This window comes from Diplotaxodon limnothrissa, linkage group LG20, assembly GCF_057381915.1.
Source record: "Diplotaxodon limnothrissa isolate DT_005_m linkage group LG20, D_limnothrissa_male_GT1.1, whole genome shotgun sequence".
NCBI classification, from domain to species: domain Eukaryota; kingdom Metazoa; phylum Chordata; class Actinopteri; order Cichliformes; family Cichlidae; genus Diplotaxodon; species Diplotaxodon limnothrissa.
The window spans coordinates 20,971,794-21,115,972 of NC_140615.1; the positions used below are offsets into that span (position 1 = coordinate 20,971,794).

Sequence of the window (144,179 nt, forward strand, 5' to 3'; positions counted from 1 at the left end):
AGATTGAACTGTTGAATTCAAATGTAATGCTATGGAAAAGTATATAACATGATTCCTATAAGCTTGTGTTACATCACATAAGTATTATTATCGTTGCTATTTAGATCGTGGCTCAAGAGTGATCAGAAGATTGCCGGTTCGAGCCCCGGCTCGGACACTCTCGGTATTGTGTCCGTGATCAAGACTCTTCGCCTACTGGTGATGGCCAGAGGGGACAGTAGTATTTTGGCGCCCCAGCTGCCGGAATATTACTGTTTTTTTAGGATTTGTTTTTTCCCCCTATTTATAGATAATTTCATTGTTTAATCACATTAACATGTTCCTAATTTAATGTTTAAAAGATCACTTGGAAAAGGCAAGATCCCATGTAAAATTAGCGCAACAAACTGTATTGTCAATACTGGAAATAACCGTATTTTTATGAGGAAGTTATTTTCTGTTATTTTACGGTAGTATTTTGGCGCCCCAGCTGCCGGAATATTACCGTTTTTTTAAGATGTTTTTTGTAACAGTGTGATGATTCAGTAAGGACATCTCCTGGTTTCATCTTTATGTTTCCCTCTCACCAGATAACCAAACTGATATCATGACCAGCAGCTTTTAAAGCTGTGGCTCCAGCAAACATCAGCTGATACTAGAAATTAATATTAAATAAATTCTAACAACAGCTTATCAGGCTTAAACGTGCTGCTGTTGTTTAACGCGACATCCGCTGCTTTTTTCTTTCTGGGGCACAGTGGGCGATAAACAAACAAGAGAGAAAAGCCGATCAGCTGATCATTGATCAGTTTCATGAATGAAGTAGCAACAGGAGAGGGAGGGAGAGAGAATGAGAGGAGAAGAGGCAGATGTGCAGCGTAAACACAGAATAACTCCAGCTTTGTGTCTTTTTCCATTCTAGTTGAAGTCCAGGACAAACTGTGTTCCTTTTCAAAATATTTTGTGTAATAGTTTTTCTGAATACGAGATGATTCTGTTTTTTACGGAACGGCTGGAAACTAACCTTATGAAAAAATAAAGTTCACTATCAGTAACATCATAGCACCCACCCAGCTGTATAGAAACTCCGTCATGCTAGCTAGTACCAGTATGAGTTATTGTAACTGACTGTAAAAAGTCAGCATAACGAAAGTAAACTACACCTAAATTTGGTTAATATCTGACCCAGACAGACTGCAGGTCATAACTTCTCTCCTCGGGTCTCTCCTCCTCCTGCCTCACCTGCTGGCCTCCACTACTCGCTAATGTTACTGAATCTGCGGAAGCTCCGCAATAGCCACCACCAAACAATTGAGTTATTTTTACACATCTCCCAGCATCTGGCCAATCCACCATCTTTCAGTGTTTATACCGTTAACAACAGCTTATCAGGCTTATCAGGTTTAAAAAAAAGAAAAAAATCCCCATCGGTCCACTGGGCAAATGCCTGGTATGCCCGATACCCCATGGCCAGTCCAGCTATGATCGTGCAGCGTTTAAAGCGTGGAAGTACTGACCTTACTTTGAGTTTGATTCCGTAAAAAGTGACAAAAACATTTTACAGCAAAAAAAACCCTAAACTTCCGAGCAAGCACCGAGCACGCTGCCACGGGAATGTGAAATTCACAGAGAAACTCGCAGATTCTTCCACTGACGGCTGTGGCACACCTGCACCAGGGCAAACATCCGCCTGCCCCACTCCTGCTATACAGGTGAAAATAGAGCAACAGGACCGCTGAGTCTTTGATTTTATTTATCTTCTGCTGTGTTTTACTTGCATTTATTTGAAAGACTGAGTGTAAACACAAAAAACTATTTTATTTTATGTGCTGGAATATGCAGAAAATAGGTTAAACAAATTTCTTCCAGTCAGAGAACGTTGCATATCATTTAATGTTTGCTTGATGCATAAAGTTAAAAGATTACAACTAATAAAACAAGTTTTAAAAAGAGACTTTTCCATTTGATTACATTTTATATGATGGATTATGCAGGAAAAGTAGAATTGGGCTGAAAGATCTATTCAGGTTGTAAATCATGTTTTTAAAAAGTAACTAAGTAACTAATTACTTTATAAAATAAGTAATCAGTAAAGTATTACTTTTTGGGGGAAGTAATCAGTAATTAGTTACTGATTACTTTTTTCAAGTAACTTGACCAACACTGTAATTATAATACCAATACATACATTTTAGACTGATAAGAATGACATAATGCCCATCTACATAACCATGCAACATGTTCATGCACATCTAACACACATACATTTGTCCTTTGTGGGGTTTTTGTTGTTATTGTTTTTATTTCATTTTCCAATTGCCGTCTTTGTAGATTCTGTGAATCTGTTTCTTGTTTTATGTTCTACAATAATAATAATTAAAAAAAAAAAAACTAAAAAAAACTAATGTAAGTTCAAAGGTCTTTGCTTGTATTGCTTTGCTGATAGTATGTTATTTGCCATAAGGTGTTCAGAGTTATTGATACCAGTGTAACCAGAGAGGAGAATGTATATTTTAAGTATATAACTTTCTACAGGGCTGAATATAACATCATTATGTAAAGGTCCAGATTCTCTGTGCTTTATCTGCAGATGATGTGCAGCACTTCTAACATCACACAAAGCAAAGGTTACTATCACACTGTTCTTGAAGTGCTGGGTGTGTTCATCTTCCGGGGCAGGACCATGGCAGAAATCTGAAAAAGACTTCCCTCTGAGGCAGCTCCTTGTGAAGCGTCCTGCTTGATCCCTGCAATGAGCTTCAGTCCGCCTGATGTTTTTGAAATGATGTCTCAGTGGGCCAACAGAACATCTGGCACAGGACAGCTGTCTGATGTTCTCCCTCACACTCCCTCACCCAGGGTGAATGTATCTGTTGATAACAGTGTGGACTAATGTGGATCCTGTGATTAAATGAAAAGAACAACTTACACTTCTATGAAACCTTCTGCTGCTGTGTTTTCAAATCTAACATTTTATTTAAAGTTTCCAGAATACCAGAGTTCTTTGTCAGTGTAATGGATCTAAAATGGTTTAAATGTTCAGTTTCATATCATTGTCCGTCTTATGTCAAAATCTCAAAGGACATAATTTAATTTCCAGATAATTCTGATATTAACAGGAACTCTGGGCCTCTGTGGAGTGTGGAGCTGATGCCATCGCTGTCTAAAATAGGATAACAAAAACTATGCAGTGCTGAATCATTCAGACATTCAGAGAGTAACACGGGTGATTATCATTGCCAACTAGCTTTTAACAAGACTCTAACACAATGCATTTCATTTAGCCTCTGAACCCTGGATTCAAAATGACAACCTTCAGTTGATCTATCATTTAAGCTTTCCTACTATAAACAAATACGATGAGATAAATTGGAGGTCAAATAGATAAGAAGGGGCTCGGCCATGTAATGATTTAAAAACAAGGAGTACAACTTTAAATTGGATCCTGTAAGTAACAGGAATCAGGTGTAGAGATTCCAACGCTGGGGTGCTCATTCTGTTTTGTACCAGTTAGCAGACAAGCAGCTGCATTTTGGACCAACTGGAGACTGTAAGCATGTTCCAAACCAAAGTGCAGAGCAATGAATTAGTCCAGTCTGCAAGTAATGAACAGATGAATAGTGGACCAAGATAAAGACATACCTTCCAGCTAAGGCCTTATCTTGGCTAGCTGTCTCAGATGGAAAAAGCCAGATTGGACTACTGGATTCACCTACCTACACAGTTTAAAGGAACCCTCTTTTTTAATATTTGTCTGACAATAAGAAGATAAGGGGCCCAGAGCACAGTCAATGTGTTTACTAAAGGAGTTGGCAAAAATGACAATTTCTGTTTTGTTTCCATTTAATTTAAATGTTTTTAAAAACAACATTCACAGTTTAACGTCTTCAAGGTAACATAATAACAGCTGAAGTGAGTCTGTGCCTGTTTTTAAAAGCAGATACATCTGCAAGTCATCTGCAAAATAGTGAAATAAATAAGTTATACTATGAAAAAATAGACCACAATGGCAACATAAACAGTGTAAACAAGGCTGGAACCAAACTTGAGCCTTGAGGTACATCATAATTAAGAGGGGCTATTTTTGAGCTGTAGGGACCACTGTTCACATAAAAAGTCCTTCCAGATAAGAGGGCAGCAGGGCTGCCAGAATCCAGAGTTAAGAGAATAACGTTAAAAACCCTCAAACGTCAACAGTAATTCATTGACTTGAGCAGCACTGTGCCACTAAATGAACATGTTGTCATTTCCTATTGTAGGCTGACAAGGCATGTGATAAGTGCTACATCTGAATACCTGTTAATGACAAATACATTCATTTCTTGAAAAATCTACTTCACTCAGTTTATTATGTGACTGATTTCAAAGTAATTTTTCCCCATGCTGCAAAGCTGCAGATATTTATTTCAGTATTATTCGTATAGCAACTTACAACCAGTAACAAGCAGCAATTGGTGACAGTGGGAAGAAAAAACAGACAGCACTATTTTTTCCAAAGATGAAGTAACATATTTAATCTAGTACACCTTACACACATGTCCTAACACTTAGATGAATATCACTAATTATAACAATACTGGGGAGAATAATAATATTTACTGCCAGATAACACTCCGGGCCAGCAGGTGGCGGTAATAGACTAGCGGCATGTTTATTTTCCTCAAGAGCAACAAGGAAGCAGAAGTAGTTGTTTATGCTAAATGTTTGTAGCTGTTCGACTTTATGTGAAGGGATATGATTCCTGGTCTTACACTGATTTAACCACTGACAACGTCGTTAGCTGGCTCTAGAGCAGGAAGAATGGCAGACGAAGCTCCTTTCCAGTTATTACACAGCGAGGTGATACAGTACATTTACAAGTCAGCAGAAGGAGAGACGGTAAGAAGCTCTCAGTAGGAGTTTAATGACCTATTTGGTGTTGTTGTTAATGTTTCTGTCTTTTACCCTGTATTTAGGAGAGTGGGAGAAATGTCACTAAATTGGAGAATATTGGATTCAGAGTGGGCCAAGGGCTGATAGAGAGGTAATAACCTTGACTGCTGCAAACATGCATGCCGTTTACTTCGACAAATCAAAGCACTACATGTACAAAGCCTGATTTACAACATGGATTCCCATTCAGAAAATGCAATCGAAATGCACAGCTGTAGGTGGGTGGCCATTAATGAACCATTAATGTACCATTAATGAACACAACAACAACAACAAAAAAAAACCCCAGAGTCTCTGGGGTTCAGGTCAGTCGAGTCGGCTGGGCCAGTCAGGAAACAATATTACACTCGTGGTGTTGTCGTTAGAGCACCATGGTCTTTAAGGTCAACTTCATGATTTATCGGTCAAAAGTTGCGAAAGAAAAATGTATGAAGACTTAAAATATCATGTGACATTTAACACTTTATTGCCGAAAATATTTGGTCATAAACCACATATGAACATGAGTGATATCCCATTCTTAATCCATACGGTTTAATGATGGTGTTGACCCACTCTATGCAATTATAACAGCTTCAGTTCTTCTGGGAAGGCTTTAGAAACCCATTCCACGAAGCTCTCAAAGCACTGTTCTTGAGCTGATCTGAAGGCCACATGAAGTTTGGAGGTCTGTAACGACTGACGTTGGCAGCCTCTGCTCATTATGCGCCTTGCCATTCACTGCTCTGTGAGTTTATGTGGCCGAACACTTTGTGGCTGTGTTGTTGTTGTTCCCTGCGCTTCTACTTTTTCTAATATCACTAACAGTTGAATGTGGAATAGTTAGCAACGAGGAAATTTCATGACAGGTGGCATCCTATCATGTTATCAGGCTGGAATTGAGAGATCCTGAGAGAGAAATGTTTGTAGAAGCAGTCTGTATGCCTGGGTGCTTGATTTTATATACATGTGGTTAGAACACTTGAAGTCAGTGATTTGAACAGGTGAGTGAATACGATTGGTAATGTAGCGCATAGGAATTCTAAATATCACTTTGGATATTTTTGTTACTTTGGACTAGGGATGGGTGATATATTGAATATACTCAGTATTAAGCTGTCTGCATGTAATTCACCATGACATCCCACACGTTGCAAATGCGTCATTAAGCCTCTACATCACATTTTTGTGTATGTTATAAGCACAAAAGAACACCTTTTTAATTTCAATTGTTTTATTTTCTCTCGTGAATTCTTGCTTGATGTACTTTTTTGTTGCTGTGATCAGCAGTTTTCTAAAATACTCAAACCAGCCCCTCTGGCACCAAGAACTGTGCCACATTCAATGTCAGTTTTCTTCCCCATTTCTGTGCCCAGTTTCAGTTTGAGTTGGTGCCATTATATTGGCTGATTAGATACTTACCCTAATGAGCGGTTGAACTATTAAAATATGTTAATGTTAATAGTTATGTTAATATGTTAAAACTGTTAAAATAAAAATTTTAATTCATTCAGATTTTTTCGTATTCAAAGTAGAAACAAATATATTGAATGGTCGATTTGAATGAGTATACCAGTGCAATTTTAGGTACTATATGGTTGAAAATAACTTTTATTTTTGGAGGTTATTTAGACATATATTGTGTATCATGATATTGGATTTTCCTCAAATCACCCAGCCCTACTTTAGACCAGGATCAGAGTCAAACTTCATAAAATGTCTTTGTTTGCCAACACTTGGGAAATTATGTATAGGCATTCTAAATATCACTTTGAAATACCACATCATATTTGATCTAGGATTTCTCTTTTACGTTTTACATTTGCTTTTCTTTCAAGTTGACCCCAACATGTGTTAAATGTTTAAAGAAAGAGAAAGAGCTGCCTAGTTGATAGACATCACATTATGACCCACCACCTAATATTGTGTTGGTCCCCCACACAATATTAGGTGTGGGGGACCAACACAGGGGAAGTAAACACTGAATAAACTTCTCTGCTTTCGCCATCTCACCTCATTATGAAGATGATAAAATGGTGAGTACAAATCTCTGAAGAGCATATAAGATGCCGCCCAAAATTGGTTCTGTTCATCTGGACATAGTGTTTTCAGTGGGAGAAACATTTTGTCATTTTTGTCCTCCTCCTAGCCCCCACGCTCCAACAGGCCGCAGAGAACGGGGGTGTGAGAAGACTCCAAACCTCCCATTTTGTCACGTAGATGAAACGTTTTGTCACTTGGATGAGTGACGAAACTTTTCTCCCACTGAAATGGGAGAAATGTTCATATGTCCAGATGAACAGAACCAATTTTTGGGGATTTACTTACCTGGATGATTTTGCATGCATCAAAGCATAAAATATGGTAAAACATTGTTGCAAATAACAAAAAGGTTACTGCTGCACCAAATCATTAATCTGATGATTTTAGCACACGCAGTCCCTGATGAAGTGCGCACAGTTTGTGCTTCACTCAACAAACTGCACAAATAATGTATTCCTACAGCAGAGAATCTGTGTTGTGCGTCAAACTTCTGAATTTTGAATTCTGAATGGCAATTTTCTGTTGCCATAGTGATTTAGCAGGTAAAAAGAGAGGCACTTTCACTCAGATTTGACAGTCTCAAGTCATTATTCTGGCTTCATAGTATATCTGTCGGATCTCAGTCCACATCCTCCATTTCTTACTGCAGGGCAACTACACTAAGACTTTGTCATAAAACACTGTCACCTGTTAATGAAATCCAAATACATTTTTTAAATTCTGATTATAAGGAGTTCCTTTACTGTTGTCTGTTAGGGAACTTTATGACAAGTGTTGTTAAATGTGCTGATCATTTGTTAAGATGTTTCCATTTTTGTAAGCACGTTTTTGCATGTACATGTTGCCTCAGATGATTAAAAATCAAGGTAATCCTGGATTTGTGAGTAAATAGTTCACATCATATAGCGTCAGTAGGGAGTTTGTCAGGATCACCTTTAATGGGACAGTCACCACAAGGGGTTTATTACGTATTGCACTCCCTGAACTGATGAGAGGCAAAACTCAAAAAAAAAAACAACTCCAGTTGTCTTCTTTTCAAGCTCTCAAAACTACCCTGTACCTGTCTGAACACTTACACAGACAGCATACTGTTTATGGGTCATGTGCACAGTTATACTAGGCGCATTCTCCTTAAATGCATCTTACAGCGAGCAGACCGTTGAAAGTCAATGAATGATGTCCTAGTTTAATTTACCCATCTCTTTGTTTCCCTCTAGATTGACTAAAGACACAGCACGGTTTAAGGATGAGCTGGACATTATGAAGTTTATATGTAAAGACTTCTGGACCTGTGTATTCAAGAAGCAAATCGACAACCTTCGAACCAATCACCAGGTCACTGGGAAGTCTGTTTTCTCTTCTTTTAATCCTGTTTTTTATTAATGTAGCCTCTGACAAATCTAAATGATGGTAAATGGACTGATTCTTATATAGCGCTTTCCTATTCTCCTGGAGTACTCAAAGCGCTCTATACAACATGCCTCATTCACCCAATCATACAAGCACTTCTAAACTCAAGTGCAACTAATAAGCATTCACACACATTCACGCTCCGATGAATGCATCGGAGGGCAATTTGGGGTTAGTATCTTGCCCAAGGATTTTTGGCATGCAGACTGGAGGAGCCAGGAATCGAACCACATACCTTCCAGTCAGTCGCTGATCTGCTCTACCACCTGAGCCACAGCCACCCAAATGATAATTCCTTTTTGTCATCCATAATATATTTGTAATATATAAATGCCAGTACTGTGATATTTTGCCTTACTTCCTGTCAGATTGATTGTTTGTTGTTCTGCTGATGTGTGTCATTGCTGATGTCATATATCATCATATGATCATGTGTTTTAGGGCATCTATGTTCTGCAGGACAATAAGTTTGGATTACTGAGTCATCTGTCAGTGGGAAAACAATACTTGGAACATGCCCCAAAGGTGCTTTTTTTCTTTTACTGGTCTGTTTTAAAAGACTTTCTCTGCTTCTCAAACTGTCTCTTTTACTGAGACAACATGTACATGCACAGTAGCACATCATACCATCAGAGGTGAGCAGCATGAGTCCTGAAAGACACTGACACCAAAAGAGAGAATCTGTAAGAAAAGTGTGCGCTATGTGCACAAAGTAAGACAATTATGTTGAATAAAGGCTGGATTATAAAATTAAACTCATTTAATTTCACTTCTTATAACATGTCACAGTAGAGGCAATAGAGAGCAGGCAGAGAACATCCTTCAACATGGGCAGTAAAATAATTCAGTCAGTCAGTGGTGGTAAGTTTACTGTACTTTTGCTTTGCTGTGGTCTGGCCCACAGCAGCATCAGAGCTGGTGAAAGTAACAGACTGAATAAACTTACTAGCAAGGCTGGCTCTGTGACTGATGGCAAACTGGACAGCCTTTTCAAACTGTGGTGAAAAGGAGGTCAGTCAACAAACTGTTAACCAGTATGGATGGATCCTGACCAGCTTCTGCACCACTTACTTGACAGACAGCAGAACACTTTGTCTAACAGACTGATTCAGTTCTGATGATGCCACATGGACAGGTTCAGATTACTTTTAGTTCTCCTTTATCATAAACCTTCCAATTAGCAGTTTGTTTGTTTTTTCTTTTGCCAGTGAGACAAGACACCATAGATCGAATGAAATGTAGGAACGCCTGACTTCCCTTCTTATCAAGGTTTACTGATTTTTTTTTAAAAAAAGGAGAACTGATGAGTTTCAGAACAGAGAATTGCTTGTTTTTTATCTGTGTATAAATGGCCAAACATGATAAGTTGTATCCGTTTTACATGAGTGCTGTTGTGACAGATGTGATTAATGCTGCAATCACATTGTTTACCTACATTCGGTCTCAGTCTTCCTGTCGTTCAGTACTGAGTATCAAATGCTCATTCACTCTTTGTTAACAGTTTATTTGCTTAGAATATAGCTTGAACCAGTGCCACAGGCCACAGTATTTACAGCCTGTAGTTCTTGATGGAAATGGCTATAGTGAACGTGGACTTTCCAAGCAGAGAGGACCAAGGCTGAGATATAGGAGTGGAAGGATTGGATTATACCTTATACAGAAGGTGCAGTGTGAAACAGATTCAATTCAATTCAGTTTTATTTATATAGCGCCAAGTGACAACTACAGTTGCCTCATGGCGCTTTATATTGTAAGATAAATACCTTACAATAATAATTAAATGCTGTGTTAAGATTACATGGACAGTCACCCACACTAATTATTTTTCCTGACATCTGAGCTGAGTACTAAATCAGACAAAATGTCTGAGACATCAGACAGAAGCTCTGATTGAGGCCCAGGTGGAGCATAGAAACATACAAATGAAACTGGTTTTTGAGTTTTCCAGCTATGGTGGATGAGGCTAAGCAAATTAAAACTGAATTAAAACTGTCTGGCTCTTTGGTTGAATAACCAGCTGGAGTAGAAGATAACTGTTCAAGGAACTGATAAGAGTAAAGGTGTTCATATACTGTGACCCTGTTTTATATGTGAGACCATTCACTGTCATCATATGAAGTAACTGTTTTCCTCCTGCAGTATCTGGCCTTCACATGTGGTTTGGTGAGAGGAGCTCTATCCAATCTGGGAGTGAAGAGTATTGTGACTTCTGAGGTGTCTGTCATGCCTTCATGTAAGGATTTAGTCATTCAAAAATCTTTTTAAAGAGCATTTATCAGTCATCTCCAAACTGAGGTTTGGGGGTTTGTTTTATTTGCTGAATCAATTCCATTAAAATGCCATTGAGTGGTTCAGAAAGAGAAGTTTGTGTTGCCCATGCACATGATTGAAATATGCCTCAGATATTTTAAATGGAGAATACTTGTGTGATTTTTACATGACTCTGGATTAAAGTAAGGTATAGTTTTTGGTTTTTATGGGCAGAGTCACAGGTGTGAATAGTGTTGCTGAGGTGAAGAGCATGTCAGACAGGATTGTGAGTTTGAAGCTAGAAGTCAAAGTGGTGATATTGAATGTAGTTAGTGTGTAGGTAGGTAGAGAGGGTACCAGTGTGGGAGAGAGTGGTGAAATGTGTGTAGCTAGGCAGCATCAGATGGTAGTCTGGAAGATGTCTGGAAATCATGAACAGGAAACAAGTGAAGGCAGAGGTGACAGATGGATGCAAGGTGGGGCTGGGATTTAGGCTACGTTCACACTGCAGGCAAAAGCGCATCAAATCAGATTTATTTTTTTTTGACCCTATGCGACCCATATCCGATCATGGTATGACAGTGTGAACGGCACAAATCCGATATTTTCAAATCCGATCTGGGTCACTTTCGTATGTGGTACTGAATCCGATACATATCCGATGTTTTAGAAAGCGAGGCTGTGTGAATGGTCATGTCGCATTAAATCCGTCTTTTACGTCACTGACTTGTGTCAGTGACGTAAAAGACGGATGTAGTTAGATAATGGATGTAGTTAGATAATGTAGTTAGATAATGTCAATGATAATTGACAGACGGCAATTATCAGCGCCGGAGAAGACATCGTGAACGCTTCCTGGCCATCCAGCAGATGTCAGTGAAACTGTTTGGAAGACAATGTTGGAGAAACGTGAACATTTTATTTGTACTGCATAATCTGCAGATTCTGACAGAAATCTGCAACTATCCTTTGAAGCACTGCTCCTCTCTAAAACAGCAATAAGGATAATTATTAGGTTATCTACATTATTATGTAAATAACAAAATAACTTAAAGCAAAAAATTGGGAAACATAAAGTCCGAAGTCTTTATATTAAGGGCCATCAGTCAAACAATATTATTTGCTCTGGGTCTAAACAGAGCGCATTTTGTGTGACGCCTTCTTTTATGCATGCGGGCCGCTCTGAGCGTTCACACTAGAGCGAGTTTGCTGTCACATTTTATTTGTAGTGTGAACAAGCAGACAAAAAAATCGGATTTGATCAATTGAGCATTAAGACCTGCAGTGTGAACGTAGCATTAGTAGTGTAGATTATTGCACATGAAATAGTACACTGATGTTTAAGTTTGAGTGAAAGATTAATCAAATAGCTGTTTGTTTTAGTCTTTTTCACCACTGTAGCAAACATGTCTACTCATATAGTGCAACTTAAATTGAACTAAACTAGGAAAAAATGAAAAGCCAATGTGAGTTTCTTCTTTTTGTGTCAGCTAACACGAAAAATGTCTTTCTGCCTTTGCAGGTAAATTCCAGGTGATGATCCAGAAAGCGTAGGAGGTTACACACTCAAGCTGCACTCTTCCCTGGTGTCATATTGCCTTATCTGTTAGAAAGGGAAATGCCATCCGTACTACTCAGTGAGAATTTCTCTCGGCACTGCAGGGATTACAGTAGGGACTGGCAAAGGTTTCTATGGCTTAAGCTCTGGATGGCTGCAAACATCTGTATCCTGCTGACACACTGTCATTATCATGAGTGGAAAAGTACAGTCCAGTGACATTAACATTTTGTCTGCTAACATTTATATTAACATAATCCCTTTTGAAGTAAAGTCTCACTAAATGAACATTTGGCTTAATATCAGAAAAGAAGTGTTTGCCACCACCTACTGTCACATCTAGTTTAGTAGCATTTTCACTATAAAGACAAACAAACCTACAGTGCTTCACAAATTTAAAAGACAGAACCGCCAAAAATTTGATTATTAGGGAAGTCAAACTGAATTTATGTTTTTTACACCCAAATCGAAGCCAGCACTAAACTTTTTCTGAGAACTTACTAAAACTCATTTTTGGTTCATGATTGCCAGTAAATATCTCTAATTTCTGAATCTTATTCAATAAGAATATTATTAAAATAATACATTTTAAAATTCTCGAGTAACAATAATCACATTTTTTTCACTTTTTTTTATGACACTATCATCAGTTTAATAAGTATTATATGGTTTTGATTAAAGAGCTTGTACATACTGGCAGGTTAACCATTTTGGTATCTGTGAGGTAAAGCGTATACTGGGTGGTGCTATAATAAACGTGTTAAGATGTCTATATTTATAATCATCACTAACTTGTGTATTGTTCCACCCCTGCCTCCGCACCAAAATGAGCAGATTATTAAAACAGAGGAAATGTGGCGCCCTTTAGCAGGTTGATGAACATTGCTTGCAAGAAATCCATGCCTAAGAAAGCAACTTAGGCTACATCTACATGAACACAGGTATTTTTTTTTAAATGGCACAAACAGTCTCAAGTGTTTTTGAGAATGTGCCAAAGCAGCAGGTGGTGATATAACCCTAGTTTTGAAGAAATCCCACAAACAATAACACAGCACACAGTCTGACATCAAAGAAGAGATAATGGAAAACACGTTTGATGTTACAAGACAAATATTCATTTTCTTTGCCAACATGTAAATGTAGAAATGTAGTTTTTGAAAATGTTCACCCTGGCAGAAGTTTTTACTGATCGAAAATGCTGTGTATGTGTACGGACGTAGCCTCATTTATATATTGATGGCTAATATGACCAAACACAGTTTGATATCATGAATAAGTACGTTTGCAGTGATGAAGAGCAACATTCCTGTCGAAGCGTGAAAAAGTGTGATTTATTTTCTTTGCATCAAAGTTGTATGTTCTACCCTTCAGGTGCTTCCTTCACTTGCAATAAATTTAAGCATGAAAACAATTTCTGAATGGTTCCTTTTCCACACTTTGATCGTTTACTATTCTGTCAAACACATTTCAGAAATGACAAGACCACAATACCAAACAAAGATAATTTATCTGAATTTCAGGAGTGGGGCCACACCTCAGACACGCTCCTTCAGGTTCTCCATCTACGTGCTGTTTGTAATCTTTTTTTATGCAAACACCCATCAGCATCTAATGATTTGTGCTCACCATGGGCCCCTCGTCCCTCATACCATCAGACGAAAACCTCTACTGCTCAATTTCATCAAATTCCCTCCAGGCACTTCAAGAAACCAAAACACTTCTCTTCTAAATGACATGATCAGGCTTCAGAGAGACCGAACATTACCGGCCATCCTGGGGAACCTGTTGGGAATCATTCTACATCTATTCACCCCATCAGAACTCCTCTCTGCTCCATCCAGTTATAGAGTGGCTCAGGTCGCTCGCCATCTCAGCGAAATTATAATTTCAGAACCTCCATTAGGGGAGAATCACCCACAAGCAAAAGCTCCCGGCATAGATCCACACTCGCTTTCCCTGAAACTGGCCGATCCACCTCAGTGCCAGGCTATGAAGACACAATGCTGTTTCCACGCTTCAGTCATGTCTCCTGAAAATATTCTTCCCTTAAGGATATAGATTGGACTGGACTTTACCTCACCGATGAGTCCTAACACTAGAATTACTGACTTTTTTATTTTCTGGTGCAAGTCCCAAGGTGTTATTCACCCCTGCTGAGATTTTCACAGGTCGTCAGCTCAATTCTCCTACTGCTTTTGTTGTGCAAACCACAGCTCAGATCCAAGGCAGGCCAAACCTCTGTGTTATAACCTTCAGAAATGCCTGCCGTGTCTATACAAAATATCCCACACATTGACTGACCTGCAAATATGAAAGACACACATTCACAATATATAGAAACACAAATCTGTTTTATTTATTTAAAAAAGTGTGAAAACAGAATGAAAAGTTCTGTGACATGAGTGACATTGATATTTCTGGTGCCAGTAATCACAGAGACAATGCCCTGAGAAAGATTCATTTCTATTATGCAACACCTTCGATTTGATGACAAGGACATGCAGGCAGAACGGGTGAAAACAGACAAACTTGTGACAATCTCCGACATCTGGACAAGCTTCAACAAGAACTGTGCTAAGAGTTTCACTCCAGGAGAACACATGACCATAGATGAACAGCTGTTCCCTACCAAGGTTTGTTGTCCATTCACACAACCAAGCAATGTTCCCTCTAATTTTCCATGTGTCTGAGCAAACACACAAACTCCCTGAGCGATCCCTTGGACCACTGTGAGCGACATCAGACGTGTGCACTGTGGTCACGGCAGCATCGAATCCATCCTAGTTACATGGTCTATTAAAATAATCAAATTACAGCATTTACATTTATGTTAGACTACTTTTAATTGGATGCTGTCCAAGATAAAGACAATGTTGGATAACACCTCCCACCCACTCCATGACATGTTGGTCAGTCACAGGAGCTCGTTCAGTGAGAGACTGAGATTACCGAAAAGCACCACTGAACGACACAGGAAATCATTCCTGCCTGTGGCCATCTCCCTGTACAACGCATCCACTTAACACACTGTTTGCTGCTACAACTACACATGTTTCTTTTCCAAATATTTATTTATAAGTGACTTATGTATGTATGTATGTATATATATGTATATATTGTACTATTCTTAGTTAGCGTATTGTCTGTCTTGTCTTAATGTTGGTTTAAAATGGAGCACTGTAACAAAAAATAATTTCCCCCAGGGATCAATAAAGTATTCTGATTCTGATTCTGATTAACTGCTTTAGCCCACTTACAATGAAAATGTAAAACAAAAATGTAGTCATTGACCTGTGTAGTATGTCAACACTATTGGAAGTAAAAATAACTTGAACTCAAATTTTGAAAACACAACTTTATTCTTTTTTCTTTTCTTTTTTTTTTTTAAATAAAGCTCTGACTTGTATTATGAGTCTGAGTCTGTGGTCTGGGAGAGAGTCCTGTAACTCTGTCTGCAAAATACAGTATATAATGACCAATGCTGGGCAATTAATTATATAGTTACTTCTTCAAAAAAGTACCTCAGTTTGGCAAACAACAAAGTTTTTTGCAGCTATTTTTTTAAAATAAACATTTCAAACTATTTACAGCACAATCAGGTGTTCTGCATCAAATTTGATGCCACACAAATTATTAATGCCACTCCAAGAATAATTTCTGTCCACATAAAGGAGAACAACAGCCTGGTACCTGCAGGCCTGACAACAGCAGATGTATCACTGCTGTAACACCTGTAACATTCAGCAGTGGCCTCATTGTTCTGACACACAACAAAACTATTGACTACACTACACACTAACTACATAAGATTTGCGCTAAACGTCGCAAGTCTCTCACGTCTCAAAACACCGCCGTCACTCCTACAACTTCCCCCCGTTTCTTAACAACTTGCCATATCATTTTTTGATTGGTCGACATGGTACTTTTTTCGACCAATAGGAAAGGGTGGGTTTTTTTGGTTTTGTTTTTGCTCACAGGCAGAGAGCGCTTTCGAGCGTTTCTTCTCGCAGTAAATATAAACAACGATAGTATTCAGGAAGAAAACCAAACATTGCATATATTTTTATCATAACTCTGGTTTTACGTGGCCTATCAACACAATTTAAAAACTGGTATAAAGTCCACACTTTCTCCGTCAGTTGTTCCGTCGGTCCTGCTCACATCTCCAACGGTTTACACGTTGTCATTAACGTGGCTTCACTCCACATCAGCCACGCCGCTTTGCTAGCTAAAGCACCGGTGTCGACACATAAGGACGCTGTCATAGCCTGTCAACGACGTTGATTAGCTGCGTATGTGAATCGCATTATTGGCTGGACTATGGGATAAGGTGGCATCGTTCTAATCCCATACGGGAGCAGCCAGTCACTTACTGACTAACACTGCAAAACAGAATTGTTGAAATTTTAATTTCAATTCAGGTTAGATTTTTTTTGTGCGCAACGCAGATTTTCTGTGCGCAGAGACCGTGCCAGCAGTGCGCAATTGCGCACGTGCGCAGCTTAGAGGGAACATTGCAACCAAGCCAGACAAATTTGGGATCAAGTTCTGGATGGCCACGGATTTGGAGACCAAATATGTCTCCAATGCATCTCCTTACTTGGGAAAGGACCCCAGTCGTCAGAAGGGAGAGAGGCTGGCAGAGAACGTGGTCATGAAACTGATGCAGCCGTTTTTGGTTGATGGGAGAAACGTCACAACGGACAATTTCTTTACTTCACTGTGGCACAGACTGCTGCAGCGCAAAACAACGTTACTGGGCACAGTGAATAAAGTACTGTTTCTGTGTGACTCCTCCCATCCTGCTGCACCTGAACCAGCTAACTGGCACTCTGATTCATTTTCTCGTACTTAACATGAACAGTTTTGAGGTAATTCAGTCATCAATATATAAGGACAGAGATAGGATTACATCACAGATGAGCAGGATGGGCAGAATTAAAAAAATGAGTACATCAGAGGGACAGCTCAGGTTGAACAGTTTGTAATCCGTGAAGTGAAAGTTGTTTGGTTTATTTTTTCAAGTACAGACTCTGTGCTGTTTAAGGTTTTCAGAGTGAAGATTAAGCACAGAAATAATTCAAACACAATGTACCTACAAATTTGATTTGAGGTCAGGTGTCCTATTTTATAGTAATGCTTTTAGAACAGACGCACACACTTGCAGAGGTCCGAGGAATTTTCTGAGGATGCTGATGCTATTTTCTGGAGAACTGATTGGTCATTAGGTGGTCATTTCATACCTGCTGATCACTAATCTGGAGCAGGTTTGGTTCACAGCACAAGTTACGACTTGTAGGACGACTTACCCTGGAAAGAAGTGATCCAGCTTTGTACTACAGAAAGCTCAGGGTTAGACCTGAAGTTGTCTGGGTTAAGCTAAAATCCTACTTCGTAATACAGGCCTCTGATGACTTAGCTGTGTCTTAGTTTTTCTTATTAAATTAAAAAACACCCTTGGGTTGTTTTTTTTTTAACCTTGTTGGTGTTCACGTGTTGTCATGTTGTGGCTGATAAATTTTGAAATCTTTTTCCCAAATCTTCAGGGGGTTAGTAAATGTGGAAAACTTGCATGTACGTATATTTATGTTTTCACTTCATAAAACATCATGCTTACAGGGAAAAAAATCAGACTACAAAATCAGATTTATTTATTCTCTTGCCACTTTATCATAGACACATATTTACTTTTTTCCCCTAGGATCTGGATAAAAAGTGATGCTGCAACACTGCAGGACCAAAAACTATGCACAATAATGAAACTTTGCTTTTCTTGTGCCAACAATTTGGTAAAAGGATGATTTTCAGAAATAAATGTAAATATACAAAACTAAATATTACTAACAGAGGATTACCAGTGAATAATATTAAAACACAGCCTGGATTGATGATTTTAGATTTGCACAAGAGAGTCTTGACACTGCCTACACAGCCAAAAACAGTTTTTCACAGCATATTTCCTTGATACAGTTCACAGTTTTAGTAATGGACTTGTTTAAAGGTGCAGTCTTTATGAGGTAAAGTATGGTCTGCCAGCTATCCTCATCATCCTATATGTATTGAGTCCAGGGCAGTCAAACCCTGGTGCCACACCTTTCTTGTTGAAAAGGTAAAAATTGAAAAGCTGTCTGTCCTGTGCCTCCAGGGAGACTGAGATATTATTTACTTTCAATTTGCAAGGGTATGGCCTCTCAAACACCACCCTAAAAACCCTGTCCTGCAGATAATCCAGCCTAATAATTTGATACTTAGATGGGACAGTTGTGTCAACCTGTGGTCCACACTGCTGCATGAGCAGCACACCATCTGAATCTGCCTTGATCTCATAGAATGTCATATTCCTGTAAGTGTAAAATCCCACATATGGAGCTGGGTCAGGTGGTGCTCTGACAGGTTGTTGAGCTTCCCTGAAAACATTCTCAAGTGCTGGGATTAGGTAGCTATATGCCTGGCTCACAAGGTCTTTGTCTGTTGGCCGAACTCCTGCCATCAAGATCACCAATCCCAGCTTGAGCCGAGGTACAAGGGAGAGGGTAGCAGCAAATCCATCCAGGTCACCATCCTTTCTCACCACGCTGTAGCCAAACTGTTCACTTATTTCCCATGGTGTGCCAGTGAAGTTGGCAAAGTAACCTCTGTGGCATTGGATGATCGGGGTCATCATTGTGTTCAGGGTGTCTTGGCGGAGCAGAATGACATCATATGTACCAAGAAGAGTCATCATAAGTTTGGCCATGTCTGCTGCTGTGGAATACATCTGACCTGCAGGCCGGTACCAGCCAAGGTCGTAAAGGGGAGCTTGCTTTCCATTGCTGTACACGCCCACAGCCATTTTCCTCTGAATTGCTGGTGTAAAATTAAAACCAGTGTCCTCCATTCTGAGCCGCTTCAAAATGTTGTCTGAAACCCAGCTCTCAAAGTCAGTGCCAGTCACATTCTGGGCCAAGATGTTGGCTAATAAAGGAAAAGCAACATTGCTGTAGTGGCATCTGGGGGAAAAGAAAAAATCATCTTACAGATGTTGGCAAATCCTCTTTGGGTACAGAGTACTTAAAAAAAATACTAGACTATTATAGTCTGTATACTAGGTATAGCAGTGTTTCCCAACCTTTTGGAACCACGGCACATATTTCACATTAAAAAATTAAAAAAATCACACGGCACACAACCAAACAAAAATATCACAAAAAGCATATTGATCTTTTTCCCCCACGCACCAGGTAGAGCGAAATTGGCTCAGTTTGTCCCCAGTATGCCTTTTTTTCTTTCTTTTGACCACCTACTCATGCTAAGGCCTTCAGATTTCTTTTCAAATATTTATCTACTGCAATTATGTGCTACATCATCTCACAGCATGACTATTATGTAATTTCTTCTTCTGTTTTACTGGCAGTTTGCAACCTATTTAATCGGAGCATTTGGTTATACTGCCCTCTAGTTGAAGAGAATGTAATTGTTCTGCCCATTTCTCATGCCAATCACTTAGAGTACTACTCAGGTGGGACCAGATCATCTTCCACTGCGCACCTATGTGACGCTGCACAGTGGTTGGGAAACACTGGGGTATATGTCCCCAATTTTCAAACATATCAAAGAAATGAAGCTTTATATATACTGACAAAGAAATAAGGTAACTTACCTAGTTCCTGGATCTGCTACAAGGACGTCATCCTGTAACAAATTAAGGGCTTCCTGTGTGTCTCCACTCCAAAGGAGATTAGTTGACCTTAATCTTCTTGGTAAACCTGTACAAATGTCAAACCTTATTGAATAAGGTATTTTGTTCATGACTTTATGCTTTAGTAAAGTGATTCATGAAACTATTTCACCAAACTTTGTATATGAAACCTTCACTTGACCTAAACATTTTATAAAAAATACTTTTTCTCAGGTGGGCTCTGTAGGCCTTCTACCCTATAATATATATCACCTTAAGGCAACTATTGATGTAAAGAAATGCCATATAATTCCAGGAGAATTTAAATTAAAAGCTCACTGACTATGCACATTTATTTCTTGTGGTAGGGTTTTTGTCAGTAATCACATGATTAAGTGATCGCTCACATACTGGATATTAGTTTTAAATTTCTTTAGCTCTACACATTTACTGAGGCACTCATAACGATTGAGAGCGCTATTGATCAGTCACCTCTGTAAGACCTTTAGCTCACTATTAAAGATCGGTCTTTTACTCTGCCTCCTGTGACTTGCACTTATGTCCCTGTAAAACCATGACATTGCCTTTCCTTCATCATTTGTCTAGCAGCTTTTGTTGTGGCGTGCTGCAGTGGGTTGCAGGCATGTGCTTACTTTATGAATTATATTGTGTCAGACCTATATTGATCGTTACTGTTTATCTATGACGTAATAGGAGTACCCATCAGAAGGGCATCATCCTCACCTATATTGGGAAAAGTTTATCTCTCTGTCAAAAATGATCCCATTATTTGTTCAAGTAGCTTATTATTCCTTCCCATCCATCAGTTTTTGGACAGCTTATCCAATTCAGGGTAGTCACAGATCCCAGCTCCTGTAATGCATGAGGCAAGGTGCACCTTGGATATTTTGCCAGTTTAATGCAGGGCCAACACACAGAGACAGACAACCATGAACTGACAAATTAGAATCACCAGTTAACCTCTTTAGAAAGTAAGAGGAAGTCAGAGACAATATATAAGACAGACTCCAACCAGCCTCGAGTCAGTTTCAAGCATTTTTATTGGGAAGTGATACTGCGAACCACTGCAACATATTGCCACCCTATCGCTGTTAATTCTTTAAAATTAATTGCACTTTAGCTATCATGTGAGTAGCGTATTGGTATCATCAGTCTGGTAAACTAGAAAATTCATAATTTCTTACATTTAAGAAACATTTCTTAAGCTTTTCTGAGATTTTTTTAAACCCAGACCAAGGTCTTTTCCTAAACCTAATAACCAGTTACCGAAAACAAAACCTGGAACACGATGTCATCTGGTTGAAACTGAGACACAATTATGTCACCACTACCCTGCGTGCTGCTTATTGCAGACTTTGTTGCTGACCACTCACAGCACTGTTGGCTGCAAGTCCTATTTCAACTGTGCATCCATGCAGCGCGTTATTTTATACATTTCAAGCACTATGTTGATCTCACTTTTATGGGAAATGTAGAATAACCAATTAACCTAACATGTATGTCTCTGGGAGGAAGCTGTTGGGTTAGGTGACAGTGGTAACCACGGCAACATTCTGCTATATAATGGTGGCATTCACTTTCTGATCTCTAATGGTCATTTTGAATTGGAAGCTGAACAATGAAAATAATAGTTTTTCATAATTATCAAACAAAGATGTTATTATTTTAGGACTTACAGTGAAGTTTCTGTAAGTGGATTATCTGTGTCCCTCCCAATGCGACTAGTCAGTCTTTGTGACACTGATGCTTCAGAGGTCTGGACTGGCTACACAGGCTCAACAGTTATTTGATTTGTGTTGCTTTAATGGATCAAGGATGACTGCCGTATATAAAAAATGGTTGTGGGGTTACCAGAGAGATGGCTGGACATCCTGCGCAGGGTGAGTGCAGGGGTGTTGATGCCCAGGGTCCTGACTGATGAGGATGCTGGTTGCCTGCTTTTACCCAGTGGGTTCTTGATAGTGAAGTTGTCTAAGTACTTCTCCAGAGGGTCATCCAAAGAGTCCACCAGACCATCCTCCCATAGTTTGTATAGCATCAACGTGGGGAAGATCTTAGAGAGGCTTGCAATTCTGTTGTCACAATAATGCAAGGAAGCACACCACAATAAAATAGTGCCATAAATAAATGCATCCTGGTTTAATGTATAATATTTCCACTGGACAGATTTGAGCATTTATCATACTTAATGGGTTAGTTGCACACATCACAGAAAGAAAGCTTGCCTTATGCAATTATGGTCTAATCCCAGCGCCTCACATCAAATAGAAGAATCACACTGCTGGTTACAGCATGCATGGTAGTAATTATTTAAATTAAACTATTAGTATTATGAGAACCTTTTAGGACTCATTTAAACAAATTACCACTTCTTTTTTTCTTCATATGTCTTTTTCTTCATATGTTATGTTCTTATACCTCAGTACTATACCTTGTGCAAAATAATACATCTCACCTGTACGCTGTGTACTCGTTGGGTGCAGGTGAGGAGGGGTGGCTCGTGTTCCTCTTGCCAAAGTTTCCATTCCATAGAATTGAGTCATTTAAAACCATGATTGCTGATATAGAAGGTAGCTTGGTGGTGTGAATTCTTGACCTCAAGAGTATATCTATCTGTTAAGAGAAGCTTTATTAAGACCAAAGGTAACATTTCAACAACATTTCAATATATACTCATTATTTCCAGAACAGATTTACTTTTTCTAATGCAATCCTCAGTGATGTGATGGGATGTTTGAGTGGTACAGGCTCCGGAAAGCGAGGACACATCTCTTCTGCTGTCACTTTTTTGGTGAATCCCTCTGTAAAAAGAGGTGCAAAGGCAGACTCATCATGTCTGAAACCTGAAGCCCTGTCCATCTGTGATAGCAGATCTTACAGTTGTAGGTTTACATATGTATCCTTTTATCATATTTATGTAGAAGGGCCCTTCAAAAAAACAAAAAAAAACAAAAAACAAAAACATTTATCAAACATCAACATATCTAAAGATTCTGACCTCTAGGGGAATTTGTCAGTTCAGAAGAACTGCTTGTTGTATACTCCCACCTCCTCTATAACACACTGGACAATCTGAAGAGAAGTTTCAGCAACTTGGTTCCTTCAGCCTCGCTGTGGTCTCTGAACCAAGATATTGGCAACCGATCCGTTAAGTCTTGTAAGCTGCGAGGTGGCTCCATGGATCTGATTTGTTCGCTAGAACATCCCAAAGATACTCAACTGGATTGAGATCTGGGGAATCCAAAACCCAAGTCAACACCTCAGACTGCTTGTTGTGCTCCTCAAACCATTCTTGAACCACTTTTGCTTTGTGACAGGGTGCATTATCCTGTATTAGCATGTATGGCAGGACCTCAAGGCCACCTTCTTCCATTGCTCCAAGGTCCAGTTCTGATACTGCTGTGTCCATTGTTGTAGACCAGTCAGCGTAAGCACACTGACTGGTCTACAACTTTCCAGCCCCATGCTCCATAAACTGTGATGTTCTGGGTATTCTGATAGCTATCTATCAGAACCAGCATTAACATTATTTGCAATTTAAGCTACCCTGTCGGAGCGGGAACACCCCACACAAGCTGCAGTTTTGGAAATCCATTTTTTAGCCATCACAATACGGTCCTTGTCAGACCCACTTGAATCCTTACACTTAATCGTTTTTCCTGCTTCTAACACATCAACTTTGAGGACAAAATGTTCACTCTCTCTCTAATATATCCCACCCACTAACAGGATTCATGATGAAGACTTAATCAATGTTTTTGAATTCACCTGTCAGCGGTCAGAATGTTAGGCCTGACCAGTGTAAATTATCAACAGCGTCTGCTGGTGTTAGATTTGAGTATATGAAATCAAGCCATATTTATTTTACAAGTTATGTGAAAAGTAGCATTTTTCAATGACTGTTTCTTTAAAAACAAAAAAAGCTTTGATGACCCTTTAGGTAACAGTAAATGAATATCATGGTCTGTCTGTTTGGATGGTTGGTAGTTGACACACTTTTAATTGACTAGACCAAGGAACTGATCGTGGACTTCAGGAAGACCAGGAAACACTTGACCCCTGTTTCAATCCAGGGGGTCAGTGTTGACATTGTGGAGGACTATAAATACCTTGGAGTACACATTGACAATAAACTGGACTGGGCTAAAAACACCACAGCACTTTACAGGAAGGGCCAGAGTCGTCTCTATTTTTTGAGGCGACTGAGGTCCTTCAACATCTGCCAGAAAATGCTCAGGATTTTCTATGAGTCTGTTGTGGCCAGTGCGATCCTCTATGCTGTTGCATGCTGGGGGAGCAGGCTGAGGGTCGCAGATGCCAACAGACTTAATAAACTAATCCGTAAGGCCAGTAATGTTGTGGGGATGGAGCTGGACTCCCTCAAGGTGGTGTCGGAGAGGCGGATGCTGTCCAAGATAAAGACAATGTTGGATAACACCTCCCACCCACTCCATGACATGCTGGTCAGTCACAGGAGCACGTTCAGTGAGAGACTGAGATTACCGAAAAGCACCACTGAACGACACAGGAAATCATTCCTGCCTGTGGTCATCTCCCTGTACAACGCATCCACTTAACACACTGGTTACTGCTGCAACTACACGTTTCTTTTCCAGCTATTTATTTATGAGTGACTTATGTGTATATATATATATATATATATGTATATATTGTACTATTCTTAGTTAGCGTATTGTCTGTCTTGTCTTAATGTTGGTTTATGTTGGTTTATAATGGAGCACTGTAACAAAAAATAATTTCCCCCAGGGATCAATAAAGTATTCTGATTCTGATTGATTCTGATTCTGTTATGAAATATGAACATGTAATAATACAGTAATGGAAATACATTAATAATAAATGTTGTTTTAATAACAGGAGTGTTATGCAGTTTCTAATGTACTGAAGGGACACACTCTAACACGTATGTAATAAAAAACGGTTATTATATTCAGCGTGTACACATGAGCCCCAAAACAATCCCATTGTTCATTATTATGTAATGCTTTAATTCTCCTAGGGCCACAAAGTTATAAACCTGGATTGTTTCTTATATTACTTCAGTCCCAGTGTGTTTTACACCATCAGACACTACACTGCTATCTCTCCGCCTGAGTTAAAGTCTGCTTTAGCTCCTTGCTGATCCTACTGCTATTTCCAGCTTTGTGTAATCCTGCTGCAGCTCCTACATATAAGTACTTACACCAAGAGGATAAGAAGGCCCAGCTCACAGGTTAAAAAACACTGTACATCTCATGTGAGTGTAAGCCAATGATGGCTAGCAGCTCTTTACCTGTTTTCAGTTTTGGCTTTCTATATTGCCATATGAAGCAGCAGGTCATGACTACAGAGAGCAGAAAGAAGACAATCATGCCAAACATGGTCCATTTCACCTTCATCTTCTTTAATGGTTCTTACAGACAGCAGGCAAAGCCTATAAAAAAGTTGTACAAATGTTTTAGTGATTTTCTTTTTTATCAGATATTGAATCCAACATAAAACTCATAGCTCAAATGCATGCTAGTATGTTTCATGCCATTTGAAAATTTAGTCTCATGTCTTTTTTGTGTTGTCATATAAAAATGTCCCTGAACATGAGTTGCATTAGAAATTGATTAGCTTACCAATGAAGTGAAAAGACGCCTTCCTCAGAAGCCCCTCATTATCTCTATGATATTCTTCATCATCAGACTAGAAAAATCCACCAATTATTTTCCTTAAGGTACACAGAAGAAAAGTCAGCAAGGCCGCTTGATCCTCTGTTGCTCATGAGCAGTTACTGGCCATCTACTACATGCACTTAATCCTGACTGTTATCCCGAGCTCCAGTAAGAGAGTGGAATCTATTCCTACTTTACCATGACGTCATAATCTACAGGGCTACACCACTAAACGTAAGGAAGGCTGTGGAATCGAAACCTCTTGAACCCTCACCCTCTGAACACTTCCTGTTGATTCTGCAAGAGAGCTATTTTCAGCAGCAACAATTTGAGTAAATTAAGTAGTCAGAACAATGTTGAAGAATTTGTATCATTTTTGCATTTTAAATAAAACACAAATCAGTGACTACAGCAACAAATAATTCAAATGTGAACGAAATGAATCAGAATGGTGCCTCTCCAAGCCACTAGAAGGCGCTGTGGACTTTAAATAAATGCTATTTACAGACAGACATATGTCTTTAATAGATATATGGCTAGATAGGCAGGCCTAACCTGTGCAAAGTGGGAACACTGTGTAAAATGTAAATATACATAGAAGCTACACCTTTCCGAGATGCTCTTCTTTTACTGTTGTCAATGAATCTAATTTGTCCCTAAGATTCTCCAGCTGTTTCTTTTTAGTACCATGTACTTTTCCAGCCTTTTGTTTCTTCTGTCCAAACTTTCTTGAGAGGTGTTGCTGCCATCAAGTTCCAAAAAATGTTTGTATTCATTTTAAAGTTCATCATCGCACAGAGACAGCATCAGTGAACGCTAGAAATGATCCTTTTGTGACCTACAATGCAGACTTGATTTTATAATCTCTCCAACTTGTTCTGTGTCTGTCCTAAGGCCTCCTTCCTCCTTCCTTCTCACAAAGGAGGTGCACAGTCCCTTCAGTCATTCGAGATGCCTCGCCTTATCTTTAAGGGTATCCAATAAGCCACCCTTAAGATAAAACTGATATTTTCTGGTTGTAACTGGTAATAGTAGATCCAGAACCAGGCTAGGGGAGGGGTCACCATCTAGTAGATGGTGACCCCTCCCCTAGCCTGGTTCTGGATCAAGGGAGATCTTCCTTCCAGCCAGCACCCTGTACTTGCTTGCAGGGGATCTTGTGACTTTTGGAGTGTACCTTACAGTAAAAACACCTTGAAACAGCTGCTGTTGTGAATTGGCTTTTGGTAATTCAACTAAATTGAAATTAAATTGTTTGCAAATTATTCCACTCTGTTATTTCTTATTATTTGAAAGTCTTTCAGGAATGGGCTTCCTATAATGCCACCCTACCTCATGAGCCATAGAGGTTTTAGTTTTTGTCGCGTTGTTTTTAAAAATGATCCACCACTTTCTGCACTGCTCTGCTCTGCTCGCTGGGACCCCAACAGTGAGAGCAGCCAAAGAAAGGCACCAGCTTTACTGACCCATAAGTCAAGATAGATTATTTCTGATTGGCTCGCTGATGGTGTGTCTGACCTACAATCTGCTGCATTCCCATTGCTGTCTCCCTGGGCATAGGTTTCCATAGGAACAAGCCGTAGGCTCCTCTAATCTGTTGTTTTGCAGCTCTCACTCATCTGGAGGCAGGCTGGATTCCTTTTTGTCATGCCCATATTCTTCTGCTCTATTTCCTCACTGAGCTCTATCTCTTTTTCTCTCTTGCTTTACTGGCAGCGCTATCCCTTTCTCACTCTCTGTTTTTCCCTCTCCCTTAGTCTCTTTCATCCACTGCAGTCTTATCTTAGGGAATGTCTCAGACAGGTCGGCTGTGGAATCTCTATGGACATGATAGCAGTGCAGCTTGCAACAAAGGTATTATTGAGTTCTCAATGACAAAAGGACCAAATAAAACATGTCCTCATATCACAGGTTAGTTGTGTTTTTTACTTTAATTCGTTTTATTTATACTCATCCAGTCCAAATAACACGTCTGAAATATATCACATGTAGGGTGAAAAGACTAAATTTTTAAACGTTATTTTCCAGTGCTATGTAGAAAGGCCAAAGTTTGCATCCATAACATTTAATGGATTTATAAATCTAATAAAGCATTAGCATCAAAAGCATTAACTCTCTCAGGCTCAAATTAAGTTTTTGTTGCTAATGCACAAAAGAATACCTGCAGTGGTACTTCCGAGTAAAAAAAACTCATAAAATATGTATGTGGGGTAATCAGGTTGTTAGCTTTTAACTGTTGCAAATCTGCAACGCCTGCCTTGAGAGGGTTAAAAAGTTGGCACAACAGCCTCTTGTCTTTGAATCCAATTCATTTCAGTTCAGGTTTTATATCACCAGTTCACATCACAGTTGTGAACTGGTGACAGTTATTTTAGGATGCAACAAGCTAACAATGACTTAACAGTCCTAGGAAGGAGGAACTCATTTTAACATTAAGAAACCTCCAGGTAGACACAGGCTCAGGGACAAACAGCCATCTTGGGGGTTAGGGCCAAGAAAGGAAAGAAAAGAAGGTTGAAGAGAAATGACAAACCGCAAACTAGAAAGAAAAAAACAGTACTGGAGTAGAGCTAGGTCTGACAACGACAATTAATAAGTGGGCCCACAACAATAACCTACAATAACATGATCGCCAATTTTATTTGCTGGTTAAAGTTGCTGTGAAATCATTTCTGAATAACATTCCTCAGTGTACAATTGTACAAAGACTGAGTTTCTCATCATCTCGGGATGAATAAAATATTATCAATCAATCAATCAATCTGCAATACACAATATCATTAAAAAAGAATTCTAAATATCTACAATGAAACAAGGCTGAAAATCAGATTGGATGCTATATTCATTTCCTCAGTTTAAAACTTTTTTGGTGTTCTGTAGTGAATAAAATATCAGATCTGCAAATTAGCGCAGGAGTGCAGTGTTGCTACTTTTTGGGATGGGGTTGGTAATTGCTACTATGCTAAAAACACTGGCTTCATTCCTTGAGTTATGTGTAGGTTAGTGTTAAGTGACGTAATAAAAAATTTGCTTAGGTACAAAGATTGTGCTGACACTGAATGGTAAAGAAAGGTCTTTCAAAGCGTCTTCACTGGCAAATATAACATCTAATAATTTAGGTTAAAAATTAAAACAGGCAAGTGTAATAATAAATTTGAGTAAAAGCACTTTCCTCCGACGGAAATGCATATTAATGCCTATTCATAATCAGAGGCGGAGCCAGACATTTGAAACACCCGGGGCTTAGCCCAAAGAGTAGTATGCATGTGGGATTTTTTTTTTTTTTTTTTGGGGGGGGGGGTGTAGAAATGACTAAAAGATTAATAGGCTCTGTTCAAAAAAGAATGACTTCATATAGGGAAAAATATATATCACATGTGCAGGACACCTTAAACTAGTTTTTTAATTAAGCAGCAAGGCAGAACAAGGTCAGGGCTGTATCAAGACACGAGGACTAAACCCCAATTCAACCAGACCCAGAACTGATCCAGAATTAAAACAGGACTACAACAGTTCAAAATCAGGACTACTGAGGACTTAACCAAGACAGAACCAGAATCAGAACTAGATGATAGCACTAAAAATCATCATAGACCTGCACTACACTTATTTTTTAATTCTACCAAAGTCCACTATTTAGATTGAGAAAAGTTTATATAATTATTTAGCCTTGTTGTGCAAACAAGCCTGCAGAACTTAATAAATACAGAATTTGAAAAATAACAAACCTAAAAAGAAACACTAGGTACGAGATACATGAGGACCTATGATACGGTGATACTTTTGGTAAACAACCATTTGACTAACATGTGTGTCTCACCTGCTCTTGTTCATCTGTTCTGTCCTCGTTCTCCTCTCTCTCCCTCTTTGTGCTGACAATCATCAAATATACAGTTGAAACCAGATATTTACTCTTCAGATAAAAACACTTTTTTAATTGTAACATCAAATCAGACTAAATGTTTATTTTTTTAGATTGATAAATATAAAAACATATTTGTTAACTTTAAGAGTAAAGAGAGAAACTATCTGTATTTCTTAATTGCAAATGGCACCAAATTGTATTCAAACTTGAGCCACATTTATGGAGCTCCACAGTTCTTTTCCTGGTGTTTTGGTTGATATCTCTTGATTTTCCCATGTCAAAGAAACAGGCTCTGTGTTTTGCCTTATATGCATCCACAGCTGTGCCACCAATTTACTCACATGGACTCTACTAACCTATCAGAAGCTTCTTCAGCTCAGAATGGAATCGTCTGGAGTTTTCTTATTAATTAACAATAAATTTAGTGTACATGTACTCCTAAATTTGATGAAAGTGATAAAAATAGCTCTGTCTCTCTTTATTCTGAAATTTAACTAATTCAAAATATATTTCAATATTTATCTAAAACAAAAATTTACTCTAAATTGATGTTGTACAGTAAAAATGTTTTATGTTTTCTCCCTAAAGTGTATGTAAATATCTGGTTACAAATGTGAATATCCTGCTGTGTACTGAAATCCCTCTTGTTTTGCATAGAAATATACTGAACAACATACAAAGCATAATATATAAAATAACATTTACCTGAGTTTTTTCTTTGAAAGAACCCTCTAATGTCCATTCTTATGTTTCAGTACATAACTGAAACCGATTTAGTCGGGGAGGGTAAGAACTGAAAATATGAAATAAACACACGTAAGCTAAGACTCTCTAAAAAAATAGCATTTGTTCGGCTTTTCATTTTGCCATTTGTTGATTCACTTGAAGAGCAAGTAACGTAATATTGGTCAAGTGATCAGTTTCATATCAATCTTTCGTGATGCACCGTCATATTTACATTATTTGCTTTGGTACCTGGTCAAACTTAAGCTCTCCTTAGTATGGCTGGCTCCGTCTCTCCAACAGCGCACTCACGGGCAGCAGCTGCCCCGCCCCCTCGCTCAGTCGCTTAGTGCCTGAGCTTGGATCATACCAATATCAGGGGGGGATTCACGCACAGTCGTAAATTCCCACAGTGTGCACTATGTGCTTCGAATATTGTGTGTACTTTTTGTTTTATACAGTTGTCAGCCAGGCATCTAACTATGAAAAAATTACACTCCAAAATACCCCGGGCTTCTGACAAAACAACCCGGGCTTAAGCCCCGTAAGCCACCCCCACGCTCCGCCCCTGTTCATAATTAACCCTGGTGGCCTTGTTTTAAAAAAGAAACAAAAAACCCAAACCCTTGTGTCCAGTCAGGCGCAGCCGATGTTCTGTGTTTTTCCGCTGCTTTTCTGCCCCCTCTTTTTTGGTTTCGCCCAACCTGACCTGAACAGCAGCGCTTCAGCCTTTATCTTGGTGCCACTGATGATGATAAGGATGCTTCTCTCCATCTCTAAATGATTTCACAGGAAACCGACCACAGCTGTACGGCTGCGCGATTAATACACTGGCTTTTAACAGGCATAAGTCTGGAATATCTGTGATTATGGATATCTTGTACTTTCTATGGATGCTGCCGTCGGTGTGGGCTGTCGAAGGTAAGCTGGAATGCGACTCTTAACTGAATCTAAACGCTTGAACGGAGCCGAGCTGTGAGCGAAGGGACGACAAAGCGCCATCATTAATTTACCAAAAAGCCGACAATGCGTATTTTAACCTCATTTAAGGGAGCAGTCTAGAGGAAATCTCCGAGGTGTTGTTTGGATGGAGGTCTACAGCTTTCACTATACCGAGAAAGATTTAAGCTGCAAATATGTTGGTAGTCGAGACAGAATTTAATCAGCTTCTCTGGCCTTTATTCTTATCTGGCATCAAAGGCCATATACACAGTCTCATTTTCTCTATCCTTGTTGTTGTTATTATTACTGTTCTTATTATTTATCTTTAATTTAACTGACATTCCTTTTGCTGCAATCATTAAGTACAATATGTTTGGTCAGGCAAATACTTTCCAGTCCCACAACTTCAATTTCTTGTTTCCCTATTTGTAAGTACAGTAAGGATAAGAAATATTTTATTCATCTAAAGGTTGACAAGATCAATTACATAAATACCCAGTATTTCTCATCAAAATTTTATTTTAAAGAGGAAAAACAGTTAAAGTCAATGTAGGAGAGAAACCACTTTTATAAGAGAAAATAGTCTAGCCTGAGATAAGACAGGGTTGGCCTAGTCCACTGCAGGGGGACTTTATAAGTTTGCTCACTTGCCAATAAAATGAACAGTCTGTAATTGTTATGGTATTTTCATTTTCTTGCAGAGAGACAGAATATAAACTATACATTAAAAAAACCAAAAACGTATTTAGTCCCCTACAACTCAGCAAGAACTCATGCTCCCATGGGATTGACACTGTGCCCATGTGGCAACCAGATTACATTCAATTCAAATTTATTGAGGTAGTCCCAAACCACAGCAACAGTCGCATCAATATCAATATCGTATATTGTACGATAAAGACCCTACAATAATACAGAGAGAAAACCCAACAATTATAACTCCCTTTGAGCGACAGTGGGAAGGAAATCTCTGTGAAACACTGACAATAAAAGGACAGAGCACAAGTTGAAAAACTCAGTATGTCTCCAACTGCTGCACCTGTAAGAAAAAACACATACAGAAAACAAACAGCGCCTGAAAGGAAATAAAAGAAAAAAAAACATAGATGCACAAACAAACAATCTTGTTGTGTTCTGAATGTGTGTGTCTGTCAACAAATATACTTGGTAATGAGGGTGAGAAGCTGCATCCACACCTCCCAGAATACAGAGGCAGACAGAGACCCAGGTGACCAGGGTGCAGCCCCCATAGTACTGAAGACCCGAGGCCACACATCTCGATGACAACTGCGTGCACATCCCAGCAGGAGAAGAAGGGACAACCCACATGGGGCCCTCATGGCCAAAGAGCAAGGGAACCAGAAGCAATGGTGGGCAGACCACTCTGACAGAGGCTGGCCAACTCAGCATAAGCCGAGTTAGGTAGCCGAGAGCTGCCCAGCACCCAGCAAGTTTGCCAGTGAGTGTTTAAAGGATTCAATGAAGCCTTGAGAGAGTGTTGTGTTGTGATGAGATGAAACTGAATCGAGACATTATAAAGTCATATTTTGCTTGTTGATCAAATAACAGTAACACAGTAACGCGCAAATCCACTTATAACATCTGTGTAATGTGTTTTCTACATTTTTGGTTGATATTCTATCTCTCTCCATTAAAATTAAACTAGTATGAAAAAGTTAATTTCTTTGTAAGTGAGCAAACCTAAATAATACGGAAGGATTTAAATAATATAATAATTATAATTATTGTGATAATTTTATTCCCCACGCGAAGAACATCATGGGACTTCCAGCTGCCTGATCCTATAACACTATTACTAAGGAATCATCTGATCCAGCTCTAACTATGAGCTTTATCAAAAAGGATAACGCTAAGTGTAATATTAAAATTAGAGACAATGTCTAACTCTCAAACATAAACATTCAATATTTCAGTCAGGTTTTAAAGCATTTCACAGTACAAAGTGTATAAACTTTTTTGGGATAATGTCAGTGTTGGAGCTGCCATCGTCCTCATTCGGCACAGTTGGTTGAGCTTGTTAATGAAGTGTCTCATTCAGATGAGCGAAGATGGTGATGAGGTGTTTGGAAATGTTGTAAGTGGCTGAGTTTATACTGCTAACAATAGGTCTTCCAGGGACTCCTTCTTTGTGGCTCTTCAGAAATTAATATGTGCAGGGTATAGGCTCCCCAAAGTAAAGTTAGTTTTTAGGGTGGTCAGTGGCTTTTTCCCTTTCGAGTGTTTGCAGATAGGCTTTCGTTAAGACTTTAAGTATTACTGTCACTGAGGACTGTGGCAATTTTGTTGTGATAACCAGCTGAGTTAAGAACAACAGTACACCTTCCCTTGTCAGCTGCTAGTAGGTTGATGCTGTGGTTTTCACTCAGGATGTGAACACCTTACCTGAATGTTGAGGTTGGATGGAGGAACTTTTGCACTGGGCAGGGCAGGTTGCTCCGCTTTAGGTTGTGTTAGTTTAGTAACCCTTGAGATGCTCCACCTTTTGTTATTAAAACTGAAGAAGCCTATTGAATGAAAGGGCTAAAGAAATCCAGTCCCCTTCTTTTTTTCAAGCTCTTAAGACTACCATGGCCAGGATGACTGGGAACAGGCACAGACAATACAAAATACAAAACAAAACACAAAGAGCAGCTACCTAAACTTTACTTATTCGGTGTCTTGCTAACAGTGTCACATTCTGTACAACCATGAATACTGGATACTTTCTTTGAAAATGAAAGCAAAAAAATGAAAAATGTTTGACCCCCTGGCATAACGCAAAAACACGTACCTTAAAGCAGATAACAGGTAGGGCTGCCACAAACGATTATTTTGATAGTCGACTAGTCACCGATTATTTTTGCGATTAGTCGACTAATCAGATCATCATCCATTGGACGTAAAACGTACAGCTTATTGCACCAGCAGCATCTGCTCTTATATAACTATCATTAGCTTACAGCTTTAAGTGTTTATGGTATGTGCTAACTAAAAATAAAGACAAGATGATAGTTTATTAAATTTTAATGAAATTTGCAGATTCTTTCGGTGAAGTTTAATAAACTCCTTGCTATCTAAAATATAACGGGACACCGGAGTATATTCTCGAGCATCTCACACTTCTGATAATCAGTTGTTTATTCAGCTGTGTAAAAACTATAACTTTAATCTCAGCCAAACCGATTTACTCAGGAACAAATAAAATATTAAAAAAGCCAAACAATAACATTTTGAAGTTATCTAAGTGACTTATATATATTTAACCTGAGTAGCGACAGACAACGGTGGGTTTGAAAACGATTTGCCGGTGAGCCTGTAACCCCGGCTAGCTATCGAGCTAGTGGGTAACAGACGTCTCCGAAAACGTCGGAGCGCTTTTGAAAATATGTGGTGTCTTGATAAACTGAGCAGATATTTGAGGTTTACACAGCTACATTCTCGCATGAAAATATGTTAAACGTTTATTTTGTGACCCAGAAAGAATAATAAGAGTAATATTAAAACTAACTAGCTGCCGCCATTGTTGTAAACTGAGCTGGGCTGCGCTATGAATTCTGGGACACAGCTTCTTCTTCTTCTTCGGGGTTAATGGCAGCTGGCATCCTTGTACATGCAGTGCTGCCATCTTCTGTGTCAGGCCGTTATTACACTCTTAAATCCTACTGCTTACCGGTATTCCTGCGTCTTTTGTGATCTTACAAAGCTTCAAACGACGCGTCGACTATTAAATCAGTCGTCGACGATTTTGATAGTCGACGTAATCGTGACTAGTCGACTAATCGTGGCAGCCCTAATAACAGGAGTGGAGAGGAAATGGCCTTGCACTTCTTTAGAAGATCTTCATTTGGTCTGAAAAAATAGTCTGTGACTCTTAAAAAAAAAGCCATCCGTAAAACTAGGACATCTTGCTATTTGTCACTGCTCAAGGATAACACAGATTGCTTTTCACCTCAGCAGCCAATCTGACAAAGAGTTGGAGCTCTGTTGAGCCAAGTATTCCTTTAATCTTAACTATGTCTGTGTAGGTACTCTGCAATCCAGGTCATGGTATTCTTGGGAGATTGAAGTCAGGTCAAGATGAGAAACTCACTGTAATGACAAGCATTCATGAAAAAGATTCTCCGGTTTGTTGGTGTTAAGAAATTAGTTTGTATGTGATGACTTACATAGGAGGTTATATAATTGTTGGGGTTTTCTCTGTTTCCACGGTATTATTGTTGGGCCTTGTGGTAGAATTAAGGCACGATGGGACCACAGATCCATGTTTTGAGCCATCTTTATTTAACATTTGCATCACACCACCACAACCCCACACCAACCCCTGAGTCCCGTGTTTTAACACGGCGGGCGTGATTGCGGATGCCGTGCAGGTGCGTCCGCACGGCACCGCAGACCACCTTGAGGTCTGGAGTTTGACACCCCTGCTCTATGACTTCATCAGTCTCTCACATTGTCGAGGAACTTTAGCCTATTCTTCATTATGTTGCTTTAGTTCATGGCTGCTTTACAGTTCGTATGCACGAATATGTGTGTAAAAAACACTGACAGATGTTTCACATGCAAATCAGTGATTTGTCAATATTTTTCATAGGGATCTGTGGATTTATCTAAATATCCATAGTATCAATAATTCTGGCAGCAGTATCGGATCCATAATAGAATCAGTGCTTTAGTTTGTCTTCTCTTAAGGTAAGTGTGTTGTTCCACTCATCAATATAGCAGACATGTCTGTGCAAACACCCCTTTTCTCATAAAGGCACACTTTGCTCAGCTCCCTACTTTCCTGTGTGTAGTTGTCCTGCTGTCATGTGACTCGTTGGCAATGAGTGAGTACACAGGTACTTCACAGGTGTGTACTAATTTTCACACCTGAATTTGTTACTAATTTACAAACAAACTCAGGGTTCTGTTGCCAGCAAAACAAACATTCAGCAAATTAAAGCAAATATTTAGTTACATGTTGCTTTATATTTTGTTATGTTGCAGATTAAGTCATTTGTGCATACTTACTTGGTTCTTTGTTTTCAATTTTCATGTAGGTCAGGTGTGGGGAAAGGCCTGCCTGACATTTCCTGATTTTAAAGTACTGATAATGTCAGATGTGACATCAGCAGGGTAACCAAGATGAGGGGTTTCTTCTACTATAGGAATGCTTCCTTTTGTATGTTTCAAGATATAAAGGGATTTGTTGAATCTTTTTTTTTTTTTCGTATATAGAGCCGTTTAGTTGTTACATGTGCTAATCAGAAGTGTGAGGAGCTTTTTGTAACTTTCAGTCATCTATGTAGAGTTTTAGATTCCTCAGCGCAAGTTAGTGGTACTGGCTGGACTCATTCAAGGGAAATTTATAGCCCTATATATATAGTCAGTCTCTGCTTGATTAAGATGAGGGTGAGCTTTGTTACTGAATTCATGTACTTTTGAATTCATTAACTGAGTTACATTGGGGGGGGGGGTGTTTAAGTTTCACATATGAAGTTCACTGTAAATAAATGTCTCATCTCTCGGAAGCCTAAATGTCTGCTGAGTCTGCTTCCTACCACCTTCCTTGACGTTCGAGTCAGACTACTTCACAGGCTGAACGCGCGTTAATGCGTCATCACGATTAATGCAATGAGAACCTTTAACGCAATTAACCCATCTAGAGCGCAGAATGGACAAACTTTGTACAAACTGGCTGAAATACGATGACAGTGACATTTCCGGCATTTTGAGTCATTCTGCGCCCTAGATGGGTTAATTACATTAAAAGTTTTCATCACATTAATCGACGGATTAATGCGCGTTAACGTTGACAGCCCTAATAGCTACATTAGATGTTAAAATATATCAGTCACCTCATCAAGGTTATAAAATTAACACAACCCAGGAGAGAGTGTGATTGGTTTGGGATTTTCTTTGATGTGTGCAGTCTTTCATGTGCAGCCCTCAATCATATGCTGGCTCCCTAAACTGACACTCAGTAAATATTAACTCTTAATTCACAACCTCTGCATATGAATCTTTGTGTTGTCTTTATAAACTCACCTTAGGTCTATACAGTCTATTATTATAGTTAAAGAGATCTGGTAGACTCAAAATGTAAAGTTCATGCATTCATTTACAGTGAAAGTTCAATGCTAAATGTAAGTGATGGAATAGCAGTCAGTTGTTCTCAAGGCTCAAGGAAATTCTACAAAGTATCTCTCCACTAGAAAATAGTCTCTCTATCTCTCTCAGTAAGTCACATCAGAAAGAGATCCAGGAATCCTGCACACATGAAAACAAAGAGGTGAGGCAGAAGCATAAACAAACACCATGAGGAGTCAGGCAGGCCAACGACATTGTTTCCTGCATAACAATCCAGCATCAAGTGAAGGTCTTCCTTCTCCTTAAGTCATGGGTAGGGAACTCCAGGCCTCAAGGGCTGCTCTGCTGCACGTTTTAGCTTTCACCTTGGGTCAACACCCCTGAATCAAATGATTAATTCATTACCAGGCCTCTGGAGAACTTCAAGACATGTTGAGGAGGTCATTTAGCCATTTAAATCAGCTGTGTTGGATCAAGGACACATCTAAAACCTGCAGGACACCAGCCCTTGAGGCCTGGAGTTCCCCCATCCTGCTTTAAGTAGTAGCCAGTCTGATCACAGGATTATCACTAGGTGAGTTAATCATAGGTGTGCTGGCCTGAAGGGTGGGTAGTGGAGGAGAAAGAGTAGGGACCCCCTTCCAATTATTTTTATTTGAAATGCTTTTTGTTTCTAAATTCCAACAAATGGCAATGCATATTTTATTTGAATTTATACAACTTAATTTGTCGTCATTTGTTCAGGGGCTTCCCTTTTTCTTTTTTTCTTGTAATAAGCTAGCTTGGCCACAGTGCTCTTTGCTGACATTTTAGAGAGACTTATCTAAGTCAATCAATATTCAGCAGCACAGTGCTCTTTCGCCTCTGGGAGAAGTGACAGAAAAACACTGAGCATTAAAACAGCTCATGACCTACTTTTTCACTTGCATATAACCTCAGTCCATTGGTTTAAATCAAACAGGAATGCCTGCTGCATCTGCCCCTCTCACGAACAGTCATGTGATTGACAGAGCGAAGCAGCCAATGGAATCAGTGCAGTTTATGTACTATGCCCTCTATGAGATTTGAAGCTGACGACAAACCTAAATGAGACACTATATGGGTCCTATCTTGTGTGATCACTTTTTGTAATAATCAGCAAAGTCTTTGTTTTTAACCTCATTTAACATATATCTGATTATGTCTCAAAAGTGATTATGGAGTCCTTTTAGCATTTTATACTCACAGGGTGTGTGCCTGTTACTGTGCTCTAACAATAGCATATATGAGTTGATCAGTTTTAATCATACAGTAGTAGAGATGGTGCACAGAGCAGTGCTCACATCTGCAAGTATCTCCTCTGATGGAACTGTGTTAGTGAGCTGTGGGAGTCATGCTCTTGGTTGGGTGGCTACCTGGAGTTTCTAGTTCAGTTACACTGCCCTCTTTTATCAGGGTTGGCTCATTTTGCTCAGTATTCAATAGGACAGGGAATTTTTCCTTTCTACTGTTGCCAAAGTGTCAAAGTCTTGGGGATCATGTTTTCTGGCAAAACTGAGATGAACTTCAGGGACTAGACTAACTTTTTGCCACGGTTGCAATGGTGCGCCTTACTTTTTTTCTTAGGTGCACCAGCACAAAAGTTAGGTGCGCCCAAATTTTCAATTCAACCACATCGCTTAACCCCACTGTTTTACATGTTCACATTTTTTAACCGCTGTCCATACAGGCAATTTGATTTGTAAATGATTAATTAACAATCTTGTCAACACAAAGTTCTTTATTTGAAGCACATTTCTACAATAAAGATAAGTTACTGAAAAAGTGCTTGTGCTTAAAATGCGTTGGCACTCTTTGGTGATATTGTAGACAATGTTAAACATAACCTTCATCTTGGCCTCCTCTGATGACCTGTTTGCTGCTGCCTGCTGCTGAAAGGCAGTGGGGATAGGGGACATCTTTTCTCATTACCCACAGCTACATCCACTTCTGTCAGGCCTAGGCTTCTCACTAGGGCTGGGTATCATCACTGATTTCTATAATCCATTTGATTCCGATTAACAAACTCCCATTTCGATTAATTTCGCTTCAATTTTGACTCAGACAGTCAGAAATATTATAATTCTGATCATTTATCAGTACTGACACTGTGAGACTTCATCAGAGGTGTGATCGTCTCAGCAGATGCCTTTGTGTCAAAGTAACTGAGGATAAAATACAGAAAAACATGGGAGATTTTCCTGGCCTGGCTTTTTATAGCAGCCTTAAAAACATTCTGCAGTAGAAAAAAAATGGAAGAAAACCATGAAGCTCGATGCTGAAGTGAAGCAGAGCAAAGTTACAGGGGTTTGATTAAAGACACAGCCAAGCATTTTACAATTTGGCATAATTTTAAAAAGTTTACATTTCTGCGCTATTAAACAGCAGAAATGAGGCCTTCTTGTCGAGGTCATTTTTGGGGGGAAAAAACCACAACAACAAAAATATATAGAAAGCACCGTACATGACTTGTGCGTAATAAGCGAACGAATAATGCAGAAAACAGATTTGAGGAAACTGCTCTTGAAGTACACTGAGAGAGAGAGAGAGGGAGAGCTCTACTTCATGTAGAGCTCTCCCTCTCTGTGATTTTTATCTTGGTGGAAGCAAAACAGCAAAAGTAAGAGGGAATTCATGACGATGTTCTTCTTTTGCTGCTGGTTCAGTGAATTTTGGTTGGAGAGACACAAAATCTGCAGCATCGGAATCTAGCACAAAAAAGAAGTAAACACAAAGTGCGGACCCGACGCATCAGAATCTGTGAGCTGTCGGCTTTCAGCCCCGACGGCTGGGTGAGAAAGCCGACAGCTCACTGATTCTGATGCGTCGGGTCTGTGTTTACGTCTTTGTGCAGAATCCGTTTACCTGCTCTCATTTACTGTTTTAGCTGTTTGGTGGTTGTTGAAATAGTTTTGTGAGCTGTAACCTGAGATTCTGGCATTTCTGGCAAAATACATTTATATTTAAATGTCTACTCAGGATTTAATTAATCGATATCGCTTTATTCAAGCTACTCACCTCTCTCTGCACTTTCAAACGTACACACGCATAGGACTACAGGAATATCTGGACCACGGCCAATCAGAGAGGTCCCGCCCCTGACTATCTCTGATTGGTTTATACCAGTGGTTCCCAAACTTTTTTTGCTGGGCCCCCCTTTGTTTTACAAGAAAAATGTTTGCGCCCCCCCCCCCCCGCGCGTGCACGAACACACACGAACACATCCTCCAACCACACACACCCATATTTTGCTCCATTGCGGTTTATTTCACACCTCAAACATTTAGTAAACAATTAAGGAAATACAAGTAATCTGCAATAAATTACAGGTAGTAAGAAAATAAACTACTAACTATTTTATGCTACGTCCGCACCTACATGGGTATTTTTGAAAACGCAGCTGTTTCGTCCACACGGAAACGGTGTTTGGAATCACTGAAAACTGAGATTTTTTAAAACTCCTTTTCTGCGTTTAAGTGGGGAGAGGAATACAGAGTTTGTCACGCACCGTCAAAGGTATGCGCCATTTTTCACGTCACGCTGTGCGCCACGTTATTGTTTACATGAGATGAATTGCAGAATAGCAGATAGAGACAAAATACTGTTAATCTGACTACCTTCAGGTTTTACACACTTACATATACACACGCAGTTACTGTCCCTCCATTTACAAAAGCAGAGGTGTAACGATGTGATTATTTTTGGTGTAGTTGTTTTTTTCCCTGTGTAATAATATTCAATATTGCTATCAATACATTTTTCAATTCCTCTGCAAAATGGGTTGTCCGTGATTTGAACAGGGGGAACAAATCGTGGCAGGATCAGCCTGATATTATTTGTATCCCACTGTAACTTTACTGTATAAAGAGCTAACATCTCCAAAATGTCAGGAGTAGTTAGTCATTACAACAAGTGTTTGTGACTAAAAATCAAGAATGTGGGCTACTGTTTGTTCGTGATTTGAAGAGCCCAGCGCTGCTCCCGATGAAGGGAAAACCAATTCTTCAGAGGCAAGGTTATTATCGTTAACAAAAATTAACGAAATAACGAAAACTAGAAGTGAAAAAACATTTTCGTTAATGGAAATAAAAATAAAAACAAAAAAAGGAAAACTAACTAAAACTGTAATGAGTGTTCACAAAACTAACTAAAATTAACTGAATTATAGCACAAATGTGTTTAGTTTTCATTGATTTGTGTGTGTCATACAATAGTCAAGGGTGAAAATGAAGTTTAGTTTCCAGATTTTTTTCTTGCTGTCTCATTATGCCAGCAGGTGGCAAATACGTTAGTCGAGTCGTCTGTGTTGCTGCTCCGTCCACACGCAGAATCATGTCAAGAAAAGTCGGGAGAAAGCGCCAGAGTCCAATTTGGGATTACTTTGAATATGACTGTGTTTTGGATAAAGCAAGTGTAGTGGAAAGAGACAAATTATGAGGGACATTTCTAAAGGGAAAAAATCCCACAAACCTTAAAGTGCACTTGAAAAGCTCACACAAGAAGGCTAACCTAGCTTACCTTGAGAAGGGAGCACACTCAACCCTCATCCCCAGAAAACAGAAGCTAACCCCAGGCAAGGCAGCGTGATGCATCCCGAGACAACAGGACTGGGATATCTACATAACTGTGTGAGTCAATTGCCTTCAAAAAGTTTATCAATTCACTTGAACCAAAATTACGAACACCCGGTGCTGCAAGAGTTAATAGTCTCAGTGGGGCCAAGATATACATTTTATAGTTGCCTGGTATCAATGGTTGTTCATCTGCCTTAATTTATTTATTTATTTATTTAATTAAAGAACCCATAGGTGGGAATGTGAGTTGTCTGTCTCTGCGTGTTAGCCCTGCGACAGACAGGCGACCTGTCCAGGGTGCAGGGTATGGTAGCTGGAATAGCAACATACCCAAGGATAAGCAGAAGAGAATGACTGATATGATGAAACTGGGATTTTGTTACATTTAATGATTGCAAACACAACTAAAACTATAACTGAAACTAATCAAAACTAAACTGAAACTAAGGATTTTCAAAAAAATAAAAACTAAACTAAACTTGGTAAAAACGAATTAAAACTGATATAAAATTGAAAATCTGAAGTCAAAATTAAATAAAAATAAAAACTAATGAAAATTGCAAAACTATTAAAACCCTGGGGGGGTTATATACAGCTGAGTGGGGGGAGAAGGGGTCTCCAGGGAAGTCCAAGGGAAAGCACGCGTTCTTCAGAATATCCACTCACACGATCACAGGCTCACACTCCGACACTGCCACACGGGAATCACACGGGGAAAAAATCCAGGAAGCTCTGTAGACAGGGAGACAGGGTTAAGAATGACGCACAGAGGAAAACACTCTTAACTAAACTTGCTGTAGCTTGACTTCACTAACGCGTGGTAGACAACGATCCAGCGATGAACAGCAGTCACCTCCTGGCTTAAATGCTGCTCCCCTTAATGAGACACCTGGGTCTCATCTCCCGAGGGCGTGAGCCGAGGGCGTGAACCCACAGTGAGTTCCCCGGCGAGAGAGAAGAGGAAGAGAAACAGAGAGGGCTGATCAGCGTGCAGCTGATCCGCCTGGCCGTGACAAATCTTAACAAAAGCAAGCCATTTAGCATACAAAAATACAAAACAAAAGGCAACTTTCACTAACAGAAAACTAAACTGGGAAACCACTAGCACATAGAACATGAGCAAGGGGAAGAACTGACATTTCGGCAAAAGACAAGGCGAGACTGAGACTATATATATATATATATATATATATATATATATATATATATATATATATATATATATATATATATATATATATATATATATATATATATATATATATATATATATATATATATAGAAAAGTGATTAGGAGAAGAGGAGACACATGAGAACAAAGACATAATGAGACAGTGGAAATGAAACGGAAAACAATGCGCATGAGACCAGGGTTTTAATAGTTTTGCAATTTTCATTAGTTTTTATTTTTATTTAATTTTGACTTCAGATTTTCAATTTTATATCAGTTTTAATTAGTTTTTACCAAGTTTAGTTTAGTTTTTATTTTTTTTGAAAATCCTTAGTTTCAGTTTAGTTTTGATTAGTTTCAGTTATAGTTTTAGTTGTGTTTGCAATAATTAAATGTAACAAAATCCCAGTTTCATCATATCAGTCATTCTCTTCTGCTTATCCTTGGGTATGTTGCTATTCCAGCTACCATACCCTGCACCCTGGACAGGTCGCCTGTCTGTCGCAGGGCTAACACGCAGAGACAGACAACTCACATTCCCACCTATGGGTTCTTTAAATAAATAAATAAATAAATAAATTAAGGCAGATGAACAACCATTGATACCAGGCAACTATAAAATGTATATCTTGGCCCCAATGAGACTATTAACTCTTGCAGCACCGGGTGTTCGTAATTTTTGGTTCAAGTGAATTGATAAACTTTTTGAGGGCAATTGACTCACACAGTTATGTAGATATCCCCGTCCTGTTGTCTCGGGATGCATCACGCTGCCTTGCCTGGGGTTAGCTTCTGTTTTCTGGGGATGAGGGTTGAGTGTGCTCCCTTACCTTCTCAAGGTAAGCTAGGTTAGCCTTCTTGTGTGAGCTTTTCAAGTGAACTTTAAGGTTTGTGGGATTTTTTCCCTTTAGAAATGTCCCTCATAATTTGTCTCTTTCCACTACAAGACACTTGCTTTATCCAAAACACAGTCATATTCAAAGTAATCCCAAATTGGACTCTGGCGCTTTCTCCCGACTTTTCTTGACATGATTCTGCGCGTGGACGGAGCAGCAACACAGACGACTCGACTAACGTATTTGCCACCTGCTGGCATAATGAGACAGCAAGAAAAAAATCTGGAAACTAAACTTCATTTTCACCCTTGACTATTGTATGACACATACAAATCAATGAAAACTAAACACATTTGTGCTATAATTCAGTTAATTTTAGTTAGTTTTGTGAACACTCATTACAGTTTTAGTTAGTTTTCCTTTTTTTGTTTTTATTTTTATTTCCATTAACGAAAATGTTTTTTCACTTCTAGTTTTCGTTATTTCGTTAGTTTTTGTTAACGATAATAACCTTGCATGAGACAAGGACTATCAAAATAAGACAGGAAACACAGAAACAAAACCCGGCCTTAAGACACACACACTTGAGCGAGAGCAAGGGATAAAGAGAGCGGGAGCGAGATGGAGACGAGACAGAAACTTGACATTCGTAACCAGACATGACAACACAGGGGATGCTGGGGAGAACACACAGAGGTGAGACTAAAACAGAGTGAAATAAGGGAAAGGGAAAGGACTAAGAACTAGAATCACAAGTCACCAAACTCATACGCTATCAAAACTGAATATTAGAATCACATAATTCCTAAAGAATCAATAAGTCTCAACAATGCCAAAACACATAATACAAAATACCAGACACTGGTTCAAAAAAACCCAGGACCACACCCCTTGGTGTGGGCCAAAGTAGCTTAGCTCTGGTTAGATGGCCCCAGCAGGTTCTGCCAAGCCGCTGGGACATCAGCTCATCTGGGTGACTGACTGTTAGGAGGTGTTGGCCTAAACAGACCCCCCCCCCCCCCCCCCCCCCCCAATACACCACCATCCAAGGAAAAAAAATGGTTATTAGGGACTGTTCTTAAAAACAGGAACCTACAGACTCTAGCAACGATAGTTGATTGTATTCCAGGGGCAGGCACACAGAATTGGAAACTGCTGGCTAAGAGTATGGGTAGATTTGGTAAGATCATAGGTCACGTCAGAAATAATGGCACCTGGTTGCATCAATTGGAAGTCACTAAAATTAATATTGAGTTGGTACGTAATTCTGCTAAAAAATGTTGGACTTATGTTTCTCTTATCACATCTCAAGTTGGACCAGTAGTGACTTATTAAGCTGGACAGTAGCGGTTTTTGATACGGGCGACACGGGCAGTTGCTCGGGGCGGCATCGTGGTGGGGGGCGGCATCACGGGCATCGGCAAAAAAATTAAATAAAAATTGGTGGTACTCATGCTGCCCCAACATCATGCCGACAAAATTTACAGTTTGTTGATTTAAAGTCTCACACACAGCCTGTCGAAAGGGGAGGGAGACCTGCTGCTTCCAAATAGAGCACATTTCATTCATAATGTTGTAAATCCAAGCCCATTATGTATTCATGATTTGAATCCTGGGTTGTGCAAAATCCCAGACATAAACCCTAGACAAAGCGAATCTGTGAAATAAGGTGTAGGTCTATTAGGTTATGATTCTCGGATTGGGGGATGGGTGTTCATACTGGAGTGCAAAATTAAAACCAAGATGGACAAGAAAAGTTCAACGCCATCAGGTCCTCAGTTTAGAAAAAAGAGAAAAGAGGAGGAGGAGAAACGAGCAAAAGATACAGGTAAGCAGATGTGTCATTGGATCATGGCAGGTCATCCTGAAACAATCAGAATCAGAATACTTTACTAATCCCCAAGGAAATTATGTGGGTTACAGTTGCTCCAAGAAGAAATGGTAAAAATAGTAACAGTAACAGACTAAACTCCAAACAATACATTATGCTACAGATTGTAATATTAACTCATTCACTGCCAGCCATTGGCAGTGAATGAGTTAAACCCATTGACTCATTCACTGCAATTGACGGCTATAGACGTCAATGGCAGTGAATGAGTCAATGGGTTTAACTCATTGATATCCATCCCACTTTAGATGGAACCTCTCATTTCTAGAAATCTGGAAGAATTTGTGACTATCCTGAGTTGAAACCAGGAATCGTGTATGCCAGTCTCTTACTGTTGCTGTCTCCTCCTGTCATCCCCAAAAACCCCTTTGCCATAGAGATTGGTTCTGCTCTCAGACCTGAAATAAACAAACCAGAACAACCCCCCCCCCCCCCCCCCCCCCAAAAAAAAAGACAAAAATCAAATTAAGTATAAAAAGCATGTAAGCTGGAGAGAAAATTGCATTTCACTCATGTAGAAGACCTCCGGACTCTGGCAAAGTAGCTAGTTTATATTTTTTAGAAAAAGCCCTCCAAGTTCCGACAATTCTGTCACTGATCTATGAAAACAGCAATAAGCCCAGATTTCTTGTCTGGGCTGACAAAGAGTCAGAACTCTGTTGGCCAACAAAGCCATTGCCAAAATTGGTCATATCTTGTCATGTGTACGCTGTGTTCTTAAAAAGAATTGTGGAAACTGGCCAAGTGGAGAAAAGAAGAAGAAGTGAAAGGCTTAAAAACTATCTGCAATAGATGAATGGTATCTGAAAGTCACATGCTCTGTCAAAGACCTGACACTGGACCTGAGAGATGCATCTGGCACCTCCATCTACTGTTTGCCTTATAAAAAATGGTCTCAGTGAAAGAGTGGCTGTGAAGAAGCCATTAACAAAGAACGGGAACAAGGAAAAAAGTATGAGTTTTGACAATTTGCACAAGACTGAAAGTCAGTGGCATCTCGTCTAATGGAGTGATAAATCCAGATTTCAAATTTGTTGTTCAAATCATTGGAGGAGGAGGTCAGGCAAGAAGCACAACAGTGAATGTCTACAGCCATCAGGAAAACACAGTGGAGGCGGTATTTCAGCCAGTGGTTTGGGGGATCTTTTCAAAACTAATAACTAATGAACTAATTATTAACATAGAAAAGTACCATCAGATTGTGATCCACAATGCAATACCATCTTGAACGCCAATGGTTGCACACTGCAGAATTATTTTTAATTCAGCCGCACTGGAGGGTTTTCAAACATGAACACTCTCTTTAACTTCGTGCCAAAGCATTTCAACTGGACTCCAAAAAGTTTGGGGATTTTATTTGATTTTCTAAGACATTAAGAGGTGAACCTGCTGGTATTTTTAAGATCACTATCCTGCTGCACAATTCAAGCACACCTGAGCTTCAGGGCATGAACTGATGGCTGGAAATTCTGCTTGAGAATGTTCGGGTAGAGAGCAGATGTCATGGTTCCATCAATTATGGAAAGTCATTCAGTTCCTGAAGCAGCAAAGCAGCCCAGATGATCACACTAACACTGCCATGTTTGACTGTTGGTATGACATTCTTTTTATGAAATGCTGTGTTAGTTTTACACCAGATGTAACAGGACTCAAACCTTCAAAAAATTTATGCTTTTGTCACAGCCATCCATAGAGTATTCTTGGGGATCATCAAGATTTATTTTTTTTTTGGGCTAATGTGAGATGAGTCTTGTTGTTGGGATGAGTCGGGATGAGATGAGTGTTGTTTTTGGTCAGCAGTTTTAGAACTGTCCTATGGACACAATTTTTGCCTCTCTCTTATACCAATACCAAAGTCTGCTACTAAAACAAATAAAAAATCTCTCGCCCCTGCGGGCGGTCTTTCTTTCAAGCTTGGGTCCTCTACCAGAGACCTGGGAGCTTGAGGGTCCTGTGCAATATTTTAGGACTGTGCTCTTCTGGACAGAGATCTAAAATGTTGTTGCTGTGATCTGCTGGAGCCACACACCTAGTTCTCTGATTTCCACTGGGCTTCGGTCCTCGTCGGTGTGTCACCGAGGTTGTGAGCGGGTGGGTGCACGGGTGCTCAGCCCTGGCGCAGGGGGCCTCTTGTGCATCGGCCTAACTGGGGGGCTCTGCAACTGGCGGGGAGGTTGTTCCATCCTTGCAGGAGTCCACTCTGCAGGTGGGGGAGAGACATAGGAGAGGTGGAGAATAAACTTAACCTGGAGGTTGTTGTCTTGTGTAGTCTGGGAGACGATTGAATGTTGGGGTGGGTACAGTTTCCTCTGCGGTGGGGTAGGGTGGGCTACCCCGGGTCCTGTGGGGCTTGGCAGTGCTACCGTAGGCCCCGGTCTGGATGGACCTGGGCTCCCTTGCCTTGGTGGGTACCAGAGGACGGGGGTGCCTACTGGGGTCAGCAGGGGAGCTGGTCCTAGGGAGGGGCATCCTCCCCTCCCTCCTTTTCCTCCCCATCCCCGGCTACCTCCCTCTTCCCGCTCCACCACACTCACCCACACAGGTAGGGCCTTGGGGTGCGGGTGTGTCACAAGGGTGCAGGGGAGACATCCCCCCCCCCCCCCCCCCCCCCCCCTGTCCCCTTCTGGCCACCTGTGCCTCAATTTTATCTCACAACTTAGACATCCACATTACTTACACTCTCATAACACACACATATATATAGGGCCTTGCGGGGGGGCTGGGAGGAGATGTTGGCTGTCTGATTGGCCTCCCTGCTGCTGCGGAGCCTGGGACGGTCTGCTTGCCTCCACCCCGGGGGGAAGGGTAACATCTCTTAGGTCTGGGTTCTGTTTCCCCCTCTGGGGGCGAGGATACCTGGACCCGGGGTATAGAGTATGTTTGGGGAGTGTGATTGTGTGCCACGATGATCCATTTGGCAAAGTAAATCCATTGGGTATCCTTGTTGGTCTTCAGACAACAATTCTGATGGCTAAAGAACCAAATGGGACAGGCAAAAAAAAAAAAAAAAAAAAAGGACTGTGCTCTTCTGGACAGAGATCTTAAATGTTGTTGCTGGGATCTGCTGGAGCCACACACTTAGTTCTCTGATTACCACTGGGACCACTATTACGTTCACCCTCCACATCCTCTCGAGTTCTTCTCTGAGCCCATGATGCTTCTTTTTTTCCTTAATGTTGCTGTCATTCAGTATTGCTACTTCTATTACTATGGCTGTCTTCTTCTGCTTGTCTACCACCACTATGTCTGGTTGGTTAGCCACCACCATTTTCTCAGTCTGTACCTGTAAGTCCCACAGAATCTTAGCTCTGTCATTCTCCACCACCTTACGGGGCGTGTCCCATTTTGACCTTGGGATTTCCAGGCCATACTCGGCACAGATGTTTCTGTATACTATGCCAGCCACTTGGTCATGGCGTTCCATGTATGTCATGCCTGCTAGCATCTTGCAATTCAATTTTTCAGTTCAATTCAATTTTATTTATATAGCGCCAAATCACAACACCAGTTGCCTCAAGGCACTTTATATTGTGCCTTGTCGCTGGTACATACCATGGAGTGGTCTGGCCGTTCATGTTGGTTCCTCCACTTTCTTGGGTTTCTGCTGCCTGAGGTATTCATTCATATATTCATCTTCATGATGTATTCGTGGATGTTTGTTGTCTCATCCTGGACTGTGCTACTGATGCTCACTAGTCCCTGGCCTCCTTCCTTCCACTTAGCATACAGCCTTAGGGTTTCCTTGTGTTGATGTCGGTTGCTTCTATCTCCTCTTCGGCCAGCTTATTATCCCAGCAGGGTACCTGATCACGGGCAGGGCGTAGGTGTTGATAGCGCGGATCTTGTTCTTACCCTTCAGCTGACTCCTCAGGACTTACCTGACCCTCTGCAGGTACTTGGTGGTTGCAGCTTTTCTAGCGGCCTCTTCATGGTTCCCATTTGCCTGTGGGATCCCCAGGTACTTGTAGCTGTCCTCTATGTCCGCAGTTTTGCCTTCTGGGGTGACCATGGCTCAGGGGGTTGGGAAGCGTATCTGTAACCGGAAGGTCGCCAGTTTGATCCCCGGGCTCTCTGTCCTGGTCGTTGTGTCCTTGGGCAAGGCACTTTACCCTACCGCCTACTGGTGTTGGCCAGAGGGGCCGATGGCGCGAAATGGCAGCCTCGCTTCTGTCAGTCAGCTCCAGGGCAGCTGTAGCTACAACCATAGCTTGCCTCCACCAGTGTGTGAGAGTGAATGAATAATGGCATTGTAAAGCGCTTTGGGTGCCTTGAAAAGCGCTATATAAATCCAATCCATTATTATTATTATTATTATTAGTTCTGACTACTTTCTCTCTCTTTGTTATCATCCAACTACACTTCTCCAGTCTGAACGACATTCCGATGTCATTGCTGTATATCCTGGTGGTGTGGATCAGTGAATCAATGTCTCGTTCACTCTTGGTATACAGCTTGATGTCATCGGGATCCATGTCCTCTACATTGCTCCATTCCGTAATTGGTATCCGTAGCCAGTCTTGTCAGTCAATGGTCTCACTGAGGAGGTTCAGGCCTATGCAGAACAGCAGTGAGGACAGAGCATCTCCTTGGTAGCTATTCTGGGTGTGTCTCATCAGCTAGCAGCTGGTTGATTTGTACTGCCAGATGTTTGTGGAGTGCAGTCAGCTTTTTCAGCCAGTAAGCGTGAATCATGTCAGGGCCTGGTGCTGCCCAACTCTTCATACTGGAGACCCTTTTTTTTGGATATCTGCCACTGTGATACCACCCTCGTGTGTGTGTGTATGTATGTATATATATATATATATATATATATATATATATATATATATATATATATATATATATATATATATATATATATATATATTTATTAGGGGTGCAACGATATTCGTATCGATATTGAACCGTTCGATACAGTGCTTTCGGTTCGGTACGCATATGTATCGAACGATACAACATTTGTAATTTATTTTATCAATTTTCCTTCTGACGATGCTGTCTGTGTTGAGCGCTCAGTGGATCTGCGCTCGACAGTGCAGCCTAGGCGGAGTAGTCGAACACAGATTCACTGAGCGCTCAACACAGACAGCATAGTCAGAAGGAAGAGCGCAGGGCAAGCTAGCGAGACAGAAGTTAAGCTCTCCTTGCAACAGGCAAATTGAACGTCATTCAGATCTGGCGTTTGGAATTATTTTGGTTTTCATGTGACGTATGACCCTGAAGGTAAGCGAGTCATGGACTAAAGTAAAACAGTATGTTGAATGTGCCATGCAATGCTCAATTACATTGGTGTGAACTAGTGTGTTAGCGCAGTTAGCTCGTTAACGTGTTGGCCGTCTAGCCCCATGCACGGAGTGATCGGCGGTAGCTCGTTAACGGAGATTTGCCGTGTTGTGGCGTTAAGGTCATTTCAACGAGATTAACCTGAAAGCACTAGCGGGAACACAACGAATATGACTGCACATTTATATCATCCTAGTGCAAAAACAACAAGCAAGCATGCTACTAACTTTAGCCGAGTCATTTAGACAGCTGTTAGCACATGATTCTCCTTATGCTGCTGAGAATATAGCCCAGAAGAAGCGGATAGTATAGCTTTTATTTTGGAAAGAGACATTTCTCTGTAATAAACTCTCTTTTCCAAAGATGAGTGATTCCTCAATCAGATACAGGGCTTGCAATATCGCTAGCCCGACGTCCCGGAGCTAGCGATTTTTTCAGTCGGGCTACCAAAATCTATCTCTGCCCTGCCCGTCGGGCTATTGTAGGAAAAATATATGTCAATGCTTTTGCATTCTTTCGGAAATGTAGCTGGGTAATTATGTCATTGGCATCGGTGAGCCACTGTCAATATGTGACATATTGAAGTCGCGTTTGAATTTGCGCTTGTTTTTTTGCTTTCACTTTGCAATCGTGCGAACTGTGTATAGAGAGCGACAGCACTGATCTGTGAGTGATGATAATTTGTGCACCAATTCCTCTGACATCGTCTTATTAATCGTTAGCTTACTATGCAAACATGACGCAGCAAGCTTAAACATGTGAGAGGTTGATCGCGCAGAGAATCGCTGAGCTTATGTGAGTGCGTGTGTAAAAGCATTTCAGTTCTGCTGAGCCAAATAAGACAGGTCAGGGTGAAGAAGTGACAGCCAAAGAAAAGCTTACCACAAAACGGAGAAGTTATGACAAATCAGACTATGAGGCATTTTCTTTTTGCCTTATAGTCTGATTTGTCATAACTTTTCCGTTTTGTGGTAAGCTTTTCTTTGGCTGTCACTTCTTCACCCTGACCTGTCTTATTTGGCTCAGCAGAACTAAAATATATATCCTGCTGCTTTTACACACGCACTCACATAACGCTCAGCGATTCTCTCACATATTTAAGCTTGCTGCGGGAGATTTAACTTGTCATGTTTGTGTAGTAAGCTAACGATTAATAAGACGATGTCAGAGGAATTGGTGCGCAAATTATCATCACTCACCAATCAGTGCTGTCCGAGCGATTGCAAAGTGAAAGCAAAAAAACAAGCGCAAATTCAAATGAGATTTCAATATGTCACATATTGACAGTGGCTCACCGATGCCAATGACATAATTACCCAGCTACATTTCTGAAAGAATGCAAAAGCATTGACATATATTTTTCCTTCTTACAATAGTCCGACGGGCAGGGCAGAGATAGATTTTGGTAGCCCGACTGGAAAATCGCTAGCCCCTGGACGTCGGGCTAGCGATATTGCGAGCCCTGTATCTGATTGAGGAATCATGCATCTTTGGAAAAGAGAGTTTATTACAGAGAAATGGCTCTTTCCAAAATAAAAGCTATACTATACGCTTCTTCTGGCCTATATTCTCAGCAGCATATTAAACATATCAGGTCCCCATAAGGAGAATCATGTGCTAATGGCTGTCTAAATGACTCGGCTAAAGTTTGTAGCATGCATGCTTGTTGTTTTTGCACTAGGATGATATAAATGTGCAGTCATATTCGTTGTGTTCCCACTAGTGCTTTCAGGTTAATCTCGTTGAAATGACCTTAACGCCACAACACAGCAAATCTCCGTTAACGAGCTACCCCTGATCGTCCCGTGCATGGGGCTAGACGGCCAACACGTTAACGAGCTAACTGCGCTAACACACTAGCTCCCACCCATGTAATTGAGCATTGCGTGGCACATCCAACATACTGTTTTACTTTAGTCCATGACGCGCTTACCTTCAGGGTCATACATCACATGAAAACCAAAATAATTCCAAACGCCAGATCTGAATGAGGGTGGGGGAGGTTCAATTTGCCATGTTGCAAGGAGAGCTTAACTTCTGTCTCGCTAGCTTGCCCTGCGCTCTTCCTTCTGACGATGCTGTCTTTGTTGAGCGCTCAGTGGATCTGCGCTCGACAGTGTAACCTAGGCGGAGTAGTCGAACGCAGATTCACTGAGCGCTCAACACAGACAGCATCGTCAGAAGGAAAGTTGATTAAATAAATTACAAATTTTGTATTGTTGGATACATATGCATACCGAACCGAAAGCACTGTATCGAACGGTTCAATATCGATACGAATATCGTTGCACCCCTAATAAATATATATATATATATATATATATATATATATATATATATATATATATATATATATATATATATATATATATATATATATATATATATATATATATATATATATATATATATATATATATTATTTTTCCCAGAAATTAGGAATTTGGATATGAGGACAGATGAGTATGAAAGCTGGTAAGCAGCATGGCAGGCAGTGCTGGGAGCAAAGTGAATTTTATTGAGGTATCCCTGTGGGTTTAATCCAGCATGACATGTAGAGCGTTGTGAAGCCTACAAGGATTATTTTTGCTGGCCTTAGTTGGCCCACTCTCTCCTCCTCTTTGCCCTACTTTTCACTGATTCATGAAGCAGAGGCAGAACAAGAGATCTCTCTATATATGTATTGCAGGATTGCAGTGACAGATGGAGACAGTGGAAAGGCAGAGAGCCATTATTGTACAGAAAGACAGTGCCTTCTACAATAAATGTTAAGAAGGTGCATCAAAACAAGGGTTTAGTAAAACAAAAATTTGCCATTAATAAGAGTAATTCACAGAGATTATACATCTCAGAGAAAACAATTCGTTCTAATTTAAACAGGATGTAACTAGATTGAATATGCAGTAGTTCCAGCATATTGTAGTCACTTAGTTGCATTCAAGCTGCTGAGACTGAGCTGCCATAGTGAGTGTCTAGTCACGAAATGAGGGCAACATATACTAATGCACCCCCACCCTCACAAACCCATGATGTCCCCATTTCCCCTGTCTATCTCCATCTCCCATCAGTAGCTCCAGCCCATGCTAGCCTGTATTTAAATGCTCTATTGCAGCACTGCTCTTCACAATTAACAGACATGTTAAATTGTGACTTCTTTCTCTCTAATTTTGAAAGAAGGTTTGCAAGTTATAAAAGAGGCTGTCAGACTGAGACAATTTGATTCAAGCAGGAGATACAATGGCAAATTCAAAGAGCCACTATGGATGTAGTCTAATCTTTTCTCTGCTGCTGCTGCCATCATCATCCGTCATCATTTCTGCTACACTGGCAGGGCTAGGGGCCAGGACTCTACTCTTTGGGTTTTTGGGGAATGATGCTAACGCCTCAGATAACAGGCAACCCACCCGCAGTAGATTTGCCCGGTGTGAGGTCTCACAGCAAGCTATCAAATACAGCGCATTTCTCAGCTTTTGACAAAATGCTATACGTCGCCAGGTGTATAGCACAGTATCACCTTAAAGCACTTGTTGCAGGCTGCTGAGTTTGCATCTTTTGCTGTGAAGTACAGCCAGACTTTGACCCCTTCGCTTTGGGCATTTTTAATCTGTAGCTCTGCTCTAAAAGAACGTATGTACCTGGACCCGCCTACTATGCTCGCAAAGGTAAAATGATTGGCTGGAATCCAAAGTGTATGACATCTCAGGAAAAAAAGCACAGAAATAAAGCACTGAAATGTGTGCTGCTTTTCGGTCTGGTTACTACCGTTTATGCCATAATGGCACCGGGTACCGGTACCCATCCCTAGTCACATACTAATTACGTAACAGGATGCTCGTCACTTTGCTATAAAGACGACCACACATATTAGGTCGTACTCCATTATAATGGAAAACCTGTTGATCTGAGTTGAGTTGTGGCGAGTCGATCCGATGCTCTACTAACGGAAAAGGGGCTTTTACTCTTCTCCACCCTTCTTGGCTGAGTCTGTGGGAATTGGTTGCAGGTCAGCGCTCATGGCGTCTATTCTTCCTATTTAGCGGCGGCTGTGACACCTGGCTTGCCGCTTCTTCCCAACTCCTCATTAATCACTATTGATACTAATAGAAAGCGAGCAGCCAGAAAATGGGACATTTGAATGCAACACTGGGTGCTTACATTTTAATCTGACGCTGGACAAATACAAGACTTATTCTTCTTTTCTTTCTTTTTCTTTTCTTTCGAACAATTAAAATTTCAACAAAACAAACACAGGAAATGGAAAGCATACGAAATCATTACCTGTTATCATTATCTGTTAACCACTTCATTCCTATTTGTAATAACCATATTTTTTCTCTGAAAAAGTCTGGGTAATTAGCTTTGGTTTGTTTGTTTATAATAGTCCATGTACCTTTTGTGTTATTCTTTCGATCCTCTGGCATTTTATTATAATGCTCCTTATTACATTATTGACGGCTAAACACAGTGCAAAGAAAAGAAAACAAAAGGGAAATAAAGACTAACCTAAAAAAATGGTAAAACAACTAAAACCTGAAAACGTGATGAGCTGAGACATAAAACATAAATATGGACAAAGACAGTTAAATGTGGGATAACTGAGCTTGACGTATGACAAACAGATGATCCAACAACAAACAAAGGGAAACTAATACAATATATACACAAACAGTAACGAGGGAGGACAGGAGAGAAACACAACTGGACCTAATCTGACATAACAAGACAGGGAGGAAGCAAAACTGTAACACTAACACAGGACACGGGATGATAAAAATAAAACAGTAAGCAAGACAAATACGGAGGACGAAGACACACGAGCTTAATACTGAGATTGTGGGAGAAACTGACATGGGGGCATGACTGACTTGGGAGACAGAGCGGATACATGGAACACGGAGACAAGAGGAACAAAATGAGTAATGTGGAACACAGGGAAAGTACTTTGGAAGTACTTTGGTTGTTTCACACTGGTCTAAAGCTAACGTCTGATCACTAGGTGACATTCCAGGCTCTGGTTTAAACCTCTGATGTATTAACTACCAGAATATATATCAGTCATTAGTGCTCTGTGTCTCACTGGTGGTTCTTTATCTCGTAGGCCATCCACTTCAGTTATTTTACTGTTTGTCATTTGAAGTCACTGAATGTTGCTCACTACATCACTGCAAATCATTTCCAGTGTGAACAGAGCTCAACACACACAGTATTTTATTGCAGTGTAACTTAATTCTAATTCTAACGCCAGGCTTTTTGGTTTTTGATTATCTCCAGAGGTACTAATGGATTCAACAACAGCAACAGCAGAACTGGGCTGGACCACCTACCCATCTCAAGGGGTGAGTAGAAAAATCAACACACTAGGAACAATGTACACAGTGTAGATAAGCAGTCAAAAGTTTGGACACACCTTGTCATTTAATGGTTTTTCTTTATTTTTACTACTTTCTACAATGTGGAGGCAAACTGAAGACATCAAATATATGAAGCAAGATATATAAAATTATGTAGCAAAGAAAAACTGGTAAATAACTCTAAATGTGTTTTATATCACAGATTCCTCAAAGTAGCCGCCCTTTGCTTTGTTGACAGCACTGCATACCCTCGGCCTTCTCTCAGTGAGCTTCATGCTGTAGTCACCTGAATGGTTTCACTTCACAGGTGTGCCTGTCAGGGTTCATTTATTGCCTTCTTAATGGGGTTGGGACCATCAGTTGTGTTGTGCAGCAGTCAGATTGGTACACAGCTGACAGCCCTATTTGACAACTGTTAGAATTCATATTATGGCAAGAACCAATCAGCTAACTAAAGAGCAGTGTTGGGAAGGTTACTTTTAAAATGTATTCCATTACAGAATACAGAATACATGCCCCAAAATGTATTCTGTAACGTATTCCGTTACGTTACTCAATGACAGTAACGTATTCTGAATACTTTGGATTACTCACTATATTATCATGCTTTTTACAACAACGTGAATGTACTATTGCTGTGATTTATTACTATTACTGAAGGTCCGCGACTCCGAACTGTAGTAAAGGGACCTCTGACTAATACGGGGTCCCTGTCGGCTCCTAGCCGAAAAATAGCTTTACTTTGTTGTCTGGGTCAACTTTTATTGCGAGAGACAGAGAGAGGCGTTGAAAGGCTGCTCCAACGGAACTTATTGTTTCGGAGGAAAACACGAACACGGTGTACAGTCAAGTTTTAATAGCTTACTTACAACTGGGCTCGTCAGGAACTCTTCTTGGCTGAAGTGGTTATTATTATATTTACATGCTTCCAGCTCCCGTTTTTCCTCGATGACAACTCGTACCTTTCCACTGCCCTTTTTCTCCCTCCTCGCGCTCACAGACCCATAACGTGTATGGCAGTCCATTCTCCCTGCAGCACGGACTACACTGCCCATGATGCTACATTCTTTAGAGCTATGCTTGTAGCATTCTGCCTGTTAGCTTAGCACAACAACAACAACAACGAAAAGGCGCTCTCTCACCCAGGAAGCACACAGTCGCAGAGAGAGAGAGAGAGAGCGTCGCCCTGTAACCATGGCAACCGTAACGCTGCCGCCTGGAACAACAGAACGTAGCTGTCAAACAAAACCCAAACAGTCCTGACCCGCCACAATATGAAACAGGAAAGTACCGCAGTGTAATCCATTTATTTCAACAAAGTAACTGTATTCTAAATACCACCTTTTTAAACGGTAACTGTAACGGAATACAGTTACTCATATTTTGTATTTTAAATACGTAACGGCGGTACATGTATTCCGTTACTCCCCAACACTGCTAAAGAGAAACACCAGTCCATCATTACTTCAAGAACTGAAGGTCAGTCAGTCCAGAAAACTGCTAAAACTTTGATTGTGTCCCCAAGTGCTGTCGCAAAAACTGCATTTCTTCTCACTAGAAGTGCTACACCGAAACTGTCTTACATGAGGACCACCCCAGGAAAGGAAGACCAAGAGTCACCTCTGCTGCTGAGGATACATTCATCCGAGTCACCAGCCTCAGAAATCACAAGTTCACAGCACCTCAGATTCCAGTAGCAGACACATCTCTACATCAGCTGTTCAGAGCAGATTGTGTGAATCAGGCCTTTATGGTCAAGACAAAAGGACCAACAAGTGCTCAGCATCTCTGGGAACTCCTTCAAGACTGTTGGAAAACCACTTCAGGTGACAACCTCATGAAGCTCATGGAGAAAATGCCAAGAGTGTGCAAAGCAGGAATCAAAGCCAAAGGGGCTGTTTGGAAGAATCTAAAATATAAAACATGTTTTGAGTTGTTTCACACTTTTTTGTTTACTAAATAATTTCATATGTTTATTCATAGTTTTGTGTTCATTCATAGTTTTGATGCCTTCTGTGAGAATCTACAATGTAAACAGTCATGAAAATAAACAAAAAACACCATTAAATGACAGCACCTGGAAAATATGCACATGGTAGCCCACTTACGTGGGTCTAACCTTTTTTTAATTTTATACTTTAAACTGGAGGTCAAACATATGCCATTGGTCCAGAATCAGCTTTCTGAAGAATCAAGTTCAGCACACTGTGTAGAAGTAATACTTCATGTTTATCAGTAAAGTAGATTAATATTCTTGTGCTGGTATCCAGTGATACCATCATTACTGCACAATCTTTAAAACTGCATCTTTATTAAATATATTTGATGTTTGATGACATGAAAGTTTTAAGTGTGAAGAATATGAAAAGTATGAGATCAGGAAGGGGGGAAATACTTTTTCACTGTCCAAAAAATTCCAAACCAAGCTTTAAAAGTTGTAGAATTTAAGTCAGTTTTTTAAGTCAATAATTTAAGTTAATTTACGTCACCTTGCTTGCTACATCCAAATATTGATAGCATGCTGGTATTGGTATCGGATCAATGCTAACATGGCTGGATCAATACTTTGTTTCTGTCCTCCAAACTCAGTATGTAGCTGATACTCAATTGCGTTTAATAATTAATTTTTTTCTGCAAATGAAAAAATATATCTCAAACATGCCCTGTGAAAAATATCTGAACCTTTATCTGCTGACTGTCACATCTATGTTATTTAACCAAACTTAAACAATAGAAGTTGACCCAATGTGCCATAGAGATGGGGCATTTGATTTCCAGATCTCCAAAAATCCCAGTTTCAAAATATACGAAAAGCACAAAAGTGTGTTTTACTCTATTAACTACTTATTATGGAAAATAAAAATCACAGGGATTTAGTGGTGATTAAAATGGGTTGCAAACTTCTGATGAGTGACTTGTAAGTGACTGCTCTCCCCTCTATAAGCTGCCTTTGTGGGTTAAAAGTATCTGTGTTGGTATCAGCAGTACTGGCTGACTCCACTAGCTTCTTCTGCTTTTGGATTGTTCCAAGTTGCCTTCAATGTTTTAGTGTTTGCATGTTTGTCACTTTATCAGTAGCTCTGTTTCTTGGCTCTCTTCTAGTGGGAAGAAGTTAGTGGATACGATGAAAATATGAACACCATCCGAACATACCAGGTGTGCAATATCTTTAATAGCAGCCAAAACAACTGGGTCCGGACCAAATACATCCGTCGCCGTGGTGCTCAGCGTATCCATGTCCAGATGAAATTTTCAGTACGGGACTGTAGTTCCATACCCAATGTCCCTGGCTCCTGCAAGGAGACCTTCAACCTCTATTTTTTTGAATCTGACTTGGATAAGGCCACTAAATTATACCCACCCTGGATGGAAAACCCATGGGTGAAAGTGGACACTATTGCAGCTGACGAGAGCTTCTCTCAGGTCGATCTCGGTGGCCGCATCATGAAGATCAACAGTGAAGTTCGAAGCTTTGGACCTGTTTCCCACAATGGCTTCTATCTTGCTTTCCAGGATTACGGTGCCTGCATGTCACTCATTGCTGTCCGAGTCTTCTACAGGAAATGTCCCCATATAATCCAGAATGGAGCGGTTTTCCCTGAGACACTGTCAGGAGCAGAGAGCACCTCTCTTGTGGCAGCCAGAGGAGTGTGTGTTCCTAATGGGGAGGAGGTGGATGTACCCATCAAGCTGTACTGTAATGGGGATGGGGAGTGGATGGTACCTATTGGTCGCTGTATGTGTAAAGCTGGATACGAGGCTGTGGCGAATGGTACAGTCTGCAAAGGTAAGAAGGAATGTGTGAATGAGTTCTTATGAGATGTGCCTCACTAGACTGTTCTATGGCTGTGCCCTATCATATCGCTTGCAGTAACACCAATGTAAATTTTACATCAAATGTCAAATTACTACATCGTTGTGTTTTTAGCATCTAAAATTTAGCTACTTCAAACAGCTCCAGCAAATCACAATACTTTGCAAAATATGAAAACTGTTCTTGCTAAAGGTGGAAAGATGAGTGTTTCACACACATGAGATAAAAAATGCAGTTGCATCTCCTCCAGCTACGAAGGACGAGATGCTGATCTGCAACCCAAACGTAAACCAATGGCTCAACTTGGTCGAACTTGCTAGTTGTGCTCCATAATGTCAGGAGGAGCAACAAATAAAACAAAAAAGAAGAAGAAAATAACGAAACAAACTGAAGTCACTATCACAATTTTTCTTGAAATATTGTGATATAATGTTGAGCCCATCATGCCCACCCTGGCTCTGTTCACAGATGAAGAGCAGCAAGAATAAACAAATAGTTTTATATGCATAGTGATGATGTTAGTGCATCTTGAAATGAACCGGCTTAAAGTAACTTAAGTGCAACGTTTTTCATTCATTCTGTAATCAAATGTATATATACAGACAAAAGGTACTTTATTTTAGCTGTACAACAGATTGTCACCAGGGCAACACTGTGTAAGATAATGTAAACTACACAGTTCCCCACCTGAACTCTGAATGTGCTTGAACTGCCCAATAATCTGAGATTAGAATATTTACACTACACTACTTCTACAGAAATTCTTAAACAGTACATGAAGGATTTTCGTTTATCCAATGCTTAGTGTTCACATCACCCCACTCGTAAGGATTAAAACTTTTTTTCACCTGTACACTACTATTCTTGCGTAGACTTTTAGTTTGTAGCCCCATTATGATCGATATCCCAGACCGTCAGACATTCATCACAGATTCATTCTATTAGTATCAGTGGTCATGCACCAGTGTCTTTCTCTCTGACAAAGAAAGTGACACCACTAATTAGGAATGGGAAGTTAAATAAATCCTTATGTAAAGAATAAGATTTCATTATTATTTTCTAAAGGGAGTAGGCAATTTACTTAAAAAATAGTGGCCTCTTTAGGAAGCAGGAAATGTAGTAATGTGGCAGAAAATAATATATTGCTGTTCACATAAGAAAAATAAAGAAAGAATACCTTTATTAGAATTGGAAGAAAAAATTACAAGTCCATTAAATCATTAGAAGCTGCCTATGTTGCCTCAGACTAGGACAAAGTGCCCTGGTCAGTCTTTGTGGAAATGGTGCACAGTGGCACTGCTTCAGGATATTACACTGCATAATTCACCACTAATACAAAGTGATATAAATAAAATTGAATTGAATTGAATTGATATGATATTCTCGTGCATTCCGGTGAAGTGGCTCAATGAAATCCAATGCCAATATGCTCAGATGAGACCTCCATGCAAGGTATTTTCCAAAGGCACTTCTGGGATAGCCGCCTGGTTCCCACATTCTCCCTGATGCCTGGCCAATAAAAATGGGCCATGAGCTGTTCCAGAGTTTTGTCATATTTCCCTGCCATGAGGTTATGATAAGCTATCTTGAAAATAATTTCTCTGCAGCTCTTTGTGACCAACAGCTGGCTGCATTTCTCTTCCATGCAAGTTTCACAACTCACTCGATACAGTCTGCCTCTAATCAACACAAAATGCAGGTTGGTCAGCGCTATGTGGAGTAAATTATTGGAGTAGGCGGGGCCTCCCGAGAAGATGCTGTCTCCTCCTCCCCAGAGTCAGCTTCAGACAACCTCACGTTACCTGACTGTAGTACAAACACTCCACCTTCCTGTGGGTTGTGAACACATCTGCACATTCCAGCCAATCTGTTCCCAGAATGAAGGGATGCGTCAGATGTGACCTAACCACCATCTTGACTCTGTGTGCACCTGTATTTAATCTTTACCAGTACTGTGGGATATTTGTGTATGTCCCCATGCACACACCTCCTCATCAGACCGACATCTTCCACTGCTCCCTCCGATCCTGGCAGTAATGCCAGTGAGAAACCAGCCCTAGCAACCAGACTCTTCAACATCCTTGTCTGGTGCTTGGACTGGTCCTGCAGCTAGTCCAACTGTCAGTGATGCACCATTGCCTGCTCCTAACACATGATTGCCACCAGTTAGGCCACAATCCGAGCCAGTGTCTTGACTTGTTGAGTTAGTCACTGGTCTGACTGACGTGACCATGACAATAAAAATATAGAAAAAGCATGGCAAAACACATGAAAACATTGCCATTTTAGCATAACTCTGTCGTACTTACTCACTTGCTCTCAACCGTTGCCTTCACTGCTGTGACACGGTGCTTGAGATGACTGACTCCAATAATAACTTTAATATCACTGAAGAGAGCAGAGTTGCTGTTTTCGGAAATTTAGAATTCTTCAGATTGTGCAAACTGTTCAAGAGTTATGGCAGTTTAAAAATAAGCAAAAACCTGTTGGTGGGAACTGGTTATAAGCGTTAATGGGTTAACAACATCATTGACGCCGAAGAAGACATCTAGGGTGTACGTCTTGTGTTCTGCTCTTTTCTACAACGTTCATTGTGTGCAATGCAGACAGTGCCCTGCCGAGCTGAATAGGACAGAGGAGGGGGTGTCAAGAGAGGTGGGACTAAAAGAGATTAAAGTTCCCCTGGTTTACCTCTCATTACATCAGAGAGAAAGTAAAAGCGTAAAAGGGTTTAATATCGAGTCTTATATGTTAAAAGTGATACAGAGTGCTAAAAATAGAGTTTACCTATATGAGAGAAGTGGTATTAAGTATGTTGTAATTGTTAAACACAGAATCATAATTTATAAGTGATTTTGCTAATAGTTAATCTTTTTTAATTCTTAATAACAATCAGAATGTAATCAGGTATAAGTTTAACCAATATAACAAATAAGAAAATAAAAACTATGAAATGATTCTACTAACACGTCTCTCACTGAGATTCCATATGGAGTGACTTATTTGTGCAAAGATGGCCTTGGAGGCTGTGAGAGTGTGTAAGAAGGAAAATTGAGAATACCAGGACTGACAAACACAGAGTTGTGTTTGTCAGTCTTTTATTTCTGTAAAGAGAAAAAGCGAGAAAAAATATTTGTGTGTAACCGAGTTGAAAAGAAATCATATTAGAGTGGATATTCATGTGATTGAGACAACGATAAATCCTGTTGAAGTAAAATAGCATAAACTAAACTAAAGACATGACAGAAAGTATATTCATATTTGATTTAATGTTCATATGTAGTGAAATTATGTACAACAAAGACAAGAAGATGTGATGAGGGAGGGGAAAGATGAGGACCAGGTATACCAAGTATAAAAGTTTTGTGCAGAAGAGATAAGTTGTTCATTGCTTTGTCTCCTGCGAGACGAGCACTACAGATAATTGGATCTAAGATTTTACAGTTGGAAGTTTAAGCAGAGATACCAGAAGGATCAACCACTGCCAAACTGTGGACTTTTTCTCTGCTCATTAGATTCAAGAGGATTTGAATTTCCAGGGGATGCTTGTTGGAGTATATCAACACAGAACACAGAGATAAGTGCATCTTCAGGCCAGGGTGTGCCTTTTCTTTCATTAGTCTCTCTCCTCTCAAGATCATTATTAAAATCAGCATTAACTCAACGCAGGTCAAAGAGATAAGTAGAATTCAATCGATTTGATTTTGTGATCAATATTATTTGCTTTGCTTTTGCTTTTACCATTACTGTTTATGAAACAGTAATGGTAAAGACATGCATATCACTCAAAGAATCCTTACAGGTTACTCTAACCTTAAAATGAACGGATCCTTGGGCCCACTTTTTCAGACCACTAAATTTTACCCAGTTAATAAAGATTTAGAGGAGAGCTGGTAATAATGGGTGTGACTGAGAGGAGATTTGAGCAGAATGCCATTCTGACAAGCACGCCTTCAGAGGAAGCAGGATCAACATCTGCAAGGTGGAGTAGCAGTTGGAGCTAGGCAAGTCTCCTCCATGGCTCCATCCAAGCTCTGCATAGCCTAATCAGAGATTAGTACTTTTTAAACAGAAAAGAATCTTTATATATTGGGAAGGCCCGGTTGGGATCCAACAAAAGTAAACATGTTGCCTCAGAGCTGCAGCCACAATGTATTGATTGAAGATTCAAGAAGTTTATTGTCATGTACACCGCAAAACACAAGTGGTTACACAGCACAATTAAATTCTTACTTTGCAGGTTCCCTTCACACGACTAAAAGAAAGTAATAATAAATAAAATAGTAAAACAGTGCTTTGTAGATCTTGTAGCTTATATGTGGGTGTAAACTTGCAACACTATCACAGTGATAATATATGCAGAGTATGCAATATAAAGGTGTATATGTTGATATATGTATAAAAATTGCAAATTTACAGGCTAATATTAATGTACAGAATTGCTATTTTACAGGTTAGGTGTAAGTACAGCTGTATTATGCTGTGTACAAGTGTGTGTGTGTGGGGGGGTCTGTTTAGGTCAAAAGTGTGATTTCAGAGTATCATTATTTATTTAACAAAACCTAAGCCAAAATGCAGAAGCAATGTGTTAAAAACTAAGAACACTCTGTGATTGAAAAACCTTTAGATTTGCTTACTATTTGCTTGGTCGTAGCCTTCAGTTTTAATTATTATAGAAATGTTACAGATGTTACAGTCATAAAAAAGGGATGGATGTCTACCAACTGGAAGGCTGGTGAATCGATCCGTTGTCCTTGTGTCAAAGTATCCTCAGTTGCCCTCGATGTGAATGTTAGATAGACGTGCTTGCATATAGATCAAAGATCTGTATGAATGTCTTTCAGGGGAAGGGACTGACAAAAAACCCTTTCATATCAGAAGAGAGACGTAGCTGACAGAGAGCAAACACCTGAGCGAATCATCACAGTGTGATTGGATGAGTGAGACTTGTGGTGAGAAAGCATTTTGAGTGCTCAAAATTGAGTAGAAAAGTACCTCTCAACTTACCATTTAGCAGACTGTTAGAAATGTCTCTAAATGGCAAATCTATTGTCGTCTCTCCCTGTTTCTGCAATAAAAGGACGATGGAAACTGGTAAACAAACCTTCCCTCCTACTATGGAATAAACACCTGAGCACAAGTATGGGAAACAATACAATACATAATCCAGCTTTTTTCATTCAGAATTAAAGTGACAACTATCCTTTTTTACTGGTTCTCCCAACCATACACACACACATTTCAGCACGTTTTGTACTTTCCACTTAGCTCAATCTGTTGGGCTGTCTCTAGTTTAGATATTCGTTTGACAATTTGAGGAAAAGGTTACATTTGCAGTACACAAACAGAAATGCAAGAAAAATCTTTTGAATTTAGTTAGTTTAAGGAGGAGTACGTTGGAGTTTAGTGAATTCAGAGCTGACTAAAGTTGACTTCACAGGCTTGAAATGTATCACTGTAAATGATTTGATTTGTATACTGTACATATATTTTTCATCTTATGAGTTTTCCTTTACAGTGTCTGTGTTCTACAAAAATACCTCCAGTAAAATCCAGCATCATGAGAACTGGTTTGGAGAATTATTTAATTCCTTTTTGAGATAAATAAATCTTTTCCTCGAGTAAAATATTTATGCAGCAGTAACTTTATTTCAAATGCAGAAATATTTTTCAAATAAATAATTAGTCTGAAAATATTCAGACCTGGATGAAGGAATTACTATTTCAGAATCCATTAGTTTGGCTTTGAGGCATACTGTATGGTAATGTGGACCACGACCATAAATATTAATTTACTCAGTTCGTTGATGTCATGTCGTCCTTAGGTTTCAGTTTTTCTTGGGTCTGATAGGGTCTGGCTTTCCCACATGTGACAGCTGGAGTGTTCCACATTTAGGCATGCCCTGAAAAGACAGACACACACACACACACACACACACACACACACACACACACACACACACATCAAGAAACACTCATAAAACCTTTTTTTAAAGCCAGCAACCTAGAAGATGTGCGAGTTGTGTATCAGAAATGGCAAAGAGGTTGTTCAAACCCTTTGCAGGAAACAGATGGTGGCATTACTATTGCTCTTGCAACTGACTTCGTCCAACACTCTGGAATCTCAGTACTCCTACTGTCATCTTCCTTTACTTGTTTATGGAACCGGCAGTACCAGCTGGAGATTCTGGAAATTCACTGGAGTGACGGGAGTGAGAGTTCAGAATTATTAGGCAAATGAGTATTTTGTCCACATCATCCTCTTCATGCATGTTGTCTTACTCCAAGCTGTATAGGCTCGAAAGCCTACCACCAATTAAGCATATTAGGTGATGTGCATCTCTGTAATGAGAAGGGGTGTGGTCTAATGACATCAACACCCTATATCAGGTGTGCATAATTATTAGGCAACGTCCTTTCCTTTGGCAAAATGGGTCAAAAGAAGGACTTGACAGGCTCAGAAAAGTCAAAAATAGTGAGATATCTTGCAGAGGGATGCAGCAGTCTCAAAATTGCAAAGCTTCTGAAGCGTGATCATCGAACAATCAAGCGTTTCATTCAAAATAGTCAACAGGGTCGCAAGAAGCGTGTGGAAAAACCAAGGCGCAAAATAACTGCCCATGAACTGAGAAAAGTCAAGCGTGCAGCTGCCAAGATGCCACTTGCCACCAGTTTGGCCATATTTCAGAGCTGCAACATCACTGGAGTGCCCAAAAGCACAAGGTGTGCAATACTCAGAGACATGGCCAAGGAAAGAAAGGCTGAAAGACGACCACCACTGAACAAGACACACAAGCTGAAACGTCAAGACTGGGCCAAGAAATATCTCAAGACTGGTTTTTCTAAGGTTTTATGGACTGATGAAATGAGAGTGAGTCTTGATGGGCCAGATGGATGGGCCCGTGGCTGGATTGGTAAAGGGCAGAGAGCTCCAGTCCGACTCAGACGCCAGCAAGGTGGAGATGGAGTACTGGTTTGGGCTGGTATCATCAAAGATGAGCTTGTGGGGCCTTTTCGGGTTGAGGATGGAGTCAAGCTCAACTCCCAGTCCTACTGCCAGTTTCTGGAAGACACCTTCTTCAAGCAGTGATACAGGAAGAAGTCTGCATCCTTCAAGAAAAACATGATTTTCATGCAGGACAATGCTCCATCACACGCGTCCAAGTACTCCACAGCGTGGCTGGCAAGAAAGGGTATAAAAGAAGAAAAACTAATGACATGGCCACCTTGTTCACCTGATCTGAACCCCATTGAGAACCTGCGGTCCATCATCAAATGTGAGATTTACAAGGAGGGAAAACAGTACACCTCTCTGAACAGTGTCTGGGAGGCTGTGGTTGCTGCTGCACGCAATGTTGATGGTGAACAGATCAAAACACTGACAGAATCCATGGATGGCAGGCTTTTGAGTGTCCTTGCAAAGAAAGGTGGCTATATTGGTCGCTGATTTGTTTTTGTTTTGTTTTTGAATGTCAGAAATGTATATTTGTGAATGTGGAGATGTTATATTGGTTTCACTGGTAAAAATAAATAATTGAAATGGGTATATATTTGTTTTTTGTTAAGTTGCCTAATAATTATGCACAGTAATAGTCACCTGCACACACAGATATCCCCCTAAAATAGCTAAAACTAAAAACAAACTAAAAACTACTTTGGCAATATGGCGGCACACACTGTTGCAGCGGCTTACGGCTCTCCGTCTCAGTACTCCTTTTTTTTGTTTAGTTTGCTTAGTTTGTATGTCTTTCTTATTTTTTTCTGCATTATCGGCTCTACTTTCAAAGTTTGCTACATCCGCCAGAGCCTCATAGACATCGGTGACCAGCATCAAACATCCGTTTCACTGGACTTTCTTCACACGCACAACATCCCAGATCACATAGCGAGACCACCGGGCTCCCCGTGGATTGTTATCGGGACTAGGCGGAGGCGCAGACGGAGGGAGAGGAAGCAAAAGCGGGGCCGTAGGTCCGGCATTATGCTAAGGCTAAAAAACAAACCACACAAGCCACCCCTGCCGAGCCTCTATCTCTCCAACGCCAGATCCCTCGTGCAAAAAACGGATGACCTGGAATTACAACCCACCACAAAGACTGTTACAACCTGGCCGGAAAATGCTCTCTCCAAACTACAGGACTGCTTCACAGAGACAGACTGGGACATATTTGAACACCAGGACCTAGAAACATTCACAGGATCAGTACTGGACTACATCAAGTTCTGTACTGCAAATGTGACAGTGGACAAAAGCATTCGGGTTTTCCCAAATCAAAAACCCTGGATGACCAGCGAGGTCCGCTCACTCCTCAAAGCCCGTGATGCCGCCTTCAGGTCAGGTGACAGAGCTCTGTACAGGGCTGCTCGAGCTGACCTGAAAAGGGGGATTAAAAAAGCCAAGTCAGACCACAAAAGGAACATCGAGTCCCACCTGTCCAGCAACAACACACAAGAGGTGTGGCAGGGAATGTAAGACATCATCAACCACAGAGGCAGCACTGCAAAAACAGAAAACCCGAGTGGGCAACTGGCAGAGGAAATAAACAGCTTCTTCGCCCGCTTTGAAACACCACAACAGCAACACTCATCTGCTTCAGCCCTGCTCCCATCCTCATCCTCACCTGGTTCCTGCACCGCTCCACTCACTGTAACAGAGCACGAGGTCAGACGTGTCCTCCTAGCAGTGAACCCCAGGAAGGCGGCCGGTCCAGATGGAGTACCTGGCAAGGTACTAAGAGCATGCGCACACCAGCTCACCCTCATCTTCACCAGACTCTTCAACCTCTCACTGGATCAGGCAGCCATCCCATCCTGTCTAAAATCAGCCACAATCATCCCAGTGCCGAAGAAGTCTCACATCTCCAGCCTGAATGATTACCGCCCTGTGGCCCTCACACCGGTAATCATGAAATGCTTTGAGAGACTAGTCCTTCAGCACATCAAGGATTACCTCTCCCCAGAATTCGACCCCCACCAGTTTGCATACCGTGCAAACAGATCCACAGAAGACGCCATCGCCACAGCCCTCCACGCTGTGCTGAGTCACCTAGAGCAGCGGCAAAGCTACGTCCGAATGCTCTTTGTGGACTACAGCTCAGCCTTTAATACAATAATCCCGGACATCCTCATCACCAAACTGGTCACTCTTGGCCTCCCTCCTCTCACATGTGCCCGGAAAAAGGATTTCCTCACAAACCGGCCCCAGACTGTAAGACTCGGCCGTCATCTCTCTTCCACTCGCACACTGAGCACTGGCTCCCCACAGGGCTGTGTGCTGAGCCCCCTCTTGTATTCTCTCTACACCCACGACTGCAGTTCGACCCACAACAACACTCTCATCATCAAGTTTGCTGATGACACCACGGTAGTCGGACTCATCTCGAAGGGAGACGAGGCAGAGTACAGAGAGGAAGTCCTGAAGCTGGCAGCCTGGTGTTCAGAAAACAACCTGGCACTGAACACTAAGAAAACCAAAGAGCTCATTGTTGACTTCAGGAGACACAGCACCGACTTGGCCCCCCTCTACATCAACGGGGAGTGTGTGGAGAGGGTCCACACTTTCCGGTTCCTTGGTGTCCTCATCTCTGCTGACATCTCCTGGACAGGAAACATCTCAGCGGTCATCAAGAAGGCCCAACAGCGGCTGCACTTCCTGAGAGTCCTCAGGAAGTACAAGCTGAACTCCAACCTGCTGCTGACCTTCTACCGCTCGTCCATTGAGAGCCTGCTAACCTACTGCATCACTGTATGGTACGGCAGCTGCACCAAAGCAGATAGAGTGAGGCTTCAGAGTGTGGTCAAGACAGCACAAAAGATCATCGGCTGCCCTCTCCCCTCCCTGATGGACATTTATTCCTCCCGCTGCCTCACCAGAGCAGCAAACATTATCAAGGACAGCTCCCACCCTGGCTTCAACATGTTCAGCCTGCTTCCCTCAGGGAAGCGCTACAGGTGCATCAACACAAAAAACCCACAGACTCAAAAACAGTTTCTTCCCCAAAGCGATAATCACCCTGAATTGACACATGCACAGATAACACAGCCCCCCCCACTTCCCACTTCCTCTATGGACCACCACTGTGCAATACCAATTCTATGTGCAATAACTCAACTGTATATACATAACACTATTTATTACATATTACTTACGTCTTGTATATTGTACATTATATATATATATATATATATATATATATATATATATATATATATATATATATATATATATATATATATATATGTATATATATGTTAATACTGTCCATATGTACATAGCGCTGCAGAACTGTACCCCCCCCCAGCATGTTTACACTGAGTAGGAGATGCTCTGTATCTCATTGTACAACTGTATAGTGACAATAAAGGCATTCTATTCTATTCTAGTCTATTCCAAAAACATTCAGCTTTGATATTAATGAGTTTTTTGGGTTCATTGAGAACATGGTTGTTGTTCAATAATAAAATTGTTCCTCAAAAATACAACTTGCCCAATAATTCTGCACTCCCTGTAGAAGGACTGACGGTCTTGTGAGTAAAGACCAATAAAAAAGCCAACTAAAAGAGGAAAACAAAGACCCTCTTGATCTTTTGAGTTTGAGGTAAACCTATTTTGTTGACTCGATTGCAGGAAAAGGACTGCTATAACTGTCATGGTCCTGGGTCGGTGACCCAGTGTTTTTGGTTTTTGTACTTTTACTTTTGATAGTTTTATGTATTATGACTGTTGTGTTTTGGTTTCCCTGGGTTTAGTTGTGTTCCCTCTGTTTGATGTCATCCTTGCCTGTGTATTCCCTTTTGTGTAGTAAGGTCTCTGTTAGGGATGGGTACCGGTATGACATAAACGGTAGTAACCAGACCGAAAAGCAGCAAACATTTCGGTGCTTTTTTTTCCTGAGATGTCACACACTTTGGATTCTAGCCAATCATTTTACCTTTGCGAGTATAGGCGGGCCCAGGTACGTACGTTCTTTTAGAGCAGAGCTACAGATTAAAAATGCCCAAAGCGAAGCGGTCAAAGTCTGGCTGTACTTCACAGCAAAAGATGCAAACTCAGCAGCCTGCAACAAGTGCTTTAAGGTGATACTGTGCAAAGGAGGTAACACCTCGAATCTGATGAAACACCTGGCGACGCATAGCGTTTTTTTAAAAGCCGAGAAATGCACCGTATTTGATAGCTTGCTGCGAGACCTCACACCGAGCACATCTACTGCGGGTGGGTTGCCTGTTATCGGACCCGGAGTTAGCATCATCCCCCAAGAACCCGAAGAGGAGAGTCCTGGCCCCTAGCCCTGCCAGTGTAGCAGAAATGATGACGGATGATGATGGCAGCAGCAGCCGTTCTTCTCTGCGTGAGTAGCTTAATGTTGTTCGTGTGTAATTTACGTTGAGTAGGCTAACCACGTTATTACATTAATGCATGTAAAGTGAACTAGCAAATATCATCATAGCTACATGCGGCTGTCTTCTTGTTTAATGGCAGATACTCCCTTCTCCCTGGCCAAAAAGGCTAAAATGACCAAAGAAAAAGTGGAAAACAGTTAAACATGAGAGGTTTTTGGACAAAGTTGGTGTTTTTTTCCATTGTTTAAGCACTGCTTCCAGCCAAGAGTGATACCATATATGCCCTATAGCTGCAGGGGATAACCCTTTTTACAAAAAACAGCTGAACATGAGAGGTTTTTGGACAAAGTTTGTGTTCTTGATTCTTTAAGCACCGGTTCGAGCACCGTTTAAGTACCGGCACCGTTTCAAAAGTACCGGTTTGGTACTGGTATCAGATAAAGCCTAAACGATAGCCATCCCTAGTCTCTGTGTTCGCCCGCGTCTCTGAGTCTGTGTCCTTGCGTGTGTATGTGTTTCCTGTCTTACTTTGAAGGTCCGTGTCTGATCTCAGTGTGTTCAGTTTACTTTCCCCCTGTCTCATCATGTCTGATTACTCCCAGCTGTGCACTCCTTTTGTGTCTCATTCCCTCGTTATCCTTCTGTGTATTTAAACCTCATGTCTACCTCTGTTAGTTGCTGGTTCGTCTGCGTTATTCCGCTCCATCATTCTGTGTATTTCCCTGTGACTACCTGCATCTCTGTTTCTGGTTAGTTTCTGTTAGTTTTTCCCAGTTTAGGTTTTCTTAGTTTCATGCTCACCCTTGCCATCTCTGTTTGTATCTACATTTGATTAATAAACTCACTTGCACCAGAGCTGCCGCATCTTGGGTCCTTAATAATTCACATATGGCTTGCCCGTGACAGTAAAACAAACTGATTTGTTTATATCTGTGAAGAATGAGATGTAAAATTGAACACTGAAAACTTAAAGTGGAGTTTAGATTTCCTGAGTTGGAAAGGTTCTTGTAAGTCAGGGGTTTGGGTTATTTGACATATTCTTTGAATATATTTTTGTGATTCTTGTTGAAGCTTGTGTTTATTGCTTTTATGCAGCATTTTTGTTTTATTCAGTGTTCAAGGGTTCACTGTATATTCATTTTGCTTACATCCTTTGTCCATAAGTTTAAGGGGCTGGAGGAAACACAGAGGCTAAAAAATACAATCTTAAATGTCTGGAGAAAATCAACCAAAAATACCTACCATGACACAAGCCCCCCTTCTCTTTGTCTTTAGTAGTTTTCCATTACTCTCCTTTTAGTTTATTTTCTAAGAGCCTTTCTCTTGTTTTCATATTTTGTTTTACTTCCAGTCTTTGTATTTTTCTCTTTTTTTATTGATTGTAACATGTTGTAACAGTTGATGCATACAACTAAGCATGCTGGTATGTTTTCCTCCTTTGTGGAGGAAAACCGAGACTGAGATTGTGTGCTAGATAAAATCGAATGTGATTAACAGTTTCGCACATATAAATAGTCGTTCATTTTTGGATAACTTTTTTATGGGTAAGAAATTCTTAGCTTACTTTTTTTTCTCAAATGAAAGAGAATTTGCTTTTCAGGCTTAAAATGTTTTCCTTTTTATTACAGTGGTGGAGTCTATAGTCATTTCAGTCCATTTATTAGATGCCACCATGCGGGCTATAATGATAAAACATTTACTTTCTGAGCAAAGTCGTTGGAAATAGCTCAGACAAACTATCTTAATCTGTAGTTGTGGCTCATAAGAAATTATACTGTACTTGTATGGTATGCATTTTGTTCCTAATTGTTTCTTCTTTCCTTTCTCTGCACATTTTTAAATGTATTTAACCACTATGTGTTTCCCCTCACAGCATGTGTTACAGGCTTCTTCAAGGCTGCTCAGGGAGACCACAAATGTTTACAGTGTCCCATTAACAGCCGGACCACCAGCGAGGGAGCAACTAACTGTGTCTGTCGCAATGGCTACTATCGCACTGAATCTGACCCTCCACAGATGCCTTGTACCAGTATGTATACCAGGGGCGGAGCGTGGGGGTGGCTTACTGGGCTTAAGCCCGGGTCTTTTTGTCAGAAGCCCGGGGTCTTTTGGAGTATAATTTGTATAAAACAAAAAGTGCAAGCAATATTCGAAGCGCATAGTGCACACTGTGGGAATTTACGACTGTGCGTGAATCCCCCCTGATATTGGTATGATCCGAGCTCAGGCACTAAGACTGAGCGAGAGGGCGGGGCAGCTGCTACCTGTGAGTGTGCTGTTGAAGAAACGGAGCCAGCCATACTAAGGAGAGCTTAAGTTTGACCAGGTACCAAAGCAAATCATTCGTACCGTACAAATAATGTAAATATGACGGTGTATCACGAAAGATTGATATCAAACTGATCACTTGACCAATATTACGTTACTTGCTGTTCAAGTGAATCAACAAATGGTGAAATGAAAAGCCGAACAAATGCTATTTTTTTTAGAGAGTCTTAGCTTACGTGTGTTTATTTCATATTTTCAGTTCTTACCCTCCCCGACTAAATCGGTTTCAGTTATGTACTGAAATATAAGAATGGACATTAGAGGGTTCTTTCAAAGAAAAAACTCAGGTAAATGTTATTTTATATATTGTGCTTTGTATGTTGTTCAGTATATTTCTATGCAAACCAAGAGGGATTTCAGTACACAGCAGGATATTCACATTTGTAACCAGATATTTACATACACTTTAAGGAGAAAACATTTTTACTGTACAACATCAATTTAAAGTAAACTTTTGTTTTAGATAAATATTGAAACATCTTTTGAATTAGTTACATGTCAGAATAAAGAGAGACAGAGCTGTCTATTTTTTATCACTTTGATCAAAATTAGGAGTACATGTACACTAAGTTTATTGTTAATTAATAAGAAAACTCCAGACGATTCCATTCTGAACTGAAGAAGCTTCTGATAGGTTAGTAGAGCCCATGTGAGTAAATTGGTGGCACACCTGTGGATGCATATAAGGCAAAACACAGAGCCTGTTTCTGTGACATGGGAACATCAAGAGATATCAACCAAAACACCAGGAAAAGAACTGTGGAGCTCCATAAATGTGGCTCAAGTTTGAATACAATTTGGTGCCATTTGCAATTAAGAAATACAGATAGTTTCTCTCTTTACTCTTGTTTACCAAAAGTATCACCGTATCATAGGTGCTCATGTATCTTGTACCCAGTGTTGGGAAGGTTACTTTTAAAATGTATTCCATTACAGAATATAGAATACATGCCCTAAAATGTATTCTGTAACGTATTCCGTTACGTTACTCAATGAGAGTAACGTATTCTGAATACTTTGGATTACTTAACATATTATCATGCATTTCACAACTACGTGAATGTACTATTGCTGTGTGATTTATTACTGTTACTGAAGGTCCGCGGCTCCGAACCGTAAAGGGACCTCTGAATAATACGGGTTCGTGTCGGGCTCCTAGGCGAAAAATAGCTTTACTTTGTTGTGTGGGTCAACTCTGCTTGCGAGAGACAGAGAGAGGCGTTGACAGGCTGCTCCAACGGAACTTATTGTTTCGGAAAACACGAACAAAGCGTACAGAGTTTTAATAGCGTACTTACAACTAGGCTCGTCAGGCACTCTTCTTGGCTGCAGTGGTTATTATTATATTTACATGCTTCCAGTTCCCGTTTTCTCCCACCTCGCACTCACAGACACATAACGAGTATGGCAGTCCATTCTCCCTGCAGCACGGGCTACACTGCCCATGATGCTACATTCTGCATTATGCTTATTAGCTTAGCACAACAACAACAACAACAAAAAGGCGCTCTCTCACCCAGGAAACACGCAGAGCGAGAGCGTCACCCTGTAACCATGGCAACTGCAACGCTGCCGCCTGGAACTACTGTCAAACAAAACCGAAACAGTCCTGACCCGCCACAATATGAAACAGGAAAGTACCGCCGTGTAATCCATTTATTTCAACAAAGTAACTGTATTCTAAATACCACCTTTTTAAACGGTACCTGTAACGGAATACAGTTACTCATATTTTGTATTTTAAATACGTAACGGCGGTACATGTATTCCGTTACTCCCCAACACTGCTTGTACCTTGTGTTTCTTTTTTGGTTTGCTATTTTTCAAATTCTACATTTATGCAGGCTTGTTTGCTAAATAATTATATACACTTTTCTCAATCTAAATAGTGGACTTTGGTAGAATTAAAAAAACAAGTGTAGTGCAGGTATATGATGATTTTTAGTGCTACTATCATCTAGTTCTGATTCTGGTTCTGTCTTGGTTAATTCCTCAGTAGTCCTGATTTTGAACTGTTGTAGTCCTGTTTTAATTCAGGATCAGTTCTGGGTCTGGTTGAATTGGGGTTTAGTCCTCGTGTCTTGATACAGCCCCGACTTTGATATCAGTTTTGGCCAGGGTGTACCCGGCCTCGAGCCCTGTGACAACTGAGACTGACTCCAGCTGGGATGAGAGGAAACAGAAGAGGAAAAATGAAATGAAGCTGATCCATGTGAACAAAGTTGCGAAAAAATGATTATTCATAACCTACACTAGATTATTTGACAAATTAAAGCTGCTCTATGTATACATTGAGTTGTGTGTAATTACATCTTCTCATTAATTTAGAAGTAATTAATTATTAAAAAAGAGGAAGGGATGCCTGATTTTAGAAGCTGACATGTTGCCCTGCTATCTTGAATATAGTGGTTGAGATGGAAATAGTCCATATGTATGTAGCTAGAGATCGGCCACATACGTTGTTTTTAATATGAAGATCACAAATAACTCTCTGAAACTATATATGACCATTTGATATTTGTGTGTGTGGGCAGCCATCTACTATGAACAGTTAGGGATGAGGGTACGAAGACAAAATGAAAAAAAAAATCAAATAATTTCTTATTTCAGATCTTTGGCCAAATATTCTTCAATCATGTTAATATATAGTGTGTACAGAAATGTTTTTATACACAAAGAGTAGTAGAGACATGCCAACTGGCTGTGACTATTATGGGGAAATGCAAAGCAGCTGGCCACTAAATGTGATCATAAATGTGTTTTTCCTGCACCAGCCACAATAGCTAGGATTTTGCACTTGAATTGGGAGGAGTAAGAAAACTGAATTCAATTGACTACAATCTGCAATCTACTCACATCCAGTGGTGAGATTTTACACACTATACCTTTAAAATATGTCATTAGAATTAGGAATGTAATGTACAAGTAGTAGATTAATAGAAATTAATTAATTACATATTTGTAATGGATAGTAAGTCAAGAAGTGCATAGGAGGATTCCCATTAGCTACAACCGTGCAGCAGCTATCTTCCAGCAAACATTACCACAGAAAATGTAGACCTCATGTGAGATAGCTCATGTCAGGCCTAGAGCAATTTTGCCTTTTGAGTCTCTTTGTGGGCTTTTTGTGGGCAAGCCACAGTGTTCTTTCCCACTGAAAACCTTCATTGGGAACCTAATTTTATTTTTGAACAACACTACTCCACACCAATTATGTAATGTACCATGGGACAGATGTGGGCCCCACACTGTGGAGCCTAGGCTGGCCCAGGTCCCAGTACCAGCATGAAGTATGGCCCATATCACACTGGTGATATTTGGGCTGGGGGTTTGAAAGTTGTTATTGTGTTGGAGGATAGGAGAACTGTTTGAATGGTCCTCTGACATGTGACAAAAAGCATGATAGTCTAGGGTCTCTTATCTGTCTGCAAACCATTTTTATTTTGTTTGTTTTTTCTTTTCTTTTGTTTTGACCTTAAAAATACTGTAGCGAGATGCAGAGTATTCTTTTTTTTAATCCAAAGGTATAGACACCTTTTTGTGTGAATGTGTGCGTGAATGGGTGGATGACTGGATATGTAAAGCGCTTTGGGGTCCTAAGGGACTAGTAAAGGCGCTATATAAATACAGGCCATTTTTGGAGGGTCCCAAGCCAAGGTTTGCAGTGGGCAGTATCTGGAATTTTTAATTTTTCCATTAGAATGATGTTATTATTATTGTGTCCAAAGTGGTGAAAAAAGTTGCTGTGGGTTGAATAGGGATCATTGTGAATACGTAATTGATCTTTATGGTGTTAGTACATCCTAAAATTAAAAGTGGTTTTGTCATCCATCGGTTTAAGTCATCTTTTATTGTTTTCAATAGAGGAGTGAAACAGTGGAACAGCTCTGACAGTTTGGGGGAGAATTGTATGTCTAGGTATGTGATCATGCCAGTAGTAGGTGGTAGGTGAGGGATCTGTCATGTATAAGAATGGGTATCTCCATTTATTATTAAAGTGGTAGATTTATTCCAATTTATTGTATAATCAGAGATTTGGGAGTATGTATTAGTGATTTGGATTAGTTCTTTAACTGATTTATTGGGATTTTGTAGGAACCGGAGTACATCATCTGCATATAAACTTTTTTATATTTATGTGTTTATTGGTGTATTATTGGTGTGAATGCCTATGATGTTAACGTTCTGACGGATTGCTGCTGCTAATGGTTCAAAGAAAAGTGCAAATAATGAGGGTGAGAGTGGGCACCCTTGTCTTGTACCTCTGTGAAGTGTAAAATTTGTTGAGATTAAGTTGTTTGTTATAAGTGCTTTCTTCATAACAGCCATCCCTCAAGATTTTCTCCATTTAAAGCAATGCGTTATCAGGGATTGTAACATCTAGTCCTTTTACTGAATCGGAATTATGGCTACTTTGGTGGGATAGATGTAATAGGTCGAAATGTGTATTATTTGAAGAATGTCTGCCTTTAATGAATCCTGAATAGGGTGTTTGTTTGTCTTGAGAAGTATTGAAAATAGTTCTGTATTCACATGGTATGGAATGAACTTGTTATTTTTTATTTCATCTACCATTTATTAATTATAATTATATAATATTACAATAATTATAATAACAAATAGACTTATAAAATCAAACAAATATCAGGCCCATTTATCCATACTGGAGAAATAAATACTATACCGGTTATATTAAGGGTGAAAACCAAAATTCCCCTATTTCCTCTGTGGGGGGTCTTTATCATATAAGCCTGGAAACTTGAGGGTACTGCACAGTATCTTTGCTGTTCCTAGGACTGCGCTCTTCTGGACAGAGATGTCTGATGTTGTTCGTGGGATCTGCTAGAGCCACTCGCCTAGACTTAAACCCCCGGAGAGCAGCCAAATGGCTTTTAGCTAGGCTTTAGCTTCAGCGAAGTGGAAGCTAAATTGGCTAGTCATTCATATGTAAATTAGGTTGTTACCTGGGAATTCTGGAGGGAGGGGAGTGGGGGTGTGTGGATGAGGGGGTGGGGGAGCTGCTAAAAGCTGTGAACTTCCTTTTGTGTTCGTCTTGATGCATTCTCAATCATCCAGGGAAATAAATCTCCAAAAGTCACCAACTTGGAGTGTTTCAGTTTGCCATCTTAGGGAGAAATCAACACACATGGGTGTATGTCCTTTGTTGCTGAGATTTATTGATAAAAACAGTACAAAAACCCAACCATTTGTACACATATTTACAAATAATAATAAAAAGTGAGTGAGTACATTTCAACATTATACCAGTGGTCTGATTGATGCCACAATGGAGCAAATCGAGCAAAGACTGATAAGTTCGCTGCAATTTCCAGTGTGTGGGGATCATTTGTCACCAACTGCATCACGTGCTACAACCCTGGTCTACATATCACCGTTGATGAACAGCTTTTCCCATCAAAGACTCGGTGCTGTTTCCTGCAGAATATTGCAAGTAAACCTGACAAGTTTGGGATCAAGTTTTGGGTGGCTTGCGACCTAAAATCCAAGTACATTTGCAATGTCTTCCCATATCTTGGCAAGGACCCCAATCGTCCCACTGGGGAGAGACTTTCTGAAAATGTAGTAATGAGGCTGATGGAACCATTCCTAGACAAGGGCAGAAATGTTACCACGGACAATTTTTTCACATCGCTTTCACTTGCGCAAAAACTTCTTAGACGGAAAACCACCATCCTTGGCACAGTCAACAAGATTCGCAGGAAAATTCCTCAATCCACTAGACAGACAGATCGCAATGAATTCACCACTCAGGTATGTTGCAGGTCTTTTGTGGTTCTATGTTTATGTGTTTCATTGTGTGTAAAAGGGCTATGGAAATAACAATTTATCTTATTTCTTAGGTGTTTTCAGGAACACGGCAACTGGCCAGCGCCGTGTTCCTCTGCGGACAGTGTACTCCCGAACCATCTGGTCCATCACAGCCACGCCACACTTTGTTTTGTTGTAAAGGGTGACAGTGTTTGGCTTCCTTTTGATAGTGTTATCAGTCTGAACCACGCTGTGCATGCTGCTAAGAATATAGACTGTCTTCTTCCGTTTGGCCACATACGCCGTCAGCGTGGCAGCAGAGGTTGAAAACACCTAAGAAATAAGATAAATGGATAGTACTGGATGGTACTTGGATTTTAGGTCGCAAGCCACCCAAAACTTGATCCCAAACTTGTCAGGTTTACTTGCAATATTCTGCAGGAAACAGCACCGAGTCTTTGATGGGAAAAGCTGTTCATCAACGGTGATATGTAGACCAGGGTTGTAGCACGTGATGCAGTTGGTGACAAATGATCCCCACACACTGGAAATTGCAGCGAACTTATCAGTCTTTGCTCGATTTGCTCCATTGTGGCATCAATCAGACCACTGGTATAATGTTGAAAATGCTGAAATGTACTCACTCACTTTTTATTATTATTTGTAAATATGTGTACAAATGGTTGGTTTTTTGTACTGTTTTTATCAATAAATCTCAGCAACAAAGGACATACACCCATGTGTGTTGATTTCTCCCTAAGATGGCAAACTGAAACACTCCAAGTTGGTGACTTTTGGAGATTTATTTCCCTGGATGATTGAGAATGCATCAAGATGAAACACAAAAGGAAGTTCACAGCTTTTAGCAGCTCCCCCACCCCCTCAATCACACACCCCCACTCCCCTCCCTCTAGAATTCCCAGGTAACAACCTAATTTACATATGAATGACTAGCCAATTTAGCTTCCACTTGGCTGAAGCTAAAGCTTAGCTAAAAGCCTACCAGCCATTTGGCTGCTCTCCGGGTTTTAAAGGTAGAAAGGTGCCTGGCACAGCCTGGCAGTGCTACTGCTAGCTTGGCGGCCACTGAACTGAGTTCTCCAATTACCACTGGGACCACTGTTACCTTCACCCTCCACCCTCTCAAGCTGTTCTCTGAGCCCTTGGTACTACTCCAACTTCTTCCAGTTCCTTCTTCCTGATGTTGCTGTCATTCAGTATTGCTATATCTATCACTACGTCCATCTTCTGCTTGACTGCCACTACTATGTCCGGTTGGTTAGCCACCACCATTTTGTCGTTCTGTATCTGTAAGTCCCACAGGATCTCAGCTCAGTCATTCTCCACCACCATAGGGGGCGTCTCCCATTTTGACCTCGGGACTTCCAGGCCATACTTGGCACAGATGTTTCTGTATACTATGCTGGCCACTTGGTTATGGCATTCCATGTATGCCCTGCTAGCATCTTGAACCCTGCTGTTACACAGCAAATTCAAAAGTGTTAAATGTTTTGGTGTTAGTAGTCTTCTTGCAAAAGTAGAGTTAATTTTACTCTAAGTAGAGTCGCATTCTTTTAATGTAACTCTGAGGTGTAAAATGATAGTAGTTAAAATCGAGTGTTAAAAATGAGGGTTTCTATGTCAAATCTGGAGGTGTTACAATGGAAACATTAACTCTTGACCTCTTAACTCTGAACTCCTACAGGGGCTATGACACCAATAGAGTAAATTCACAGACTCCGCCCCCAGCACCATAGGCTCCAATCAAAGCTGAAGTGAAGCCGTTTCAGAACATTTTGCTCTACATATTTGAGTTGTTTGCCATGCTTGGTAAGTCATTTTTTCAAAGATTGTTTCAATTATTATTATTAGCTTTTACTTCTGTGGCTCTTTGGAGTTGAGACAAAGCTGTGTGAAAGGTATTGTTTGCGGGCAAATACTACAGCCTTGAAAAAAGCTTGCATGTGAATTTTCAGTCAAACTTTTGGTCAAATACACCTAAAACAATGTCTAGAATGTGAAATGTTGGTATAATGGTGCTACTTGAAGCCTGAAAACGATCTCTCATAAAAAAACAAACAAACTAGCAAACAGTAGTAGCAGATATCCTGACTGGGTTCTACGTTATCATTTAGATCCCTCCAGAGTTTTGTGCACACGGTTTAGGTAAAAATGAAAAAGGTTGAGGTTTTACATTTAGTTCAGTATTACCTGTTGCCGGTGTCCTTGTCTTTTGGGAAAATACTTTACACAAGTAATGGCTCAAAAAGGATTCTTTTTTTTTTTTACTGTGCTGCAATTGATTACTGGATTATTTGTGCCATTAATTAGTGTCAACTAATTTTTATTCATTCTCCACATAGGATATGCTTGTGAAGATGGAATATGGGGGAGAGCAGAAGTGTGCTGAAGTTCCACAAAGTGATGAATGAAGGACATGCATATTGTGTTGAAGATATAAGTGATGATAATGCTGTTATTTGCATTTACCAGCTCACCTATGTCAGACCTTTTGATAAACAAAATTCTAATGAAAGTGAGAACATGTACACTGTTACATTTTTCAGAAAATGTTTTGAAATTGTGGTGCACAGTTCAGAATAAATGTTTTTCAAAAACAATTGCATCTTTTTAGTAAATGTTTATTTCCAAAAGAAATTTCTAGAAGTTCAGAACAGTAAAATTCCCGCTTTTTAGAATTAATTAGAAGATAACTCTTACGTAGTTAAACTAAAATACTCTTTGAGAGTTAATATATAAACTCTTAACACCTAGTTAGCATTAGTAAGTGTTAAATTATCAACTCCAGACAGATTTGGTGTTTAACACTAAATCAGAGTTAACATACCAACTCTCCAAAAAGAGTTAAATTAACACTCTCTGGTGTGGACCCATATAGACACTTTAATAGTGTTGAAATCAAATCTGACAGTGTTAATTTGGACATGCTGGATTTGCTGTGTATGTGCTGGATTGTCTCAGGGGCATCTTTACACAGCCTGCACCTAGAGTCTTGCCTGTTGTGATAGACCCCAGCCTCAATGGATCTTGTGCTCAGAGCCTGTTCCTGTGCTGCCATGATTAGTGCCTCTATGCTGTCTTTCAGTCCAGCTTTGTCCAGCCACTGGTGGGATTTCTGGATGTCAGCCACTTCCTCTATCTGCCGGTGATACATACCATTCAGGGACCTGTCCTTCCATAATGGTTCCTCCTCTTTCTTGGGTTTCTGCTGCCTGAGGTATTCACTGAGCATGCATGGTCAGGAGCTTCCTGGTCTTGATGTCAGTGGCTTCTATCTCCTCCTTTGGCCAGCAGGTTACCTGATCAGAGGCAGGGCGTAGGTGTTGATAGCCCGGATTTTGTTCTTACCCTTCAGCTGACTCCTCAGGACTTGCCTGACCCTCTGCAGGTATTTGGTGGTTGCAGCTTTTCTAGCGACCCCTTCATGGTTCCCATTTAACTGTGGGATCCCCAGATACTTGCAGCTGTCCTCACTGTCTACAATGTTGCCTTCTGGTAGTCGTTCCCCTCAGTTCTGACTACCTTCCCTCATTTTGTTATCATCCAACTACACCTCTTCAGACTATACGACATTCCAATGTATGTGCTGTATATCCTGGTGGTGCAGGTCAGTGAATCAATGTCTCATGCACTCTTGGTAAATAGTTTGATGTCATCTATGTAGAGGATGTGCCTGATGATTGCTCCGTTCTGTAGTCATTATCCATATCCAGTCTTGTGAGTGATCTCACTGAGGAGGTTCAGGCCTATGCAAAATAGCAGTGGGAGCAGTGCATCCCCTTGGTAGATCCCGCACTTGATTGAGTTTCTGATGAAGGCTCTTAGGGTCCTGTTGATCTTGTATAGTTCTAGGCATTCCAGAATCCAGGTGTGGGGCATCGAGTCATAGGTCTTCTTGTAATCAATCCAAGCAGTGCACAGGTTGGTCAGCCTAGTCTTGCAGTCTCAGCTGACTGCTCAGTCTACCAGTAGCTGATGTTTTGCACCTCTGGTATTCTTGCCAAAGAGATGAGTTGGGCCTGGAGGTGCCAAATTCCACCATTTTGGCCTCCCTCACTTGTGATGATGCAGGGTTGATGAGCTCCTAGACCGATTAGGCACTGCTTGGATTTGACCAAGGGCTACTGGCAGATTCCCTTGACTCCAGATTCCAAATAGAAAATGGCCTTCTCTACTCAGGATGGTTTGTACCAATTTGTCACACTTCCATGGTAAATGGCCTGTATTTGTATAGCGCTTTACTAGTCCCTAAGGACCCCAAAGCGCATTACACATCCAGTCATCCACCCATTCACACACTGGTGATGGCAAGCTACATTGTAGCCACAGCCACCCTGGGGCGCACTGACAGAGGCGAGGCTGCCAGACACTGGCGCCACCGGGCCCTCTGACCACCACCAGTAGGCAAAGGCATATACTGCAGCTGTATATGCTGCTGCCTTATCATCCATAGTGACACCTAGAAAGAGCATATGCAAAGATACAGTGTACCGTCTCACATGTGAGAAAGGACTGCTCACACACTGGAGTCAGAGCCATTGACTTCGACAATGACCTGGCAGGTGCGGTCAGGCATCAACAGGATAGAAGTGGTGGCGAAATGTCCTTCAGAGAGATCAAATGATAACTGGACTTTTGGAGAAGGGAATTTGATTAAAGTTAGGGCAATTTTACTGAAAGCACAAATGAAACAATGATAGTAGTGCTTGCAGTTTGGTGGCACTGGCCAGTCTAGCACCACCTGCACTTTAGTGGGGTCTGGTTAGAGGCTGTCTTTTTCAACCATATATCAGAAGAAGGAACTGTGTCAACATGGAACTCACATTTTTCACTCTCACGGCATGTCTAATCACCGTCATATCTAATTTTTTTGTCAAAATAATGACTTGGAGAGAATAAGTATGAGTTATTACTGTAATTTTTCCATTGATCATAAGACTTGAAGAGTGGAATGCTTATGACAGAGGTGTTCAACTCCAGGGCTCAAGGGCTGGTGTCCTGCAGGTTTTAGATATCACCCTGGGTCAGCACACCTGAATCAAATGTTCATTACCAGGCCTCTGGAGAATTTCAGGACATGTCGAGGAGTTTAATTTAGTCATTTAAATCAGCTGTGTTGGATGAAGGCCACATCTAAAACCTGCAGGAGACTGGCCCTTGAGGCCTGGAGTTGGACACCCCTGGCTTATGAGTTTCACCCACCAGTACCCCTACCATTACTGGTGAGTGCGGCCCTTTTGGCCACACTCTGGTCCTCTAGTGTGATTTCCAATACCTTTATGAGCTGTCCTTATGTAATGACTGATGTGTCTACTCAGCTCTGTTGCTATGATGCCTGAGATGAGCTTCTATGTTGTGGAGAAACAGGTATTTGGCCAGTAGTTTGTAGGGCTCTTTTTATGATCAGGATTGTTCTGCCCTGTGTTAGCCGGTTTGGATTAGTACCTAGGAGGAGCCCTGTTATTTGTGCTATTTGTGGATTTCAGTTGTGGGTGGGTCTGCCCGTGTGCTATTTTTTCCTTGTAGTAGAGAGTACACCCTGGATGCATCTTAGCAGAACAGGTCATTCTCTTCTCTGATTTATCTCTTCAGCTTAGTTTCCAGAGCTGTGAGCCTTTGTTTGGCAGTTTCTAAATCCTAGGTTTTGAAAACACAATTTTACCTTATTTTCATCCAGGACCTCTCTCTCATGAAACCCTTTTGCATCGATTGATATCCTTCTGGGCTTCTCTGATTTTGGCTTCCAGCTGCCCTCTCTGTGGAGAAGCTTTCTCTACCTGGATCCTTAATCTTATACCCAAGTGCTTCTAGGATTTCTGTGTCAGTCGTTTCAGTGATACTGGTAGTATGAAAGGTGCAAAGAGCAGTTTTTTTTCTACAATAATCTGATCTGATGGAGCATTGTCAATGTTCCATCACTTCATCAGTTCAATGTTCTCTCATCCCAAACGGTCATGGCAGATGGCTGCCCCTCCCTGAGCCTGGTTCTGAAGGAGGTTTCTGCCTATTAAAAGGGAGTTTTTTCTTCTCACTGTTGCCCAAGTGCTTGCTCAAAGGGGTTCATATGATTGTTTTTCTGTTTGTCTCTGTATGTATTATTGTAGGGTCTACCTTTGATTTGATTTGATTTGATATACCTTTATTAGTCCCACAAGGGGAAATTTCATAAGGCTGCCGACCTATTGCACGCAATGGCGGCGCCATCTTACCCTCCGACCATACATACATTACACAAAACATCACATGGGGAAGACAGGTCAGAGAGGTATAACAATGGAAAAATGCACCACATGAAAGATAAGGAGAAAAAAATAACTCCCCCCCAAACTGAGCTCCAACAGGGAGATCAGTTTGTGAACAGAAAAAAACACCTCTGCACATAGCACATGAAAAAACTCTTAATACACCAAAGAAACGCATGACAAGCAACAGGGGTGGGTAAAGGGTGAGAGACAGCCGATTTAGACAGTACATCCGGGCCTGCAGCCTGTGCGCTGGTCTCCTTGATCCACCGTCAGCATCGGAAGAGAATAAGCATCGAAGGCGTTTGGAAAGGAAGGGGGGGATGAGTGTGTGGATATCAGTGTATATGTATGTGTGTGCGTGTCCAGAGTTCAGCTGAGACAGTGTCCTTCGCTCTGCTAGGCTAAGTAAACAGTCTTCCAGCCAACCCAGGTGGCCTTCCATGGAATGGGAAGGAACAGACTAAACACAGTCGTTATCAGGGTGTTTTTGTTCGGCTCCAGCCTTGCGACCGCAGCTGGCGCCGAGAGGGTATCCGCATGAAGTGATGGTGCTTTTTACTTTAGTGCGAACAGCTCATATGAATTTCAAAGCAGTTCTATACCTTACAATATAAAGCGCCTTGAGGCAACTGGTGTTGTGATTTGGTGCTATATAAATAAAATAAAATTGAATTGAAATGGGGGTTCTCTGTGACAACACAAAGTAGTACATAATTGTGAAGTGGTATTAAAACGATACGTGGTTTTCAAAATTTCAAACAAATTGAAAAGTATGGCATGCATTTGTATTCAGCCCCCTGTACTCTGATGCCCCTAAATAAAATCCAATGCAATCAGTTGGCTTCAGAAATCACCTAATTTGATAATCGAGTTCACCTGTGTGTAATTTTGTGTCATTACAAGTTATGAATATTATATTATAATTATATAACCTATAAATACACCCCACCCCCAAAAAACCCTCCGGAAAAAGATGCAGTACTGACGCCACCATCCAATAGACCAGGGCAAACACAAACAGAATTTGGGCAAGATAGGAAGGGTAGACCCTCCCCCCACCCAATGATACTGCAATCAATTTTGTAACAACCTGCAGGAGCATAACTGATTGAATGTTCTGCCAGAGTCTACATTGATCCCCTTGAATTGAAGATTCAAAAATGAAGATTTTTAATTGTATTTAGTTTTTATTTATTTTGCAATCACAAGACATGTAATACGTTTAAAAAATATACTTTGTTTCCATTATCATCATGTAGATAATTGGGTTGTTGTTTTTTCCAGATAATGCAAATACACTAAGTGGGAATCTGGTTATCGGAACAAACAGATGTTCTATTGCTTGATGTTCTTACATGTAGTCTCTGTACTAAACCTCTAGAGCTTGCAATCCTTAGCTAGTGAGGTGCAAGCTTGAGAATAAAAAAAAAAAAAAAAAACTTATAACAGGCAGTAATTACTATTAGCATAATTTTCTGTTTTCCCTTTGTCTTCTAGCTGTTCCATCTGCACCACAAAATGTCATCTCCATAGTAAATGAGACTTCTCTGATACTGGAGTGGAGTCCACCAAAGGAGAGTGGTGGCCGAGAAGATGTAGTTTACAACATCATATGTAAGAGTTGTGGCAGCGGTCGCAGCGGCTGCACCCGCTGTGGTGACAACGTGCAGTTTATCCCACGTCAGCTGGGACTCACCAACACCCGAGTACATATCAGCGACCTCATGGCTCACACGCAGTACACATTTGAAATACAAGCTGTCAATGGAGTGTCTGATCAGAGTCCTTATTCACCACAGTACACGTCTGTCAACATCACCACCAACCAGGCTGGTGAGGCATGATGTTACTCTAGTGATATTTCAGTGATTTCAGTATTAACTTCTGTTTTAGTAGCTCGAATGTCTGTTAGCATGTTTTCTACACCCTTCAGATCTCTTTGTTTTTTTCTCAGCACCATCAATAGTGTCCATCATCCACCAGGTTAGCAGAACTCCTAACAGCATCACTCTGTCCTGGTCCCAGCCAGATCAGCCCAATGGTGTTATTCTGGACTATGAACTGCAGTATTATGAGAAGGTACATCAGTGCCAACTGATTGAATTAATTTCAATTCAGTTTTATTTATATAGCACCAATTTGCAAAAGCAGTCACCTCAAGGCATCTGAACCTGAAACATTTTGACTCTTAAATTGTACTCAAAAATCTTACAGTTTTAATTATAGACAGATCTGCCTGATTTAAAGTCTTTGGTGTGTGTTATTCAGAACCAAGCAGAATGGAACTCATCTCTAACGAGGAGTCAGACCAACACTGCTGTCATACGAGGTTTAAGGCCTGGAACCATATACGTGTTTCAGGTCCGGGCTCGGACTGTCGCTGGATTTGGACGCTTCAGTGGTAAAATGTACTTCCAAACCATGACTGAAGGTAGGAATCAGATTTGCTGACAAACTAAATTCAGACTTATTTCATACCCTGTGTGCTGCCTAATATATAAGTCTAAATATAAAAATTACTGACATTTTTGTGGTTTGTTGTCTTTTCACCTGTAGAAGAATATAACTCCATTATTCAAGAGAAGCTCCCCCTCATCATTGGTTCATCTGCTGCAGGGGTTGTCTTTATTATTGCCATCACTGTCGTCATAATTGTTTGTCGCAGGTGAGCCACTCTGTGTCCACTCTGTCCCCCAGAAAATGTTCCACTCTTCACCACATTATGGTCTAAAAATCTGGACCAATTTTTTACAAAGCCACAGAAATGATACAGAAAGCACTTTATCAAAAGTGCTGATTATGAATAAAACTGCAACTTGATCCTACAGAAATACACTCAATGACTTTGACCTACAAAAACTGCATTATGTGGTGGCAACTAGGGATGGGTATCGTTTAGGTTTTATCCGATACCGGTGCCAAACCGGTACTTTTGAAACGGTACCGGTGCTTAAACGGTGCTCGAACCGGTGCTTAAAGAATGGAGAACACAAAATTGGTCCAAAAACCTCTTATGTTTAGCTGTTTTTTTGTAAAAAGATAACAATGTTAGCCTTTTCTGCAGCTATAGGGCATATATGGTATCACTCTTGGCTGGAAGCAGTGCTTAAACAATGGAAAAAACACAAACTTTGTCCAAAAACCTCTCATGTTTAGCTGTTTTCCACTTTTTCTTTGGTCATTTTAGCCTTTTTGGCCAGGGTGAAGGGAGTATCTGCCATCAAACAAGAAGACAGCCGCTGTAACTATGACGGTGTTTGCTAGTTCACCTTACATGCATTAATGTAATAACGTGGTTAGCCTACTCAATGTAAATTACACACGAACAACATTAACCCTCCTGCCATCCTTTAAAAAACTCACACCCATCACCCTAGGGACCATTCTCAGCCACGCCATAAAAAGACCATATATCCATATTTTATTCCACTTTAAATTAGCCAACCTTGTAAAACTACTTCTCCCTGAAATATTCATGTAAAGTTTTAATTATATTTTCGTTGTTTTAACCCTTCAAATCCCAGTGTTATTACATGAGCGCCCTGTGTTATAAGCCCCAAAAACCAAAAAACGAAACTAAATATTTCCACAAAAAACCAGTTGAAGTAATATGTGATTGTCATTATAAGTAGGCCTTTAGATGGACCAAAGATTGGCACCAACATACATTTTGACCTGCCATTATTTTTTTTGCATTTTTTTTGCAATTTAAAAATTAAAACTTCAAGGCCCTGAGTCTTCATTGACATCCAAGAAAAGAAGAAAAAATAAAATCATATGATGATAATTTGGGGTTGAAAAATAGCGTTTATAATGGAAGTCAATGGGCAGAAAATGGTCCCCAGGGTGATGGGTGTGGGGATTTCTGCTGCTCAGCCATTTTAGGCTGATTTAAGGAATTCACACTGGAATATTAACATTGACAGGTAAAAACTATCCTGTGGCAAGTTTGGTTATATTCCACTGAACACAGTGGAAATGGCAGCCATTTAACACATAGCAGTGGCACAAAAAGGTCCCAAGAAGGCAGGAAGGTTAAGCTACTCACGCAGAGAAGAACGGCTGCTGCTACCATCATCATCCGTCATCATTTCTGCTACACTGGCAGGACTAGGGGCCAGGACTCTCCTCTTCGGGTTCTTGGGGGATGTTGCTAACTCCGGGTCCGATAACAGGCACCACTCGGTGTGAGGTCTTGCAGCAAGCTATCAAATACGGTGCATTTCTCGGCTTTTAAAAAAACGCTATGCGTCACCAGGTGTTTCATCAGATTCGAGGTGTTACCTCCTTTGCACAGTATCACCTTAAAGCACTTTTTGCAGGCTGCTGAGTTTGCATCTTTTGCTGTGAAGTACAGCCAGACTGTTGACCGCTTCGTCTTGGGCATTTTTAATCTGCAGCTCTGCTCTAAAAGAACGTACATACCTGGGCCCGCCTACTATCCTTGGAAAGGTAAAATGATTGGCTAGAATCCAAAGTGTATGACATTTCAGGGGAAAAAAAGCACTGAAATAAATCACGGAAATGTGCGCTGCTTTCCGGTCTGGTTACTACCGTTTATGTCAGAACCGGTGCTATAATGGCACCGGATACCGGTACCCATCCCTAGTGGCAACATGCAATTTAGTGTAAAATTATGTATTTAAATAAGAAGCGTCTGTTCTTCTTTAAGTTGCTTGAAGACGTTTCGCCTCTCATCTGAGAAGCTTCTTCAGTTCTAGGGTCAAATGGTGGAGAGTCCCAGATTTAAGCCCTATGGGAGTGTGCCCCCAAGAGGGACCATGGACCCCCTAATGATCCTCTACCTGATCACACGAGCCGAGGTGTGAAAACAGGTGTAGGTCACAATCAGCCAAGGTTTCGGGTGAACTCATTGTGAAACCTAGTCCCACCCTATCATGTGATTTTCTGAGGATTTCCTGGGTTCAGAAGGCCCAGGATTTTCTTTCCAGCTCCTTAGACTACAATGACCTGGTTGACTAAGAACCTTCACAGACATATTTAATTGAAAGCCAATTATGGGCTTCTTTGTAGTGGACAGTTTTAAATAGGGTAGAAACACACGGTTTGTTTGTTTTTCTGGAGTAGTTCAAAGTCAAGACTTGACTATGTCAGGTCATGATTATATACTTAGTAAACATATATTTTGTGTTGTCTTTGTCATGCATCAGTCTTTATTGTACACCATATAGTATAGTATAGCCTGTGCTCTGTTTTGTTTAATAGTTTATGTTATTAGTAGATTTAGTTTTTGTTTTCGAGTTGATGGATCTACATGCAGACTTTTTTGTATTTGTTTCCAGCAAAAGAAATTCTGACAGACCAGAATCTGAATATACAGACAAACTCCAACATTACACCAGTGGTCACAGTATGTACCTTTTTCTGAAAGTTGTTGACATTAAGACTGATAGCCATTAGTGCTGTATTTTATGAAATTAATGTTTTTTCAAGATTGGATGTGGCAAAAAATGACAGAAAGAAATCAAGTTTCCCTGTGTCTTCACGATTCAGTTTTTGCATATATATCTGTTGCTGTTTCTTCTATTTTTCTGTTGAAGTGTCACCGGGAATGAAGATCTACATTGACCCCTTCACATATGAAGATCCCAATGAAGCGGTTAGAGAGTTTGCTAAGGAAATTGACATTTCCTGTGTAAAGATTGAACAAGTGATTGGAGCAGGTAAAACAAAGAGATGCCTTAGAAAGGAAACGATATTAGGTGTAAGTAAAGACAGGCAGTGATTGGTGAGGTTTATGATACTTAGTACGTCAGAATGTGACTGTCTTGACCTTTATTAGTATATTAATTGTCTATTCAAAGAAGGTAATATTAAAGGTTTCTTTATCAAAGGTTAGATTAAGAAGTCACTGTACTGTTGTGACAGTGCTTGGAACTAAAATCAACTTAAACATAGCTTTTCTGCCTAATTGTTCTCTATCATGTCTGCCTAGATTACAGCAGTTTACAAAAACTTTGATAGTTACAGAAGATGATACAAAATGAATATATTATAATACATTACATGTCATTTACCTACTGTAAACCTGATAGGAGAGTTTGGAGAAGTGTGCAGTGGAAACCTCCGACAGCCTGGGAAAAGGGAGATATTGGTGGCCATCAAGACTTTAAAGGCAGGGTACACTGAACGCCAGAGGAGGGACTTTTTGAGTGAAGCATCTATCATGGGTCAGTTTGATCATCCCAACATCATCCATCTGGAGGGAGTGGTTACCAAGAGCAGCCCTGTAATGATCATCACTGAATTCATGGAGAATGGATCCCTTGACTCATTTCTCAGGGTAAAAGAGACACTGTACAATTCAATACAAGTATAGTAGTACGCACGTGTGTGTGTGTGTAGGTGTGTGTGTGTGTGTGTGTGTCATTACTGTACTAAAAAAAGAAGGAAACAGGGAAAAAAAGTAACAATAATATGCAAATGAGGGTGGTTACTCGTCAGATGTCACCGAGCTTAAATTCTTCCATGTATTTTTTATTATATCTGTGGATTGCCATTTTCAGCTTGTTGTCCACTTCTCACACATTTCAGCTTTAAAATTTTGGTCAAGAGGTTTTAAAGTCCATCCATTTTCTTTTGTTTGTATGGGGCATCACATTTCCAAGCAACACAAGTAAAGATAAATCTCTCCAGAGTCTCCTTGGTCTGCCCCAGGGCCGGCCTCCTTCTGGTGGTTCGAAAGAACTCACACCAGAAGCGCCCAGGAGGCATCCTCGTCAGGTGCTCAAACCACCTCAACTGGCTCCTTTCAATGTGGAGGAGTAGCAGCTTTATTCTGAGCCCCTCTCCAATGACTGAACTCTTCATCCTATCTCTAAGGAACAGCCACCCTTCTGAGAAATGTAATTTCTAAAACTAGTATGTGCAACCTAAGGTCAGTGTTGGGAAGGTTACTTTTAAAATGTATTCCACTACAGATTACAGAATACATGTCCCAAAATGTATTTTGTAATGTATTCCGTTACGTTACTCAATGAGAGTAACGTATTCTGAATACTTTGGAATACTTAATACACCATCGTGCTTTTTACAGAATCAGAATCAGAAAGGGTTTTATTGCCAAATGTTGAGCGGGTTTACAACATTAGGAAATTGCTGCGGTGCTTCAGTGCAAACATACTGTTATAAATTAAGCTTAAATAGACATGAAAATAAAAATGAGAATAAGAATTAAAAGTGCTAAGTAGATAGATAGATAGATATATACATGATATATACATGAGTGCAGGTGGTGATCAATGCCAAACATGGAATGATGCAGTGAACACAGCGTAGGGTCATGTGTTAGTGGTGGGAACAGTCATACGGTTATTGTTCATGTGTTCAACAGCAGAGGGGAAGAAACTGTTCTTATGGCAAGAGGTTCTGGTGCGAATGGACCGGAGCCTCCTGCCTGAGGGGAGCAGGTCAAACAGACTGTGTCCAGGGTGAGAAGGGTCAGCTGAGATCCGAGCTGCACGCCCCAGTGTCCTGGAGGTGTACAGGTCCTGCAGAGATGGGAGTCTGCAGCCAATCACCTTCTCAGCAGAGCGCACAACACGCTGCAGTCTCTGTTTGTCCCTGATAGTGGCTCCAGCGTACCACACGGTGATGGAGGAGGTGAGGATGGACTCGATGATTGCAGTGTAGAATTGCATCATCGTCCGTGTTGGCAGGTTGAATTTCTTCAGCTGCCTCAGGAAGTACATCCTCTGCTGGGCTTTCTTAATGACGAAGGTGATGGTGGGCACCCACTTCAGGTCCTGGGTGATGGTGGTACCCAGGAAGCGGCATGAGTCCACAGAGGTGATGGGGGTGTCAGTCAGGATGATGGGGGGGAGTGGGGCTGTGTGCTTCCTGAAGTCCACAATAATCTCCACTGTCTTCTGGGCATTCAGCACCAGGTTGTTGTGGCTGCACCAAGACACCAGACGTTCAACCTCCCTCCTGTAGGCAGACTCATCCCCGTCCGAGATGAGTCCAATAACGGTGGTGTCATCTGCAAACTTGATTAGCTTGACAGACTGGTGGGTGGAGGTGCAGCAGTTAGTATACAGGGAGAAGAGCAGGGGAGAAAGAACACAGCCCTGAGGGGAGCCGGTGCTGATGGTCCGGGAGTCCAAGACATTCTTTCCCAGCCTCACATGCTGTTTCCTGTCCGTCAGGAAGTCAGTGATCCACCGGCAGATGGGATCAGGCACATTCATCTGGGAAAGCTTGCCTCGGAGATGGTCTGGAAGGATGGTATTGAAGGCAGAGCTGAAGTCCACAAACAGGATCCTGGCGTAGGTTCCTGGGGAGTCCAGATGCTGCAGGATGAAGTGTAGGGCCATGTTGATGGCGTCATCTACAGACCTGTTGGCTCTGTATGCAAACTGCAGGGGGTCCAGGAGGGGGGCCGTGAGGGTCTTGAGATAGGAGAGAACCAGGCGCTCAAAAGACTTCATGACCACAGATGTCAGAGCCACGGGTCTGTAGTCATTTAGTCCAGTGATCCTAGGTTTCTTGGGGACAGGGATTATGGTAGAGGACTTGAAGCAGGCAGGCACATGACATGCCTGCAGTGAGGAGTTGAAAATGCCAGAAAACACTGGGGCCAGCTCGTTTGCACAGTGTCTGAGGGTGGCAGGAGACACACCGTCTGGGCCGGGAGCTTTTCGAGCATTCAGACTCTTAAACTGCTTCCTCACACCTTCTTCAGGAATATAAAGAGTTGTGGTGGGAGGAGGTGGTGTGAAATCCTCTTTTGTGTGGGGTGAGGAGGGGGGTGTTGTAGGTGAAGTGTTTGAAGGTGGTGATGGCTCTATGGAGGGGGGAGAGGTGGGGGAATGAGTGTCCAAAGTGTCTCTATTGTTGGGGCCGTTGGAGGTGTGAAGGCTGCCTGATGGCTCGTCAAAACGGCAGTAAAAGTCGTTGAGGGTGTTGGCCAAGAGCAAGTCATCAGTGGAGTGGGGGGTTTTAGGCTTGTAGTTGGTGATATTCCTAAAACCTTTCCACACAGAGGCCGAGTCATTCTCTGAGATCTGCTGCTGGTAAACTCATCCAAGCTGTTAGAAGCAGCCTTCATTGTGTCCCAGTCTGTAGACTCCAAACACGTGCGAAGCCCCTCCACAGCCTCGTTGCTCCACAGTTTTTTGGTCCTCACGACAGGTTTGGAGAGCTTCAGCCTCTGTCTGTACGCGGGGATTAGGTGGATCATGACTGTCTTGTTTCTTTATGTTGTTATGGGTTTTTAAGAATCACAGTCTACTCCGAGGTAACTCCCGTTGCTCTCTAGCTCCCCCTACAGTCTAGGAGTATTAACAACATAAAACATGATACTAGGCAAATAAGGATTTGTTGTTATCATTACGTCTTCCTTTTTTTTCAACAATAAAATAACATACCTACTTTCACAAACATAAACAGTCTCTATTTGTTTTTTACTTGTTAAACCAGGCTTTATCAAAGTAACGTTAACAACACAACTAGTTTTCAACAATTATGGTCCATTCAACACTAGTAACCAAACATAGTGAAACTTGCATAGATACTATTACATCATCTTCCAAACAACATGTCAACACATTACATCTGTTCGATCAGTCTCATAGGTGGCTTTACTTGTCTTACAGATCTTCTCAGTGTTTGTTCTTGTGTATGTGTAGGTGTTTCAGGTGATAGTGTCTCATGTGTGTGTTGGGGTTGTTCAGCAGCCTCCAACCTCTGCTCCACTACTACTGGTCCCTTAATAAGATCTCGGCGATTTCTTCGCAGCATAGCTCCATCTTCTGTCTGAATGATGTATGATCGTGGCTGATCTTTCCTTAGAACAGTCGCTTTCTGTGCCCATGCGTTGGATTTGTCTTTGAATCTCACTTGATCCCCAGCATGCAGTTCAGGTAGGTGTTTTGTTCCTCTGTCATAATAGAACTTCTGCTTTGCTTTTTGTTGCTCCTTAAACTTCTTCACGCTGTTTCCCTCTTTTGTTTTAAGCAGATTATCCTGAATGGGCAGGTTTGATCTCAGGCGTCGTCCCATAAGAAGCTGTGCTGGTGACATACCACACTCAAGTGGCGTTGTGCGGTATACTAGCAGGCTTTGGTAGAAGTCAGCACCACTGTCTCTCGCCTTACTCATCAGCCTCTTCACTGTTTGGACGGACTTTTCCACTAGTCCATTAGATTGTGGGTAGTGCGGGCTTGATGTTGTGTGAACAAAGTCCCATTCTTTGGCAAACTGTCCAAACCTAATATTGGAGAATTGTGGTCCATTGTCTGTGAACACTTCACTTGGCACACCGTGTCGTGCAAATACAGCTTTCATAGAGGTGATTACAGCCTCTGCTGTTGTTGTTTGCAGTCTACATACTTCCGGATACAAAGAGTAGTAGTCTGTGACCACAATATAGTCCTTTCCTCCAGACACAAAGAGGTCAGCCCCCACTTTCTGATATGGTCGGTCTGGCACTGGGTGCGGCTTTAGTGGCTCGGCAGGATTGCTTGCTTGATATGTCAGACATGTTGAACAGTTCGACACTTCATTTGTCACATCCTGATTAATCCGTGGCCAGTACATCACCTCACGTGCTCTCCTTTTACATTTTTCCATGCCTAGATGCCCTGCGTGTATCTTTTTGAGCATCTCTCCTCGCAGGCTCTTTGGGATGACAATTTTACTTCCCTTGAACACCACATCATGCACTACAGACAGTTCTGCTCTGCAGTTCCAGTACTCTTGAATAACAGGTGAGCAGTTTTGCTTACAGCTGGGCCATCCATCTATGATGGTTTTGCGCAGTGCTTGTAACGTTCCATCTTTGCTTGTCTCCGTTCTGATGAGCTCCATCTTCCCTTCTGCAACAGGAAGTGCACTTGTGACCATGCTCACATATGCTCTTACATCATCATCCATCTTGGCGTTCGCTGGCTCATTCGGATCAACAGCTCGGGATAATGTGTCAGCTGTGTACATCAACTTGCCAGGTGTGTACATCACGTTAAGCGTGTAACGTTGCAGCCGGATCATCATTTTTTGGATTCTCAGTGGACAGTCATTTAGTGGTTTTTGGAACAATGCTATCAGTGGCTTGTGGTCAGTTTCAACACTGATGGCCTGCCCAGACACAAACTGGTGAAATCTCTCACAGGCGTACGTTATGCTGAGCAGTTCTTTATCAATCTGTGCATATCTTGTCTCTGCGTCTGTCATGGATCGCGATGCATATGCAACAGGCTGCCACTCATCATACTTCTGCAGAAGAACAGCTCCAAGCCCACTCTGTGATGCATCTGATGAGATCTTAATAGGTCTCATTGGATCATAAAACTTCAGAACTGGTTCCTTTGTAAGCAGATCTTTCAAGTCACGCCATGCTTTCTCATGTTCATGATTCCACTCCCATTCGATTCTCTTTTCACTCTGCACATCTTTCTTGCATTGCGGCCTCGGCATGTTTTCAATTGCAGACACCTTTTGAGGATCTGGTCTGATGCCTTCACTGCTCAGGATATCTCCAACGAATGTCAGTTCCTTCGCCCCAAGCTGACATTTCTCTTTGTTCAGCTTCAGATTGGCTTTTCTGGTTGCTTCAAGAACATTTCTCAGTCTCATGTCATGTTCAGCTTTTGTGCTACCCCACACAATGATGTCATCCATTGACGTGTCGACTCCCTCCAGGTGTTCATAGATCATGTGTATTGTTTTGTGATACACCTCAGGTGCTGAAGCAATGCCAAACGGCAGTCGCCGGAATCTGTACCTGCCAAATGGGCTGTTGAACGTGCACAGTTTTGAACTTGCTTCGTCCAGCTTCAGTTGCCAAAATCCTGATGAAGCATCTAGCTTGCTAAAGTACTTCGCTTTTGCAAACTGTGACATTATCTCTTCTCTTGTAGGTAGTTTGAAATGTTCTCTCTTTATTGCTCTATTCAGATCTCTAGGATCCATGCAAACTCTGAGCTTTCCAGTCTTTTTCTCCACAATAACAAGAGAACTCACCCACTCCGTTGGTTCATCGATCTTTTCAATCACTTCCAGGTTTTCCATCCTGTCCAACTCAGCTTTCAGTGGCTTTTGTAGAGCAAATGGTACTTTGCGGCATGGATGAATGACTGGTGTTACACTTTCATTGACTCTGATTGTGTGTTCTCCAGCAAGGCAACCAAGTCCCTGAAATAGGTCACCATATTCCTTCATCAACTCATTATAGTCCATGTCATCATCAGTTTCCACAACGAGCACTCTTTTCACTAGGTTCAGACTCTCACAGGCATGTAACCCTAGTATAGGCTGCACAGTCTTCGGTACCACAATGAATGTTAGCGTGTGCTCCTTGTCTTTGTGTGTCACTTTAACCATGCATTTTCCTTTCACAGGTATTTCTGCACCTGAGTATCCACTCACTTTCACCTTCGTTGCATGCATTTTAGGTCTAGGTCTGATTTTCTTGAACTCTGCTTCTGATATGACATTCACTTGAGCTCCAGTATCCAGCTTGACTGTCATGAGTGTGTCATTCACAGTGTCATTATCCAGTCCTTTTCACCTGTCTTATTGTCTGTCACTGCAGCTACATAGAGTTCCTCTGTGTCTTCTTCATCCACAGTATGGACTGCACTTTGTTTCAGGGTTTGAGCTTTGCAGCACCTAGCATAATGGTTATTTTTGTTACATGTATTGCATCTTTTCCCATATGCTGGACATTTTTTAGGAGGATGTTGCATTCCGCAGCGACCACAAGTCTTTTCTTTTCTGTCCCTGTTTGCTGGCGATTTCAATTGCAGTTTCATTTCAGCTGCAGCACTCTCCTTTTTGACTCTGTGTGTGTTCTTATTCACAGCATCCACTCTGCAGCTGTCACTAAGCAGTTCTTTAGCTTGTGCCCTCACTGTTTCAGCTGCTCTGCACAGTGTTAATGCTTTTTCCAGGTCAAGATTTTCCTCTCTCAGTAGCCTCTCTCTCAGACCGTTGTCTGGAATCCCGCACACAAGTCTGTCTTTTATCAAAGAGTCTGTCAGTCCTCCAAATTCACATGTTTTACTCCTGTTCTGCAGCTCTGTGACATACTGATCTATTGTCTCCCCTGTCTTCTGTACACATGTGAAGAATCTGTGCCTCTCAAATGTCACATTTCTCTTAGGTATGCAGTAAGCCTCAAACTTCTCCATTATTTTATTCAGCTTCATTCCGTCACCATCAGTAAACGTGAAGTTATTATAGACTTCCAGTGCCTTATCACCCACTATATGCAAAAACACTGACGCTTGCTTTTTATCACTTGCCTCGTCAAGTCCAATTGCTGATAGGTACAACGTGAAACGTTGCTTAAATCTTCTCCAATTTTCAGCCACATTTCCAGTCAACTGAAGAATCGGTGGTGGGTGTAAGCCGTCCATGCTTTCACTGCGTTCACTGCTAAGCTGATCCGTCGGTACTGCTATATTGTAGTCCGTTACCTTTCTTCAAGTCCATCTTCTGACACCATGTCTTCTTTATGTTGTTATGGGTTCTTAAGAATGACACCATTACTTGAAGAGAAGGTATTTTATCGAACTGTGGTTCACATGTAAACAAAGCTTCGCCATCACAGTCTACTCCGAGGTAACTCCCGTTGCTCTCTAGCTCCCCCTACAGTCTAGGAGTATTAACAACATAAAACATGATACTAGGCAAATAAGGATTTGCTGTTATCATTACAATGACGTGGTCAGAAAGTCCGAGTGAAGCGCGGGGCACCGCACGATAGGCCCCGCTGATCGTGCTGTAACAGCGGTCTAATGTCCTCTCCTCTCTGGTCGGGCATTTAATATACTGCTTGTATTTGGGAAGCTCATGGCTCAGATTGGCTTTGTTAAAGTCCCCGAGAGCAATGATGAGAGAGTCCGGGAATGTCCGCTCCATGTGCAGTATCTGCTCCGCGAGTGCGCACTGAGCTGCCTGCGCATCCGCATCTGGCGGGATGTAAACAGCGGCCAGGATGAATGAAGCAAACTCCCGCGGAGAATAAAACGGTTTGCAGTGAATAAAAAGGTATTCCAGAGAGGAAGAGCAGTGCTGAGCAATCACTGTTACATCTGTGCACCAGCCACTATTAATGTAGAAGCAGACACCTCCACCTTTGGTCTTACCAGAGAGAGAGGCCTGCCGGTCCGCGCGCAGCAGATGAAAGCCCTCAAGCTTGAGCGCGCTGTCCGGGATGTCCTCACAGAGCCACGACTCCGTAAAACATAAGACACAGGAGGAGGCAAAGTCTCTGTTCATGCTTCTCATCAGGGCCAGCTCGTCTATTTTATTCCTGAGTGAGCGTACATTGGAAAGGAAGATCCCAGGAAGAGCAGTTCGCAGTCCACGTCTCCTCAGACGCACGAGTGCGCCGGCTCGCTTACCTCTCTTTCGGCGTCTCACTTTCCTGATCAGAGTCTGCAGTAAATCTGCCGCAGATGCGACAAATATTGGAAGTAAATCCACAGGTGTTGTAGTCCTGTAGTTAAGAAGCTCTTCTCTGGTATAAGAATATCCAGAGGAGTGCCCAGACACAGAAGTTATGCACAAAAACAAAACAGAAGTAACGCACTGAAGCACCAGGGCATCCATACGCGGCGCCATCTTGGATCATCTACAACTACATGTGTACTATTGCTGTGTGATTTATTACTATTACTGAAGGTCCGCAGATGGTGCGACAGCACAAACATCTCCCCACTCACACGCTCTTGCTCGCCCAATCTGGAGCTTTTGATCGTTAAATGTCGCCCTTTCTATCTCCCTCGGGAATTCACTACGGTCATTGCCTGCACTGTTTACATTCCACCTCACGCGGACTCGGACACTGCCTTATGTGAGCTACATGAGGCTCTCACACATCAACAAACACTCCACCAAGATGCCGCACTCATTGTTATGGGAGATTTTAACAGAGTGAATCTCAAACGGACATTTCTCAACCTTCACCAGCACATCAACTGCCCCACCCGGGGCACTAGGACATTAGACCACTGCTACACCCCGTTCAAGAACTGTTACAAGGCTCAGCCCCTGCCGGCATTTGGAAAATCGGACCATGCCGCCATCTTCCTCATGCCTGCTTACAAACAAAGGCTAAAGCAGCAACCACCAATCAGGAGGGAGGTCGCTCGCTGGACGGACCAATCAGTGGCGCTGCAGGACACACTGGATGACGCAGACTGGGACATGTTTTGGCGCAGCTCTGATGACATCAACATATTTACGGAAGCGGTTGTGGGATTTATCGGGAAACTAGCAGACGACACAGCAGAAAGAACTATCATCCGAACGTTTCCCAACCAGAAGCCGTGGGTGGATAAAAACATCCGCGACGCTCTGAGATCACGCACCGCTGCCTACAATGAAGGGCTCGTCTCCGGTAATATGGACCTATACAAGGCTGCGTCCTACAACGTACGCAGCGCGGTCAGAAAGGCAAAGCGGAGCTACGGGGAAAAACTAAAGTCACAACTACGACAGTGCGACTCTAGGAGCCTGTGGAAAGGACTGCGGACTATAACGGACTATAAACGACCAGCTTCTTCAATGATGAATGCCGATGCTTCACTGGCTGATGAGCTGAACACGTTTTATGCTCGCTTTGACACTGCAGCAATTAAAACAACAAACGGCTGTGCGCGCTCGGAGTGCACCAGTGAAGAAAATGCATTTGTCATCACAGAGCATGCCGTGAGGAACACCTTCAGGAGGGTGAACACCAGGAAGGCAGCAGGACCAGATGCAATCCCTGGCCGGGTCCTTAGAGCCTGCGCTGACCAGCTAGCACCGGTGTTCACGGAGATCTTCAACCTCTCCCTGGCCCAAGCTGTGGTTCCCACGTGCTTCAAACAGTCCATTATTGTTCCTGTTCCAAAGAAACAACAGCCCGCTTGCCACAATGACTACCGTCCAGTAGCACTGACTTCAATTGTGATGAAGTGTTTTGAAAGACTGATGAGAGATCACATCACTTCTTCACTTCCTGCCACCATCGACTCATTTCAGTTTGCTTACCGGACTAATCGTTCCACAGACGATGCCATATGTCACCTGCTCCACACATCCCTGAGTCACCTGGACACTGGCAGAGGGAATTATGTTAGGATGCTGTTCGTGGATTACAGTTCAGCATTCAACACAATAATTCCCTCTAAGCTTTTCACCAAGTTGACGGATCTAGGACTCAGCTCGTCACTGTGTCAGTGGATCCTCAACTTCCTCACAGACAGACCCCAATCAGTGAGGGTGGGAAAACAAGTCTCCCCCTCCATCTCACTCAGCACTAGAGTGCCTCAGGGCTGTGTTTTAAGCCCCCTGCTGTACTCACTGTACACTTATGACTGTGTAGCCACATCAGACACCACCTCCATTGTCAAGTTTGCTGACGACACTGCTGTTGTGGGCCTGATCTCCGACAACATCGAGACGGCCTACCTGGAGGAGATTAGGAACCTGGAGACCTGGTGCCAGGAGAATAACCTCCTCCTAAACATCAGCAAGACTAAGGAGCTGATCGTGGACTTCACTACAAAGCAGACGAGGAATTACAAACCCCTCATCATCAGTGGCACGCCAGTGGAGAGAGTGGACAGTTTCCGATACCTGGGTGTCCACATCACTCAGGACCTGTCATGGTCCTGCCACATCAACTCCCTGGTTAAGAAAGCCCGTCAGTGTCTCTTCTTCCTCAGAAGACTTAGAAAAAAGAAAAAAAAAGAAGACTTAGAGACTTCCATCTGCCACTGAAGGTGCTCAAGAACTTCTACTCCTGCACCATCGAGAGCGTCCTGACGGCAAACATCTGCACCTGGTTTGGGAACAGCACCAAGCAGGACAGACGAGATCTGCAAAGAGTGGTGCGCTCAGCCGAACGCATCATTCAATCAGAGCTCCCTGACCTGCTGTCCATCTACACCAAGCGGTGCAAGTCCAAAGCTAGGAAGATTATGATGGACCTCTCCCATCCCAACAATGGACTCTTCTCACTGTTGAGGTCTGGGAAGCGCTTCCGCTCCCTTAAGGCCAAAACAGAGAGAATGAGGAGGAGCTTCTTCCCCCAGGCTATTCGGGGCCTGAACCAGGTGTAGGACTGGACTCTCCCACACACGTCACTATAAGACTGGACTCTCACACACATCACCACACGCACCACCACACATTTCCTATAATCCTATAATTCCTATAATTTATAATCTTTATAAACTTTATAATCTCTTCTGAAATTTGCACATTCTTTACTGTAAATTCCTAAGTTCATTTGTAAATTTTTGTAGTAAACTGTAATTGTAAATATTGTAAAACTTTTCTTCTGTCATTTAATGGTCGGGCATTGTACAGCTACAAGCATTTCACCCCCATGTCATACTGTGTATGGTTGTGTGTGTGTGACAAATAAAATTTGAATTTGAATTTGATAATGGAGACCATGAGGTGTGTTTTGTGGTGTGTGTGTGTGTGTGCTAGAGCTGACCTTGCCATGTTACTTTACGTGGCTGTCAAAACATGATTGTACTACCAATTAAGCATATTAGGTGATGTGCATCTCTGTAATGAGAAGGGGTGTGGTCTAATGACATCAACACCCTATATCAGGTGTGCATAATTATTAGGCAACTTCCTTTCCTTTGGCAAAATGGGTCAAAAGAAGGCCTTGACAGGCTCAGAAAAGTCAAAAATAGTGAGATATCTTGCAGAGGGATGCAGCAGTCTCAAAATTGCAAAGCTTCTGAAGCGTGATCATCGAACAATCAAGCGTTTCATTCAAAATAGTCAACAGGGTCGCAAGAAGCGTGTGGAAAAACCAAGGCGCAAAATAACTGCCCATGAACTGAGAAAAGTCAAGCGTGCAGCTGCCAAGATGCCACTTGCCACCAGTTTGGCCATATTTCAGAGCTGCAACATCACTGGAGTGCCCAAAAGCACAAGGTGTGCAATACTCAGAGACATGGCCAAGGAAAGAAAGGCTGAAAGACGACCACCACTGAACAAGACACACAAGCTGAAACGTCAAGACTGGGCCAAGAAATATCTCAAGACTGGTTTTTCTAAGGTTTTATGGACTGATGAAATGAGAGTGAGTCTTGATGGGCCAGATGGATGGGCCCGTGGCTGGATTGGTAAAGGGCAGAGAGCTCCAGTCCCACTCAGACGCCAGCAAGGTGGAGGTGGAGTACTGGTTCGGGCTGGTATCATCAAAGATGAGCTTGTGGGGCCTTTTCGGGTTGAGGATGGAGTCAAGCTCAACTCCCAGTCCTACTGCCAGTTTCTGGAAGACACCTTCTTCAAGCAGTGGTACAGGAAGACGTCTGCATCCTTCAAGAAAAACATGATTTTCATGCAGGACAATGCTCCATCACACGCGTCCAAGTACTCCACAGCGTGGCTGGCAAGAAAGGGTATAAAAGAAGAAAAACTAATGACATGGCCACCTTGTTCACCTGATCTGAACCCCATTGAGAACCTGTGGTCCATCATAAAATGTGAGATTTACAACGAGGGAAAACAGTACACCTCTCTGAACAGTGTCTGGGAGGCTGTGGTTGCTGCTGCACGCAATGTTGATGGTGAACAGATCAAAACACTGACAGAATCCATGGATGGCAGGCTTTTGAGTGTCCTTGCAAAGAAAGGTGGCTATATTGGTCGCTGATTTGTTTTTGTTTTGTTTTTGAATGTCAGAAATGTATATTTGTGAATATGGAGATGTTATATTGGTTTCACTGGTAAAAATAAATAATTGAAATGGGTATATATTTGTTTTTTGTTAAGTTGCCTAATAATTATGCACAGTAATAGTCACCTGCACACACAGATACCCCCCTAAAATAGCTAAAACTAAAAACAAACTAAAAACTACTTCCAAAAACATTCAGCTTTGATATTAATGAGTTTTTTTGGGTTCATTGAGAACATGGTTGTTGTTCAATAATAAAATTATTCCTCAAAAATACAACTTGCCTAATAATTCTGCACTCCCTGTAGAACCTGGTACCCTGGTACTCTCTTTTTCAAGAGAATTTGTACAGTTTAATATCTGAAAAAGGCTGCACATGGAAGCAGGCAGAGTGGTTGAGACATAATGCTCAGACATTTATCCAAAAGAGTCCAGTGTTTTTTTCCAATTAGTTTTATAACAACCTGTGATGTTTGGAGAGTCAGCACATGTGATTTTTGTGGAGTGAATTTACATTAATTTACACTAATTTGATGTTGTTTTCTTGAAAGCAAAATGATGGCCAGTTCACAGTGATACAGCTGGTGGGAATGTTGCGCGGCATTGCAGCAGGAATGAAATACTTGTGTGACATGAACTATGTCCATCGAGACCTGGCAGCGAGGAACATCTTGGTCAACAGCAACCTAGTGTGCAAAGTGTCTGACTTTGGCCTGTCACGTTTCCTTGAAGAGGATACTTCAGACCCCACTTACACCAGTGCTCTGGTGAGTCCTTATCAGTGACTATGGAGACCTTCATTCAGTACATTTCATTTATAATACTTCAAATTGTATTATAAATTCTGTCATAAATGAACTTCTTCTTCTTCTTAGGGGGGAAAGATTCCCATCAGGTGGACAGCACCAGAGGCCATTCAGTACAGGAAGTTCACCTCCTCAAGTGACTGCTGGAGCTATGGCATAGTTATGTGGGAGGTGATGTCATATGGAGAGAGGCCCTACTGGGACATGAGTAATCAAGATGTGAGTAAAGCCCTTTAAAATTACTGGTATTTGTGTTTAAGATAAACAATGATAAACTGCCAGGTAGTGGTAGTTGTTCCCTTGGGCTTAGCAGTTTCAGTTAAGTAGTTTCAATTTACTGCCAAAAGAATGTGATAACGGCCCATTATTGCTTCTGTAGTCAGTCAGAGAAAATGTTTTGTGACTGAAATTGTACCCTGAAATCAGCACGTCGCAGAGAAATGAGAAATGTGAACGAACTAAATAAACCTTGATGCACACTACTTACTCCTGAAAAACAACCCCATCGCTCCGCCACCAAATTTTAAGCTTTGACACAATACAGTTAGATAAGTACTGTTCTCATGGCAATTGCTCAAACCAGAGGCATCCATCAGATTGCCAGATGGAGACACGTGATTTGTCACTCCAGAAAACACATCTCCACTACTCTAGAGTCTGGTGGTGGCGTGCTGTAGGCCTCTGGATCCGATGCTGTTTTCAAACCCATGAAGCTCTCTATGCACTGTTGTTGAGCTAATCTGAAGGCCACGTGAAGTTTGGAGGTCTGTAATGATTTACTCTGTCCATAAAGGTGGTGACCTCCGTGGCAACCTCATACTACACAGTGTTAAACATGTCCATGTCCCAACTTATTTGAGATTCCAAATGGCTCTTTTTCTTAAAATAGTACATTTTCTCAGTTTAAACATTTGCTATGAGAATAATATATCAGTTTATCAGATTTGCAAGTCATTTCTTTTTTCTTTTTAAATCCTGTCCTGTTTGTCAGCTTTTTGCAATCAGAATTATGATCTGAATGCATTCAGTTTTTATTTACATTTTGCACCTTATTCCAAGACTTTTGTTTTAACCATGAGTTTTCATGCAAATTGTTTTAGGTAATCAATGCCATAGAGCAGGACTATAGGTTGCCACCCCCTATGGATTGTCCTAGTGCACTACATCAGCTAATGCTTGACTGCTGGCAGAAAGATCGCAACAACCGACCCAAATTCAGCCAGATTGTCAGCACACTGGATAAGATGATCCGCAATCCCAACAGCCTGAAGGCCATGACACCATTGTCATCAAGGTATGACAGGAAGAACAATTATTTCACGCTGAGAGTTGCTGACACCCAATCATCTTTTTAACTTCTAGTTCTTTTGTCTTTTTCTATCCACCATTTAGTGTTCATTTAGCTCTGCTTGATCGCAGCACTCCAGATTTCTCCTCTTTCAGCACCATCGATGAGTGGCTGGATGCCATAAAAATGGGCCAGTACAAGGAGAATTTCACCAGTGAAGGCTTCACCAGCTTTGATGTGGTGTCTCAAATGACCATGGAGTATGTTAGATACTTTTCTTATATCAAAAACAGAGGTCTCACGTGCACACACTAGCTGATGAGTTAGAATGCGGCAACAATGGGGAAGTGTAAGGATTTGAGTGAGGGAAACCTTGGACCTTGCCATCTATGTGGATATTACTACCTACTACCTACCTAAGCATTGTTGCAGACCATGTACACAAACTGTACACCCTACTTTGATCTTAAGTGATCTTAAATGGGCCAGACCAGTGAAACTACATTATAAATGTTGTTACTCGTTAAGTTACTGTGGACTCATTAATAGTTGAAAAATAGTATCTCACCTGTCATTTCAGTGTTTAACTGTTAGTAATTGCTTTAATGTAATCTGAAAGAAACAGAAACGTATTCACGGAAACAGTATTCCCTAATGGCTATGGCCTCTTTCAGCGGGAAAATATGCCCTGCCGCAAAGGAAAAATGGTTCAGAAAAGTTGGGACTTAAAGAATCTGTTGCTAATCTCTTTGTGCCAGATACAACAGCGTGCATTCAGGGACCTACTGATGTCTCCATGCCTTGATGGTGTTTGTAGTCAAACTTGGCACTGCTCATGTTGGTACTGGTCTAAGAATCCTTGTGTACTGCTCTGCCAACCAGGAGCTGTCGCTTTGGCTCTGTGGTGTTATTTCCAATACCTTTCTCAGGTGTCCTTACATATTGACTCATGTGTCTACTCAGCTTGGTTGAGATGAGCTTCCATGTTGTGGAGAAGCAGGTATTCAGGCAGTTGTTCTATGATGTCATACCATTATGGGGATCGCGAAGGATCCCCATAATGGTATGACATGACGGTTTGGAGAGTAAGGCTGAAGAAGCTCGTTGATATAAGTGGAGGCCTCTCTTTATAAAGACATAAAAGTAAGAGTGAGGATTCTAAACTGATATATAATAATAATAATTAAAGATATAGTAATAAAATTATGAGGCTTTGCCAACAAAAATTAAAATAAGCACTTAATATTTGCCACCATGTTAAATGGCCTGTATTTTGTATAGCGTTTTACTAGTCCCTAAGGACCCCAAAGCGCTTTACACATCCAGTCATCCACCCATTCACACACAGGTGATGGCAAGCTACATTGTAGCCACAGCCACCCTGGGGCGCACTGACAGAGGCGAGGCTGCCAGACACTGGCGCCACCGCCAAGGACTGCCCAAGGACACAACGACCGAGACTGTCCAAGCCAGGGCTCGAACCGGCAACCTTCCGATTACAAGGCGAACTCCCTCTTGAGCCACAATCGCCCCTCATGGACCATGGGCCTTAAACTTCCAAAGAAATCAAACATGAGCATGTCTATTAGGCTGTCCAAACTTTCAGGGGTAAGACTTGGATCTCACAGGTCAGCAACATGAGCAGGACTGAACTTATCTTTTTATTTTATTTGTATCCCTCAATTGTAAAAGCATTGCTCTGCTGCCTGCCTGCCTGCCCCACATACCCAAGTTTGTGAATACAATAACTCAAAAATGAGGTGATGTAATACCTTAGGTGTATCAGATGAGTCTGAATCTTAATGATATTGACCTCAAGGTTAAGTCAGGGTTCAACTTTCCTGAAAATCACCTAGGATTTTCTCATTTATACAACAGGTATTTCTACTATGAAGCTGAAGGGTAGCACGGGCAGCTGCCTGTATTTTTATTTATTTATTTATTTACTTTGAACATTTACACGTTTGTGTGCTTTAAATTTGTCACCCATTGTCAGAATGCTCTGCTGTTCAACTATAATGTCCTGAGGTGTCTATGGTAGGAGATTACCTGAACTACCTGTGTGTGCCATTGTGCAACAGCACATAAGAGCTTTCAAAGCCCAGAGTTTTTTTGGCCACACCAGCAGCCTCCCTTACTGTAGGGAGGCTGCTGCCATACTAGTTATCATACTACTTATCATACTAGTTACCATACTAGTTATCCATGTTCCCGAAATGAAAAATTAAGTTGAAGAGGTTTTTTTACATGCTAGAGGAGACCAAATGTGTGTCACAGAGACACAAGCGCAAGTGGACTTGCACTGAGAAATGTGAAAGTAACTGTTGCTTAAAGTGTTGCAGATTTAAAGGAAGACTGGTAAATTTCATGATCGATTATGGACTAAGTGCCTGAACTTTTTTAACCAACTTTGTACAATTTTATAATATACACAAAAGTTGTCATTTAGATTTGGTTGTCAGTATCCACAAGCCAGAATGCCTTCTGAAATGTCAACTGTTACTCCTGTGGTATAGCTGGGTGTAATGATGGCGTATGATTTATCTTCAGGGATATCCTCCGAGTGGGAGTGACATTGGCTGGTCACCAGAAGAAGATCCTGAACAGCATCCAGTCAATGAGGGCCCAGATGAACCAGATCACCTCTGTGGAAGTGTGATCTCATAGACCAGAAGCACAAAGACTGTTCACTACAGGAAGTCCAGCTGCCAGTAACCATGCATTGAGGAACACATACACTGTGACTTCAGTTGAACCTCAGATTCACTTTTCCTCCTTCCAAACACTCTCCAAAGGCTTCCATCAGTATGCAGCACAGCACAGATGTTGAGTAGTTTTCTTGAAGCTGCTGTATATTCAGGTAACAGTCTTTTTGGGGGGCTGTTGGACATAATCACAGGCATCTAACTGTCAAATTACTACAGTACAGTCACGTGTCTTGTTAATGTTCCATCACTCTTCCACTCTCTCCACTACCAGCAACTTAAGTTATTCTTAAGAATTAATGTCCTAAAATTGGCCTTGCATTTTGAATTTTATGCAAGGAACCTGCTGTCACAGTGAACGATGATATTAAAAACAGCATAGCAGGACTCAATGAACTGGCTGGTGCAAATTACAACTTATACGTTAAGTTGAGCATATTTATTTATAGCTGCCACCTTCACCTTACTGCTACCTCTGTACCACAGTAATTGTGGCATTTTTCGTAACTATGTAAAGTTTCTTAACTATGTAAAGCTGCAAATCAGAACTTTTTGTCAGATCAAACCCAGTTTTTGGTACAGGTAATTGAACATTTACATAGATTGTATGGTGTGAATTTGAATAAGGAAGCATTGGCTAACTATGACCCTTATATTATTCAGCTACAATGTAGATGAACACACTTCTACTACCAGCAACAACAGGTGCCAAATACATATATATATCTCTCTCTCTCTCTCTCTACACACACACACACACACACACACACACACACACACACACACACACACACACACACACACGTATGTATGTATGTATGTATGTATGTATGTATGTATGTATGTATGTATGTATGTATGTATGTATGTATGTATGTGTGTGTGTGTGTGTGTGTGTGTGTGTGTGTGTGTGTGTGTGTGTGTGTGTGTGTGTGTGTGTGTGTGTGTGTGTGTGGAGAGAGAGATATCATTTATCTCACTGTCCCATTTACTGCGGAAACTGTGATACGAAACTTGCAGATATGATTCTCGGTTCTGTACATGTGTTTTGGGGTTAAAGGTTTACAAGTTTTCATGTTTTATAGAAAATTGTTCAAGAGAAATACCTTTTACACCCAGTTGTTGTCTTGTACATATCAGTATATATTTTTCTTTTAAGAAAAAAAGACTGCTCTTTCATTTGGCACTTTTAAATCATAGCTGTTAAACAAATTGCTTTTCAATGTTTCTTATTCTCACATACCACTGAGAGCTATAGGCACTGGCTTGCCAACAGAAGCAAATTGGGATTTAGTGTCTTGCCAGAAGATAGTTCTAAATGATGTCGCAACTGAACTACTAACACTGTATTTAGTGACTCAACATTACTTGAGTTATAGCTTCCCAGCAAGTGCTACCAATAACCAATTATTATTCTATTATCAAAGTGATTTAAAATAACATTCAAATGTCCTGCAGATTTTGAAATCTAGAAATTTTAAAATGTCAATTCAAATGTCTCTATGTTTTGCAACCTAACAAAGGCCGTATGTAGAGGAGTGCTTTTCAAGTCATTTTCAGAATATGAAAAATAATACAAATCTTGTTAATTATGTGTTCAACAGGCTTGGCTGATAAAAACCGATGATACATATCCCTTTATTAAGCATAGCATGTATTACATTTGACACCAAAGTTTAGCCTTTAACATTAAACTCTGTGTATGATGTCTTGAGCTTGACCGCCTACAGTGTAACTTTCTTGGATATATATAAAATGCACAAATTATTGCTTTCATAATTAGGAGACTCACATCCACTTATTGTGAGAAAACAAATGATTATTCTTGCCCAAAAGTAAATTCACATAATTAGTATGTCATTCAGATGTTTTCTCATTAAGAAACTGAGTAGTACTTGATAATGCAGCCCATAACTTATGGTATAATTTCATATATTTCAGATCAGAATGTAGGGTGTTTTTCAGTTGTCTAAAAATATATCTCTGTAAGGACAGTGCAACCAACTAGGGCCAGGACCAAATTGCTCTCTCCCCAGCCACCTCCTCTGGGGGAAAACCAAGGCATTTACAGCCCAGCTGAGAGACCTAATGTCTGTAGTGTGTCTTGGGTTTATCTCAGTGCCTCCTCCCAGTAGAACATACCCAAAAGGCTTGCTCAGGAGGTATCCTAGTCAGATGCCCAAACCACTTAAGCTAGTACCTTTTGGTGTCTAAACTGCTCCAGTGTGAACTATAGGCCACCACATGATAAAGCCAACAGAACCACATCAACTGCAAAAAAGCACAGACAATATCCTGAAGCCACCACAATGGAAGCCTGTGCATAAAAATTTGAAATAGACTTACTGCCAGCATTGTAACCAAGTCCTCACTGTGGTTTGAACAGTGACCAAATAGGGACTTTCTATAATAGTCGTTTTTTGTTTGTTTGTTTCTTGTTGTCTTTCTTTTTTTTTTGTTAAACAGTGTCTTCTCCAAGTCGACAAGATACATATAGACTGGTTCGACTGGCACCAGGGGCTTTGGCCTGTGAACAAGACATCACCCTCCCCAGGCCTCACTCCAGGGCATGGTTATAGCCCAATGGTTATTTCATTTTTTTTCTTTTGTTTAAAAAAAAAAACAGTTAACATTTGAATGGCATTTCAGAACCGAACTTATGATCCTGATTTTTTTTTTTTTGGACACATGGATGGATGGACTTCGATGTGCTTCCATAAAGTTGAGTTTCAAATTAAAAGCAGTCAGCTAAGATTCATTTTTGGATTTGAGAGCAGTATTCAGTTGTTTAAGGAGAAACTCCATTCTCTTGCATTCCTCTTCACATGCATTGCACTTCTAAACTGATCCACGCTGCTAGGCATGGGCATGTGAAGTTTTAATGATGCATCATAGATGAATACTATCAGAGTGTCTTGGAGAACTTAGAATAGTTTATCTGTGGATTAAATCTGTCAACAGATGGGTGATCTAAGAGGCCACAATAAATGAATATGAGGCTTACTTTGAAAAGCCGTAATTTCCAATTTCGTAAATCATTACTGAAGAAGTCTACAACCACTGACTGACATGATTTAAAATATGATTAGGTTTTGAGTGGTAAATCAGACTACCCATGGTTTGGGAAAATATAATGGTATAGTTGTGCAATGTTTAGGATTCTGTTTAGGATTCTGGCACCATAAGTGCATTTCTGTCTTTGCTTCTGAGAGGAAAATCGTTCAGATTGGCCATTAAAGCTATAAGCACCAAGCCTCAGAACAAAATAGCTATGCTGTGGCTCTTATGGAAGTCTTTGCAAGAAATTAGGTATCATGTCCCGTTTAGATATTGGTGTTTATACACTCTGGGTTTCTGTAGGACATAGAGGTCCTGTGCTCCACATTATTACCATAAAAGATGTGTTCCATCTATGATCTCTGTTTTGTCTTTTCTGTCCTTGTACATATTCCCTTCATGATTTGAAATGAAGCTGAAGCGTACCATCATCCGAACTCAGAAATCAGTGTGGGTTGGGGTTTGAAAGGTAACATAGCTCAGAAGCCTCACAGGACCAATACAGCATTAGAAATATTTTGGGGTTTTTTTTATGTGAATTTTTAAAAAATGTGAGGTTGTTGTTTTTTTTAAAATAAATGTTATGCAATCGTTGTACGTACAGAAAAGAAAAGTGAATTTTCCGTTTGAGTCATGTGACATTTGAGTGATTTTTTTTTTAAAAATGGGGACATTTGGCATGTTAAACCCTTCCTTCTAATGTACTGCCATAAATCACATGTTCATCCACTCACTATGGTGTTATCTACATGAGTCCCTTTGAACTTGGTCCTGTTTGTACATGTTCAGAATGTTGTCAGTTATTGTAAGGCTATAACATGTTTTGATGGTAGCATTCAAAAGCACAATTCCAAGACATTTATTCCCCGCTTATGTTTTGAAATTCAGTGCTATTGTAAAAAATCAGGAAGGAATACATATGCTTCTTTAAGGGTTAGTTATTCTTTGTAATCTGCTCACTGGAACACATAAAAATAAAGAAACAAACTCTTAACAACCTGCTTTAACAATGAAGGTTTGGATTTCTAGTGTTGGATCAGGACAGGCCAGACTCCTTTTTTTCTTTTTTAATATGTTGTAGTTTAAAGAAATGCACTGACTTGAATTAATTATAAAACATGTCCTGATGCATGTTCTTTCTGAACAGAAGGTACAACTAAGACTTCTGTATTGCAGAAGCTCATTAGACATTGCATGTACTATTCTGGGCTCTGTGTTAGTCTTCCTGGAGATAGTGTTTTTTGGTAAATTTTTATGACTATGATCCAAAAGAGGTGCTTCCACTTATCTCAGCTTTAAGTGTTGCTTATTGTTTGTATTCTCGTTTAATGTAAAAATCTATTGTTCTCTCTGATTTATAACAGATTCATATTGATACCATTTTTTATTCTAACATCATATAATATAATTGTAAAAACAGCCTTACATATTTTACAAACACATAAACACATTGTACTGTAATGTACACATGCATTCTCCGCACATATTTAACACACTGGACCCAGGCAGCAGATTGACATTAGATGATAAGTACTTCTGTTCAAACTGACCAGAATTATTATTTGATGGTGTTTGGTAAGAAATCAGATTCTGTAAATTAATAAGCCATCCACCCATTTTCTCTGCTTATCTGGATCCAAGCCACAGTCTAAGAAGAGATGACCCAATCTTAATCTCCCCATCCACCACCACATGTTCCTGTGGTGGGACATCATGGAGTTCCGAATGTATGCATTATACTCAGAAACCCAAACCACCTCAACTGACTCCTTCCTACGGGAGAAACAGCAGGTCTTCACTGTGAAGCTCCCAAATAACTCACATCTAAGGCTTGTATCTGTGATCTTATTCTTTTGATCATAACCATGGCCATAACAACAGGAATTTGAATATGAACCTGACATACTTGCTCCTCCACTTGAGACAGAAACTCATCCCTCATTTCCCCAGTGGCATTCTACCCTTTTCTGGCTGATAACCATAGCCTTTGTCATCTCTCATCCCTCCTGCTTCACAGTCAGCTGCAAACTGCTCCAGTGCTGACTGCAGGTCAATACTCAATGAAGTCAACAGGACCACACCATCAACACCATGCAGGTACATGAGCCCAAGACAGACAAATGTGAATCCGTTTATTACAGAAATTTTCTTCATTAAAGTCATGAACAAAATTGGCAGTATATCCAATGTTACATAATCAGAGCAAAAACCACAATATTCATCCTGAATTTTTCCACTACCTCTAAGGTAGCCTGAGGAGGGCAGTACCCCAAAGCTCGACCACACCCTTCAGTCTCCCTTCTTGAATATGACCCTTGTCACCAAGAGGCTCTGTCCTAGTATTGCAGAGAGATATCCAGTTGAACAGCCCCACAACATCCAGAGCTTTAAGGAACTTGGGGTAAATCTTATCCTTTCCAGAGTTTTGACTTACCTCAGTGACCTTATCCACAGAGATTGGCGAGCTAACCCCCAAGTCTTCTGCTCTGCTTCCTGAACAGAAAACATGTTCAAATTCCTTTAAATATTTTTTCCACTCTCCAACTATGTCCTTAGTTAAGGTCAACAACACCTAATTCCTACAGTACAAAGTGAAGGTAGAAAATTGCGTTTACCTCGCTAAATATCTGACAGTTTTCATGGCATCACCCCGGAATATGCAGACTGGAATATGGAACATTCGTTTTTGCAAAGATGACTGTCTAAAGCTGCATTCTGCTTGGCCTATCAGTACCCATCAACTGCCACAGGAGTCCCACAGTCTAGTCTAATTCAGTAGGATTATTTGTTCAGCTTGATGGCTCTTTTTTACTCTGCTGCAAAAGATCTTGGATCTGGGCAAATTCCTTTAAGTATTTTTTTTTTGTCCTCAGTTGAGGTCAACAACATCCTATCCCAAATGTGCACTCTGTGTGCGGAAAACTGCTTTTACCTCACTATCTGACAGTTTTCGTGACATCACCATGTCACCATGTAGACTGGAATATGGAATATGTGTTTTTGCAAAGATGATTGTCAAAGCTGTATTCTGCTGGCCCTATCAGTACCCATCAGCTGACACAGGAGTCCCACAGTCTACCCTAATTCGGCAGCACTTTCTTATACAGCTTGGTAATAAAGTGGTAATAGTAGGTTAAAAACGTAGAAACAAGGCTGCAATAATGTGTAACAAAAAGTTATTACCACTCAATGACCAAAGTAATAACCACTTAATATCCAAGTAATATTGTGGTAGCAACAGTGGTCACAGTTAGTTATACTGAAATATACGTAATCTGATGACAAGGCCCAAAAACTGTGGGTAATAATGTGGAAACACAGCTTGGATATAAGTGGTAATAGTAGGGGTATCAAGGCAGAAACAAGAATTAAAGTGATGACTACTAAGAAACACCTCTGGCCGTTTCTGTGTAATGAGCAGTGTTGGTCAAGTTACTTGAAAAAAGTAATCAGTAACTAATTACTGATTACTTCCCCAAAAAGTAATCCCGTTACTTTACTGATTACTTATTTTCAAAAGTAATTAATTACTTAGTTACTTAGTTACTTTTTAAAAACACGATTTACAACCTGAAGAGGTGATAAAGCGATAGATCTTTCAGCCCAATTCTACTTTTTCTGCATAATCCATCATACAAAATGTAATCAAATGGAAAAGTCTCTTTTTTTAAACTTGTTTTATCAGTTTTAATCTTTTAACTTTATGCATCAAGCAAAAATGTAATTATATGCAACATTCTCTGAGTTGAATAAATTAGTTTAACATTTAAACCTATTTTCTACACATTCCAGCACATAAAATATTTTTTGTGTTTACACTCAGTCTTTCAAATAGATGCAAAACACAGCAGAACATAAATAAAGTCAAAGACTCAGCGGTCCTGTTGCTCTATTTTCACCTGTAAAGCAGGACTGAGGTAGGCGGAGGTTTACCCTGGTGCAGGTGTGCCGCGGTCAATGGAAGAATCCGCGAGTTTCTCTGTGAATTTCCCATTACGTCGTTGCGCACTCGGTGCTTGCTTGGAAGTTTAGGGGTTTTTTTCGCTGTAAAAAGAAGTTTTCTTCCCACGCACGATAGACGCTAATGTTTTTGTCATTTTTTATGGAATCAAACTCAAAGTAAGGTCAGTACTTCCACGCTTTAAACGCTGCATGCTCATACTATCTCCCACAATCGATATGTGATCCATTGTTGATCTGCACACAGCTGTTGTCACTAACAGCGCACTCGCTTACGTCACTGTCGTGAGACATTCTCGCAAAAAAATCACGGTTTTAGTAACGCAGTAACGCAGCGTTCCTATGGGAAAGTGACGGTAATCGAATTACCGTTTTTGCAATAGTAATCCCTTACTTTACTCGTTACTTGAAAAAAGTAATCAGATTACAGTAACGCGTTACTTGTAACGCGTTACTGCCCATCTCTGGTAATAAGCAGGAATTTAATACTATAGTAATGATAACTGAAGTGGAACACATGTTTAAAATGTCCTGTAAAAAATGTCCTGTAAACAAAATAAAATGCCATCCATGTTCTCCTGCTTGTCTAATTCATGGTTGTAGGGAGTGCAACACCCCACAAATTCACTGGGTGGCGATAGCTATAATGCTATATAGACCTGCGGGCAGACTGTTAGGACTGCGCTCTTCTGGACAGAGATCTCTCATGTTCCATCCATCCATCTTCATCTGCTTTATCCGAGGCCGGGTCGCGGGGGCAGCAGCCTAAGCAACATGTTGTTCCTAATATCTGCTGGAGCCACTTGCCTAGCTTAATTTTCACTACACCAACTGCTCTGATTACCACTGGGACCACTGTTACCTTCACCCTCCACATCTTCTCAAGCTCTTCTCTGAGCCCTTGGTACTCCTCCAGCTTCTCGTGTTCCTTCTTCCTGATGCTGCTGCTCCTCAGGACTTGTCTGACCCTCTGCAGGTAGTTGGTGGTTGCAGCTTTCCTAGCAGCCTCTTCGTGGTTCCTATTTGCCTGTAAGATTCCCAGGTATTTGTAACTGTTCTAGATGTCTACAATGTTGCCTTCTGGTAGTTCGATCCTCTCAGATCTGACTGCCTTCCCTGTCTTTGTCATCATCCGACTACACTTCTCCAATCTGAACAACATTGCTGTAGATCCTGGTTGTGTGAATCGATGTCTCGTTCACTCGATGTCATCCATGTAGAGGATGTGGCTGACAGTCTTGTCAATGATCTCACTGAGGGGGTTCAGGCTTATCCAGAACAGCAGTGGGGACAGAGCATCTCCTTGGTTATTGGCAAGTAGTTGGATGGGGATGGTTCCTTCTGGGTGTCCTTGAGGATCAGGACTGTCCAGCCTTTGGTTAGCCATTCTGGGTGTCTTTCTAGCAGCTGGTTCATCTGTGCTGCCAGACTCTCATGGAGCGCAGTCAGTTTCTTCAGGCGAGTAGGTGATAGGTTTGTAGCTTGAACCTATTCGCTGGAACGTTGAAGACAATATAATTACACAGCAAGCAAGACACGAAGTAGGCAAAGTTCTTCATGTTTCTCATGCACGGGAGAGAACCGGACAAACGCCGTTCCTTCGCTTGACCCCAGTTGCTCTCGTCCGCTCCCCCATAACACTGCTCTTTTATTGAGGTTACATGAATATACATAGCTTCATTAACATATGACGTCTACATACAAACAAAGAGTACCTTGCCTGTGTGTGTGTGTGTGTGTGTGTGTGTGTGTGTGTGTGTGTGTGTGTGTGGGGTCAGAGTGTGACCCCATAAATGACTTCCCTAAACCTGCTGGTCTGGAAGTCCAGCAGTTCATCTAAACAGAAGGCACTTAGCCTAAAACAGATATAGATACATTTATCCTACCATAAAACAATAACACAAGGTGCGACCTCTTCCCATGCTCCCAGAGTGCTCTGGAATGCACACAAAGTTTGAAGACTATTAGGGATCAAACCTCTACCAATCTAAAACTAATTATAAAACTCTAAGCATATATAAGTAGTAGAGCTGGGCGATATGAGATTTTTTCATATCACGATATGTTTTTTTCATTTCAGGCGATAACGATATCTATCACGATATAAGCCAAATAACTATATTTGTAAGATTTAAATGTGCCGTTGCTCACAAGTAAAATGTGAAATAATCAGCAGCTTGTTTTTATTTAAATATTTATTTCCCATAATAAGTTCAACAGGGTAGATGTACTTAAAGAACATGAGACTTTTTCAGATAAATAAAGGCAAATATTGCAAACTACACAAAAGGCAGCCGCTAAAGCGTTTAAGTTTCAAAATAGAACAAACAAAACAGACTAAATTGTCAATTCCACTTAGAAACAAAATATTAATTCTAAAAATAAATCTTAGTTTGTTTTACAGAAGAACAGACAAAACTGACTAACTTTTGTCAATATCAAATAAACTGAGAACTAAAAGGAAATTCTCAATCTCTCCTTGTTGTATAGCTTAGCTTTTCAAACAGTTTTAACAGTTACTTTAGTATGACAAAAGCCGAATGACGAATTAGCGCTTCCAGTCAGAGACTGAGGCTACGTCCACACGTACACGGGTATTTTTGAAAACTGAGATTTTCCGTTTTCGTTTTAAAAATAATCCCGTCCACACATAAAGGCAGAACTGAAGGAAAACGCTGCTATGAACATGCCAAAGCAGCAGGTGGCGCTAGATTCCTAACCGTGCCGAAATGTTGGCCAATCAGAAGTCTAGAAGCCTCGGTGGGAAAAAGTAAACAAAGCTGGGGCATAGAAGCAGAACCGAGTCGTATGTGTGGAGGGACAGTAACTGTGTGTATATGTAAGCATTTAAACACTGCAGAGAGTAGAATTAACAGTAACAGTATTGTAGAAATTCATTTCACCAAAACAATAACGTGGCGCACAGTGTGACGCATGCACCGCTTTATTGTATTTCCAGAGTTGCTTTCGGCACAATTTACAGTGCACGCTACTCTATTTTTTGTCAGACTTGAAATAGCCGAAATAGCCACTACGGAACTTCTATGGCTCTTCCGTTTGACAATCTCTCCGGCATTGGAACCATCATCTGTTTTCTCTTCGGTCACGCTCGGTTGATTTTTCTAGTCGGCACACTCATTTCCTCCATTACGCGCTGGCTCCATTACCCGCTGGCTGCTTCCCAAACAAACACACGTGCTGCTTGGCACTTGTGCTGTACGTAACAAGTCACGCGACGTGACGCTGCGGCTGTGATTGGTTTGGCTCTGCGCTACTTAATTTGGATTGGCTGACCTTTTCTTTTCTTTTTTTTTTTTTTTGAGGACAAGAGCGGCGAAGTCTATCGCGATAGCTTAATTTCTCTATCGAGTAAAAGTTATATCGCGATACATATCGTTATCGTTCTATCGCCCAGCTCTAATAAGTAGATATTTCTAAGCAGAAATCACAATCAACAATACAAAACCTAACATTCCCCCCTTTTTGACCTTTATGCTAGAAAAGTTCCCAGTTATGATCACCTCATGTCTGACAGTGTCAATGCAAACATTTTTATACTCAGCATATGTCAATCACCCTAAATTACTGTAAAAGTACACAGTTTAACAAATGTATTAGCAGTTATCCCATTCCTCATTGACTTTCGAGCCTATACAGCTTGGAGTAAGACAACATGCATGAAGAGGATGATGTGGACAAAATACTCATTTGCCTAATAATTCTGCACTCCCTGTATTCAGCAGGTCTGCAAATTTTGTTTGGGGCTGCTTTAGCAAGAAACCCAGTACACATAATAGTTTCTAGACAATTTTCTGCGGTTATGAGCTTGCATCCTATGAGCAAACAAATGAATTGTTAATGGTCAAAAGAGAAATTAACATTTTCAAAAACATCCCAGCTTGTTGGTGCTCCCCTGGGCGTGCAAATCACGTCTCTCTGCAGAGTGGTTTAAGTTCTGCAGGGCGTCATAAATGTCTCTTCCAGTTGTTTCCATCATTGACCATAGGACCAGAGTCCAAATGTATGTAGAATAAACATTCAAACATACCAGTTAGTTTTGTTGTTTGTCAACATGGGTCTCAGCTATCTCCAAAGCTGCAGACCTCTTCGGCACTCTAGTTTTATGGCCTCTACCAACCCCCATCACCTCACTTCAGGCCTTCGTCCTGCGATGGGAATACTTATGACTCTTCTACTGTCCATCCTCTGCAGAAAAACCCCTCTGTGGAAAGGGTGCTGGGTCCAGTTATCTTACTGCTGTTATGATCCCAGCAGTCTTCAGAGTGTCATCGTATGCACAGTACAGTGACACAGCATTAGGTGATGTTCATAGGAAACTGCTGTCATCACCACCATAGCTTCCAGTTCCTGTGCTTTTCACAGAATCATGATGCCATCCTTAAACTCCTTCTGCGCTGTCGATGGAGCTTGGCACGCTCCCCTCATTCTTCAGGTGCCCGTCTGTTGTCCACAATCTCCTCTGTTGGCCTCTGGAAAGCCCCCTTGGCACAGCTCTCATTCCCACGCAGTTTCATGGTCCTTGCTGTGGCTCCGGAATCTGATCTCACGATGGGCTCCAACCAGCTCGACCTTTGACCTCAACCACTGCCTGGGCTGTCAGCTATGCCTGGAATGGTTCTTGCTTCTCACTGGGCCTCTGAAGATTTCTCAGGCGATCCCTTTCAGCAGACTGCTGCACCTGTATTCCCTTACTAGGAGGAAAAACTTCTATTTGGAGAGCATGTCAACAATCATCAAACCACATTCTTTAGTTCAGTGAACTTCACTTATAGGCCATCAAAGCCTCATCTGAACCTGGATGCACCACTTGCATAGGTTTAATACCTGTAAATGAACTGTTAATCACACAAATCACTGCAACAATAATAGAAAACATTGTTTAATGTTAATCCTGGACCCCTCCTCTTGACGCATGGACACTCCCATGAGTCAACTCATCAAACCTAGATTCCTGTCTTAAAGAAAAAGGTTAGCTAGATCATGTCCCAGGCAACATCAGGGTGTCTCCTCCGGAGTAGCTCCGTAACCCTGCAATAAAAGATGTTAGCGTGTTTTGCCTATTAAGTTTACTTAACACCTGGCTCTGCCAGGAGCCTGCATACACACCATCATGGCCTGGAAAACAAGATCTGGAAGTGAAATCAAACTTCACACTTGTAAACAATTGTATCATAAGAGTAATAAAGCATTCAACATCAGCAAGACAAATATCATGTGCAGGTTTTCTCAAATCAGTAAACTACAATTATTTCCATAATTCGCCTCAGACATGGATCATCCCATGTGTTTAGTTAACATTAATGGAATCGGTGACTTCTCTTAAGCAAAGTCACTCCACTCATGTATCACTAGGAGCTCAATAGTGGCCAGCTAATGAGCCCCATATTAAACTATTCCATAAATACCGCATCTCTTATTTGTTTTTCTCATGTCACCTGTCCGCTTCTGCTGAATCCTCTACATGCACTTTTAGAAAAAACAAACATTAGCAACACACATAGATCATCCAGATGACCAGGTGCAGGCCGACAGGTTCCAGAGGTGCTATAAAAAGACCATAAAGTTAGCCAACCATAGCTGTGGAAAGAAGTGACACTAATTTCTCACATGTTATTCACATTGTCAAAGTAACCTTCACATTTTCCCAAAAACACAGTGTAACAGCATCACCAACTCATAACCTGTAAACACAGTTTTCTTCACACATAAACCAAGAAATCCTGTACTAGAAAAACATTAGCCAGTTGTCATGTTATAAATCACATGATCAAACCACATGAAGAACTGTAATGCTGTAGAAAAGAAATGTAAATGTTAGCGCTGCGCAGATGTATACACACTTTGTCACAGTTGCCTCTGTGAGCAACACAAGGTAGTGAATAACACCCCTGGTAGATGCACAGACACAGAAAGTGGCATTTAAAAGGTTAAATCATCACGCAACCTTGAATGTTGCTGTCATCTTTCTGCTCCTGTAAAAAGAAACACACATAGATTCATCTGCACCTTTGTCAGGGGGGGGTTAACTTCACACAGTAGTGTTACATCAGTAAAGTCTTTTCAGCTTCTGTCAGCTTTTGTCAGCTTTTTTTCCCTGTCACTCATTCATTCATGCATTCATTCTTTCTTTGCTGATAGTGGAACCTATCGTCGCATTTAGTTTCCACTCTCAGCAAAATGACGTCATTTCAAAAAGAAAAAGAAGAACTTTAGATCGGATTACCTCGCTGAATCCTTTTGGGCAGGGACTCTCATTTTCTAATTGTCCCAAATAAGTGGCTTTCTCCTGAGCCCATTTTAATGTGGAGAAGCTCACTTGCAACAATTTTCTCGACGACGTGTAGCACTTTTCATTCCCGACGTGCAGATCTGCTCAAACAGAGATTATCGAACAAAACTTTCAGTGCACTGTGAAAGTATCAAAATAAAAAGGCCTTGTTAAGTCATGACACAAGCCCCTCATCTTAGGAGGGTAAATCACACCATTAGCATGATTTATCATACCATCATACTAATTGGCAGGCTCAACTTCACAACAAAAGAAAACTCATCAGCTAGATTCACTCCAAACCAACCATCAGCTGCACAACACACAACATAAGCCTAATGTCTTATTAGCTATGAGTTTAGTCCCCAGGTCTGTGCTCTTCACTCATTTAGGCCACAGACCCATTTTATTCAGTTTTCCTTTTTCCCTTCATCATAAAACATGTGACATGTTGTCATGCACTTCACAAAAGAAGTTTGTTCTGACGTATTCAGAGTTGTGTATCTGGGTGCAGGATTCACTCGCACATCAAAACAGGAAACTCAGTGTTTTAGAGTCTCCACTCAACACACAACAAATTCCAACACATCCCATTCACTTGTGCTAGAATTCAGTCACCTTAATCTAAGAACGATCAACTAATTTGCATATCAGCTATTAACCCACTAAATTGACAGGACAACAGAAATGCATGTTCAAAATAGTATCACAATAGTCAATTTCCTTTATACAGTAAATTACTTGTGCTGCATCAATCAAGCAGGAAGCATCTCCCAATTTACTATATTAACAACTAAATTTATTGTCTGATCACTGGTTGGTCAAACCAGAATCTTTTTTCCCACAAAAGTTAAACTGTTGTCCTGTAACCTAGAGAGTTAATTGTGAGCACTGGATAAATTCAGCATTTGATAACAAGTGTCTGTTAAATTCACACTATTTTAACACTGATGAAAGATAACAAGCTGATCTTCATTGCATGTGTGTTTGTGTTATTAGGCAGGTCTAATGCATGTCTGTGGAGCTGCATCTCCAGCAGGACATGTTCTTAAAGCTGCCTTTCCTACACATTTCTCTGCTATTATTTGATCATTTCTTAACTAATGTGCTATGAGTCCACTGGTCTTTGCATCACACTAAGTGACTTGGACAAGATGATAAACAGACTCACATGCTTAAGATGTTGTCTAATCTTCATGAGCTCTCTTGTGTTTGTGTTAGTAGGGTTAATGCATGTTCTGCTTGTGTGTGTGATTTTGTATGTTTCTTTTTGCAGTGTTTCAGACCCCTTCACAATTTTCCCACTTATGCAGTCAGTTTTCTTTTCCTCTGGTTTGCTAACCCAAATTTTGATTTCCCACATTAAAAACAAAATTCCTATGTGTTCTCACTTAATCCTCTCACTCTGTTGTCCTCTCTCATTTCAACAGTCCAATAGCCAGCAGTTCTCTTTCAGCTTTGTCCTGTGTTTCACTGTCTCTTCTTGCCATTTTACTCCAAAGGTGGCAAATGTCAAACTCCAACAGTCTCCTCAGTTCTCCTCAAACGTTCTTTTCACATGCACAGTGAATTTGCAGCTTGTTGGAAACACAGTGCCATTCATCCAATCAGGCAGGATGATGGGTTTGCTCTTCTTCTCTGATGCTGTTTGTCCACATTGCTGCTGGTTGCTGGGACTCTTTGCTCAGGACTTTGCTGCTGTCTCTTTATCTGCCATGTTATTGCTCTTTGGAACTGCATTCCTTGTCTTCAGGGAGGAGTGAGAGCTCGCTTGAGAGGTTGAGAGACACATGGTGCTGTAAATAAGTCAGCCAGAAACTTGGCCTGAACGTTTCCAATGATGTTAAACTATAACTTTCTTCCGACCGCTGCATGTGGAAAATTGATTCAGGTCTGCTTTTCATCTGAAAGTGACAAACTAAGACATTTTCATTATTATTATCGTTGCTTATAAACACACATCTCTCTCTGTTTTTGTGAACAGTCCTTTCTTAAAAGCAGAAAATGAGATTGTAGTTGTTCTTGGCTGATCAACACAAAACCTTTTTCCTATTATTATTTTTCATCTACAATATAAATTCTCTTTTTCACTCTTTTTTTTCTTCTTTACAATAGCTGGTGACCTGCAGAATCACCGCTCTCTCAATCAGAGGCAATTACTTTTACACAGCGCACAAAAACACTGTGACGTCAGACACATTCACACTCACTTTTTTCATCTGCATAAATAAATCATAGGGCTGATGATATGTGCCATGGTGATCCATAAGTATGATCACAAGTTTATTTAATTATTTTCAACCCAACAAAACAAATAACAAAAACATGATGCTGATGCTATGAACATTCTACACACATGAGTCAAGATGCAGAAAAACTGCTGCACATCTGAAAGAAGAAGCTGAACTCACGGAAACGCTGCACACTCCAGTTATCATAGTTATCATAGTTCTGTTTCCCTCTCTTTGATGAGTTCTTAGCCAGATCTCGATCTGATAATGTGTAGCTTGCTCATCAGCTCAGAAGAGACTGCAACGCAACCTCACACAGTGGTTGCGTGCTTTGCCCCACAGTGGCAAAGACTTGCACTTTCATATTCAATTCAGCGTTTCCATCATGTACCTTTAGATGTTACATACAGGGTTCAGCATATTAGTTGGCCTTCTCCACATGCTCTTCAAGGCTGTTGTGTTTTCTGAAAACTTCTAACATTTGAATTTCTTCCATTTATAAGCCTGCGATTAACTGCACGGCTCAGCTCCGCGTGAAACCCGCGCAGCTAAGGAGCCGTCGCTCTCTTTTATTTAAATACTTTGCGCTGCCAGGAGCAAAGTCCAGCATAAACGTCTGTCACCCTCTGACGCACTCTTGGTTGCTTAGGAACCCATGATAACAACAACAGCCTGTGTCACAGACCACGTGTTCTGCTCCGCACCCACTCACACAAACACACTCAAACACAACAATAACAACACAAAATAGGCCTACTCCAGACTCACACCCCATAGAAAATCTGTGGCGGGAGTTGAAAGTCCGTGTTGCTCGGCGACAGCCCCAAAACATCACTGCTCTCGAGAAGATCTGCATGGAGGAATGGGCCAAAATACCAGCTACTGTGTGTGCAAACCTGGTAAAGACCTATAGTAAACGTTTGACCTCTGTTATTGCCAACAAAGGTTATGTTACAAAGTATTGAGTTGTATTTTTGTTATTGACCAAATACTTATTTTCCACCCTGATTTACGAATAAATTCTTTACAAATCCTACCATGTGGATTCATGGATTTTTTTTCACATTCTGTCTCTCACAGTTGAAGTGTACCTCTGGTGCAAGTTACTGACTTCTGTCATCATTTTAAGTGGGGGAACTTGCACAATCGGTGGGTGACTAAATACTTTTTTGCCCCACTGTATTTCTAAGCATAAATGAGAATCAACAATACAAAACCTAACAGTAGGCATGAACAATGTCATGCCTACTTGGCTGCTCTTAGATCCACTAGCCACTAACCATTACTGTTATGAGTTGCATCCTTCTCCCATATGGTCTTCCAGTATTGCTCCTTCTCCAGCCTGGGTGATGCTGTTCTCATGTTGTTCCCCTGCCATGGGGGATGGGTCTGTGGAGAACAGCTGGTTGATTCTCCTGCCTTCTATCTCTCTGGTGTACCTCTTCATCTTCATGCGGCTTCCCAAGGCTGTGAGTCGTTGCTTGGCAGTTTCCATGGCCTCTGGTATGGACAGCTTGCTGTACGTCTTAGGCACCCTCTTCATCGCACCTTTCTGCAGTTCCGATAGTTGGCAAACTTCCCTTCATGCTACCTTGATCTTGGCCTCTAGTCTCCTTCTCCATGGAGGGTACTGCTTCTTGTGGCTGTTCAACTTGTAGCTATGCATCTCACAGATCACTGCTGCCGTGGTATAGATCAGCTGGTTAGTCTCGTTAATGGTGGTGCTACGTATGGTCCATAGTGCTGCATTCACATCATCTAGTAGATCTTCTGAGGGTACTTCACGTAGACTTGGTAACCGGCTACAAAAGATTTCAAGCTTCGCCATCATCCTATCTTTCAGGTCAGCTCCTCCTCTTGCACTCAACGATCCCTCTTCCATCGCACTTGGGGCTTGGTACCTAATTTCAGGGGCGGGGTTGAAATTAGGTACCAAGCCTAATTTCAACCCCTGGATGTTGCTGGTCAGAGTCCACACATTAGCAGAGTGCTTCTTGGTCCCACTGACCCATGTGGACAGCGACTGTGGAGAACTGTTCTGGAAAACAGAGAAGAGAATTAAAATAACAAAAAGTAGCAGCAGTTCAGATCTGATTTAATTTAATTTCCTTCACACAGCACATTCGTCCAGGCTGACAGGTAAACAGAATTAATCTCAGGTAACATGACTCATAGTAGAGATTCAGTAAGAAAGATTGCAGGCTCTAATATTATTACCACACAATCCAAGGACACACCAACAGCTCCGATTTGTAGAACTATTTAAACAAATGTCTTCTGAATATTCAATTCAGGTTCGCAGTGGGAGGGTGGGAGGTGTCGTGGAATTTTTAAAATAAAGTCTGCAACACAGAAAGAGCTGTGATCAAGCTATTTATTACTGCGCCAACACACATCAAACATCACAGTTCAGTCATGTCAGCGCTGCCACAGAAGTGGTGCTCCTACTCCTTTATGCATTCCAAGGAAGAGGGAGGAAGTTACAAACGGATCCTACCACACTTCAACGGATCAATGGTTATGCTGTTTTGTGGCCTTATCAGCACCCGTAAAGGGAGTTGTTTTCTCAAACTGCTGACGCTGAAGTAAGTTCATCTAGTTTTAGAAACTTTCACTGAACAGTAACAGTGTTACAACTAAGCATATGCATAAGCATTTAAATACTTTAAATGAGAATAACAGAAAATTTCTATTACAGAGGCTAGAGCCTGTCCCAGTAGTCATAGGTAGAGCACACCTGGACAGGTCACCAGTCTGTCAGAGGACTAACACAAAGACAGACACCAGAGTAACAAATCTATTTAAAATTAATGTAAGTTTGCTGCAGCTGTATGTATGAACATGTGTTTCTGTGCTCACAGTCCACCTCTCAGGAACCTGCAGTTCACTTTAAGTCTACTTTAAACAAACCTCACAAAAGGCTGATGTGGCTGGATCAGTAGTCTGATTTGAGTACGATACCTTTGGCCAGGGATTACTCTGGTGCATCGCTTCACTGCAGTGTTACGTATTTTCCCCACACCTGAATAAAAAAATACTGATATATACAAATAACAGCTTCAGCTGATGCAGCCTGACTCAATCCTAAATGTTCAGCACACAGAGACACAGAGGTGCCGTTTAAAGTTTAGTGTTAACCTGAGTCACTGATCATTTGCAGTATTACAGAGTCTGGCAGTCTTTGCATGATGTCCACGTCACTGTAAGTTTCTAGCCGACTCTCAGGTGTGACAGGTGTGCCAGCAGGAAAGAGTAATAATAACCTGCATCCTGAGGTTTGTCATGCAGGACTAAAGAAGCCAGGCTTTGTTCACACAGCTAGGATTGTATTTTACACTGACCCTGGGTCAGTATAAGTATCATACAGTTTAAACGAAGCACTGAAACTTGCACATATTTATTATAGATGCACTGAAGCTAATCGAGATATTTGCTGTCAATCTGTGGCTGCGATTATTATTATATATTATTATTATATTACTGGAAACTTTATTAACTAGTAACTTCATCAGTCATGACAGAAGCTAATATTTCTGTGCTAACATCGTTTAAACAGTAACAGCTTTCCTCCAATATAAGCTAACGTTTACACCGTAACTTTAAGCTAGCACCATAAAGACGGTAAAACACGTAATAATATCTACAAATGCATCTTAAAGCTGTTATATTAGCACTCGGTGTATTACTAACATAACCACATTAACATTACTGACACTCGCTGACTTTTAATAGTCATTCTATAAATGCTGTCTGTTTAAATGGTCTTACCTGTACACACTGCATATCCACCGGATTCCAGCCAGAGTGGATTCTGGAGTCTTCCCACGCTCCTGTTAGTGATCCTCCATCTGGATGGATGAGAACAACCTTCTGAACAATCTAGCAGGAAATGGCCCATATCTATGGGACTGATTTGTGCTAATAACGCCCATTGTATGGACTGATAACAGCCGAAGCGGGTGAATAAAGTCACCCAGTAGCTAGCTGTGCCATTACCCAGCATACATCACTCCCTCCATAAATGCAATAAACGATACAAAAGTAATAGCCTATAATTAATTCCTCTGCTGTATCTGCTGTTTTTCAGGTAGTTGTTTACATTATATAATTTATTGTGTTCTGTATACCTCACTACAATGTGATTTGGAAAATGTCTAAATATACCGACAACAGGCACTTCCGCAGCAATCTCTTCAATCGGAGGACCCTTCACGTCAATTCCCGACGCGAGGGGCCTGTGCGTCCATAAGTGAAGCAGAGGGATAGTGATGGGCAGATGAAGCCTCATGAAGCACTGAAGCTTTTCATCCAATTGGTTCACCTCAACGCGAAGCTTCTTGAAGCTTCATTTGCTCTAGCAGGACACCTACTGGACGTAAAAATATTAGTTGGCATGAATTTGAAGAGTGTGGCATTTTGCACACAGCCTGTAAATGTCAACAACAAAAGGAGTGTGTAAAACATCTATATTGTAGTGATGGCAGTATACTGTGTATATTTATGCTGGCAGTATGGAAAATGATTATTTGCGGCAAAGTTCGAACCGCTTCCTGAACCAGTCACGTGGTACAGCCGGGCAGCGAGGCTTCGGACGTCATCATTTTCAGCTCCTCCCATAAATGAAGCAAGCCTCGATACGCATGGCGGCGGGGGGCGTGGCCCGCCTCCTGTGACATCAAGGTCCAAAGCCCTATTCGGCTTACAGGATGATGACATCACATATATTTAGAATCTTACAACAAATTTGGTCCTATGATGCTTTAATCCGTTGATCCGCAAAAGTCTATAAATAGGGGTGAAGAGCAATGACTTTTAGTTAATTAATTGCAGCATTTATGTTAGCAGAATTGAAACGTTCACCAAAGAGGTATTTTGAAACACCTGGATCCTTTTTGGAGTAGCTGTTTACAGATTCCAACATGTCTCAGAGGAAACAACCCTACAGATTTCTAAGGTAAGTTTTCTTTCTTTTTTTCTGTTTTTAGGTTGTTCACTGACAGAATAAGAATCACACAAGCTCACCTCTAGACAGCTGCCCTGCATGGTTTGAAGCAAAGTTTTCTTCTATTTGATCTCAAAAAGCTCCTAAAACAGTCAGTGATCACCGTTGACCTCCCTCGGCTTTTATTACCGCTAATCATTTATTTAAGCTCAGTTTTTAAAACCTTAGGATGTAACTACAACCCAGCCCATGCAGCAGTATATGAATGACTAACCTCGTATTGTGGATGGATTATCTCAGTTGTTCTCCTGGCTGAAGTTTGGTCCTTTTACAGCATCCTGCCATGTGATTACATTTGTTCCTGACCACCGAGAACGCTCACATTAACTTTTATCGAGTGGAAAAAAGTTAGCTTGTTTATATTATGCTAACATAGCTGTGTCGCTAGCGGTCACGTAGCACATCATTATATACCAGCTAGCCCAACTTCAGTCACCCTACAAACGTCACTGCTGTTTAGTTTTCTGTCTTCATTTATGCTGGAAGTGATAGCAGAGTTGTACGTTTTAATTTGTTTCCAAAACCCCGCAGTCAGGACATGCTATATTGTATTTAGATAGAAGCTAGCGAGCTAACTCCCTGCTAACTTCTAACTCCGTTAAATGTCATAAATTCCGCTTTCATGGATGCCTGGATGTTAAACTCAATTGTTACACCTGGTAGAGCAGAACGCTGATCATTTTATTAAAGATGAAAGACTTTAGACAGTTTTTCAACTCTCAGTAATGCCATAGTGATCGTTTGATATATGGACCTGCAGCGGAGTTTAGACCCAGACACGGCTAGTGACGTCAGACTGAACAACCGGATAGTGATATGAATTAATTTAGAACTCACTGGAGAGAAAATGCCACGAGCAAATCAACAAAAAGCTGGGGATTGCACATGACTGGCATCTTTGTTTGGTGATATCGGATACACGTTGCCGCCAGGATGGAAAACGATGAAAAGATAGCCCATTATCCAGGTTCTTGCCTTCACGATCATGAGATCTAACGTTGCAACCAACTACAAAACAAGTACGAACCATAGCTGAAGCTGTATCCTTTGTCTGGCCTACTGTCATGGCGGCGGGGGGCGTGGCCCGCCTCCTGTGACATCAAGGTCCAAAGCCCTATTCGGCTTACAGGATGATGACGTCACATATATTTAGAATCTTACAACAAATTTGGTCCTATGATGCTATGACATGGTTATATATTTACATGTAGGTAATGTCCTCAAGTTCTGTATAACCACTTTTTCCTCTCTCTGTGTTTGTTTCTCGTTCGTTGTTGTGTGTGTTTGTGTGCATTTGTCTCTTTCAAACAGGTGCCGGTCCTCACCTCTGCAGTGCTGCCGTCTCCTGTAGCGCTGCATGGTTCTAAGCTAAGTTTCCTTTCCTTTTTCTGTTCTCTCAGATTTGTCCTCAGGTTTGAAGTGTCTGTGTTGTGCAGCTGGTCTGGTCTGTCTCTAGACAGTTCAGGCTGCACCACTAGTTAAATGGTGGAGGCTCACAGCGACATACTCAACACACAAGTTTCTGAACTCTGCATGAGGGTTTCTCCGACGAAGTGAGGGCCGTGAGGCACAGCTCCCCGTCCCCCGGTGACCCTGCTAGGTCCACCTTCTTAGGGAAACCCTCTGCAGAGGAGCTGACAGAGCCAGGAACTTGTGAGTTGCGTGTGTCCACTCAGGCATCATTCATGCTTGTTCTGTAGGCAGTTCCTGTCAGAAGGAGGAGGCGCAGCAGGAGCGTCGGGGGGCGGAAGACGGTGCCTCAGTGCCTCTCTCCTTCTGACATTGTTAAAGAAAACACAACAAATTTATAATTATTTAGATATTTACATGTAGGTAATGTCCTCAAGTTCTGTATAACCACTTTTTCCTCTCTCTGTGTTTGTTTCTCGTTCGTTGTTGTGTGTGTTTGTGTGCATTTGTCTCTTTCAAACAGGTGCCGGTCCTCACCTCTGCAGTGCTGCCGTCTCCTGTAGCGCTGCATGGTTCTAAGCTAAGTTTCTTTTCCTTTTTCTGTTCTCTCAGATTTGTCCTCAGGTTTGAAGTGTCTGTGTTGTGCAGCTGGTCTGGTCTGTCTCTAGACAGTTCAGGCTTCACCCACTAGTTAAATGGTGGAGGCTCACAGCAACATACTCAACACACAAGTTTCTGAACTCTGCATGAGGGTTTCTCCGACGAAGTGAGGGCCGTGAGGCACAGCTCCCCGTCCCCCGGTGACCCTGCTAGGTCCACCTTCTTAGGGAAACCCTCTGCAGAGGAGCTGACAGAGCCAGGAACTTGTGAGTTGTGTGTGTCCACTCAGGCATCATTCATGCTTGTTCTGTAGGCAGTTCCTGTCAGAAGGAGGAGGCGCAGCAGGAGCGTCGGGGGGCGGAAGACGGTGCCTCAGTGCCTCTCTCCTTCTGACATTGTTAAAGAAAACACAACAAATTTATAATTATTTAGATATTTACATGTAGGTAATGTCCTCAAGTTCTGTATAACCACTTTTTCCTCTCTCTGTGTTTGTTTCTCGTTCGTTGTTGTGTGTGTTTGTGTGCATTTGTCTCTTTCAAACAGGTGCCGGTCCTCACCTCTGCAGTGCTGCCGTCTCCTGTAGCGCTGCATGGTTCTAAGCTAAGTTTCTTTTCCTTTTTCTGTTCTCTCAGATTTGTCCTCAGGTTTGAAGTGTCTGTGTTGTGCAGCTGGTCTGGTCTGTCTCTAGACAGTTCAGGCTTCACCCACTAGTTAAATGGTGGAGGCTCACAGCAACATACTCAACACACAAGTTTCTGAACTCTGCATGAGGGTTTCTCCGACGAAGTGAGGGCCGTGAGGCACAGCTCCCCGTCCCCCGGTGACCCTGCTAGGTCCACCTTCTTAGGGAAACCCTCTGCAGAGGAGCTGACAGAGCCAGGAACTTGTGAGTTGTGTGTGTCCACTCAGGCATCATTCATGCTTGTTCTGTAGGCAGTTCCTGTCAGAAGGAGGAGGCGCAGCAGGAGCGTCGGGGGGCGGAAGACGGTGCCTCAGTGCCTCTCTCCTTCTGACATTGTTAAAGAAAACACAACAAATTTATAATTATTTAGATATTTACATGTAGGTAATGTCCTCAAGTTCTGTATAACCACTTTTTCCTCTCTCTGTGTTTGTTTCTCGTTCGTTGTTGTGTGTGTTTGTGTGCATTTGTCTCTTTCAAACAGGTGCCGGTCCTCACCTCTGCAGTGCTGCCGTCTCCTGTAGCGCTGCATGGTTCTAAGCTAAGTTTCCTTTCCTTTTTCTGTTCTCTTAGATTTGTCCTCAGGTTTGAAGTGTCTGTGTTGTGCAGCTGGTCTGGTCTGTCTCTAGACAGTTCAGGCTGCACCACTAGTTAAATGGTGGAGGCTCACAGCGACATACTCAACACACAAGTTTCTGAACTCTGCATGAGGGTTTCTCCGACGAAGTGAGGGCCGTGAGGCACAGCTCCCCGTCCCCCGGTGACCCTGCTAGGTCCACCTTCTTAGGGAAACCCTCTGCAGAGGAGCTGACAGAGCCAGGAACTTGTGAGTTGCGTGTGTCCACTCAGGCATCATTCATGCTTGTTCTGTAGGCAGTTCCTGTCAGAAGGAGGAGGCGCAGCAGGAGCGTCGGGGGGCGGAAGACGGTGCCTCAGTGCCTCTCTCCTTCTGACATTGTTAAAGAAAACACAACAAATTTATAATTATTTAGATATTTACATGTAGGTAATGTCCTCAAGTTCTGTATATATTTACATTTAAAGGATGATCATGGTGTTGATGATGGCGTTAAGCCAGAGGACAGTGTTTCAAATGTTGTTGGTAAATCTTCAGTCACTAAAAGCTCATCTAGTGGTAAAGTGAGCACAACTTCTTCTGCCAAAATCAAAGCAAAAGCAGAAAAGGCAGCATTACTCGCTTGTATGGCAGTCTTAAAAGAGAAGCATGCTTTGGAGGAGCAAGAGCTAAAGCTAAGGAGGAAACGTGAACAGCTTGAGCTTGAAGCGCTGCTTTCTGCCTCTTCTGCAAAGTTAGCTGTTCTCCAAGCTGCTGAAGTTCAAAGTATATCTAACATATCGTCCAATGCTATGAATTCATATTATGAAAGGGAAATCAAGAAAACAGCTGCTTCAGCCACAGTCAAGCCTAGTACACCAGTCAATGAAGATAAACCTGCAGTGCAAATAGTACAGACTGAAAGCAACATATCTGCAATGATCCTGCCAGGAACGGAAATTGAAGGTGAGCCACAAGCTGAAACGGTCATCACAATGCAATTTCACAATGTGGATCCTCCATCGCCCAGGTCAATTCCTACAGCGGCAGAAGGACGGTTGGAGGACATTTGTACCATTTTACAAAGACAAAATGAAATAACTGCAACCCTTGTTCAGCATCAGCGTGCATCGTCATTACCATCCAGGAAAATACCTGTATTCGATGGTGATCCTCTTCAGTATATCTCTTTCATTAATGCGTTTGAACAAGGAGTGGAAGAAAAGGCCAATAAGAGGGACTGCTTGTATTATTTGGAGCAGTTTACAACAGGACAGCCGAGAGAGCTGGTACGCAGTTGTCAACATATGGCTGCAGGACAAGGCTATATACAAGCAAAGCAACTGCTCAAAGAACACTTTGGAAATGAATATAAAATTGCAACTGCTTATATTGACAAGGCGTTATCTTGGCCTGCAATTAAAAATGAAGATGTGAAATCATTGCAAGCATATTCTCTTTTCTTACGTGGGAGTTGTAATGTCATGGAAACATTGCAACATATGCAGGAACTGGACATGCCAGTGAACATGAAAATCATTTTGTGCAAGTTGCCATATAAAATGAGAGAGAAATGGAGAGCGTTCGCATATGATATATTGGAAACCTCTAAACACAGAGCTCAGTTTGAAGATTTGGTTGCATTTATTGAAAAGCAGGTGAAAATTCTTTCAGATCCTTTGTTTGGGGACATTCAGAATGTAACGTCAACAATCCCTGTCTCAAAGGTTGACAACAGACTGAAGTCACAACCAAGCAAACAAATTAAAGGGAACAGCTTTGCTGCTACAGCCACACCCATGATCATGAAAAAAACCTACAGTACGGAAAGGCTGATTACTACAACAAGCCATGACTTTACAGTAGAGATGGACCGATCCGATATTACGTATCGGTATCGGTCCGATACTGACCTAAATTACTGGATCGGATATCGGAGAAAAATAAAAAATGTAATCCGATCCATTAAATATCACGAAAGCACCTCACAAAACTTGCAACACGCCGTAACTCACCTCAGAACGTTAGCACGTCTGAGCAGTATGCCTCACGTGATAGAGCGGCTGTGGCATGCGGGACCTGTCGGTGCTCTGGATAGCATTTGGAGCTTCGCTAGCAACCCGGCATTTCATCTCCGACAAAGTTATCCCCGAGAGAAGTAAAGCAAGTGTGTAAGTCCATCTCTGAATGTTTGTAAAGCATTCCTGCGTTAAGCTTAACAAACGATATATGGAGCGACTGCCTCTTCTTGCTGCTACTTCAATCATGAAACTGCTTAACGATCAGCTGATCAGCTTTTCTGTCGTGAGTCCGTGTCTCTAGTTTGCTTTTGGCCCACTTTGCACCAGAAAGAGGAAACCAGCGGCTGAACAACAGCAGCACGTTTAAGCTTGATCAGCTGTTGTTAAAATGTATTTAATATTACTTTCTACTCCAGGATCTTTTTCTACGTAGCTGACGCTGGTAACTGTGCAGGGGCGGATCTAGCAAAGTTTAGCCAGGGGGGCCGATAGGGCATTAACAGGGAAAAGGGGGCACAAAGACATACTTTTCTTTCTTATTCTCATTTAAAATGTCTAGCTTTTAATAAATAATTATCTGACACCCAAAGTTTTAATTTGATGCAAAATGAATAGAAGTCCATTACTGTATATAGTAACTATTAAGTCTAATATATATACCCTAGTAAGCTATAGTACTTTTTCCTTTGGGAAGGTACCATCTGTGCAGTCTGCAATTTTGTTGAAGAAAGATGTTGAATCTATTTAATATTTCTTGAAAAATAATTGATTTCTGTGCATTTTTTTCACACTGCATCAAATTAAGGTTGATTACGTCGATTAAGCATCATGAGGTGGAGCGTGAGGGGTGGTTCCCTATTTTTTATTTATTTATTTTTGTTGTTGCTGGGAGTTGGAACCCTATTAGTTAGGTTGCTTAATATTTATGCTAAGTACTCTTTAAAATACCAGAATAGGGAGGATGGTGTAGGTTTAAGTTTATTAGATTGATCAGTATTGCTGAACTATGAAACATTTTTTTTGCATACAGGTATAACAGAATAGCTTTAGTGTAGTTGTTGTTTTAAACTTGAGTATGAACTTATACAAAATGCAGCAAGATATTTAAAAAACAGTTTTGTTGATTAAAAAACACTATATCGGATTCATATCGGTATCGGCAGATATCCAAATTTATGATATCGGTATCGGTATCGGACATAAAAAAGTGGTATCGTGCCATCTCTACTTTACAGTAAAGCCATCTTGTGTCTGCTGTACTCAACGACACACACTGGAGGAGTGTCAACAGTTTCAGCGGAAGAAGCACAGAGACAAAATGCTTTTTCTAAAGGAGAAAGGGCTGTGTTTTGGTTGCTTAGGTGCTGGGCACATAAGCAAGGACTGTGCTAAGCGTTTGATATGTAGAACGTGTGGTAAAGGTCATCCCACTGTCCTCCATATTGATAACGATGGTGTAAGCCCTGAATGCTATGGAGAGCCCTCCTCTTCAAAGAATGTAAAAACTTGTGGTCATACAGGGGCCGGAAGAGAAAGCGGTTTGCTTTCCATTCTGCCAGTTCAAATAAAGTCTGTTAAAGGTAGTCATGTCATACAGACATATGCTTTTTTAGATCCTGGCAGTTCAGCTAGCTTCTGTTCAGAGCACCTCATGCAAAAGCTAAATCTTGTGGGCAAAAGAACTCACTTCCTGTTACAAACGATGGGTCAAGAAAAGGTCGTCTCTGCCCACTCACTTACTGGTCTTGAAGTTTCTGGTTTAGGCAGCAATGCCTTCTATGAACTTCCAGAAATCCTAACACAGGAAAGGATGCCTGTCACCACGGATAACTTTGTAAAGGAAGAAGATCTGATCAGGTGGCCATATCTGTCAAAGGTTCAAATTCCCCACATAATGGCTAATGTGGACCTGCTGATTGGATGCAACGCTCCCAAGTTATTGGAACCATGGGAGGTCATTCATAGCCAGGGGAATGGCCCATATGCTATAAGAACAGCATTGGGCTGGGTCATAAATGGGCCCATGGAAGATGGTAAAAGCAACTTGGACAGCGAGCACCCACCAACAGTTGTAAATAGGATATCTGTTTGTAAGCTGGAGGAGATGCTGAAAAGTCAATATAACTATGACTTTAATGAAAGGGTTACAGAGGAAAAGGGTTTGTCAAGGGAGGACCTTAAGTTCATGAAGATCATGGAAAAATCTGCAACAATGGAAGACGGACACTACTGTTTGAAGTTACCTTTTAAAAAGGATAACATAAAGATGCCAAACAATTTCTCCATAGTTAAACAAAGATTGCAAAGTCTACAACGAAAACTTCTCAACAATGAACAGTTGCATAAAGAATATAAAAACTTTATGGACGAGATGATAAGTAATGGATATGCAGAGCAAATACCTTCACAGCAGCTGTCTTGCGAAAATGGAAAGAAGTGGTACATTCCTCATCACGCAGTTTACCATCCCAGAAAACGATCCATAAGAATTGTATTTGACTGTGGGGCATCATTCCAGGGGACATCATTAAACAAGCAGCTCTTACAAGGTCCTAATCTCACAAGCACATTGCTTGGGGTTTTGCTTAGATTTCGACAGGATCCAGTCGCATTTATGGGTGACATAAAGGCAATGTTTTATCAAGTTAAAGTTGCCAAAGAAGACAGAGACTTTCTGCGTTTTTTATGGTGGCCAGATGGAGATCTGAGCAAGGACATAATTGAGTTTCGCATGACTGTTCATCTGTTCGGTGCAGTATCTTCCCCTAGCTGCGCCAGTTTCGCTTTGAGAAAAACAGCTGAGGACAATAAGACTGAATTCCTAGACAAGGTATGTGAAACGCTGAAAGAGAACTTCTATGTGGACAACTGTTTAAAGAGTGTGGCCTCCACCTCAGATGCTGTCGATTTGGTCAAAGATCTTTCAGCACAGTCAAAGGGGAGGATTTACACTGACCAAGTGGGTCAGTAACAATCGCACCCTGTTGCAAAGTATCTCTGAGGAGCAAAGGGCTAAAGACTTGAAAGAATTAAATCTTGACAGAGACAAACTTCCGGTAGAAAGAGCTCTGGGCTTGCAGTGGTGCGTGGAAACTGATACATTCAACTTCAAAATGGATATCCCTCAAAAATCCTGTACTAGGCGTGGAATGTTATCAATATCAAGTTCCATTTACGATCCATTGGGATTTCTTGCACCAGTCCTGCTGCCTGCCAAAGGAATGCAGCAGGAGCTTTGCAAAAGGAAACTGGGATGGGATGAACCAATACCCCAAACCATGTTGCAAAAGTGGAAAGGTTGGCTCAGTGATTTGCAAATGCTTTCCCATTTCAAGGTTAAAAGGTGTATACAACCAAGAGAGTTTGGACCTCTCTCACATGCACAGCTACACCATTTTTCAGATGCTGGTGAATCTGGATATGGAACCGTGTCATATCTGCGCATGCAAGATAATAGGAAATCCATCCACGTCGCGTTCTTGATGGGCAAGGCAAGAGTAACACCTCTAAAACCTGTCACTATTCCACGTCTGGAACTAACAGCTGCTGTAGTTGCCGTCCGAGTGGATCTCATGTTAAGGGCTCAGTTGAGAATGAAACTCGAGCAATCTATATTTTGGACAGATAGTACATCTGTATTAAAATATATAATGAATGAGGATAAATGATTCCTTACCTTTGTGGCAAACAGAGTCTCATTCATTACAACTGCAACTAAACAATCACAATGGAGATATGTAAGCTCGAAGAAAAACCCAGCAGATGATGCTACAAGAGGGCTCAAGGCTGGGAACGTTGTTCATAGCAGCCGCTGGATCGAAGGACCAAGCTTTCTGCAGAAGCCGGAAAGTGATTGGCCAACCAATTTAATGGAATGCTCCTTAGAACCAGAGGACCCTGAAGTCAAAGGTGAGGCCACAGTAAATGTTACTCAGGTAAAAGACTTGCTAGATGCTACATGTCAATTGATGGTGTACTTCTCAGACTGGAGAAGGCTCAAGGTTGCTGTTGCTTGGTTCCTTAGACTGAAGGAAATCCTTCGTTCAATGAGAAATAAGAAAAAAAGACCGCAACCTTACTCAGATAACCCAATTTGTAAAGGTACTACAAAGGAGAAAGTAAAGAAAACGCAACTGTACAGACTATCTTCAAAGGATCTTCTGGAAGCTGAGCTTGCCATTATTAGATTTTGCCAGCAACAACGATTTGGAGAGGAGGTTGCTACGTTGTCAAGTGGGAAAGGTTCTGTGAGCAGGCACAGCTCAATTTATAGATTAGATCCTTATCTTGACGATAAAGGCCTCTTAAGAGTTGGGGGACGACTGACAAAGGGCTCCTTACCAGAAGAAATAAAGCATCCCTTTGTTCTTGCAAAGGATCAACATGTAGCAAGTCTCATCCTAAAGCACATTCATCAACAGCTTGGTCATAGCGGTCGTAACCACACCTTATCCACACTAAGGAGAAGATACTGGATCACAAAGGCCAACTCAGCTGTAAGGAAGGTTATCGCAGAATGTAATTTTTGCAGGAAATATCATGGAAAAGCCTTGGAGCAAAAGATGGCAGATTTACTCAAGGAAAGAATCTTGCCAGATAACCCACCATTCACCAATGTCGGGGTTGATTACTTCGGACCTATTGAAGTGAAAAGAGGACGAGGTACAGCTAAACGCTATGGAGTCATTTTCACCTGTTTAGCCAGCCGAGCAGTGCACTTGGAAGTGGCTAGCTCTCTAAACACAGATGCCTGCATTAATGCTTTGCGTCGTTTTGTGAGTCGAAGAGGTCAAGTCGCTCACATCCAATCGGACAATGGAACCAACTTTGTCGGAGCAGACAGAGAGTTAAGGGAGGCTCTTGAATCGCTGAAACATACCCAAATAGCGGATGCTTTGCGACACATTGGAATAAGATGGAGTTTTAATCCGCCTGGAGCATCACATCATGGTGGAATTTGGGAACGGATAATTCGTATGATCAGAAAGATTCTGAGATCCGTTCTTCAGCAACAACAGTTGGACGACGATGGCTTAAATACAGTTCTATGTGAAATTGAAGCAATTTTAAATGACAGACCCATCACAAAGCTTTCTGATGATCCAAAAGACCTAGAGCCACTTACACCAAATCACATCCTCCTGATGAAAGGAAAACCATCTTTACCACCCGGACTATTTGACCCTCAGGATATGTATCTGAAGAGAAGATGGAAACAGGCTCAGTACATCTCAGACCTTTTTTGGAAACGATGGATACGCGAATACCTGCCTTTGTTACAGGAGAGACAAAAATGGAACCAAAAGAAGAAGAATCTAAAACCTGGAGATATAGTCATTATAATGGATTCTTCTGCACCGCGTGGTTCCTGGCCACTTGGAAGAGTTCTGGAAGCCATTTGTGACAAAAAAGGACTCGTGCGATCTGCACGTTTAAAAACAAAGACTAATATTCTGGAAAGACCTGTAACCAAACTTTGCTTGTTACATGAGACTGTAATCTAAAAGTGTGTTACTTATGTTTATTTATGTGAATGTATAGGTCTAAAGTAGACTGTATTAGTGGCTCCTTATTTTCTTTGTGATTAGAATTGCCATGTCTGATAGCCATTTCAATTAGGGGCCGGGGTGTAGGAGCCATTCTTGGGTTAATACCTTATGTGGTCACTAGAGGTTACCTTTTTCTGTTTTGATTATGTAATGTAAAGGTATTTAAGGTAGACGCACGTAATCGGCGTCAGGTGTGTCATTGAGAAGGCAAACAGTTTGTGACCGTTGCGCTGTTATGCTATGTCGATACGGAATAAAGACCAAAAATGACAAGATACATACTGCTGGATTTATTGGACTGTGAACATTCATGCATACCAGTGACATCGCGTCACCCCCGTTAACGACCACCTCAGTGGCTTCAAGCGTAGGCTTAGCCTCTACACCAAGGAAACTTAAAAACTCCTGAAGACGCCTGGAGACGGAAGAAGCCCCCCCACTCGGAGAAGGAACACCGCTGCACCTTTTTCTTTTATCAAATCAAATCAAATCACTTTTATTGTCACATCACATGTGCAGGTACATTGGTACAGTACATGTGAGTGAAATTCTTGTGTGCGAGCTTCACAAGCAACAGAGTTGTGCAAATACAATAACGTAAACAAAGCAAAATACAAGGATGGCTAATCTGAAACTAATAAATATATGTACAATATATAATAGTATATGCATTTCTGGATGTGTATACTAAATGTTTTTCTGTGTGTGTGTGTGTGTGTGTGTATACACATTTTTACAAATTAAATAGAGTAAAAATAAAATAAAATATATAAAAATATACAGAGTTGAGACATGTGCAAAACAGTGGCATTACTGTACAGTGTGTAGTGCATAATGTTGAAGTTCCAGTAGTGAAGCTGAGGTGTCTATGACGTGTTTTAACTTCCCGTTCAGTGTTCTCGTTTCTAAACACTACTTTACCCAGAGTTTGTACAAGGCTTCATTCTCACCCCCGAACAGTTAATAAGGTGATAACGAGCAAAAGAAGTTGATAGAAAAGTTAACATCATTTTATCCGTTAGTAAAAATCAGTGTGTTTGGACTCGCTGGCTGATATTTTAGGGAATCGAGCTCATTCGTTCCCTTGCAGAGAGCTCAGTGTGGTATCATTCATCAGTTCGAGCAGCCAGTTTGGTTCTAAAGAACATGCAGCTGACTGAATGAGGCGTTTCATGATATTTAACCCACCGACAGCATAAAACAGAGTCGTTAGCTGATGAGCAGACTCTGGATTTTCTGTTGTTTGAGACTCGGTCATAGCAGCGTTTCATGTTAAAGTAAAACATGTTAGACTGGACTGACCTTGACCTTTGAGAGGTCAAACTGAAGGAAGCCTTTGTGTTTTACCTTCATTTTTCTGTTTATGAACAAAGACACGAGTCTGCAGAACATATCGTCGATCAGGCCTCTGTTCCCTAGATTTAGACACATTTCACACCCCTTCAGTGAGTCTTGATCATTTCAGCTGTGTTCTGAAATGAGAAACTGAACCCTTGAACACATCAGGGAACTGTTCACAGAGGTCCCAGAGACCTCTATAGGGCCAGAAGTCTTTTACAGACGCAGGGGTCGCCCCCTGGTGGCCTGTAAATGGAGTACAGTTTTTTTGTTTTGTTGCTTCACTTTTCCAACCTGGCAGCTGTGTCAATGTTCTGATGTCTGTGGTCCTTTTTGGCAGTGACGTCATTCCCGAGTTTGTGTATTCCAGCAGGAAAGTCAGAAAAGCAAAGTAAGATGGGATTTATTTTAGCTGCAGCACGTTCATTGATAGAATGTGGTAAGTGCTTAGCATGTGGCTTATATCATGAGTCACAAATACAGGTGAGTGACAGAGCAGATTATGTTTATGTTCTCTGTCACCATCTTGGATTGTTGAGGCTGCCTGCTCTGACTTTCCAAGAAGGAAATACTAGTTGAGGGGGAGTTCCAGATGAAAATTACTACTGGGAGCTCAGGAATTCCGACTTCCGACTCAATCTGGAATGCACCGTAAGCCAAGGGCCAACAAGACAACAGCAGATATTTTGACGTCGCCCCCTGGTGACAGGACAAGGTTACAGCACCATTGTACAACCACACCGCTGCCTTCAGTGACCTTGCTTTTTAGGTGTAACCACTTTTCTGTATCTCTGTTGACACTTAATCGCAAAAAAAAATGTTGTTTGAAGTCAAAATACAAAGAAATTGTGAGCAGTAATCGGCAAAAATAGTCTGATAATTATGGGGCGCCGTTTGTAAACTGAAACATGCTGAAATTAACGGCAACATTTTTCCACATTTAGCTCAAAACCTTACAAAAACATGTTTTTTCAAGTAATTTTTTACAACATTTAGTAAAATATTTGTAACTTTTCATCAAATGTTAAATATTAAATCTAAATGTTAAATATTAAATCTAAATATTATATTTAAATCTAAATGTTAAATGTTAAACCTAAATGTTTAGGCTAATATGCAAATTTATTGTACGAATCAACGGAAATACCAAAATAAAAGCTTCCCGAAAACCTCCGGTGCAAAATTGTGTCTGTTCTCACCCCTCATTTCTCCCCGCCATGTGCTGCTTCACTTCTTGCCTACGAGCATGTCCAGCGATTTTGCTGGACATGCTTGAGGATTTTGTTTAAGTGTGGTAATGAGATGATGATTCTTTTTTCTGTATAGCTGAACAGGCTCTTGAGATCCTACATGTGCTGCCATCACTGTTCCCATCCACCTCTGCTCCTCCAAAGAGGGCACGGGATGCGAGTGAGGCTCTGGTGCATGTCCTTGAGGTGAGTTGTGTAAAATGTAGTAGTTGTTTTTTGTTTTTGTTCTTTTTGGGACAACAGTATTAAAAAATGCTTCTGATGAGTGCCAAAGTATTTTATATTCACATATTATATGTTCTAAGCCTTCAAAAGGCACCTAAAACACATTTTTGGAATGAGGGTTCTCACAGGTTAGATCTCTGTGACCAGTAAATACAAACATGGATGCATTACGTGGTAGCACATTTTTATCACCTCAATGATACCTAATTAAATGTAGCCTTGGTTTTCTGTTTTTCAGGAAGGCTAGACAGATGTGAACAGTAATTCCATCGAGAATAATTAAAAGTAGCAATTTCAGATGTGTTTTCTCAGAACCTCAACTTTTGTTGTAATTTAGCTTTAGTTATGTGTTTGAAACAAAAGTGCATCATCCTTACAAAAGTATGTCTGTGTTATGTGTTAAAGGACCAAGAAGACCCTAATACCTATCTGATGAAACGTCCTCTCTCCTGCCCAGTCCTGATTGTGAGTCCATCCACATCATCCACCTAGCGGTAGGAGATGTGCCAATAACCACATTTCCAAAAGACTTGGTTACCGAGGGTGCTTTATACCTTATGGCCTACTATTACACCCTTCACCTTACATACCCAAAGTGTGTAGCCACTCTGCTTTCCGTCATACAGACGGAGGTTCTCTTGGACAAAATCCATGAGAGAGATCTCACATCATCTTACAAGAAGAGCATGGCTGAGTGGACTGCTTTTATTGGCCAGTAAAGCCAATATGGTCAGATGGACTATAGGAAAGGACTTCCTCTCTCCTTCCACGGCTACTACAGTCCATGTTGGTTGTGATTGATTTTTGTTTGTAATT

General features: G+C 41.2%; 3 protein-coding genes across 3 annotated transcripts; 2 read left to right on the forward strand and 1 right to left on the reverse strand.

Moving 5' to 3' along the window:
- Positions 1–4,657: 4,657 nt before the first annotated feature.
- Positions 4,658–13,546, forward strand: trappc6b (trafficking protein particle complex subunit 6B). The gene is made up of 6 exons (XM_085344231.1): positions 4,658–4,857; positions 4,935–5,002; positions 8,151–8,268; positions 8,785–8,868; positions 10,483–10,576; positions 12,116–13,546. Exons 1-6 carry the CDS (start codon positions 4,780–4,782, stop codon positions 12,145–12,147), a joined length of 474 nt encoding a protein of 157 aa, XP_085200357.1. The 5' UTR covers positions 4,658–4,779; the 3' UTR covers positions 12,148–13,546.
- Positions 13,547–18,161: 4,615 nt separating this feature from the next.
- LOC146610820 (beta-lactamase-like protein 1) lies at positions 18,162–25,231 on the reverse strand. The gene is made up of 6 exons (XM_085345193.1): positions 25,123–25,231; positions 22,527–22,630; positions 22,285–22,442; positions 21,681–21,901; positions 19,791–19,896; positions 18,162–19,140 (listed from the first exon to the last, which is right to left on the reverse strand). Exons 1-6 carry the CDS (start codon positions 25,226–25,228, stop codon positions 18,162–18,164), a joined length of 1,674 nt encoding a protein of 557 aa, XP_085201319.1. The 5' UTR covers positions 25,229–25,231.
- A 2,048-nt stretch (positions 25,232–27,279) lies between these two features.
- Positions 27,280–109,144, forward strand: LOC146610821 (ephrin type-B receptor 2-like). The gene is made up of 17 exons (XM_085344076.1): positions 27,280–27,400; positions 30,870–30,998; positions 56,134–56,198; positions 59,316–60,000; positions 73,241–73,396; positions 87,228–87,563; positions 87,685–87,809; positions 87,999–88,161; positions 88,287–88,395; positions 91,034–91,101; positions 91,292–91,414; positions 91,787–92,034; positions 104,943–105,158; positions 105,267–105,416; positions 106,298–106,491; positions 106,590–106,745; positions 109,036–109,144. Exons 1-17 carry the CDS (start codon positions 27,280–27,282, stop codon positions 109,142–109,144), a joined length of 3,153 nt encoding a protein of 1,050 aa, XP_085200202.1.
- The last annotated feature ends 35,035 nt before the right edge of the window (positions 109,145–144,179 follow it).

Excerpts from the sequence above, each read along its gene's own strand:
- trappc6b (XM_085344231.1), top strand. The coding sequence starts at position 4,780 with ATGGCAGACGAAGCTCCTTTCCAGTTATTACACAGCGAGGTGATACAG. Across the intron at positions 5,003-8,150 it reads GGCCAAGGGCTGATAGAGAG|ATTGACTAAAGACACAGCAC; the intron begins GTAATAACCTTG and ends GTTTCCCTCTAG. Across the intron at positions 8,269-8,784 it reads ACCTTCGAACCAATCACCAG|GGCATCTATGTTCTGCAGGA; the intron begins GTCACTGGGAAG and ends CATGTGTTTTAG.
- LOC146610820 (XM_085345193.1), bottom strand. The coding sequence starts at position 25,228 with ATGAAGGTGAAATGGACCATGTTTGGCATGATTGTCTTCTTTCTGCTC. Across the intron at positions 19,897-21,680 it reads GATGTCCAGCCATCTCTCTG|GTTTACCAAGAAGATTAAGG; the intron begins GTAACCCCACAA and ends ACATTTGTACAG. Across the intron at positions 19,141-19,790 it reads GTAGCAGATCCAGGAACTAG|ATGCCACTACAGCAATGTTG; the intron begins GTAAGTTACCTT and ends CTTTTCCCCCAG.
- LOC146610821 (XM_085344076.1), top strand. The coding sequence starts at position 27,280 with ATGTCTCAGACAGGTCGGCTGTGGAATCTCTATGGACATGATAGCAGT. Across the intron at positions 92,035-104,942 it reads CCCTTGACTCATTTCTCAGG|CAAAATGATGGCCAGTTCAC; the intron begins GTAAAAGAGACA and ends TTTTCTTGAAAG. Across the intron at positions 105,159-105,266 it reads CCACTTACACCAGTGCTCTG|GGGGGAAAGATTCCCATCAG; the intron begins GTGAGTCCTTAT and ends TCTTCTTCTTAG.